We start from the raw sequence: 144179 nt of genomic DNA on the forward strand, positions 1-144179 counted from the left end.
GATTCTTCAATCTTGAACTCTGAAATTAACGTTCTGATCTGCACCTTCTTCCTGAATTACACGAAGATTGATAAGGATCGATGTAAGACCATGGACGGCAACAAACGAGGATGCTCATTATACAACCAGGCAGAAAATTATCAAGTCTTCCCTACTTTCTCTACTTAAGGAGACAACAGTGTACAATGTGGAAACCATCGTAATTTGGGAAGCAGTAAAATAAATAAGTTCTTGTGCACAAAGCAGCATGGTGACATTCACAGCCTCCCTAAATACCCTAAATACACTTATGAGCCTAAAAGAAAAGTTTTTAAAATGAAAAAGATGTGTTATATATATGTATAGACATTGTTAAAGAAGTCGTAGCAAATAAGAAAGCACGAATAGCATTTTGGTAACCAAACAGTAGACAGCTTAGGCAAAATCCTAAATGATAAACTACCTTAACAAGAAATGTTGAGTTTGATCAATGAAAGAACCAGAAACGACTGGCAGACGCAATATGATTAGAACAAGATTCCAAAAGCCTACAACATATTTTATGTTGCACATTATTAAATCCTTGATGTAACAATTGCAATAAAAGTGGACAACTCATAACATTGTTAACGCGCATGCACGTAAACCATGGACAATTTCCAACACACATGTTCCGAATAAGACTCAAGGGATCTCCATTGTATGATTTACGCAAGGAAGGAGACGACTTGAACCACTTACTATTTTTGTGGACGAGATACAAGACAGCACAAAATTCTTTTTATCATAGCATTTATTAAATCATCCTGTTGCTGTCGACCTAAAAGAGTGAAACAATGTTAAATGTGATGTTACGCACTTACATATATGTCAGTTATCATGGTCTACAGTGCACAGGATGTATGATTTATTACGGTATAATTACTTTCTAATTACATTTTTACAATAAATTTAGACCGGTGCAAAACGCTCAGCCGAAGATGGCTGAATCGTTGTCTGTCGAAATATCGTGGCAAGAAGTCGACATTATCTGTCTACAATCTCGAAGCTTTGTGGAATACTTTAAAGCAGCTTCTAGTGACGTCGTGTTTCATTTAATTATATCCTTTTTGTAAACTGTAGCTTACGATGTGCTCAATAGAATAGCCATTAAGACAACATGGCAATAAAGTTAAATGGGACACATTTTCTAGGTGTTAAGTAAATTATTATTTATTTGATGACGAACAGGGTTTTTTCTTCTTAGGCCATCATGAGGGTACCACATACAAGGAGAACACGGTAAGCGTCATAACTTTATCTTCCAGAAAGTTAACACGGTTGAAGAGTGGTCAATATTAGCTAACACGTGTCTTGGCTTATCCATAAATACTCGACCGTTTCTCAGGAAACGACAGTCAAAGTTCTCGAGGTACTTTATGTGTCTTTGCGTGCGCAACTAATGAGTGGATGGGCAAATATCTATTAGGTACATTACATATGTAGAATTGTGGACATTTGGGAATGTGGGTCTCAAGGGAAGCGTGCAAGGGATAAGTCCCTGCAGTCGCACTGTCCATCTGTTCCCTCGGTGGCTCACATGCATGCCAGCACGGTAGCTCAGCGTGTTCGGCCAGAGAGCTGGTTAGCCTTTGTAATAAAAAAACTGAGTGAAAGGATCAACAAACGAACTTGAACGTATGTCATTTGACGTCCGCAACGACCATACCCGACGATCAACAACGAAAAAATGCAAAAAAATTATAAAAAATGGATAGAGCGTCTGCCATGTAAGCAGGAGATCCCGGGTTCGAGTCCCGGTCGGAGCACACATTTTCAGCTGTCCCCATTGAGGTATATCAACAACACATGTCGGCAGCTGAGGGTTTCAATTAATTATCATTTATGTCTCTTTTACCAATTAAATAGTTGAACTTCAGCGGTGGCACAACGGTTAGCATTGCGACTTCACACTTCTGCGCCCCATGTTCGAAATCTGATTATTATTTTTTCCCTTCATTTACCTACCCACGCCCGTAGAAGATTACTATACGAATTTTTCCCAAGGTATATTGAAATAACTTTATCCTTATTCGTCTACTAATTCTATATCTGATGAATGAATGAGAAAAAAAAAAACAGAAATAATTGAGAATTATTTGATATTGCTTTCGGTGGAATTCCTGTATTGTATCTTGATTCATAATCAATTATAACCGCCAGTGTTAGGAATAGTGATCTGTTACGCGTGGTTTGCCGCGAAATTATTGCCAAAGCATGAATCTTGAGCATTATTAACGAAGTTTCTTTCCCGAGTGAGATTAATACGAAGAAATATCACTGTGGCAAACCTGCGTTTGCTCGATGCTCGAGGTGTGTTCGAAATTTCTATGGTTAGAATGTTTCTACGATTGGTATCAAATGGTTCAAATGGCTCTGAGCGCTATGGGACTCAACTGCTGAGGTCATTAGTCCCATAGAACTTTGAACTAGTTAAACCTAACTAACCTAAGGACATCACAAACATCCATGCCCGAGGCAGGATTCGAACCTGCGACCGTAGCGGTCTTGCGGTTCCTGACTGCAGCGCCTTTAACCGCACGGCCACTTCGGCCGGCCACGATTGGTATCATCCGAGGGACTGCACCAAATCTTCTAGAAGAATAAACATAAGAATAAAATACAAGAATTAATAAAAGACTTGATGTAAGAATGAAATGTAAGCGTAGGCTTCCGCGGCCGTTGTCTTCTTCAATAAAATTCTTCAGGGTATCAGACCGCATCGTCATAATTTTAAAATGCGCCAACGTTTCGGCCAGCGTTGCAGCTAGCCTTCATCAGGGCCTTACGTTAACTGCTAAATGAACACACCTGGATTCCTTAAATAGCTGCACGAGAAAACCGTGTCGTTACTTGATTGGCTGTACTAGGAGGAGGAGGAGGGGTGAAAGGTATGCTTTATTGGTGTTTCCTTTATTATCTGTTATTGGCTGAAATAGCTGTTTTCTAATGGTCTTTATATTAATCCACCCCATTGGAGGAGACGGACGAATGGCGAACAGGTGATGGCTGTGACGTCACACTGTTTCCATGCTGTCCAGAAGCCGGCTGCGGCGTGCCATTGCTTTGTGTGCTCGCGACCACTACTGTGGCTCTCCGCGTGTCCGCATGGGCCGCCTCGGCTCTGCCGCCGCTCCGTAGCCCTGCTATTGCAGGCAGCCAAGACCTCGGAAGCTTGTACCCGTCCTCTCTATTCATGTTGGCGGGTCTTTTGGCTATTTCTATCGCCTCTCTAATCTTTCTTTTGAAAGTGAGAGGCTGTTTCGCCAGGACGCGGGCTTCTTGAAAAAATATTGGTTTCCCGCACTCGTCTCGGTGTTCCGCCACTGCTGACTTAGTGTGTTGTTTCAGGCGGATATATCTTTCATGTTCCGAGAGCCTAGTGCTGATCGGACGTCCCGTCTCACCTATGTAAACTAATCCACACGCACAACCAATTTCATACACGCCAGCTGTGTGTAGTTTGTCAACTGCATCCTTGGTAGAACCGAGCATGTCTGATATTTTGTTTCTGCTTCGGAAAATTGGTCTGATGTCGGCTTTTCGTAGTATTTTGCCAATACGTTCGGTGACCCCTTGTACGTATGGTAACACAGCAATGCTCTGTGCCTCCTTCTCCTCTTCCCTATTAGTCTTCTCCCTTGTCGACATGGTGCTGTCTATCATCTGCTTCCCATAGCCATTAGTTCCGAAGATGGACCTGAGGTGTTCAAGTTCTGTCTTCAGATGTTCTTCGTCGCTTATCCTGTACGCTCTCTTCGTTAGCGTGTGCAGGGCGGACTTCTTCTGCGTGGGGTGGATTAATATAAAGACCAATAGAAAACAGCTATTTCAGCCAATAACAGATAATAAAGGAAACACCAATAAAGCATACCTTTCACCCCTCCTCCTCCTCCTAGTACAGCCAATCAAGTAACGACACGGTTTTCTCGTGCAGCTATTTAAGGAATCCAGGTGTGTTCATTTAGCAGTTAACGTAAGGCCCTGATGAAGGCTAGCTGCAACGCTGGCCGAAACGTTGGCGCATTTTAAAATTATGACGATGCGGTCTGATACCCTGAAGAATTTTATTGAAGAAGACAACGGCCGCGGAAGCCTACGCTTACATTTAACCAACCTGTATGGGCAGGAAATCCACGGAAACATCAAGAAGTTAGAAGCACTGCGTTTAAAAAGATGTAAACTGCTGAATGACCTTGCTTTTTTGAAGAGATGCAGAGACACGAGTGTTGTGCCGTATTCTTTGCGGTTGACGTCTCACATAAAAACGAACAAGGCGAGGAATATCTGTGTTAAAGCCAGTAAAGCATTGCTACGGGAAAGGATTCGCCACATCCGCATAAGTCTCGATGCTCACAACAGGAATTTGTGTGATCTGCACCTATTTCTGGCCGGAAAACTTCAGATGGAAGACTGGGATAAAGTCGACAGGTTAACCTTTCAGCAAGCATCAAGGACCAGCAATAGTATTACTAATCGCCAGATGAGAAAGTACGACAAACTACAACAGAAAGCCACGGACGAAACATTGACGCTGGACAGGCGACGGACAGTGGTCAACCTCTCCAGCCACACCTTGAGCGAAGCAACCACAGCAATCCTGGCCAAGGGGATGAATTTCGCAGTCGCACCTAAGCAAGTTCCAAAAGAAGATATCATAGAATCCGTAGAGGCTTCGGTACGTCATCTGCCACAGGCCGAGGCGGAGAAGATCCGGCAGGAAACGGTCAGAGTTCTGAATAAAGCAAAGCCACCGAAGCAAAACATCAACGCTGAGGAATACCATGCCATTAAGGAACTCAGGGACAACCCCCACTTAGTAGTGGTACAGGCAGATAAGGGCAACGCCACTGTAGTCTTGGACACGACTGATTACAACAAACGAATGGAAGATATTCTCGCAGAACCTATCTACAAGAAACTTCAGGGAGATCCGACGGCCAAGGTAATCAAAACGACGCAGGCACTGCTCAAGCACTCTAGAATCAATTTCGACAAGGCCAGAAGATTCATCCCGCAAGTGACACAGGCACCAAGGATATATGGTGTACCGAAGGTACACAAACCCGACTTCCCCTTAAGGCCCATAGTAAACAGTATAAATTCGCCGACCTACTACCTAGCGAAAGAACTGGCACCTAGGCTCCGACACCTAGTGCATCAAACCGAGTCCTACGTTAAGGATTCCACTCACTTCGTGTCTCTCCTAAAGCAAATGCGTGTTACGGACCACGATCTGATGGTTAGCTTCGACGTCAAATCCCTATTCACGAATGTCCCAGTGTCAGATACTGTGAACATCCTAGAAGAACGCGTGGCACCTGATGTATGTGAGCTTGTGCGCCACTGCCTGACTACCACCTATTTCAGGTGGAGAGGTCAATTTTATGAACAAACTGACGGTGTAGCTATGGGCTCACCCCTATCGCCTATCGCAGCAGAAATTTTCATGGAGGCATTTGAGGAAACAGCCCTCCAGTCCGCACCATTACGTCCAAATTGTTGGCTTCGCTATGTCGATGATACTTTCGTCATCTGGCCCCACGGAGAAGAGGAGTTACAGAACTTCCACAAGCACCTTAACCAACAGCATAGAAAAATCCAGTTTACAATGGAAACAGAGAAGAATGGGGTGCTGCCTTTTCTCGACGTGGAAGTTTATCGAAAGCCTAATGGTAAACTTGGCCACAAAGTGTACAGGAAACCAACCAATACGGACAGGTACCTTCACGCCTCCTCCCACCATCACCCCACGCAGAAGAAGTCCGCCCTGCACACGCTAACGAAGAGAGCGTACAGGATAAGCGACGAAGAACATCTGAAGACAGAACTTGAACACCTCAGGTCCATCTTCGGAACTAATGGCTATGGGAAGCAGATGATAGACAGCACCATGTCGACAAGGGAGAAGACTAATAGGGAAGAGGAGAAGGAGGCACAGAGCATTGCTGTGTTACCATACGTACAAGGGGTCACCGAACGTATTGGCAAAATACTACGAAAAGCCGACATCAGACCAATTTTCCGAAGCAGAAACAAAATATCAGACATGCTCGGTTCTACCAAGGATGCAGTTGACAAACTACACACAGCTGGCGTGTATGAAATTGGTTGTGCGTGTGGATTAGTTTACATAGGTGAGACGGGACGTCCGATCAGCACTAGGCTCTCGGAACATGAAAGATATATCCGCCTGAAACAACACACTAAGTCAGCAGTGGCGGAACACCGAGACGAGTGCGGGAAACCAATATTTTTTCAAGAAGCCCGCGTCCTGGCGAAACAGCCTCTCACTTTCAAAAGAAAGATTAGAGAGGCGATAGAAATAGCCAAAAGACCCGCCAACATGAATAGAGAGGACGGGTACAAGATTCCGAGGTCTTGGCTGCCTGCAATAGCAGGGCTACGGAGCGGCGGCAGAGCCGAGGCGGCCCATGCGGACACGCGGAGAGCCACAGTAGTGGTCGCGAGCACACAAAGCAATGGCACGCCGCAGCCGGCTTCTGGACAGCATGGAAACAGTGTGACGTCACAGCCATCACCTGTTCGCTATTCGTCCGTCTCCTCCAATGGGGTGGATTAATATAAAGACCAATAGAAAACAGCTATTTCAGCCAATAACAGATAATAAAGGAAACACCAATAAAGCATACCTTTCACCCCTCCTCCTCCTCCTAGTACAGCCAATCAAGTAACGACACGGTTTTCTCGTGCAGCTATTTAAGGAATCCAGGTGTGTTCATTTAGCAGTTAACGTAAGGCCCTGATGAAGGCTAGCTGCAACGCTGGCCGAAACGTTGGCGCATTTTAAAATTATGACGATGCGGTCTGATACCCTGAAGAATTTTATTGAATAAGAATGAAATGTAAGAAAATCAGAACTTAAAAAGATTATAACCCCCGAAAACACCACGCACATATCACGTAATAAATGTATGATATTGTGAACATCAGTTGTAATTTTATAGATAAAGTAACGCGCTTGGCGCCCGTAACTTATAAAATCATTCGTGCAGTAACCTACGATCGACATGGGTAAAAAAAAATGATGATAAAATAAAATTAAAAGCAATAATCGGGTTTCGAACATGGGGCTCAAAAGTGAGAGTCCACGACGCTGGCCACTGTGCCACAATTTCAATTGAAAAAAAAAGGCATTTAAATCACGACGAAAAATTTGACCGCTGTTTTCTCAGAAGTGGTCGAGTATCTACACATAAGACGAAACACGTTTTCGCCTATTTTGACTCCTCTTCCTCTGAGTGAGGTTTCTGAGAAATGGGCTTATGGCACTTGGTGTTCTTCTCTTGAGTGTCGCGACTACGGATAAAACGACTGATTTACACAGGTATGTTTGTCTCTGTTTACAATACATGGGAGGCTATTTAGGAGCCGTTTTCTTGTAGCCTAACTGGACGAGCAGGCTATACGACTTTGTTATGCAAAACAATTCGAATAAACAGAAGTTCAATGAAGTAATCTCATCCAAGTCAAAAACTTGAACATAATTTTCCCATGCCATAAAGATGGGTATTTAGAATATTGTAATTACACAGGCCAAAGCCAGTGACCAAAGCCATAGCCAGTGCGTCGAGTCCGAGATTGGGCTCTGCCCATAGCAGGTCAACGACCTCTGTTGACAGAAGCACCCTTCGTCAATGGGCCAATTCCACACCAGGCTGTTTACCGCGAGTCAACGACCAGTGGCCAGAATACTGACAAGCCTTTTGGAAGTTTCTGTGCCATTAAGAACGTTCGGCGAGATGAAGGTGTGGCACTAATATTCCTTGGGCACGGACAGCCACCAGACCGCCATATTTGTAGCTCCTGAGGCCAGCGAGTCATTATCCGGAGAGATGGGTCATGTTAAGACGTTCAACCTGTGCTGTACGCTGCCCTGAAGTCAACGCCGTAACTGTGATCCGACTGCCAAGTCCGAGTCTCGAACCTCCGACTACTGCCTGACTACCCAACCACTTGGCAGCTCTGCCCACTGCCGTCTCCGCGGGTCTACGTCCGGGATTTTCCTGTCGCCTCACGGCTCGAGGCACGTAAGAAGGACCGCCCAGCTTCGTCCCGTTGGGGTCCGTGAATGCCAGACGCTGCACCGCAGTTAATTAATGGTTTAGGGTTGGCCTCCCAGGAGCAGCAATGCCGGCTGTTGCGTCACTGGAACACGGGGCCACAACGTAAGAAGGCTTTATTTGGCTGCCGCGGGCTGCCAAGCCTAGGCAAGTGCCGTACTCGATGCCGCCGCAGCAGCAACTAGCAGCGGCATTCGCCGAGTCAGCACGCTGCCTTGCAGCCGTAATATGTACGGTGCAGTGGCGCCCGCAGCGCCCAGGACGCCAACGTTGGAACATCACGGGATGACGCCAGGCCGCAGTCAGGACGACGGCGCGTACATGTTATTGTCCGAGCCTAATGGAATAATGAAGATATGCTATGTTCACAGACTGTTTTGTTGCAGCCACCCTCTTCTGACTGCTGTCCCCTCACCAGCATACGAACACAGGAGGTGGTAGTGGAATGCCTCCCGACAAACACGAAGGCGCTCCCGTCACCCAGCACCGGTCATTGCACCCTGGACCCCTTGCAATACACTGCTTGAAAATTGCTAAGGAACAGAGACATCCTTGTACAGGAATAATCAAAAACAGTGATGGACGATATGGAACACAGTACATACATAATAAAGATAGAGCGGTATATTTATAACGAAAAGTGGTACAGATTTCGCGACATGAGAAATCAGGATAACAGGAATTTAAGAAAAATATTTCGTTATATTAAAAAAAAATTATAGCAAAATTTTTGAAAATTGGTATTCCAGTTCTCGGTTAGATATAAAGAAGTATTTGGCATGGGACGAAAGTTGCTATGGAGATATCTCTACAAGAGCGCAAAAGGCATGATTAACAAAAAATTTGGACTCCAGCCATCAGAATCGCTTTTTGGTTAGGAATACATTCAGAAAAGACCATGCTTATATGGCCTTAATTAGCATGAACAGCTTCGAAGGTCTTGCAGTTTGTGTGCAGCATAAAAATTCGATTAAATAAAAAAAACATCTCTGCAGGCCACATAGTCTACGCGAGCGAAGGAGCGGGCGCGAAGCTAGTCCGTAACAAATTATTGTGTGATGTTATCTTTACGCTGTGGACCATGTTACAGCAGAGAAATGTGAATTGTAAAATTGTTTCTGAACATAGCTGACGAAGAAATAGTAAAGTCAGCTATCTAACATTGTGCATCAAAGTGAATTATTCCCAGCAAAATGGTTCAAATGGCTCTGAGCACTATGGGACTTAACATCTCAGGTCATCAGTCGCCTAGAACTTAGAACTACTTAAACCTAACTAACCTAAGGACATCACACACATCTATGTCCGATGCAGGATTCGAACCTGCGACCGTAGCGGTCGCCCGGTTCCAGACTGAAGCGCCTAGAACCGCTCGGCCACCAACGGCCGGCTATTCCCAGCACACTGGTCATTTAAGGAGATGGCAAAATAAACATTTCTGTTCTTAAACTAGCAGGACGAAAAGAATTCTACCAATTTTCCTTATCAGTCAGTCGACCGAAATCCAAATTCAGAGACCAAATGCCACACATTTTTAAAACTATCTCCTTCATATGAGGTCTACTCCAGCAAAGCTTCTAGAACACAGCGTCCAATCCTTACCTAATATCCACTCTTAAATGTACCATTCAACACACTGATTTCAACACCATACTTCCTGAAACGCAGAACTATAGGACAACACTTGCTTCTGGCCTGAGCTCAATAGTTTCTGATAACAAAAAAAGAGGAAATCCGTCATCTATCATAAGATATTTCTCAGGACTTCCAAAGGTTATCATTAAATGGGCAGTTAGTAAATTCTCCTAGTTAACAATCCATCATCCCATCGGCACAACTTGTTTCCTCAATCGAGCTCTGTAGCTGAAGTTTTTCTTCTGGTGTGACAGCTGTACTAACGGCTTGAACAACAACTGTAAATTGTACCAAACCTACGATACATCGTACAATTAAGGGCAGTTCAAGGAAATAAAAACAGCCATTAATCTTATACAGCCTACGCCGTGTGAAACAAGAAAGTAGTTTACAGAAAAGTTGTGTATTTTTTTCGGCCCAAGATATACAATCACACAGGGCTAGAGTTGCGCTCTAGCAAAACTACGGTTCCATCGTTTTGGTACCTTAAGTAAATGAGTAAAAATGGCAGGATTACCGGTAGTACTGGTAGCATCGGTAGAGAAAGAAATCTAAATGAATACATGAGAGAGAAACTGGGAGCCGACCACTTCTCTTTGTTTGTTTTACACACAATTAGATCCCGCACATCGTTCAGTGTTAATGCATTGTGTATTTTATATCCTTGAAAAAATAAATTGCATTTTATAATTAATAACAATTAGTTGCTAGCGTAACTTCTGTGCTTTTATGTAACCAAAGCAATTACTTTTGATGCAAGTACAGCTTGTATACACAAGCATAAAAGATATACAGAACTATTACTGCGCCAGCCGGGGTGGCCGAGCCGTCCCATAGTGCTCAGAGCCATTTGAACCATGTGAACTATTTCTGTTATTTTGTACTCGATAGAACGTTCATCATGATCAAAGGCAAGAGTTTCCAGTTATTATTGACAAGTGTGAAAATTGTTTATGAATAACAGAAACATATTCTTTATAAGTTCGACGAAGTATTGAAATTGTTTTTTATGCTTTTGTTTTATGTCTTTTTTATTTTACCTTTTTTGAGAAAATTGCGTTTTCTAGTGCTATTTGATAAATCTGTATTGTTGTTTTTATTTTTCCTACAAATTCCCTGCATTTCTTGTTATAAACTAACAATTTGTGAATAAAACCGGAATTAAATATTGACAATTTCAATTTTGCTATAAATACTGTTTATTTTTAAGTAACAGGTAGGAGGACAACTATGTAGAACGAAAATGTTGTGCAGGCTACGTAACGAATTATACATATGGTCTCTGTTTCTAGACGACCCACAGCTTCCGGTTTCAAGAGGAATCTAGCAAAACTCTGATCGCATGCGCAAACAGACCGAGCGAAATAGGTAGCGCCAGATAGGAATACAACACCTGATGCTCAAGCATCATCGTTGCTATCTTATTTGACCAAGGCTACTAATAAAACTACCATCTACGTCTGCTTATGATAGTTTACGGTAGCCTACAACTCTAAGCATGCCAGAATATCGTATTGCCTCGAATTAACGATAGCAGTACACTGGTTTATGTCCTACGTTTGTCAGAAAATACGACGCTCCCAATCTGCGACATCTAGCGGTCCCGCAGGCCTGCTTATGTAAGCGACGCATTGATTTACGCATCGCTGCTAAACAAACATTTTTGACAGCCACGCCTTCCGGTAGCAAGAGTTTATCACAGCAGTCGAGCCTGCCTGGAACCAGTACAGGCTGTCTCTGCTAGCGATCGAAGCTATAAGGTACACACACCAGTACTGTGCACGCTCGTTTGATTCTGAAAGAGACATGCCTGCTTCCCCTCCCTCCCCTCTCACAACACCCGTTTGCAATTCAGTCACGATCAGGAACTCCTCCCTGCTGCACCTGGCTGTAGCCCGGCCATGGGTGGTACCGCGGCTCTCACCAACTTAACAAGCATCGTCACCCACTGCAGAACAAAACGCTGCCATGGGTAGCATTTTCTTGGTCTATTCACGTTGAGTTTCAGTTGGTACGCTCAGTCTCTCAATGGACTCACCATTGTCGAGGACAAAACGTTAGGTTTAACACTAGTTAATCAACTCTGGAAATCGGCACTAATACTCGCCCTCTATGTGTATGCCGCTGTAACCCGCAGCAACGTACATTACCTTCCGTTTCCAAAGGAACACTGGGCTTAACAGCTCTATTTCATTTCAGAAATGCACTTGTCTCACGTCAACGCTACTTGATCACATTCTTTTACATATAGTGCGGGACATCAGTAAGCGAATACTATGCAAACCAATTTTCGTTAGAGTGGCAACAAGCAGCAACTTCGTTATGATTATCTGATTTCAAGACACCGTTGGAGTTTCTTTTGGTTGTTGATTTCAATGTATGTCTTCGTTATATATCACGATGTGACAACATAGTACGTCGTCCACGGAACAGTTGCTTCTTCTGCGTGAGCAGTGACCAGATTTCACGATGAGTTTCTTCTTCTTACCCTTCTTCGTTTCACAACAGTCGAATATATCGTGCCAGCAATCGTTATCGATAATAATCGATAATATTCTAATACATTTCAGCACTTTCACAACAGCTGTAGAACAAACTGAGGGTATCTTTTAGTTGAGATTAATTACAGAATAGGAGTAACTCATACAGGTGTAGATACAGGGCTTCGACAAAAATATGGAAACCCGTGAGAAATGCTTGCCTGAAAATAAATGCGGATGGTAGCCAAGGTCGGCCGCTGTGGCCGATCGGTTCTAGGTACTTCAGTCCGGAACTGCGCTGCTGCTACGGTCGCAGGTTCGAATCCTAGGTCTAGGGGACTGATGGCCTGAGATGTTAGGTCCCATAGTGCTCAGAGCCATTTGAACAATTTTTTTTGCCAGCCAAGCCCTTAAATGATGGTGTTCCATTTGACTATAGCGGCACCTGTGCTATGACCTCAGTACATTACATGTGTCAGTTGTGGTCAGAAAATAATTGTGAGTGCATTATGTCAGAGTTAAGTGCATTCGAACGCGGGCAAATTGTTGGTGCTTTCTTAATCAAGGGAGCCGAAGTGGTTGGTGTTTCAAGTGTCACCATATCGACGAGTTGTACCGCACACAAGGAAAGCGTAAAACCATCCTCTAAGTTATAGCGCGGACGAAAGAGTGTGTTGAGTGATCGTGACAGACGCTCATTGAAAAGAACTATGATAAAAAATAAGAGGAAGACAGCTGCAAAGGCCACTGTAGAAGGGAATGTCACACTCGCGAGCTCTGTCAGTACCAAAACAACATGAAGCGATCTCCGTAAGCCGTGAATTTCAGTGCGATCAGGAATTCGAAAATCACACATCAGTGATTCAAATGTCCGTAACAGGCAGGACACGGTGCCGAATCCATAAAAGCTGGACTGGGAGCAACGGAAGCAAGCCGTTTGGTCGAGTAAGTCTTGTTCCACACTCTCCCAACTTCTGGTTGAGTTCAGGAGCCAAAAGTGAAATATGGTGGGTGTTCGTTGATTTGGAAAGCTATATTATGGTATTCCATGGGACTCACGGGTACTCTTCAAGGTCAAATTACTGCCAAGGATTATGTAGCCAGTTTGATTTATCAAGTCTACCTCACAGTACGATGTTTATTCCCAGTGGTGATGCCGTATTCCAGAACGACAGAACCCCTGTTCACACAGCTCCAAGACTACTTTTCTGAGCTCGACAATGCATTGTCGCACCTTCCCTGGCCACCACAATCACGAGATCACAGTATTGTTGAGGCCCTGCAGTGTACATTGAGGAGAAAGGTGCGTCATCGCTATTCAGTCCCTTCATGGTTACCTGATCTTGCTACTATTTTGCAGGACTAATGGAGTAAGATTCCCTTGAAAACCATACAGTACATTATTTATCCGAGACGGCTGGAAGCTGTTTGGAATATCAACAGTTCTCTCAGACCATATTAGGCATGGTAATTTGTTGTTGTTGTTGGTGGTGGTGGTGTTTCCACATTTTTGGCCAACCACCATAGCTGTCACACAGTTCGCCATCAATATGCTTTGCATATGACAACTAATTCCTGATTTTCTTTTTTCAGAACCTCTCAGTGACTCTCAACGGTTGCCTGCTCTTTATCTGAACCGCAGAGTACAAGTTATGGCTGCGCGGAGTGGCCGCGCGGTTGGAGGTGCCATGTCACTGATTGTGTGGCCGCTCCCGGGCATGGGTGTGTGTGCTGTTCTTAGCATTAGTTAGTTTAAGTAGTGTGTAAGTCTAGGGACCGATGAACTCAGCAGTTTGGTCCCTTAGCAGTTCACACACATTTACTAGTTATGTCGAGAGGAAAGTTCTGTTAGTTGGCTATGTTATTTTGTTAGATGTACGATATTAATGATACTCAGTTCTCTTGTGTAAATAAAAGGCCTTGCTCCGAAATCTACCCAAGAAGCATATTTACATGAGTAGAATCGCTGGCAGTACAGAAAGTGAACGCTAAAAAATGTCAATTTAGCATTTAGATGCGTCAGTTTTTTCGGTGGGACACATGGATCCACATTTTCAGTTGTACACATGCAACAAATAAGTGATCATCATCGTGTCACTAGCTCTTTACCGTAAAATTCGCATGACTGTACTTTGTTCCGAGCCTGCATTTGATGCTATATGTTATACCTGATGATAGACGAACCCCCTTTTGTTTTTCTTACTAGTTTTAGCTTTTATTTGTACCTTGCATATCCCTATATTATTCTCGGTGCAAAGTTCCATTAAAGTTCTACTTTTCTTAAACTAGCCCGGAATTTGACTAACAGCTACGAACCTTATAATTAGCATCCTACCTGTTCTATTCGTAATTTTTGTATGTTAAATTTAATCAATTATTTTCTTCTTAAATAGTGTTTTATAGACGTTGTGAATATCTGCGTTAGTAATTCTAGGAAAATAAACCTACCTCTGCCATCACGTTTTTAATCCTTCTCGAAAACTGGAAGCATTATTAACAAAAGGCATTGTGACAGAGATGGAATTTTATTTGCCCCACTTAACCAATGGTGGTGAAAATTCCTGTCAGGTCTTGCTCGCTAACTTTTGCTACCCTATAGCCTCGCTGTTTTTGCCCTCACTTTTCGTGAATACTCTGCCCCTCGGGGTGCCAACATAATTCTTTTGTTGTACAGAATCATTTTATTAAGGTCATTTAGTTTTAAAACTCTTTCCACTAGTAAACTAGCGTCATAACTAACATCTGTGAAGAAGTACTGTTGATTAAGCACGCAGTATTTAACGTCGTTAAACTTGTTTAACGTTAACTCTGAAACATTAAAAAAGCCTGTAAATTGTGAATACTCAGTTTCCTCGTACTCACTAGTGTTTCTAAAATTATGGTATAGTGTAGAAGTCAGCGAAGCCGCGCGGGATTAGCCGAGCGGTCTCAGGCGCTGCAGTCATGGACAGTGCGGCTGGTGCCGGCGAGGTTCGAGTCCTCCCACGGGCGTGTGTGTGTGTGTGTGTGTGTGTGTGTGTGTGTGTGTGTGTGTGTGTGTGTGTGTGTGTGTCCTTAGGATAATTTAGGTTAAGTAGTGGTGTGTGTGTGTTTGTGTCCTTAGGGTAATTTAGGTTACGGACTGATGACCTTAGCAGTTAAGTCCCATAAGATTTCACACACATCTGAACATTTTTTTGAAGTGAGCGATGCCTCTCGCTTTGGTTACTAATCGCACACTCCTACGAAAAACTGTCCTGTGGTAACTTTGAGAATTTGCAAGATGAAGTATGAAACCAAGTTTCGACAGTCCAGTCGATGGGCTGGCAATTTGCCAAAGACGACGTGGAAAATAATTTGTAATGCAGTGGAAAGATATAACTTATCAAGTTCAGTCCATGGAATGCTATCAGGGATGCAACTATGATGATACAGCACTCATATTTACCGCAGTTTACAGTACTTGAACCTGTGGCAAAGAGTTTAGTAGCCGCACGTTACGAATCTAATGTAGTGGAGGATTTGTTACACAACCTAGTCACGGTAGCTAAATTACAGTTGGTTGTTGTAAGTAACGCATTCAAATGCAACGTTTTCAACCAATAAAATGAAAGCTGCAGAAATGTAATTAAGTTCCACAACAATTAGTTATTATTAGAGCTGACTTTAGTTTATGGTCGTTATGTTTCACAATATTACTTGATACTTTGAAGAGTTTACACCACTGGAACAAACATCTTTCCACCACGTGCGTGAATTAAGAATCATAATAAGTCGCTTCAATAAATATCAGGTCAATGTATTATTTTAAGAGAAACGTAACATTGTTAAACAGTCTTTACTCTTAACAATATGTGGCCGATGAATAGGTGCCGGTTGACACTCTACTTTCACAATAAGTGTATGACAGCAGTATTTGGTGGAGTCATATGTTATTTTCACAAGACCTTTGACAGCAAAACCATGTGTACGTCATATTTATACACGTGACGTAAGTCTTGACAAATGCCTGGTACAGGTTGAAGTGTGGGTAATAACAACATAGGCTACAGTACCAGTACATCAAAATATCTTCTTTTCCCTGGCAATCTGCGAAAGTTCGCCCTGGACAAATTCTCATGTTCGATTGGCCAGATCAGAGTATTCGTCTCACAAATCTAATCACTTGTTGGCCACTTTTGTTGCTCTTGAGTAACGTCCTCTTCTCATGCTACAAATACACACTGGCAAAATATTGTTCCGTCTAAAAGTATTCAATGCTGACAAAATTTTCGTTTCAGACTATATGTTCCAATGCGTCAAACATATTATGCTCCTCAAATTGGTTCATTGTACAAAATCAAAGCCTCTGCAGACCAAATGGAAGAACTCTTAAACTACAAAGGCATTATGGGATACCTGCCTTAGACATTTTCTGGCGAAACACTTTCCAGTGCTTCGTTTTTCTCATATACTGAATAATTTAGTATTGGAGGGCAGCGTGGAGGGCAAAAATCGTAGAGGGAGACCAAGAGATGAATACACTAAGCAGATTCAGAAGGATGTGGGTTGCAGTAGGTACTGGGAGATGAAGAAGCATGCACAGGATAGAGTAGCTGCATCAAACCCGTCTCAGGGCTGAGGACCACAACAACAACAACTGAATGATTACATTTTCCTCGCCATAAATATTCTTACTGGTTTGGTGCACCCCGTCACGATTTCCTCTCCTGTGCCTCTTTGGCTCAGAGTAACATATCCAACGTCGTGAATTATATGCTGTGTTCATTTCACTCTGTTTGCCTGCACAATTTCTGTCCTGTGTAGCTCCCTCTACCACCATGAGAGTTAGTCCCTGACACCTTTCACAAAAGCCATTTCACTTTTTTTCCTTGTACTCCTCATTGATTTCATTTCCAACTGACATGTTGCTGCATTCCTTGCTTTTTCTGGATTTTTTTTCTGTTTGATTCTTCCTGAATGAAATTCTGTTGCCTTCAATTTCTTCGAAGTTACCTTTCTTATGCCTCTGTGTGTCCAGTTTCTGTGACTAACCATTTTACACATGTCCACCCTACTCAAGTGAACAACAGTAGGTACCTCAGGAGAAGTAACCATTAAATTTCGGTCGTGCAGCTGTATAAATTCTTTTCTCATAATATTTTGGCCATTCACCTTTCGGAAATCTTCAGAGTGAGCAGACAGAAGTAGGTTATCAGTAGGCATACGGGCACATACCAATTTGGTGAGCTATATTCAAGATCATGATGTAACTCCATAGTCGTCAAATGACATAAAATTGGAGGGAAACCCCTGTCAGTCAATGGGACCAACAAGGATCATCCACCTCCTGCACTCCATCTTTTATAACTGAGACAATTGAGTGGGAAGGATTCACTCTGCAGCTGAGCAGCGCAGAGACAGGATCAGCCTGCGTCTATTTGTTAGTAACAGATTACGTTACATCACGTCACTTGAGTTGTACTAGTTAATAACAATTTAATATTACGTCATTCGAGGCACCAACACAGACCACACCCTGGCATTATATATATATATATATACTCATCTTTCCACAGTTTTACGTGTTTTCATATTTTCCAAATTTTACGTATGTTTCAGCTATTTTCGTATTTTTTCAGATTTTTCACACCTTTACGTATGTTTTCAGATTTCTCGTATTTTATGCAATTACGCGGTTTCTGACATCGGGCTAACGTTATGATGCTTTCAGGCAACCACAATGCAGTATGTGCTTGAATTAGTTATCACTGCTATGGAACCACCCCTCCCCAACTCCAACTCTTACAACTGGGGCAGATTGAAGCTGGGCAGCACGGGGAAAGCGTTTAGGCTGTGTCTATTGTTAATTACAAATTACTCTAAGTCATGTCACTCGAGGTCTATTTGTACTCTCATTTTTGCATATTTTCCACAGTTGTATACATTTTACCCAATTACTTGTGTGCTGCCCCGACGTCAACATCGCTCAGCGTCAACGTCATGACGACGTATCGCAGCATGATATCGCGTCACGACATCACGATAACGTCGCATCACGACGTCTCAACTTCATGATGCTTAAATAATGACGTCACGTCATATAGATGACTACATAGCAAATTCTATAAGCACTACCAATTTCTAACCGAACATGCTTGGTGTACAGGGAACACCACACTGACAGACCAAACCCTCCCAAACCATCACTAATTTAATACATTTTGTGACATCAAAGTAATTCTGATGCTTCCAAACAAAGATACAGCATTACACACCTAGAGAGGTGACCAGTAACTGCAAAGACGTTTACCAGTTAGCCAGTTATTACCCCTTTTTTTAAGATGAAGCAACATTTCTTGTAAGTACACTTCCTCTTCTATAATTCAGTAATTTCTTCACTTGTTATCTGCTTCTCCATCCCATCAGTCAATGCTGAGTCTTGTGTCTTAAGGACAGGGGGGCCATTGGCAACTTACAGTTTTACTACTTTTACCAGGAATCAGTCACAAAATGATGTCAATGAAATGTACTTTTCAAAAAATGCTTAAAATACAGGATGTACATAAAGTCAAGGAACACATTCAATTATTTATTACACAAGAACCAAAAATTGTACAGATATCATACATATATCATTTTGAAGAGAAACCTCGACAGTTTTTTCATGTGTACCGCCACAGCGTAGTTTGGTAATTTTCTGATAGAGCTAGTCGCAAACATGGCGAGTTCAAGTGCGGAGCGAGCTTTCTGTGTGTTGGAATTCGACAAAAAGAAGTGTGCTACAGCTGTTCGACGGACGTTTAGAACCAAGTGTGATAAGAAGACACCCGCAAGGAAGGCCATTTACCACTGGCACAACAAATTCGTTACGACGGGCTGCTTGTGCCCGGCAAAGAAAAGTGGACGTTCCAGTGTGAGTGAAGGGAATGTGGAGTGCGCACGAGAAACATTCGATTACCGTATTGATGTCTGCCGGGTCACTCATGGTTCACACATCGAATGTTTGTAAAATTCTCAGAGTTTCTCTTCAAAATGCAGGATGCATGATATCTGTACAATGTTTAGTTCTTCTGCAATAAATAATTGAAAGTGTTCCCGCACATTATGTACACCCAGTATTTTAATGCAGGCAAGCATACCATTAGCCAAGTAACTTAGTCGTTAGGCTACACTCCTGTTCGTACTATTAAATTTTAATTAATAATACGCATCAGAATTTTGCAATAATTTTATTCTTCCAAGCAGATGATACAGTTTCTATAAATATGTAAGAAAATCTAGATAAAGCGATATATCTATTACAAGTTGATTGGAATCATGCTGAAGCAGTTTGGTTCCCTCGTTGCAGTACTAGCTAGACAGAGCTTGCAGCCATCGCAGCGGCCACTACTGTCCCGCCGCCTTATTGTCATGTTCTTGTTCTTCTCGGGCGCCCTCCCGGCCAGGTAGAGGGTCGAATTCTAGACGCTGTCGTAGTCGAGTGTGCCGTCTACGTAGGCGCTGCTGAAGCGCGCATGCCGCTCCGTGTCCACGGCCTGCGCCTTCACCGCTGCCTCTTCCTTCATGGCGTCGCGCCACGCCAGCTGAAACCGTACCAAGTAATTAACTGGAGGTACTTGCAGATTCGACTACTACGAGTTATCGGCAACTGTTGCTGCAAATGAGAGTCTAAAAGCTAAGCATTATGGACGATGAAATATTGTTTTGTGTGTTACATAATTCTAATCGTTGAAGATAATCCTGAGAGAAAACACATAATTTAACGTAGTGGATCAAATGCTATTTTAGTTCATTTTTTAACATCTGCTAGGCATTCTCAGAATCACAAATTAAGGCAAAATATACGAGCGGTGTTCGGTAAGTAACGCAACAAATTTTTTCCTCTGCCAGTTTCGTTTGAAAAACTTCGGTATTTTCTGTGGGACATTTCTTGCTTCACCCCTTATAGTTTCGTAAAGTTCCGATAGCTGGCGGCGCTATATGTAACCTTCAAAATGGCATCTATTACGGGGGTGCGTTCCAAGCAGAGGACTACCATTGTGTTTCTTTTGGTGGAAAACCAGAGCTTCACAGATATTCAGTGACAGTTGCTAAATGTTTCCGGAGATCAGACAATGAACAGAAGCACAACGAGTCGTTGAGCAAGGCGTCTCATCATCGCAAACAAGGTCGCACAAACTTACCCCATGTCCCGTGTGCCGGCCGGCCGCACACAGGTGTGACTCCTGCAGAGATGGAACGTGCGGACCCTCTCATTTGAGGTGATCGGCCGATCATGAACGCCTCTCTCCTCGACTGGAGGTCTGTTGGTAGTGCTAACACGTCCGCTTGTTAGGGCGCTCAGGTGTGTGCCTTCTGGGTTTCTCGCCGCCTAACTAAAGAGCGTAACGAGCAACGTGGGCTCCTCTGTGTGGAATAATTGCTTATGCGTTACTAGGCTTATTATGACTTTGGCAAATGTCGTCACAGGCGATGAAACATGGGTTAATCACTTCGAATCAGAAAGATGACAACCTATGGAGTGGCGCCACACCGTCTCCCCTCTGAAGAAAAAATTCAAAGTCTCAATCTCAGCCAGTTCAGTCATGGCGACGATCTTCTGGGACTAGGAAGGGATTATTCTGCTTAATTCCCCCTCACAGTGCAACGATAAATTAGTGTAGTGCACTAACCTCAAGAAATTGAAGGAACGACTTCAGTTCGCCACAAAAATACAAACGAACGTCTCTTCCTCCATTACTACGCAAGGCCTCACACAAGTCAACGAACCCGAGAGCAGGTCACGAAACCTCATTGGACTGTTTTTCCTCATCCACTCGGCAGCCCGGATCTCGCACCTTCCGACTTACACCTGTCTGGCACATTGAAGGATGCTCTCCACGGGAAGTAGTACGTGGATGATGTGGAGGTTATTGATGCAGCGAGGCGTTGGTTCCGCCGTCGAGTAGTGGAGTGGAGTGGTAAGACGCGGCCATACAGGCCCTCCAGTAAGATGGCGTGAGAGTGTCACATTTACCAGAGATTGCAATGAAAAATAGAATTTCGTAGCCAAAAGGGGGTGGGGGGGTCGGGGGGAATAGTATGGTATATTGGACTCCTGAATAAAACCTGCTTTCAGAAAAAGTGTTTGCATTACTTACGGAACGCCCCTCTTAGTTACAAAGTAAGTGTACCAGGCAGTGAAACAGTATTGCATGCATTCAATTAGCAGCTGATAACTTAGTCAAGTGCTACGGGAGATGTCAATACAATATGCCATAGAATCAGGCTTTGAACTTATCGCATAGATAAGTCATTCCACAGAACTAAAAAATGGCTCCAAGCACTGTGGAACTTAACATCTGAGGCCATCAGTCCCCTGGACTTAGAACTACTTAAACCTAACTTACCTAAGGACATCACACACATCCATGCCCGAGGCAGGATCCGAACCTGCAACTGTAGCAGCAGCGCGGTTCCAGACAAGCGCCTAGAACCGATCGGTCACAGCGACCGGCCACAACTATTTGGGAGACAAAGGTATGGTGCTTCTTGGCGTTTGTTAAATTTTAGTGCACAGCACGTAAGGCTGTGATAGACCGCCCGGTTAGCCCGGCGGTCTAACGCACTGCTTTCTGGGCGGTAAGGCGTGCCGGTCCCCGGCACGAATCCGCCCGGCGGATTAGCGTCGAGGTCCGGTGTGCCGGCCAGTCTGTGGATGGTTTTCAAGGCGGTTTTCCATCTGGCTCGGCGAATGCGGGCTAGTTCCTCTTATTCCGCCTCTGTAATACTATGTCGACGATTGCTGCGCAAACAGTTTCTCCACGTACGCGTACACCATAATTACTCTACCACGCAAACATTGGGTTACACTCGTCTGGTGTGAGACGTTCCCGAGAGGGTCCACCGGGGCCCGAACCGCACAATAACCTTAGGTTCGGTGTGGGGCGGCAGTGGGGTGAGTGGACTGCTGTAGCCTGTTGTGGGATTGTGAACCACTGAGGGCTATGGCGAGGGCGAAGCCTCTCCGTCGTTTCTGGGTCCCCAGTTTCATAGCATACAATAAAAGGCTGTGATGATTCGCGTTGTCCTATTTTTCATTCGATCCTTATTGCCAGCACGTACGACCTGAGATGAACGCGGTCCAGAGCAGTATTCCATCATACGTCGCACGAGCAGAAAGCTTTCCCAGGGACCTCGTACGCAAACGAAGTATCCTACAAACAAACTAAAGTCTTCCGTTTGTGTTGTATTCCAACTCTACCTAATCTGTATCATTTAAAATTTCCGAATCAATAGAACGTGCCCGAGGCATGTAACTTTCTCGCAACGTTTCATCTCAGACTATGAAGATGCTTTCCGCAGTCGGAGAGGAAGCGTTAGGAGAAAGTTTTGTACACCGACCATGGCCTATCAGCCTGGAAGTCCTAAGTGACGTCGGTACCAGCCGTGATAGCTTATGTTGTACGATCTATATAATCTACAGTAAACTTTCTACAACTGGTATTTTCATAACGTGTCTGTCTCTAGTTTCGTTCCAATCGCGCAGTGTAAATCGCCAACATTTTTGTGTCTCACGGGAAGTTTTACTTCATGTTTCTGTACATTAGTAAGTACTTGCTTATCTTTGTTGCAGGAGATCTGTCGGTATCCGACATATTATTGAAATTCTCCACAGATAACTCACACATATGCGAGAGTTCTGAAATTGCAACTATCAGTATCTGTTAAGCCACGAACAAATCAGCAGCAGAAAGTCTTATCACAGTTAACTGGGGCGCACTTAAATTTCTTATGAATATGCCTTCGCCCATGGAAATGTTCGGTGATCCGCCTATTAAACTCCTCAAACAAGTTGAAAACCTGACTCTGTGTCACGTGCAACTCTTCATTAGTAAGCTCCCATGCAGACACTGTATTACCCTGTTAGAAAATCATATTTGAACAGTTAACTATACATTGCCCTCAATTAGTTGATAGTAAACTTTCTTCCACATCTATACACTCAGAATTTGAACGGGGATCCACCTCATTCTCCCCCTCCCTAATTATGTTACTACGATTATCGTTTGCCACACTGACTGTTCATACACATCTCAGGTACTAGGTAGAAATGCATAATCAAAAAGAGCTAAGTTGGGATATTCAAATGACGACGGGAAGGATGCTTAAGAGAATTTACTACAAGATAGCATCACTATACAACCTCAGTTCTTCTCGTATTATCTAAAAAATTCCATTTTGGCAGCGTATCAGCTTCTCTCGGTAGTTTCAGTTAATTTATGAAGATATGCTTTGCAACGAAAGTGCGCTCCTCTCCCCCCCCCCCCCTACCCCCCTCCACAAACACACACACACACACACACACACACACACACACACACACACACACACACACACACACACACACACACGTCTGTGTGTCAAATGGATTGAGTGGTTCAGAAGGACGGCTGTTGCGAAAGTTAGTGCTAAAGTTCATTAGAATTGGTGAGCATTTGTGAAACTCCTATCCCGTTTGTCTGCTTAAACGGATGAGATGTTATTAGCTTTCTTATGCAGTAACGTACGTTATTAGAATCTGACTAAGTATGTAAGGGCCTAGAGAATATACTATATTGCAAATGTCATGTGACATGCTGGCTACATATCTTTCGAGAGTCGCCGAACCTATCACATCTGGAAAGACTGCTCAGTTACGTTATTTACAATAGTTCGAGGAAGTGGACAAACGGCAACAGAGCATGCTATGAGTAAGCGAAATGAAAATATGGAAGATTTCAGGTATTACTCTGCTGGTTTAACGACGTTTCTGCTGTTTCTTCGATTTGCAGCTTGCAGAAAAACACTAACAGCTTTCTCGATGAGATCTGCTTGCAAATAACGACTGGGGGCACAGTGGCCACTAGTTTGCTGCATGATTTACGGAGGAGACTAGGGGTTTCAGCATACAGGATAAACTGAATGAAGCAGTGCCATTGCGCAAGCTGTCCAGACCTTCAGTCCAATGAGACTTGTGTGTGAGTGTTTAACAGGGAGAGAGGGTACGGCAAGTTGAGGCCAACAGAGTTTATTAGATTCAGCCGCTTTACGTGCTGATAGGGCAGAGGGGGCCCTGCCCCTCTTCTCCCCTAACCCATCTGTCCCTTTTGGTCGCGCGTCTGCGTTCACGTAACAGTTTCGTGTTTCAGCGCGGTGCTGCAATATCCTCTAATTCTGCTTCCCTCTCATTTTCTAACATACTGTGTATCTATATACCGACGATCTTTTGGTCCAACGTTATCAACAGTTGAAACCTTTTATAAAATTAAAGGTAGTCCATCGTACAGCTTTTCGCTATGGTTTGTTGCTTACGTAACTGCAGTTATAAAGCGTTTTTGCCGGCCGAAGTGTCCGTGCGGTTTTAGGCGCTACAATCTGGAGCCGAGCGACCGCTACGGTCGCAGGTTCGAATCCTGCCTCGGGCATGGATGTGTGTGATGTCCTTAGGTTAGTTAGGCTTAATTAGTTCTAAGTTCTAGGCGACTGATGACTTCAGAAGTTAAGTCGCATAGTGCTCAGAGCCATTTGAACCATTTTTTACAAAGCGTTTCCTCGATTCTTCCGAATCGCATACCTAAGCCCCCATCTGCTGACATCTTGGCCATACTTCACGGAGCTATGAAATGGTTACTAAACCTGCTCCCTATGGAGCCTATTAAGCCTCTCAAGACTCTTCTAAATCTTTCTCACTAACAGAAGTGTACCATTTTACTTTAAGTATGCAACACTCACACAAGTTTTTAATAAGTATAATAACCATGTCAGAATTACCTTGTATTACTGAGAAAAAGCTACGAACGTTTGTTACAGGCCCTAACTGGGTCCTCCAGTATTGTCACGCCGCTGTTTTAAGTACGTTTACATCAACGTACATTCTGGTTAGAAGGTACCAAGACTTACAGAAACTGATAGACGGCAGAAGATAACACTACAGCAACATAAAGTGGGATTTCAGTGAGAAAGAGGACCGAAAATTAAAGAAATATTCTTTCGTGGAAGGCTTTGTATATAGTGGAAATGTCATACAGTAGTGAAGTTTGCCGTGAAAAACGACTTGCCTGTGCCACACATTCTTTCAGGAAAGTATATACAGAAAATCGACAGACAAATGTAAATAAGCGACGAACGGAAGAACTAAACGGAGCAACCTTGAAAGTCGATTGAATATCATTGTAATCAGACTAGGTTCCATGAATACACAGAATACAAAATAGTAGAAATTAGCAGTGAAGTCATGAAAACAGTTGGATGAAATGATAGTGGCCTACATAATATAGATATATACATGATAAAATTGAGTTTCTGTATTTACAGGAATTCAGAAGAAGAAGAAAAAGAAATTAAAAAGATAAAATCTCTATTGACATTTCTCACAACTAACTTTCCGACGAGTCTGATGGTTTACTCTCACTTTATTACTGCTTCTGACTTATGAAATTCAAAAGCGGACTTTTAGCGCGAAAAGCGTTCAACAGCTGAGGGCTACTCAGCGAGCAATGCGGAGATGTATGTTGAGAATTACTAGCAGTGATAAGAAAAGAGACTGGAATTTCTCAGCAAGGTGAACATGTTAACCGGCCGTAACGAGAACTAACTAGTTTACGTCACTAGGTCACATTCCAGTTCAAGGTAGTGCGTGATTTTACCTGACAGTACGAGTGCGGAAGAGGATGGCGGAAAATACCTTCCTCTAGGGCAGCGACAATTTAACTTTTCCTACAAGGGGTTGGGTAAAACTATGGAATCACCACAAACACCACACATTACCATACCTAATAAGGTGTAGGAATACAGGTAGTATTCAAAACAACTTCCAGTCGTATCGGAATTGATAAATACAGTACCTATACCGTTTTCTGTAGTATTTCATACCATTCTTCCTCCAAATTGGGTCAAGTTCAGGTAACGATGGAAGTGGATATCTATCACTCACTCTTTCCTCTGGAGTAAATCGGAAAGGCACAGTAGTTCTGAGATATGTTGACTGCTGTGACCAGGGGAGATGTCACAATTCATCCTCGTGCTCACAAAACAAGACCTGGACGATACGAACTGTGGTATCAGGGGCTCTGTTGCCTTCGAGCACAGCCTCATTATTTGGGATCAGACGTTGTACATAGGATGACCCTGTTCAGCCAAAACTGACAGTAATACAGCCTTACAAAGTAACCTTGGGGTCCGAGGTATACCATAATATGACTGCCGAAATCACAAACACCAGCCATCTTTTACTCTTGGAACGTAAACTCGGCCATAAGTAGTAATCAGTATAAAACAGGACACATCCAGCTGCAACACTTCCCTCCCTTGCTCCTTAGTCCTGGTTTTTTGGCTTCAGGACCACTTCTTTCGTGTTTTGGTGTTGACAGGGTTTTGTGAGTGCGACATTCAGTCTGAAGTGACTTTTGCAGCTGTTGTCCTCTTATTTTTCGTCACAATCACTCAACAAGAAACACCTCCAATATCTTTCATGCAAAGGCACCCATATGAGCACGAACTATTTTGCCATGATCGATTTCAGTTGGCTCCGACATAAGGCGCTCACGACCACGCAGAACACTGCTCTGACCACGACTGACTTGCGACGTATTGAAGGCATTGCAAACTTGCCGTTCGTGGTCAAATACACCAGAGCAACCTGTAGATTTCTCTACCATATGTTTCGTTGGTTGAGTGGGGGAGGAGGTCCAAACAGCGAGGTCCAAACAGCGAGGTCCAAACAGCGAGGTCCAAACAGCGAGGTGGCAGAAACCAAGTGAGGAACACCACTTAGTCGAGTCAAGGTGTAGGATAAACGGGCAAACAAAAAGGTAAAAGGAACATTGGGGCAGTAGGAAGAGGAAAGGAGAGAAGATGGGAGGTTAATAGGGAGAGCAGGGACATTCCAAAAAAGCTGCAGATGTCGTGCCACCAGCACCGCCACCGATCCTACCCGATGACATGTGCGACAGGCCTGTGGGGACAACACCAGGGGGGGAAGAAGACAAGAAAAGAGGAAACAAATTGACATAAAAGACCGAACAAAACGTAGGGGGGGAAAAGGGAGCGGGAAGAACGATGCTAGTGTGGAGGTAAGACCAAGGCCTCCGCCGGGAGAGGCGAAACGTATGTGGAGATGAACTAAAAGTGTTGTATATGCATTCTCTCTAAATGACCACACAGTCACTTTGTATCACATGCACTCGTAGCACCTATTTTCGGCCTATTCTGTATCTGTATCGATATTTGTGTTATTTTGTAGTGTTGCTTATATAAAATGTTGTAGCCGTCATGCAAATTCTTTGACTACATATACATATTTCATTTATGTGAAACTTCTGAACGATGTTGTTTAAATTGTGCTTTGTGACAGGTATGGAGCCTGGGCTGAGCAGTGCTGTGGTAAACACCTTGCTAGCAGTAGCGGACTATTGTGGCTCATGTTTCTGGATTTTGAGGCCGGAATAGCTTAAGGGCAGTGTTTATGGGCCTCGGATGCTGCATCTGGTGATACCGTTATCATGGCATGGTTTTTGGCGCTATAAAACTACAATTACTACTCCACAAAGATATGTAACAGGGCGAGGCCAACAGTATTGTTATGACTGCGTCGCCGCCAGGTTAACAGCTACTGCAAATTGCGCCACCAGTGCTACCAGTCTTCCACTGATTTGTTTATATTTGGCACTCTGTAAACGGACCAGGTATTTGTGAAATTTGGTTGATTTTAATAATAATCATGGTTTTGCTAAAACAATTTTACACCCGTGATTATACCAAATCACAAACATGGACAGGAATCCTATCCTAGTGAATTTAACTCCGAGTGTCCTAATTTGTTATGAGAAAGTGACTGAACTTCAATTCAGTGCTCTGTTGTCAGTTGCATAGCCAATTATATTTTTGATTAGGTCAAAAGACTGAGTATGAAAGCACATTGGTTATTTAAAGAATTATAGTTTGTTGTGCTTTACTTGATAATTAATGATAAGAATACTCTCCATTTCTTATACATACTGGTGTAGTTATGTTAATGAGCATGTTTCTTCAAACCATTGACGATTAAGGCTCCTCATGTACAAAGCTAGATAATGAAGCTATGCAAAGGCTCCTCAGAGCCAGTGTAGTCAGATTTGCATTCCATTCAGTTGCTTCAAACCGAGTTTAAGAAGGAACAATTTACTGTGTCGTCTATTCTACTGCAAGTTGGTTAATGCACAGGCATAGAGACCATGTACTAAGCAATGAAGTGAAGTAACAGAGTATGATCATTAGCAGACCCCCTGATTTAAATTCAAAATCATTTCAAGCTTTTCCCTGTTCAATATTGCAACTAGTTTCATGTGTCAGTAATTTGTTTTATAAACTGTTGCACCTAATTCATATAAAGTACATGCTGAGAGGCATATGTTGCTGTTTAACGTCTCACTGCCCATTTGTTTATCTGACTTACTAGTTAGTAGCACATTTATCTGCAAGGTCAGGTTTCTGTGTTGTAGTATGAGCAGATTCAAGCAAAGGGTTTAGTGTGTGTGTGTGTGTGTGTGTGTGTGTGTGTGTGTGTGTGTGTGTGTGTGTGAAGGAAGGTTAGGTTAGGTTAGCTTAGCCTTAGCACTGTCACCTGCTTTATCAGTTTACTTGACACAAGAATTCCTCGTTAGGCTGTCGACCGGTTTTAATATATAATGTTACAACTTGCTTTTGTGCTGGGAGAACGACTGTTCCTGACCCACCTGTTCACTGTTAGCTATACTCTACTGGAGTGTTTCAGAAACTAATCCCAGTTTAATTATTCTGTTTCCATTAGGTTATATCACGGTCAAAACTTCCAAAACTTCTTTGCAGAAGTATAACTTTTGCATCGATTGCCATTTAAGATGGTCGGTGGTAGCGTTGCATACACACACAAGTACTAAAACTAATTAGGAGGCAAGAGAGCTAATGAAGAAATTAAAACACAGAAAACAAAACACAGAAAAACTAAAAGAAAAGCACAGTGAAATGTGACTGGCTTATCACTTACAAAAATCTAGGGTGAGCCAACCACGCTTTATCACATTAAGAACATAACCCTAAAATCTGATTAAAAACGTTGGACAATTCACAAAACTTTAAAACCCTAACCACATTCGTTTGTTCATTACATAAAATAGACGGCAAATACACCACAGTCTGCTGGTCGGAAAATAAAATGCAGCCAAATAAAATGTGGCGCACCGTGACCTGCACGCCACAAGCACCACGCATTGGAGGGTCCTCTCGCCGGAGTAAGAATGCATGTGTCGTAGTGCTGTGGCCTGTGCGAAGACGAGTAACAAGGACCTCGTCCCATCAACGTGGCTGGAAGGAAGTACTCCACTGCCGAGTTGTGGGCTTGATGACACGGAGCTTGTTGTTGGCCACTGCCAGCCACTCCTCTTCCCATCGACACATTACACTGTACCTCAACAGCGAGGTGGCAGCATGCAGGAGGACAGCACACAAATACCAGAGGATCACGACACGCCTCCTTGGCTGCTCGATCCGCCCTTTCATTCCCTGCTATTCCCATGTGCCCTGGTACCCAGCAGAAAGACCCATTCCCCAGTCGTTTTGGTTTTAGAAGGGCATCCTGGATATTATGGGTTACTTTATCTGCTGAGCACAAACGTTGGAGACAGTAAAGGGTGCTCAAAGAATCTGAGCAGACGAGAAATCCAACACCGGGACAAAGTCATCTGCTCCAATGCTCGCAAGATCACATGTAATTCTGCGTCAAACCTGGTAAATTCGAACCATCTGTAAAAACGGCTACATGGCCGTGGAACTCATACAAAATATCAGAGAATATCGCATTAAAAATGGAAGCAGGAGTGCTATCTCTCCTGAACTGCACCAAATCTAAAATCACTCTGGGCCTGTCCAGCAACCAGGGCGGCAGGCAGTTAAAACCCTGGATTTGTGATCGTACTGGCTCCACACCGAGTGACTTCAGAACACACTGCACGTGGATCCCAAATGGCAGTGTGGCTCGTGGACGGTTGGAAAAAAAGGCGTTCCAGAGGTGGACGACCAACAGTATGGTGTGCGGGTGAAGTTGCAGCTGCGAGGAACTTACATGCATGACGCACCAAGAGGAGCTGGCGCCGGATGATAAGCAGCGGTGCCCTACAGCAGCACAGATGCTAGGTATGGGACTTGTCCGATAAGCAACCGTGACCAGCCGAATCTCCTGATGGACAGCGCCAATGATACGCCCATAAGAAGGCCTCGCTGACCCATACACTGTGCAACCATAGTCCAGCTGCGAATGCACAAAAGCCCGATAAGACTGAAGGAGACGCGCCCTGTCCACTCCCCAAGACCTGTGCCTAAGGCACTTTATGATGATCAGTGCCTTCAGGGTTCTGGGTTTCAAGTGTCACAGTTGTGGTAACCACAACAATCTAAAGTCAAAAATGAGGCACAGTTCGAGGAGGAACACGAAACAGCAAAATTGTCTACAAATGAGGAGCACTGTACAGGACTCCTTACCGTAGGTGTGATACTGTTGATAGCTATGGCAAAGAGGTAAACACTTAAAACACTGCCCCGAGCAACACCGTTCTACTGCTCAAATCTATTAGACAGCCTGTCACCAACTCATGTCCTAAAAAGCCACTGAGACAGGAAAGACCAACTGTTGGCCTTTGTAGTCTGGTCCCTTCAACGCCACAAACCAACCACAAACACCAGGAAAGACCAATGAATATGTGGAGATGGCCACGAGAAACCCATTGATGCAGTTGTCTGAGAATACAGTGTCTCCAAGTAGTATCGTATGCCTTACTTATATCTAAGAATAGGCCGATACAGTGATGCTTATGGAGGAAAGCCTGCTGAATAGCCGCCTCTAGGGGGGTCAGATTGTTGAAAGTGGGCCGAAATCTTCGGAATCCACACTTAGAGTGGCTAAGGATTTTCCCGTTCTAACGACCAGACCAGACGACGGTTAAACAATCACTTCAGGATCTTTCCTACACTGCTCGTTAAGGCAATACTCTCATAACTACTGGTATATGCTGTCCTTTCCTGGTTTGAGGAGAGCGATCAGAATTGCCTCCCTCCACGATTTGGGGAAGTTTCCTGTCTGCCATATTAGATTAAAACATTTCAGAAGAATTTTCTTTGACGGCACTGGCAAATATCTAAACATGCAGTACCAGATTTGGTCGTGACTGGTTGCAATGTCACGAATCTCAGTCAGTGTCGATTCGAGCTCCCAAATGGAGACGGGGCAGTTTTAGACCTCAGAACTGTTGAACCTGATGTCAAACTTTTCCCTCTCTACAGCCGCACGATAGCGACGAAATGCCAGATCCTGGCTTAGATTGGCAGTAGTTTGTGCAAAATGTTTGGCCAGCTTCTGTGCAATGTCTCTGGGAGTTGTCTGGAGGCACCCCTGTTTCAGCACTGCTGCTATAGGTAAAAGGCTGTGTTTACTGGAAATCCCCCAGATCGCTTTTCGTATTTTTATAGAAGAAGTCGAACGATTGATAGAGTCGAGGAATACTTGTCATGACCTTTTCTTACTATCCCTATTGATGCATCAAGACGTGGCCCTCACGACTCTAAAAGCGCTAAGATTGTCTGCTGTTGGTCGGCATTTAAAATGTCAAAGCGCTGCACGCCCCTTCCAGACCGCAGAATTGCACTCATCTGTCCACCAAAGTACTAGTCACCTAGGATGACATGGGGACTGTGGGATGGAGAAGTCAGCAGCATGATGGAGCACTCTTGTGATGTGGTCCACCCATCCTTGGACACTGTCGCAGTGTTCGAACAGAGCCAGCTGGCTGAAACATGTCCAGTTAGCCCTGCTGAATATCCATGTTGGGGGGCTTAACTTCAGGTGGCGAGCCATTTACTAGGTGAAGGAGTGTTGGGAAATAGACACTGGAATGAATAACCTCCCATAGAAGAGAGTTGGCGAGGGCGGGAGAACAAAGAGGTTGATGGCTGAGAATGGCCCAGTAGCAGTAGAGAAATGTGTGAGAGTACCCATGTTGAGGATGCACAGCTCCTGAGACGTCATAATGCCCTCCAAAATCCGACTCCGAGGGCAAGTATTGGTCAAGCCCCACAGGACATGGACATTGAAGCCTCCCAAGAAGAGGAATGGTCATGGGTGTTCTGAGCCTCTGAGTCTAGTGCATCTTGCAGAGGTAGATACAGTGAAGAAACAGAGATCCTTCGACACACATGAATTTGAACTGCAACTGCTTGCAAGACAGTAGCCAAGGGGAGAACAGGGGAGTGGTGTGTATTAGTGTGAAACACTGACACATACCTTGGTCCATTCCCTCGACAGGTCACCCTTGTGGTATCACCCTTGTTGTAAAGCGTATATCCCTGTAGTGCAGGGACATCTGTATCTTTAAAACGCGTTTTTTCGTAAACAATAGCACAAGAGACATGCCTGTGCTAGGAGTTTCAGTTCCTCCACGGTGAGTCCTGAACCTACTCATGTTCCACTGTAGTACTGAAGCCATGTCATCGGTGAAGTTTAAATTTACCTGTATCTTTGCACTAGGGACATGAAGCACTTTAAGAGTGAGGGGGAGTGGAGGGGCTGCCTGGATCCAAGGCATCTAACTCCATGATATCTTCCTCATCAGTCAGACAGGAAGGAATGACATCTGACAGCGCTCGGAACAGGTTTTGACCTGAATGTTTTAGGCCTTTCCCTGCACCCTGTCCTTTCGAGGATGAGGGTGAGAGGGCGCCGAGAGTCTTATACCTTCTGGATGCTCGCTGCACAACTGTTGTTGGTCTTTCCTGGTGCAGATGCTTGGATTGCTTTGTCCTTACAATTTTTCCCTTGACATGTACATGCGAAAGTACAGGTGCCTGTGGTGAATACAGGCAAACTAGGCGTCATCTGTGTCGAAGCGTCTCCCTTTGAAATAGGTTTATGCACCATAGAAGAATATGAGGTGGCAAAGACGGGGGATTTCGGCTCTTCTTTTTGGCTTCGGCATAGATGATCTGCCTGGTAACTTATATCCTGTATTTTGCATCTGTCAGCAAAAGCAGGGCAGTGTCGGCTCCAGACTGGGTGGTTCCCGAGCAGTTGAGGCAGATCACCGGAGACGGGGAGTCAGTCCCAGCGTCTTGAGCGGCTTTTACACAGTTCCCACAGATCGCTTCACCTACACAGCGTATGGTTGTAAGGCCGAAACGCTGGCGTTTATAGCACCGCACCGGGTTTGGAATGTAAGGCCGAAAATTAAGTCGAAGGAACCTGGCCTTAAGATGTTCAGGCAGTCTCGGAGAATTGAATGTGACAATGGAAGTGGCAGTCTTTTCAATTGCTCCATTATGCCTGCACGCTTTGTTGCTTCACATCGACTATTCCCTGGGATGCTCATTCTTGCTTCAGTTCTGATATGTCCATGATATCTCGGCATGTGACAATGCCCTTAGCGGAGTTGAGAGAGGTGTGCATCTCAACAATGATATAGTCAATTTCTGGGAATTTTGAAGAAGGTCTACCTGCTTTGACCTGTTAGTTTCGACCAACAATGAGCCATTACACAATCGTATTATAGATTTTAATGTTCGAGCAAGGCCTTCCAAACCCTTATGGATATAAAAGGGACGCTTTTTCAAATTTCCCCTCCTTCCTCTTTATCACCCAGGAATACATTGTTATTCATGACTCCTTGACCCCTGTTACTGCAGCTAAACGTATTATTATTATTATTATTATTATTATTATTAGGAGGACTAGCCCCTCTCATTCATTTGGATGAATGGGTGTGAATACTCCCAGGCGATACTCCCTCCCCACTGGGAGGAGAAGATGATTTCGAGGGCTCCATCTTGGGTCCACTTGGAGTCCCATGTCTCATGTGCTTGAGTAAGCACTATACAACTAGGGTGTAGCAGGTTCCCCAGAGGTTGCCCACTAACGACTTTCCACCGCAACACCCAGGCATCCCATCAACGTGCCGCACACCTTGAGAGGGTTGTTTTTTTCTCTTTTTTTTTCTTTTTTTTAGAGGTTTATCCCGTCCTAGCGATCCAGGCAGTGAAGCCAAGATCCCCATTCCCTGAGAGAGACAACATTCCACCACCGCGCTGCACAATGATGGCTGAAGCATGCCCATAGCTTACAGTCACGGGGGACTGGCAGCACTTACCAGTCCCGAGTGCAGGATCCCTGGGGTCGCCAAGCCCCTGAGGTCAAACAGAAAACGACGATACATTCCACATGATCGGCAGATTTAGTGCCATCATTGCAAAAAAAAAAAAAAAAAAAAAAAAAAAAAGCATTCTGGAACTCCATTAGAAGCAGACAGAACAAACAATGGAACGCCATGGGAGTGATGGAGGCTTTCAGACCCTGGATGGGGATGGGTGATTTGGAGGGAATTGGAGAAGGACAAGCAGGGTTCAAATGGTTCAAATGGCTCTGAGCACTATGGGACTTAACAGCTGTGGTCATCAGTCCCCTAGAACTTAGAACTACTTAAACCTAACTAACCTAAGGACATCACACACATCCATGCCCGAGGCAGGATTCGAACCTGCGACCGTAGCAGTCGCGCGGTTCCGGACTGCGCGCCTAGAACTGCGAGACCACCGCGGCCGGCGACAAGCAGGGGAGATGGAATCTGTGGCAGAGAGAAGTAGAGCCTAACCAGTGAATCCATGTGAGGGCAGGCAACTTGGGGCCTACATTCCAGAGCTGTGGAAAGAATTGGAGTGAGCACGGGAAGAGTGGTTAGTGATGACATAGGAAACCAGGAGCTGCACCACTCAACGGAAATGGGAGGGATCCCTGTCAACCAGAAGACTATTGACAGGGCTAGTGCAAAAGGCACTGGTGACTAAATAGGTACCATGATGGTGAACTGTATCCAAGAGGAGCATCATGGAAGGAGTAGCAGATCCGTAAGCTTGTCAACAATAGTCCACATGATAGAACTAATGTTTGATAAAGACAGTGAAGGGTTGAATGATCCGGTCGTGAGAGGTGTGGCAAGGAAGCAAAGCATATAGAGTTTACGAAAACAGAACCTTCAGAATGCAGGTTGTCAAAAAGAAGACTTCAAGAAACACAACTGGGGTGCCATAGTCGGGAGTTGGGTGTCGAGGCAGAGCTCTGGGGCAGGATGGACCGTATTATGGCGACAGAAACGCACCACCCTCGACTTACGGTGACATAATTGGAAACCATACGAGAGTTTCCACGTGCAAGCGCACCAGATGTCATCCTACAGCTGTCCTAAGTGAACCTTTGGATTGACGCTACTTCGGTGATTTAGGTATAAATTTCGATACTTCTATGTTCACACAGCTTTTCAGTAGTCTCCCAAGACTGACTGGGCTTGCCAGTTTCCCAGAGAAACATTTGAGGCGGTCACTGGCAGTGAAATCCGCGACCCCTGTGTTAATAGCCAAGAACGCTAACCACTACAACACTGTCAGTTTACTTATGCTATTGCAATAGTAGCTCTTACTACTGTGACATTAGCTTCGTCCTCTTTTAGAATACTGCTGCGCGGTGTGGAATCCTTACCAGATAGGACTGACGGAGTACATCAAAAAAGTTCAAAGAAGGGCAGCATGTTTTGTATTATCGCGAAATATGGGGGAGAGTGTCACTGAAATGATACTGGATTTGGGCTGGACATCATTAAAAAAAAAGGCTTTTTTCGTTGCGACGATATCTTCTCACGAAATTCCAATCACCAACTTTCTCCTCCGAATGCGAAAATATTTTGTTGACACCTACCCACATAGGGAGAAACGATCACCACGATAAAATAAGGGAAATCAGAGTTCGTACGGAAAGAAACAGATGTTCGTTCTTTCCGCGCGCTATACGAGACTGAAATAATAAAATTGCGATGTAGTTCGATGAACCCTCTGCCAGGCACTTAAATGTGATTTGCAGAGTAGAGGTAAATATAGATGTAGAGGAGACCAGAAATGCTGTTTGTCGCACCAGAACATACGTGAAGACTACTGGAGAAGAGATACTTTGACAACGAGTAAACTGTAAATACAACTAAGTCAATCAACATAGCATTGAATAAAGACACACTATCATCATGGCAAATGGGTGCTACCAGTGAAGCGTCTTTAACAGCCGATGTGAGTTTTACCATACATTTTTTGTCGTAAATGGACAACCGCTCACGTATGAAAACGAAGATAGCTGAATAGATGTCGCTTTTGTCAAGGTTCTCTAAATGTCACACTGCTCAAAAGCTGGTATTCTCAATGCCACCAGACATATGCCCAACTTTATGGGTTCTTAATGGTTTGTCAGATAGTGAAATGTAATATCAAGGACAGTGTACCGTATCTATCCAACTCTTACATATCTTCCATGAGAAGTTAACTGTCGGCCGCTGTGGCCGAGCCGTTCTACGCGCTTCAGTCGGGAATGATGACCTCAGATGTTAAGTCCCACACTGCTTAGAGCCATTTGAACCATTTGAATTTGACAAGGTTACTGGCTGGTGGTTGTTTGCTGCAGCAGACACTTTATGTTAGATACTCACGAGTTTTGGGAATTTGTCCTTGGGGAAGTTCATCTCCTGCTTGTTGATGATGCTGGGCACCTTGGCACGCTCAGCCCACGGCCAGATCATGTAATCCAACATACCAGGCCTGGTACCTGCAATGAGAATCATTGTTTCTGTTTCATCACCATACGATGTCTTACACACAAACTAACTTCAGACTCGTGCTACTTATACAAGGAAAACAGGAAGAATCTATAAAATCCGAACAAAAGCTACATCGAGGCAAGCTGTTTAAAAAATATCAATAAATCCAATTTTTATATCCACCAAGCTGATAATTGTAATTGCATTACAGATACACGAAACAAAATCCATAGCCTATGCACATGACAAAGAAACGAAGAAATACAGACGGCTCTTCTGCAACAATTAGAGGGGATGAAGGAAGTCTTTACCATCCTATCTATTTTGCTGCGTTAATCATTTCAAAAATCTTTTCACGAAGTGATTATGAGTGCGTGTACTGACCTCCGAAGAAGGTGCTACCGCCAGCAACCAGCTCGTCTTCGAAAGGTTGCAGAGCAGCCACGATCTCCTCCAGGTAGTCTCCCAGCGGCCGCTTCTCCTTGCCGTAAACTGCCTCGTAGAAGATCTTCGTTACCTGCAAATAAAATTCTACATTATAACAAGCAGAGGATCCAACAGAAAAATGTCTAGAGCACTGGCATCTATATGTAATATTGCAGATTTTGCACGAATCATCATACAAGCGCTCTTTCAGGTTTGGAAAATAGCTTTTGTCGTACACTTCACAGTGGTTTACAGAGAACAGATATAGATGTCACGAGAAATTTTGGTTTATAAGATCTGTTTGTAATATGTGTGGTGCAAATAAACGAGGCATTAAAGAAAATTTCTATTGGTTGGTGGGTTAAGAGGCTTAACAGCGAGACAGTCAGTCCCACAGCCAAGAGTTCATCTGAAGACGTCTGATCGAATTATGAAAGTACGTGGTGATAAGATGGAGGCACTGAAAACAATAGTAGTACCAGAGCTGAGGATTGGATTGCTGCAGTTATGGGGACTAAACTGAAGTCATCAGTCCATTCTAGATGTGTCAACCCATGGAGAGTCCTCAGAGTAAGGACACAGGAGACAAATTCTGACGAACCCTATTGTAACAGTCAATAAAATCCAGAGAGAGAACCAAGTACAAGTGAGAGAGGGATAAGAGGGTGAAGGCGGGCGAGTTGTTCTGCTCAGAAAGCAGCTGGAGGGTCTGGGACACACGTGACGGAAGATGGACACACTTCATCCGACCAATGTTTCCTCGCGCTCTAGTATTAGATAAACAGTAATGCAGGAAACTTTGTAGAATCTCAGCATAGAAACCAACGACGATGTGAGAGTAAGCCAACAGACATAAAAGAGTAAGTATAGTTAAAGGAAGGTGGAAAGGATAGGAGCCAGGCGAGACCACTGAACAAGAGCAGCCTTGGCCTCCTGAGTTGGATCAGGTGAGAGTGCACCCCTCTAGTCCCTCAAGTGGCTGATGAGGCCAATGTGCTCTATCTCGTGAGTAAAACGTAAAACGAGATCAACTGTTCTGCCACCTTCCACTAGCACCAGGGCAGCGAGTCAGCCAGTTCTAGTTTTTACTGTAGGTTGGCTGAAATAGGGCACTACAGTAGGATGTGGGCATGTCAGACTGGTACCAAACCAACACTGGAATGGATACTCACATAATAGAATGTGGCCAATGTGGAGTCAGCAGAGAACGGTAGCTTCCCTTTGAGAAGCAGGGAGGGAAGACTGGTACATGGGTGATGTGGCCTTTATTGGTCACAGTTTCTTTGGAGAAACCAGGGCACAGCAATGTGAGTTCCAAGCCTCCAACAACCAATGGCATAAAGCTGACTAAAGATCTGGTTCTGATACCCCCATCGCCAAAGTAAGAATCCTGGTAGCCCACCGCCAACCCGTCAGCAAATTCTTTCCCTGGGATCTCAATGTGACTGTCGAGACAAAGACAGGCAACCCCCCCCGGCTTTATGGAAGCCAGAAAGGAGCTCTTAGATAGTCATGACCAAGGATCTCATAGGTAGTACTGGTTGATTGACTGAAGACTTCTACTGATTAAGAACGTCTTTCTGGTGCAATGACGAACATGCTTGAGGGCTCGACTCATGGCCACCAGTTATGCAGTAATTTTACTGTATACACTCGGTAGGGAACGTTGTTCATTGCATCCTGCATATGTGTAGACATAACTGGTTCGTCCATTGACCAAAGAGCTGTCAGTGTATATCACTTCCAAACGCAGAAATGCATCAATGATGGTCAGCAAGAGGCGCCGAAAAACAGTGACATGAAAAGAATCTTTCAGTCCAAAGGATACATTGAGACAGATCCGAGGAAGGGGTGCATAGCATAGGAGCATACATGAGTCGTTCCTGACAAGAGGCGACCGTGGAGAAGTTTTAGTTCAGAGCAAAGACACTGCATCTGAGCTGTGATTGTGACTCCAATTCTGGGCTGCTGTTTCAGGAAAAAGTTGCCCAGAAGTGGAGCGATGGGGGTGGGGATGGCAGCAACTGTGTATCACAGAATTCAGCAGCATTTCTTGGCATCCTATCTGTAGTGATGGGAACCCAGCCTCTGTCAGTTGTTCACAGGGTTAGTCTGAGAGCCACCTGTTGCAAGCCAGACCCAGGCAGTAGAGTCCATCGCTGAACTATGTGCCAGACAACCAGAATCAAAACTGGACAGGTTGAAAGCTTTTTACAGCTGCAGATATGTAGAGTAGTCTGCACACCAGCTGCCGTTACTGAGGCAGTGGAGAGTATTAAGATGTAACCAGCACATTCATATAAGCTGGCCACGATGGGAAAGGGATGTCAACTAGGCATCTATGACTGATTCCAAAAAGCGATAAAACTCCACCACATTGAGAAACTGGTCATCAAGGTAGAGTTCTGGCTGTAGTTGACAGTAAAAAATCATGCATGATACATGTCTTGGTAGCTGGAAACAGGAAGCCATGTGTGAGAGCCTAGGACTGCACCTTTCATATGGCACTCTGCAGCTGGCAGAGCAATAGTAAATGCAAAAATCGCTAGCATATGGGGGAAGGTGACACTGTATATCTGCATGTGCAGCTATTCCACTGACAGCCATTAGAGAAAGGGGCACAATCAATAGAGCCCTGGAGGACCCTATTCTCTTGTATATGGCTGAGTATTGTCGGAAGCACTAACCTGAAATCTGAAATTATGGTGTGACAAGAAGTTCCACACAAAAATTGTGAGTGTGCCCCAGAGACCCTAATCTCATAGGGTAACAAGAATGTTATGACGCCACATGGGGTCATAAGCCTTTTGCAGGTCAAAGTTGATTGGACAGTATATTCCAGGCACACCAAGTTGTCAGTAGTGGAATGATCCTGGGACAGACACTGACATAATGTTGGTAATACACTCTTAGGTATTTGGGTATTTGGCTGTGGATGTGGTCTGGCCCTGGGGCCACATCAGTGCGAAGGGCTAGGACCACTGAGGAATTCCCACTCACTAAATGGTTGACCATATGGCTGTAGGTGATGTGCATTGAAAGAGGACATGAAATGCAGGCTGACAGTTCTCAGACATACAGGCTAGAGAAAATTGCAGAGAAGTGCATTTGGCGACAACATCTGGGTCAATGTAGACAATTCCATTCAGGGAGACACCTATAAGACTTCGGGGGACTTGTTTCCTTAGCGGCATCAAACCTTTGCCCAAACCACGAAAGGAGGGAAACATAGTCAAATGGTAGCAGCACACTGTTCCTAATGTTATTGTTTTTGTCAGTTTATTAGGTGACAGACATGGGCACATCACCATTAAAAGGAAATAAGGTGATCCATTGATGGATGTGATTTACAGCGATGGAGAGCCCATCTGTGACCTTTAATGCCCACAGTGATTTCTGATCAAGTTAATGTCTTCCAATGAAGGTATACAAAGGAATAGAGAATCGCTAAGTCTGCCGTCAATAGAATAGCTGCAATTGTGCTCTAGTCAGCTACACTGTTACTTGCTCATGGAAAAAAGCTAAGGGCGATGGCAGAGGCAAAGGCGTCCTTGTCAGCAGTGTTGAGAGGCCATCCAGGTTGACACCCAGGTGAGTGATGCTGAGGAGGGACAGGACTATAGGGAAATTAATGCCAGACAAGTAGTCACGGACTCTCAAGTGGGTTGAGGGAGGGACAAGACCAGGGGTGCAAATGCAAAGACCAGTGACCAAGTAATCCCAATACGCACATTCAACTTTGTGTGGACCCAGTATTGAACAGAAAAGATAAAACTCTTAGCACATTTTCAATAGCGTTACTATGGCCAGTTGTCTCAGTACCACCCCAGAAATGGTTGTGGGCATTTAAGTCACTCGAACTGGGAAAGACTGGGCGAGCTGAGAAATCCATACAGAAAATTCTGTGTGAAACACTTAACTGTCAGGAGGGTGATAAACATTACAGACCGTAAAATCCAGAGACATCCTCACACAGACTGCCTCAGTCTCCAAAGACATACAAAGTGGCTCTTGCTCATGCGTTGAAGCATGACATGGGAGGGGTCATGTAAGGTTCTGGAAGGCATTGATGCACCATCGCCTTGACCTCTTCAGGTAACAAGCACTCTTTGAGGACCAGAATGAAGACACGAGTATCAAACCTATTGTCATCTGGTCCACACTGGACACAGACAGAATGCACATCTCGACGCTTCACATTTACACTATAGAAAGAGGTCTTAGTGGATATGATACCCTGTACAATGCTGAGACTTACGGGGGACCGGGGGTGGGGGTGGGGGGGGGGGGTGATAGTTGCAGAAATGTCCCACAGCTTCTTACAGGCGAGTAACATTTGCAGCTGAGCAGAGGATGCCTTTCTAATCAGAACTGAACCACTTCATTTCCAAAATTGCTGCTGTTTCTGCCCCAAATCCGTCGTCATCGTCGTCGTCATCGTCGTCGTCATCGTCGTCGTCATCGTCGTCGTCATCGTCGTCGTCATCGTCGTCGTCATCGTCGTCGTCATCGTCGTCGTCATCGTCGTCGTCATCGTCGTCGTCATCGTCGTCGTCATCGTCGTCGTCATCGTCGTCGTCATCGTCGTCGTCATCGTCGTCGTCATCGTCGTCGTCATCGTCGTCGTCATCGTCATCGTCGTCGTCATCGTCGTCGTCATCGTCGTCGTCATCGTCGTCGTCATCGTCGTCGTCATCGTCATCATCATCATCATCATCGTGATCATCATCATCTAAGACTGATTATGCCTTTCAGCATTCAGTCTGGAGCATAGCCCCCTTATAAAATTCCTCCATGATCCCCTAGTCAGTGCTAACATTGGTGCCTCTTCTGATGTTAAACCTATTACTTCAAAATCATTCTTAACCGAATCCCGGTACCTTCTCCTTGGTCTGCCCCGACTCTTCCTACCCTCTACTGCTGAAGCCATGAGTCTCTTGGGTAACCTTGCTTCTCCCATGCGTGTAACATGACCCCACCATCTAAGCCTGTTCGCCCCGACTGCTACATCTATAGAGTTCATTCCCAGTTTTTCATTGATTTCCTCATTGTAGACACCCTCCTGCCATTGTTCCCATCTACTAGTACCTGCAATCATCCTAGCTACTTTCATATCCGTAACCTCAACCTTGTTGATAAGGTAATAAGAATCCACCCAGCATTCGCTCCCATACAACAAAGTTGGTCGGAAGATTGAATGGTGCACAGATAACTTAGTCTTGGTACTGACTTCCTTCTTGCAGAAGAGGGTAGATCGTAGCTGAGCGCTCACTGCATTAGCTTTGCTACACCTCGCTTCCAGTTCTTTCACTATGTTGCCATCCTGTGAGAATATGCATCGTAAGTACTTGAAACCGTCCACCTGTTCTAACTGTTCCTCCTATTTGGCACTCAATCCGTTTATATTTCTTTACCACTGACATTACTTTCGTTTTGGAGATGCTAATCTTCATACCATAGTCCTTACATTTCTGATCTAGCTCTGAAATATTACTTTGCAAACTTTCAATCGAATCTGCCATCACAACTAAGTCATCCGCATATGCAAGACGGTTCATGGTGTGGGTTCCTCTAGTCATGACTTAGTTCATGAACCACGGGCAACGTATGAGTGGCCAAGTAAGTGGTCCCGACAGTCGGGATACCAGTTACTTTGGAATAAGGCTGGGCATCTGGGACATATTCTGAGTCGTGGTCACCTTTGTGCTCATACGGCAAAGACTACCAAATCCACCGGTTAGTCCCTCAACCGTTAGGGGTAAAACCCAATGGGACTCGGGGCAAGTAAGGCTAGCAACCTGCTTCCCTGGTACTTTAATTATGATGCTGGCAACAATCAGAAATGCCTCAAGGTGCTCAACAAAGAATAATGACTCTTTGGTGAAAGAGGAACATCCGTCAGTCCTAGAGCAAACTAAGTATTGTGGGGAGTATTTCTCCCCTTGCCTCCTAGCTTAACGTTACTTCCACGGCATTGTCGGGGAAGGAAATGTTATGGGGTCATATCCTCCCATATTACAGTTTTCCTTTGCTTCAGAAGAAACTGCCCAGCTTCATTTGCCTTTCATCCACCTTGCTGCCACCTACTCCAAATAGCTGTTCTCCCCACAGGTGCCACCCAGTCAAAGCAAAAAACACAATCTGGCTGGTCAAATCTTGCCTGTGTCCACATGCCCAAGCCACGATGGGCATATGCTCCTTGGCATACGTGAACAGTTTCCAGCTCAGGAACCAATAATGCGATCCCTGCGTTGTCAGGGGGTTACAACCCTGCAGGTACTTAAGGACACGCCCGCACACGCACACTGAAAGCGAGGGTGGAAAGATAGAAAGACACTACGGGCAGAACGAACGCAGTGTTGGGCGATCTTCCTTCCACAATCTGTACTTCTGTAAAACTTTGACCTAATTTCAAACAATGAGGATCATATCGCTGATTTTTTCGGGAATGCAGCAGAAGTTTCGCTGGGAAGACTGTACGCATTCTCCGTACAGTTCCGATCTCCACGCTATTTCCGTAGTTTTGGAACTCTGGAGAAAGACATTCGTAGCCATCGATTTGGTTCCAACGAAAAGGCTCAGGCCTGGGTATGATTATGGTTACGTAATCAAGTGCATGAGCAGATCTTGCATCACAGTGGGATCGTGTGTTAACAGTTGCGATTACTTCTGAAATAAACAGTTTACTTTTTTTCATATGTGTCGTTTTCATTTAACTGCTTCCTATACAATACAATATATGTCATGGCAGTTAGTAGAACGACACTGCACTGTGGTTGACACAGGCACACTTATTAGGCACACTTATTAGGCACACTTATTAGGCACACTTATTAGGCACACTTATTAGGCACACTTATTAGGCACACTTATTAGACACACTTATTAGACACACTTATTAGACACACTTATTTACTTTTTAGACACACTTATAAACAGTACGCCAACATGACAGACTTTTTGATAATTTAGGATGAAAAGGAGAAATTAGAGTTTAGCGTCCTGTTGGGAATTAAGTAAATGGAGGAAGCACAAACTCAGACAAGCTTAGAAAAGGATAGCCACCGTGTCTCTCTCACAGGACTCACCCACGATTTTGTCTTCAGCTATTGAGGGAACCCGTCGAAAATCCAGAATCTGAATGCATAGAACCGCCCCTCACTCTTCTCCTCCTCCTCCTCCTCCTCCTCCTCCTCATGTACGCTAGTGAAGTATTTGAGCCATTTCACCAACGCGGCCGGTCCTGTCAAAGGATACCCATGCTATTTCGTCTCCAGCGCAGAGGAAAATATTTTGCAACAGCCCTAAAACAGTTTTCGATGGTAATAGCTACCCGAAGCTGGGAATATGAACATGTTTGTGATTATTTACGATCCTGACGGCTCAAAATATGGCTAGCTCTACGAAGACTCAGCAGCGACAGCATTCTGAGTTGAGTGAAATATTGCTACATTTACTGTTTATAGTGGGTGTTTCGCTGCCAGCGACGCGTTAAGGTGAATGCAAACTAATTTCTCCCGCAGTATCGCGTGATATGAAGTTCCACCACCAAGCGAAAACTTCAAATGGGTAAACTTTGCTTCTCATACGCGCAGTTCTTAACTGAAACAGGCTCGTTAAATGGCTTCGAAGTTTTTAGCTTCTTATGGAAAAGCTATATTATCTCGTGAAAACTTCTCCAGCGAAGTATTACTGTTAGCAATACCTACATCGGCACGCATTGGTGCCAAGCACCGAGAGCAAAGAAAAATATATACGTGCTGCACACTTTAGACACGTGCTGCATCCTTAACGCATTCTACGACGCCTAAACGCCTAAACTTGAGATCATAAAAAGCATGTCATTAACACGTGGGTTTTCCGACATTTAAAACTACGAATGTGTATTCGTATTACCACAGAAGCCTGAAAAGCATTTACTCTGCCTTAAGGTTGGTTTCTGGATTATATACACCACTGGCCATTAAAATTGCTACACCACGAAGATTACGTGTTACAGACGCGAAATTTAACCGACAGGAAGAAGTTGCTGTGATGTGCAAATGATTAGCTTTTCAGAGCATTCACACAAGGTTGGCGCCGGTGGCGACACCTACAACGTGCTCACATGAGGAAAGTTTCCAACTGATTTCTCATACACAAACAGCAGTTGACCGGCGTTGCCTGGTGAAACGTAGTTGTGATGCCTCGTGTAAGGAGGAGAAATGCGTACCATCACGTTTCCGACTTTGATAAAGGTCGAATTGTAGATTATCACGAATGCGGTTTATCGTATCCGCGACATTGCTGGTCGCGTTGGGCGAGATTCAATGACTGTTAGCACAATGTGGAATCGGTGGGTTCAGGAGGGTAATACGGAACGCCGTGCTGGATCCCAAAGGCCTCTTATCACTAGCAGTCGAGATGACAGGCATCTTATCCGCATGGCTGTAACTGACCGTACAGCCACGTCTCGATGCCTGAGTCAACAGATGGGGACGTTTGCAAGACAACAACCATCTGCACGAACAGTTCGACGACGTTTGCAGCAGCATGGACTATCAGCTCGGAGACCATGGCTGTGGTTACCCTTGACGCTGCATCATAGACAGGAGCGCCTGCGATGGTGTACTCAACGACGAACCTGGGTGCACGAATGGCAAAACGTCATTTTTTCGGATGAATCCAGGTTCTGTTTACAGAATCATGATGGTCGCATCCCTGTTCGGTGAACGCACATTGGAAGCGTGTATTCGTCATCGCCATACTGGCGCATCACCCGGCGTGATGGTATGGGGTGCCATTGGTTACACGTCTCTGTCACCTCTTGTTCGCATTGACGGCACTTTGAACAGTGGACGTTACATTTCAATGCGTTACGAACCGTGGCTCTACCCTTCATTCGATCCCTGCGAAACCCTACATTTCAGCAGGATAATGCACGACAGCATGTTGCAGGTTCTGGATACAGAAAATGTTCGACTTTTGCCCTGGCCAGCACATTCTTCAGATCTCTCACCAATTGAAAACGTCTGGTCAATGGTGGCCGAGCAACTGGCTCGTCACAATACGCCAGTCACTACTTTTGATGAACTGTAGTATCGTGTTGAAGCTGCATGGGCAGCTGTACCAGTACACGCCACCCAAGCTCTGTTTGACTCAATGCCCAGGCGTATTAAGGCCGTTATTACGGCCAGAGGTGGTTGTTCTTGGCACTGATTTCTCAGGATCTATGCACCCAAACTACGTGAAAATGTAATCATGTCAGTTATAGTATAATATATTAGTCCAGTGAATACTCGTTTATCATCTGCATTTCTCCTTGGTGTAGCAATTTTAATGGCCGACGGTAACAATATGCATCTCTAAGCTTTTCCGTATTGCGCAATGCGCTCGGGGTAACAGGTGCCGTTTCAACTGTCAGAGAGAAAGATTTGGTAGCTACATGGTGAAATACTTTTCCCACACATATCGTTAAGGTTACTGCATTCTACTACTGACGGCTAGTAGCAGTACAGAAGCCCATAAGAGAAAAGTGAGAAGACTAAACCATTTTCTTTCCCCGGAGCTCCCTGGTCTCCCTATTTAAATCTCCCCGACGCGACTTTCCCGAGTTCATAAAACACAATAATCGCAATAATTGCGGCATAGGACGAAAACTCATTGCTATTACTCTTAACATTAAAAGTGCTTTATCTTCACTTGTGTCTTAATACTATTGAGAAAGCTAAGGTCTGGCCCTCAACCCATGAACGGGTTCTTGGCCTGACTGCAGGCTTCAGTAGAATCTTTCGTTCGCGTTGACACTGGTAGGGGGAAATTAGCGAGCCCATTGCCCTGACCATGATTTAGCCTGGGAAACATCCCAGTTATACAATTTAATAGTAGGTCGAGTGGACCTGAGGCTGTCTTGGAGTGACTGTAACGAGAAGTGGTAAAACATGAGCAAGAGTGCGCTGACTGTCTTACTTCTGCATTCTTTCAAGGGAGTTTAGCTGGCAGGATACAACAGCGTACTGCGTATTCGTCCGCGCGACCGAATACACGCAGGTGAGGGGGGAATGGGGGAACACTTGCTTTCAATAGTGCCAGATCGATGCAGTGCGGTTAATTAGAGTAAGGCCATTCAAGACGTTTACTATGTTCGATACATCCATTGTCAGGAACGTTAATTACGTTCCTAGAAATGCCAGTTCAGAATTATGGGGGAGATTTGTGCGTAACAAAGTCAGAACTAACGTATGGCAATTCAGAAATAGCATACCACAGTTTGACACTGGATACTAGAACTGAAATTTCGGTGGTGAGTTGCAAAATAAAGAAAAACACCTCTGCTCAGTAGCCATCAAACGACTATGCATCACAAATGTTGGCATGGTGAACATAGATCAGCAATGACTGGAAGAGGATGAGATGCGTTGCATTGGCTACTTTCTCTACTGCGAGATGTTGCTCTGGTTTTTTTGCTTGTTTTTGTTTTGTTTTTGGTTTTTTGGGCGCAAAACTGCTATGGTCATTAGCGCCCAGTCTGCGACTTATGAAAAGGTAAAAAACGAAAATGGAAACCAGCAGAAATCGGAACGAAACTCAAAAAATTGGAGAAACTAAAAGCAGAGGGAAAGCTTAAAAACCACTACAGAAAGGGGTTGGTTGTCCCCAAAAAGAGCTTCAAATGACTCACACTAATAAACTCGAGAACGCGATCGGCTGAGCGCGTGTCATCTGCTAAAATGGACGATATTTGAGGCGACAGGTGTATACGGGCGCGTAACGGGGTAATATAGGGACACTCAAGTAAAAGGTGTCTTACCGTCCACAGCTGAGAGCAGTGGGGACAAAGTGCGGGAGGATCGCCGCTTAAAAGTTGTCGATGGCTAAAAAGACAGTGCCCTATCCCGAGTCTAGTTAAAATTACCTCCTCTCCTCCCGACGACGCATTCGGGAGGAAGAGGTCCAAGCACAGAAGAGCTTTCACGTCCCGAAATTTATTATTGGGAAGTGTCGACCAATGTGCATGCCATAAAAGAACACGACGACATAAAATACTCCGTAGATCGGCGAAAGGAATCGTGCGAATAGCTGGCCGAAGAAGAGAGACTGCAGCCTTGGCCGCTATATCGGCCGCCTCATTTCCACAGATACCAACGTGTCCTGGGATCCAGAGGAACGTCACCGAGACGCCCCCCAAGTGGAGCAAGTGGAGGCAGTCCTGAATCCGGTGGACCAGAGGGTGGACAGGGTACAGAGCTTGGAGACTGAGGAGAGAGCTGAGAGAATCTGAACAGATAACATACTGTATCCGCTGATGGCGACGGATGTATTGGACAGCCTGGAGACCAGCGTAAAGCTCCGCAGTATAAACCGAACACTGGTCGGGAAGCCGAAATCGATTTGGGGTGTCGCCAACAATATAGGCACACTCTACACCAAACGATGTTTTTGAGCCGTCAGTGTAAATAAATGTGGCTTCCTTCATTTGTGCACATAGAGCAGAAAATGCCTGACGATAAACAAGTGAAGGGGTACCATCATTGGGTAACTGACAAAGGTCACGGAGCAGGCAGGTCCGGGGACGGAGCCAAGGTGGTGCTGTACCCCAAGTTGTCAAGAAAGTTTTAGGAAGGCGGAAGGAAAGAGAATGGAGCAGTTGACGGAAGCGGACTCCCGGTGGTAGTAGGGAGGAAGGGCGGCCTGCATACCCTAAATCCAAGGAGCCGTCGAAAAAAATGTCATGGGCCGGATTAAGAGGCATGGAAGACAGATGGCTAGCATAACGACTTAGGACAGCTCGCCGATTGGACAGCCGAGGTTCAGCAGTCTCAGCATAAAGGCTTTCCATAGGGCTGGTGTAAAAAGCTCCAGACACTAAACGTAATCCACGGTGGTGGATAGAGTCGAGACGCCGAAGAATAGACAGCTGAACAGAGGAGTAAACTATGCTGCCATACTCCAATTTCGAGCGCACTAAGGCGCGATAGAGGCGGAGGAGGACCACTCGGTCCGCTCCCCAGGAGGTACCATTCAGGACACGGAGGGTGTTTAGGGATCGCAGGCAGCGAGCCGAAAGATAGGAAACGTGGGCGGACCAGCACAGTTTTCTGTCAAACATAAGACCCAAGAATTTAGCGACGTCCGAAAACGGAAGGTTGACGGGTCCTAGATGTAAGGAAGGTGGGATAAACTCCGTACGACGCCAAAAATTAACACAAACGGTCTTACTGGGAGAAAAGCGGAAGCCTGTTTCGGTGCTCCAAGAGTGGAGGCGTTCGAGACACCTTGAAGACGTCGTTCAAGAAGGCTGGTCCGTTGAGAGCTGTAGAAGATCGCAAAATCGTCCACAAAGAGGGAGCCCGAGACATCAGGAAGGAGACAATCCATAATTGGATTTATGGCAATGGCAAACAGTACAACACTTAGCACGGACCCCTGGGTACCCCGTTTTCTTGGGAGAAACTACGGGACAGAGTCGTGTTCACCCGCACTTTAAATGTGCGTTCTGCCATAAATTCGTGAAGAAAAAGGGGGCAACCGACCGCGAAAGCCACAAGAGAACAGTGTGCGGAGAAAATTGTTCATGATATAAGTGGAGAGAGCAACAAGATGGTCAACTACAGAACGATGCTTTCGGAAACCGCATTGGGCAGGTGTGAAAAGACTGCGGGACTCCAGCCACCAAGCTAAACGGCAATTCACCATACGTTCCAAAACCTTATATACACTGCTCGCGAGAGAAATGGGGCGATAGCTAGAGGGGAGATGTTTGTCCTTTCCAGGTTTCGGAACAGGAACGACGATAGCTTCCCGCCATCGTCTGGGAAAAGTACTGTCGGTCCAAATTTGATTATAAAGGCGAAGGAGGTAACGCAGACTATGGTATGATAAATGCAGCAACATTTGTATGTTGATACCATCCGGTCCTGGGGCGGAGGAGCGAGAAGAAGAGAGTGCATGTTGGAGTTCCCGCATGGAGAAAACAGTATTGTAGCTTTCGTGATTTTGAGAGGAGAAAGCAAGAGGTAGCACTTCCGCTGCACGTTTCTTCGGGATAAACGCTGGCGGGTAATTTGAAGAGCTCGAAATCTCAGCAAAGTGTTGACCCAATGAGTTAGAAATTGCGACGGGGTCCACTAATGTATCATGCGCGACAGTGAGCCCAGAGACCGGGGAGAAACTAGGCTCGCCTGATAACCGTCGAATCCGACTCCAAACTTCCGAGGAGGGAGTGAAGGTGTTAAATGAGCTAGTAAAGACGTCCCAGCTTGCCTTCTTGCTTTCGCGGATGACGCGACGACACCACGTGCGGAACTGCTTATAGCGGATACAGTTGGCCAATGTAGGATGGTGTCTGAAAACGCGAAGAGCACGTCGCCGCTCACGTATTGCGTCACGGCATGCCTCGTTCCACCAAGGAACTGGGGGGCGCCAGGGCAATTCGGAGGTGCGAGGTATTGAACGTTCCGCAGCTGTAAGAATAACGTCTGTAATATGAGTGACCTCATCGTCGACGCTAGGAAAGTGACGGTCATCGAATGTCGCTAGAGACGAAAAAATTGTCCAATCGGCTTGGGCAAACTTCCAGCGTCTTGGGCGCATATATGGCAGGTGTGGCTGCCATCTAAGGACACATGGAAAATGGTCACTCGAGTGTGTATCAGCAAGGGCGAACCATTCCAAGCGCCGAGCTAGCGGAACAGTACCGACCGAAAGGTCCAAATGAGAGAAATTTGTCGTGGAGGCAGACAAAAATGTAGGGTCCCCAGTGTTGAGGCAAACAAGATCCGCTTGGTGGAAGACGTCTAGCAATACTGAGCCACGCGGACATGGATGTGGAGATCCCCAAAGTGGGTGGTGGGCATTGAAGTCTCCAACCAGCAAATAGGGGGGGGGGGGGGGGGGGGAAGCTGACCAAGAAGATGAAGGAGATCAGCTCGTGCCATTGATGTGGACGATGGAATGTATACAGTACAAAGAGAGAAGGTGTATCCAGAAAGGGAAAGACGGACAGCGACTGCTTGGAAGGAAGTGTTTAAGGAGATTGGGTGATAATGGAGAGTATTATGGAGAAGAGTGAGTCCTCCATGTGCTGGAGTGCCTTCAACAGGGGGGAGATCAAATCGGACTGACAAAGCCGTCGTGCGGACGCAGCTTTGTTTCCTGAAGACAAAAGATGACCGGCGAGTAGGATCGTAGGAGGATCGTCAATTCATCCCGATTGGCTCGAATGCAGCGGATATTCCAATGGATAATGGACATAGGGTGGACAGAAAATGGAAGAATGTGACCAAGGTTGCCGTCAACTCAACGACTGCTCAGAGCTTGCGACCGACAGAATGGAACGGCACTCAGCCGAAGGCAAAAGATCCTGATCCATAGGTTGTTCAGGAGCAGCTCCTGCCACCAGCGATCGGTTGGTTGATCGGCCGCCAGCAGTGCGCCTCGGCGACACAGAAGACTGCCGAGGGCGGTTACCGCCAGGTGGTGCTGTAGATGAGACACGCCGTGGCGGAAAAGGAGAGGAACTGCGTTTCTTATTAGCCTTCTTGGAAACATGATGTTTAGATGAAGGAGGAACCGATGGTTGTGAAGTTGGGGTACGTAAAAAATCTTCACGAGTATGCTCTTTTTTGGAAGTCCGGGTGTCTGACTTTTGGGATCGAGATTTATCAGAACCTGGTGAAGGGTGAGCCATAGATTGAGCAGGCGAAAGTGGTGAGGTTGAACGGGCGATCTTTGCGCTGGCCGATCTGACGACCGTGTCACTAAAGTTGAGATCACAAGTCTGCAGCCAGCTGGTGTGGCTGTGCGGTTAAAGGCGCTTCAGTCTGGAACCGCGTGACCGCCACGGTCGCAGGTTCGAATCCTGCCTCAGGCATGGATGTGAGTGATGTCCTTAGGTTAGTTAGGTTTAAGTAGTTCTAAGTTCTAGGGGACTGATGACCACAGATGTTAAGTCCCATAGTGCTCAGAGCCATTTTTCACAAGTCTGCATGGCCGCCTCCTTTGTTGGCCGAGGAGACGCAAGGACAGTGCTGTATTTTCCTGTCTGAGGCACAGTGGGCTTTCGACTTGCGAATAATTTTCGAGCAGCAAAGGTCGACATCTTTTCCTTCACTCTGATTTCCTGAATGAGCTTTTCGTCTTTAAAAATAGGGCAAACTCGAGTGGAAGCAGCGTGGTCACCCATACAGTTGATGCAACGGGGGGATGGAGGTGGACAAGCACCTTCATGGGCATCCTTGCCACACGTAACACATTTGGCCGGGTTGGAACAGGACTGGCTGGTATGATTGAACCGCTGGCACCGATAGCAACGCGTAGGGTTTGAGACGTAGGAGCAAACGGAAATTATCTCATAGCCCGCTTTTATTTTCGATGGGAGTTGAACTCTGCCAAATGTCAAGAAGACAGTATGGGTTGGAACAATGTTCGTGTCAACCCTTTTCATAACTCTATGAACAGCCATTACGCCCTGGTCAGACAGGTAGTGCTGAATTTCCTCGTCAGACAATCCGTCGAGGGAGCGTGTATAAACGACTCCACGTGACGAATTTAAAGTGCGGTGCGCTTCAACCCAGAGAGGGAAGGTGTGGAGCAGTGCAGTACACAGCAATTTTTGTGCCTGGAGGGCACTGACTGTTTCTAACAACAAGGTGCCATTCCGTAATCTGGAACAAGACTTTACAGGACCTGCAATTGCGTCGACACCTTTCTGAATAATGAAAGGGTTGACCATGGAGAACTCGTGACCTTCGTCAGACCGAGAAACAAGGAACTGTGGCAACGATGGAAGAACTGTCTGTGGCTGAGACTCAGTGAACTTACGTTTGTGAGCAGACATAGTGGAAGATGTGGAAACCATTGCGGAAGAATCCCCCATGATTACCGGCGTCTCCCATGGCGCGCTCCTCCCTTGTGGGGGCCCTCTCTGAGGGCACTCCCACCTTAGGTGATTGTTCACACCTCAGGTCACACCTCCCAAGAAACGGACGGAGGGACCAATCGGCACTTTTGGAAGGTATCAGCTCAGGTAATCACCCCTCCCTGGGCCTGGCCGTTACCAGGGGATACGTACGTGTCCTACCTGTCTACCCGGGGTGGGGAATTACGCGTTACCCCGTCACCAGCTACGCACGAAAATGCGTGGTTCGGCCTTCAGACACGAACAGGGAGCAAGAAAGAGAAAGGGAAAAACAAAGAAAGGAAAAGGAAAGAAGAGGTCTCAAACGCCGCAGCTGAGAAAAGGGTAAAGAGAAGAGGTAAGGGAAAGAGAAGGACAAAGCAAGGATGAAGACATGCAAGCAGAGAAGGTGAAGAATGTGTTACATTTACGAGCGTCCATCTCTGGACGTAGGCACAAACCATACTCCCAGGGGTATACCCTATGACAGTGTCCAACTTCTCATAATTTTTTTTTTTTTAGAAAGAATGGTTTTATGAACATGTAGATGTAATTCAACACTCTCCACCAAATCAGCAGGTCCGAAGTTTATGGAGCATATGTGTCACAAGTAACACAGTCAAAGATGAAATCTTATTTTACCACACAATATTTTCTTCAGCTTCCTAATAGGGTATGCTCTCTAAATGGACAATTTTTCTCTGTACTGTGATGGTGACATGGTTCAGTTGTTTATAAACGATATCGAAATTTAAAGCTACAGTCAGCATTCTTATTTAACAGCACCCAATTGCACAAAAAACTATATAAAAGCTGGAAAAATGTAGTGAATGTAATTTACAATTACTGCATAATGATGCTGATTGAGAGTCTGAGAAGTAGTACGGTAGGAGTCCATCAGATAGTTCCTACTAGTGACGTAACGTGTGTTTATTCAAAAACTGGTACGGTGGAAGTTAGGGAACTTCCTTATTCAAGTGAGTGAGGAGCTGTTCTCGTGAAACCTGTCCTTTTGATCGTTCGCTTCTCACGAGGAGACAGGATATGAAGAATGACACACGCAATTACCTTCCTCTGTATTCTACAGGAGCATGAAGAGTCAATTCGGGACAATACACGCGGAGGTGACAAAAGCCATGGCATAGCGACATGCACATACACGGATGGAGGTAATATGGTGTACGTAAGGGGTAAAAGGACAATTCTTTGTATGAGCTGTAGTTTGTACTCAGGTGATTCACGCGAAAAGGTGTGACGTGGTTATGGCTGCACGACGGGAATAAGCAGACTTTGAACGCGGAATAGTGGTTGGAGCTAGACGCATGGGACACTTCACTTTGGAAATCGTTAGTGAATTCAATATTGTGCGATCCACAATGTCAATAGTACGCTACGAATACTACATTTCAAGCATTATCTCTCACCACGGACAATGCAGTGGTCGAAAGCTTTCACTTAAAGACCGAGGGCAGCGGCGTTTTCCAGTTGTCACTACTAACAAACACGCGAAACTGCGTGAAATAACCGCAGAAATCAATGTGGGACGTACGACGAACGTATCCGTTAGGAAATTTATAATTTTTTTATAAATTTATATATAGTCAAGAGGCAAAATAATTTATTTCCAACCACTGACTGCCAATTATTTTGCTTCAGTTTTCCTGGAAATCTTGCAACTTGTTTTTCCCAGTTTGATTGGTTGGTTTGGGGGATTAAAGGGACCAGACTGCTATGGTCATCGGTCCCTTTTTCCAAGGACAAAGAACACCCACAGAGAATAAAAACGAGGAACAGAAGAGATCACAGACGATACAGAACAAGAGAAACTGAGACAAGGACAAGACAAAACGAACTAAAACCACACAGAGTGTGACGGTGGTTGGCCGACCATAGAAATAAATAAGGAAAAGCCAACCACTTTGAAACACATTAAAAAATCAGTGTAAAATCATAGGCCAAAGGCCAGAATCAACACAAACCAATAAAATAAAACAGAAACACTCAGAGTAAATGATAAAATCCCCCTGCCTGAATAAAACGTAAAACTAAGTCAGCCATAGTGGAGTCATCTGTTAAAAGGGCAGGGAGCGTAGCAGGCAGCGCAAATGTCTGCCTGACCACAGCTAAAAGGGGGCAGGCCAGCAAAATGTGGGCCACTGTCAAAGCTGCCCCACAGCGACATAGAGGAGGGTCCTCCCGGCGCAGTAAATAACTGTGTGTCAGCCGGGAGTGGCCAATGCGGAGCCGGCAAAGAACTACTGAGTCCCTGCGAGTGGCTCGCAGGGATGACCGCCACACAGCCGTCGTCTCCTTGACAGCACGGAGTTTATTGGACATTGTCAGTTCGCGCCATTCATCGTCCCATAGCGCCAAGATTTTGCGGCGGAAGACTGCCCGCAAATCAGTCTCTGGGAGGCCAAGGTCCAGAGATGGCTTGCTGGTGGCCTCTTTCGCCAGGCGGTCAACATGTTCGTTACCCGGGATACCGACATGACCGGGGGTCCACACAAAGACCACAGAGCGGTCGCAACAGGCAAGAGTATGCAGAGACTCGTGGATAGCCATCACCAGACGAGAACGAGGGAAACACTGGTCGAGAGCTCGTAAACCGCTCAGGGAATCGCTACAGATAACGAAGGACTCACCTGAGCAGGAGCAGATATACTCTAGGGCACGAAAGATGGCGACCAATTCAGCAGTGTAAACGCTGCAGCCATCCTGCAAGGAACGTTGTTCGGAACGGTCCCCTAGAGTGAGCGCATACCCGACACGACCAGCAACCATCGAACCGTCAGTGTAGACAATACCAGAGCCCTGATACGTGGCCAGGATAGAATAAAAGCGGCGGCGGAAGGCCTCTGGAGGGACTGAGTCCTTCGGGCCCTGTGCCAGGTCCAGCCGAAGGCAAGGGCGACGAACACACCATGGGGGTGTATGCAAAGTAGCCCGGAAAGTAGGTGGAACAGTGAAAACCTGAAGCCCAGAGAGAAGCTCTTTGACGCGGACCGCTATTGTACAACCAGACCGGGGCCGACGGTCTGGCAGATGGACGACCGAGCGCGGGAACAGGAGACGATAATTTGGATGCCCGGGCGAGCTTAGAACATGGGCAGCATAAGCGGCCAGCAAACGTTGGCGTCGGAACCGCAGGGGAGGTACACCTGCCTCCCCTAGTACGCTGTCCACGGTGCTGGTGCGGAAAGCACCAGTGGCAAGGCGTATCCCGCTGTGGAGAATTGGGTCCAGCACCTGTAACGCAGATGGGGATGCTGAGCCATAAGCCAGGCTCCCATAATCCAGACGGGCCTGGATTAACGCCTGTAGAGCCGCAACAGGGTAAAGCGGTCGGCGCCCCAGCGGGTGTGGCTCAAGCATCTCAGAGCGTTTAGATGCCGCCAACACGTCCGTTTAAGCTGCCGGATATGAGGCAGCCAAGTCAACCGGGCATCGAAAACCACCCCCAAAAACCTGTGGGTCTCCACCACAGCAAGGAGTTCGGCGGCAAGATAAAGCCGCGGCTCAGGATGGACTGTTCGGCGCCGGCAGAAATGCATAACGCGGGTCTTGGCTGCCGAAAACTGAAACCCATGGGCTACAGCCCAAGACTCCGCCTTACGGATAGCGCCCTGTAGCTGACGTTCAACAGCTGCAATGCCAGTAGAGCTGTAATAAAGGCAGAAGTCGTCAGCATACAGGGAAGCAGAGACAGAATTACCCACGGCCGCAGCAAGCCCGTTAATGGCTATTAAAAACAGACAGACACTTAAAACAGAGCCCTGTGGCACACCGTTCTCCTGAACGTGGGAGGAACTGTACGAGGCCGCGACTTGCACGCGGAAGGTACGACACGACAGAAAATTGCGGATAAAAATCGGCAGAGGACCCCGAAGACCCCATCCATGAAGCGTAGAACGAATGTGATGACGCCATGTCGTATCGTACGCCTTCCGCATGTCGAAAAAGACAGCGACCAGGTGCTGACGGCGGGCAAAAGCAGTACGGATGGCCGACTCCAGACTCACCAGATTGTCGGTGGCGGAGCGGCCTTTACGGAACCCACCCTGAGACGGAGCCAGAAGGCCCCGAGACTCCAGTACCCAATGCAAGCGCCAGCTCACCATCCGTTCAAGCAACTTACAAAGAACGTTGGTGAGGCTAATAGGACGGTAGCTGTCCACCTCCAGAGGGGTCTTCCCAGGTTTCAAAACGGGGATGACAATGCCTTCCCGCCATTGCGACGGAAACTCCCCCTCGACCCAAAGACGGTTGTAAAGATCGAGAAGGCGCCGCTGGCAGTCCACTGAAAGGTGTTTCAGCATCTGACAGTGGGTGCCATCTGGCCCAGGAGCGGTATCAGGGCAAGCAGCTAGGGCACTGCGAAATTCCCACTCACTGAATGGAGCATTGTAAGATTCCGGGTGGTTGGTGCGAAACGAAAGGCTCCGACGTTCCAGCCGCTCTTTAATGGAGCGAAAGGCCTGGGGGTAATTCGCAGAAGCGGAACTCATAGCAAAATGCTCTGCTAAGCGATTTGCAATGACGTCGGAGTCGGTACAAACGGCTCCATTCAGTGAGAGCGCAGGGACGCTGGCACGGGTCCGATAGCCGTAGACGCGTCGAATCTTGGCCCAGACCTGCGAGGGAGTGACATGGAGGCCAATGGTGGACACATACCGCTCCCAGCACTCCTTCTTGCCTTGGCGGATAAGGAGGCGGGCCCGCGCACGCAGCCGTTTGAAGGCGATAAGGTGGGCTAAGGAGGGATGTCGCTTGTGACGCTGGAGCGCCCGCCGGCGATCTTTAATCGCTTCAGCGATCTCAGGCGACCACCAAGGCACAGCCTTCCGCCGAGCGGACCCAGAAGAACGGGGAATGGCAGATTCGGCGGCAGTAACGATGCCGGTGGTGACAGATTGAACCACCGCATCAATGTCATCAGTAGAGAGAGGCTCAAAAGCGGCAGTGGAGGAGAACAAATCCCAGTCAGCCTTATTCATAGCCCATCTGCTAGGGCGCCCAGAAGAGTGACGCTGTGGTAGTGACAAAAAGAGCGGAAAGTGGTCACTACCACACGGGTCGTCATGCACACTCCATTGGACAGACGGTAAGAGGCTATGGCTACAGATGGAAAGGTCAATGGCGGAGTAGGTGCCATGCGCCACACTGAAGTGTGTGAAGGCGCCATCATTTAACAGCGAGAGATCGAGCTGCGACAACAAATGTTCAACGATGGCGCCTCGACCTGTGGCCACTGACCCACCCCACAGAGGGTTATGGGCGTTGAAGTCACCCAAGAGCAAGAAAGGTGGCGGCAATTGGGCGACGAGTGCAGCCAGGACATGCTGCGAGACATCACCATCCGGTGGAATGTAAAGACTGCAGACGGTAACAGCCTGCGGCGTCCATACGCGTACAGCGACAGCCTCTAAAGGCGTCTGGAGAGGGACAGACTCGCTGTGCAGAGTGTGAAGGACATATATGCAGACGCCACCAGACACCCTTTCATAAGCTGCTCGGTTCTTGTAATAACCCCGATAGCAACGGAGGGCGGGGGTTCGCATCGCTGGAAACCAAGTTTCCTGGAGAGCAATGCAGAAGAAAGGGCGAAGGCTGAGAAGTTGGCGGAGCTCAGCTAAATGGTGGAAAAAACCGCCGCAGTTCCACTGGAGGATGGTATTGTCCATGGCTGAGAAAGGCGTGAAAGGACTGGGAAGGCAATTTACGCCGCTTGTTCACTCACTGCCACCGATTCAGTACCCGTACGAGAGGCATCCATGGCGTCTGAGGGACCAGCGAGATCAAGGTCCTCAGCGGACGCTAGAATCGCGACTTCATCCTCAGACGCAGAGCGCGAAAGGTGCGGTGGGGTTGGTGCCACCGCAAGTTCTTTGGCCTTAGAGGTCTTTCTCTTGGACTTCTCTCGCTGAACCTTGGGTTTCACCGGCTGGGAAGGCTTCACCGATTCAGTCTCCGGGACAGAGGAGGATCGTGAAGCCCTACGCCCGGCCGCTGGTGAGGACTTATGCCACTGGCGGCCGTCATCCTTCCCGCTGGTGGAACCCTGGGAAGGGAGGGTCCCAAGGGAACTCTTACGGGCGAGAGTAGTCGAAGAAGTTAGACGCTTCTCCGGCTGAGAAGCGGGGACGGACGTCCCCGACGGGTGGGAGGAGGTTGCTCCTGAGGTAGGTGGTGCAGGAGCAACCTGTTGGGTAGAGCCCCCCACGGGCAAGGGGGCAGGAGGAGTCTTACTGCTTATCGAGCTGGCTGGAAGTCTCGAAACTGATGGAGCTAGCACAGTTGTTGTAGCAGCTGCATAAGAAGATGTCATTCTCACAGGATGGAGTCTGTCATATTTCCGTTTGGCCTCAGTATAGGTCAGCCGGTCCAGGGTCTTATATTCCATGATTTTGCGCTCTTTCTGAAAGACTTTGCAGTCAGGCGAGCAAGGTGAATGGTGCTCCCCGCAGTTGACGCAGATGGGAGGCGGGGCACATGGAGTATCGGGATGAGATGGGCGTCCGCAATCGCGACATGTGAGGCTGGAAGTGCAGCGGGAAGACATATGGCCGAACTTCCAGCACTTGAAGCACCGCATCGGGGGAGGGATATAGGGCTTGACGTCACATCGGTAGACCATCACCTTGACCTTTTCCGGTAACGTATCACCCTCGAAGGCCAAGATGAAGGCACCGGTAGCAACCTGATTGTCCCTCGGACCCCGATGAACGCGCCGGACGAAATGAACACCTCTACGTTCTAAGTTGGCGCGCAGCTCGTCATCAGACTGCAAAAGGAGATCCCTATGGAAAATAACACCCCGGACCATATTTAAACTCTTATGTGGTGTAATAGAAACGTTAACATCCCCCAACTTGTCACAAGCAAGTAACCTGCGGGACTGGGCGGAGGATGCCGTTTGTATCAGTACTGACCCAGAGCGCATTTTAGACAAGCCCTCCACCTCCCCAAACTTGTCCTCTAAATGCTCGACGAAGAACTGAGGCTTTGTGGAGAGAAAAGACTCCCCACCAGCTCTCGTGCAAACTAAGAATCGGGGCGAATAACTGTTACCTCCATCCTGAGACTTACGCTCTTCCCACGGCGTGGCCAGGGAGGGGAACGTTTTCGGATCGTACTTCTGAGCATTAAATTGAGCCCGAGAACGCTTAGAGACTGCTGGCGGCTGGCCGCCAGCGAGAGATGATGTACCACGCTTCACTGCGGGTCATCCGCCCTGATGCCACCTACTCCGACCAAGGGCCCTCCCCACGGGCGCCACCCAGCCACAGCAATAGCCACCTGGCAGGATGGCCATTGCCGGGAGTCCTGATGCCCCAGGGAGATGGGCATCTACTCCTTGGCATACGTGGGGAGTGAACGGCGCAGGCATCAGTAGAGCGATCCCTGTGTTGTCAGGGGGCTACAACCAAGAGGGTACATGGCGGCCCCACCACAACGGACTGGCTACCGTGCTGGATGTTAGGTGACATGTGGTCCATGGGCGTCGTCAGTGCAGAAAATGGCCCTGCACAGTGCTTGGCAGAAAGTGCACGCAGGGGCGCATCGATGCCCAAGAGATGGAGAGCGGGCAAGACTGCAATGCAACGACGAATAAGATGGCGAAAGTTCTCAACACAACACGGACACAATGCACCAAGTAAGGCGCCCTTCCCCAATCGGCTCGCTCTTCGGAAAAATTTTGAGATATGGAGGTCAAACCCGACAGGGGACCATCACATAAGGCCGAAACGTTTGAGACTCCTTTTAGTCGCCTCTTACGACAGGCAGGAATACCGGGGGCCTATTCTAACCCCCGAACCCGCAGGGGGGTCCCAGTTTGAGTTTATGCCAAGTTCAGAGTACTTGTGGCTCCATTTGATGGTGGTATCAATCAAAAATTATCTGTGGCATCTTTCAGTGTGCCACAGCCCCTTACGCAGTCCGTATTTGTAACATTTCTCAGATTTATTTTTAATTCGAATACAGCCAAATCGTTTCCGGACCTGAGCGCAAACATTCAAAAGATGTGAAATGGCCATTAATTTTTTTAAATTAACGTTTTAGGGTGGAGTTACCCTTTAAAACGGAAAGTAGCTGTTTTTAAAGGGATTAAAAGTAACATTATGGCTGGGTTAGGAACTTCAAAGCGGTCAGACACATGAACATGAACGATTCAGTGCGATGGTGTCTTGATACGCTTAGTGTTCTATTAATGTGCTTCAAAACCTTTACCACAAAGAAAAGATTCAGTCACCAACATTACAATAGATTACATGCAAAAGAATATGTACACATGTACATTTTGAAGAATAGTGTAAAGCCGATGTAGAAGTGTTCATCATATGAGAGCAGAGGAATAATGTCTATAATTTTTGCAACATTTTCACTATCAAAATACATTTTTGTTTTCAGGAGGAATACTAGAGCTTGTCTTGGAATTAGAATACTTGGAAAGTGGGGCCAGACATTCATTATTTAGTGAAAAAGAAAATAATGTTCATTGACGTTCTTTGTTTTTATGTTTAATGTTTGAATAAAAGGGTCTTTGCAGCATCAAAATATTAAGAGAGATGATTAATTTCATTCTCATATTTGTGCTTTCGGACATGTCCGAAAGAACAGATGCCATCGTACACCATGAAGCTCGTTAGAATGAGATTACAAATTACAATGAAATGAATTCCCCTACTTGCATACAGTCGTTGATATAAGTCAACGGGGACAGTTGAAAATGTGTCCCGACAGAGGTATTCATTTCATTATAATTTCATTCTAAAGAGCTGCATGGCCACCGATTCTGACATGCCCGAAAGAACAGATGTCTTCGTATATATTTCTAGTTAAGGCTCTCCGACCATTTGACCATCTGTGCGGATGCACAAACAGTGCCCGAACTCTTACGGGAATGGCAAAAATGATTATAATGGGCAGGGGCACTATGGATATGGTGCGGGACAATAAAGTTGGAAATGTGGGTCTCACGGGAGGCGTGCTAAAGACAAGTCCCTGCAGTCGCACTATCCTCTGTGTCTTCTGTGTCCTCGGTGGATCTGATGGATAGAGCGTCTGCCATGTAAGCAGGAGATTCCGTGTTCGAGTCCCGGTCGGGGCACACATTTTCGACTGTCCCCATTGACATATCAACGCCTGTATGCAGCTAGGGGTATTCATTTCATTGTAATTAGTTCTCATTATATAGAATTTCATGGTCAATTGTCAATAATAGAACAGTCTTAAGAATAAATTTGCCACAAAACGCATTAATGAGCCACAGTGAAGCGATACGTGCTTGCTCAAAGCTGTGGGATGGGCACGAGCCATCTCTGACGAGCAGCTGTGCCGAACTGATAGACTTCTTAGTATCCCTGTGCCTGGGAAACCCGGTTATTCCTGCAAGAGCCCCAGGGCGCGTGCAAATGCCACTCCATGCAAGTTTCCCAACCCCATGAACATGGCACTGTTGAAGCTGGTGGTGATTAATGATTTGGACTATTTGCATTGAATGGACTGAGTCCCCTGGTCCACCCGAACCGACATTGACTGGAGATAGTAATTTTAGGCTAGTTAGAGACCATTTGCAGCCACAATCGGACTTCATGTTCCCAAACAACGATGCCACGTACCAGACCACAGTTGTGTCTGATTGGTTTGAAGAACATTCTGGATGATTCGAGTGAATGTTTTGGCCCCCCAGACCGCCCAACATGAATCGCATCGAACGCTTATGGACGTAATCTAGATATTTGTTCGGGCACAATTTTGCTCAGGCAACACTTTCGCAATTAGATACGGCTACAGAGCCAGCATGGCTCAGTATTTCTGCAGGGGAATTCCAACGACTTGGTGAGTCCATGCCACGTCGAGCTGCTGCACACCGCTGGGCAAAAGGAGGTCCGACAGCATGTTAGGTAATATCCCGTGACTTTTAACCTCACTGTAATACTACTGCTAAGGAACAAAAAACTGCAGCTATCTACTGTCTCGCAAACGAAATTAAAATTGTGGATGCGTCGAACCACTGTAAGTTACAAAAAGTATGCATCAATTTATTGTTGCGTGCTTGGACAATCAACCCAGGTTAGCCGCGTCAAACGGTAAACACACGCGTCGTGTTGTAGTTTTTCTAATTTTTAAGACTTTTGCTCGTGCACGTACCCGTAAGAAAGATTGTTAGAAGTTCTCGAAAATAATTCTTGAGCGCAATATCTGCACAGCAGGATATGTTTCAGCCTGTGAGTGAGAAGAGCTCACCTTGCCAAAGTCATCGATGAGCTTCTTGTGGCGCGCCTTGGTGTCTGCGTCGGCCGGCCAGAGTGGTGGCTCGGGGAACTTTCCGTCCAGGAAGTCGGCGATGTCCAGCGACTCGATGACGATCTGGCCGCCGCCGGCGTCGAGCGCGGGCACCTTGCCCTGCGGCTGCACCGAGGTGAGCCAGTCGGGCTTGTCCAGCAGGTTGATGTTGACGATGTCGAAGGGCACGCCCTTGGCCTCCAGCGCCAGCCTGGCGCGGTGGGAGTACGGGCAGAACGCCATCGAGTACAGCCGCAGCTTGTCGCCTTCCGGGGGCGCCGGCTGCGCGTCACCTGTCGACGACTCTCACGTCACATACAGGTCTACCACTAAAGCCTTTTACTACATCGAGTAGCATTTCTGTTGATAATCTTTTTTACATGTCACAGTTCAAGATACAACTGCTCCACGTTTCTTTTTACAGACTTTCGTTAAAACCCGAACAAAAGCGTAAATCCGTTTCTCACTCTCCACTATGAACTGTCATTGTGCTACTCGACCCTTAAAACCGTAGCTCATACTTTTACTCCTGGTGGGAAATACCAAGTGACAATTAATGCACCATAATTTCTGACATACAAATTGTTATTACAGGACCATTATCATGAACAACAATTTTATATAACGAAAATGAATTCGTAAGGGTTTCACGTCTGTGCGAAAAGAAATATCCCAACAAATATGAAAAGAATTTACACTCTAAACAAATAACGGTTGATGAATCAGAGGATAACATCTAGTGAGAGTAGATAATTACGTATTACCTGCTCCTGGTAAGGTACAACTGACCAGATCTAATTCAACGGCTGCTACCATTATACCATTACCTGACTACTACTTGAACGCTGATTCAGATCTCTAAGTAACAAGGATCCAATTGTTAAAAAATTGATGCCTTTCGGTCATGTCCTGTCGTTAGAATACCAATAACAAACTTCACAAAAAGTGGCGACATTATAAATACTAAAAATTATACATTATATATTTATAAAGTCCGCTGCTTCAGTTTAATTTCTCCACTACAATGAGTCTATTTCCGCTATAATTGCCATTATCAAGGTCTAATTGTTTTTGACTTTCATTCCAGACAGGTTCAAAAAATCAAATGTGTGTGAAATCTTATGGGACTTAACTGCTATGGTCATCAGTCCCTAAGATTACACACTACTTAACCTAAATTATCCTAAGGACAAACCCACACCCATGCCCGAGGGAGGACTCTAACCTCCCCCGCGACCAGCCGCACAGTCCACACAGGTGGGTACTGTCGCTTACTGTACCGGGTACTATCTTTTTAGTATCTCGCTTATTAAATTGGTTTCTGTGACTGACTGTATTTTAGGGAATTTGTGTCACTTTGTTGGTCCTTTTCACATCACTGGATGCTGTCTAATGCGCTGTCAGACATACGTTGCAATACAAGTATAAACTAAAATATGTTGGACAGCATCGACTGATGTGAGAAAGGACCAACAAGATCTCACAAGATCGCTAAAAAACTGACAAACAGTCAGACAGCAATTTAATAAGTGACAGTAGCCACCGAAGTGACATGAACGTAAAAAACATGGCAATTACAGCCGAAATAGGCTTACTGCGATAAAGAAATTCAATTGAAGCACCGGACATTGTAAATATGGGACAATGTCATTTCAAGTCATATCACGATGTGGGCCCAGAAGAACGTAAATTCACAGAAATTATCGGGTGAAGTGGTATGTCGATGACCTCTTTGAGCACCGATGTTAAAGTTTCCACGCGATAATATACTTTGTATTAAGGTAGTTTCTGGTATTCTGACGAACAGACTTGCCCGAAACGCATCAATTATGTTTTATAACATGTGGGTTCAAATGGTTCAAATGGCTCTGAGCACTATGGGACTTAACTGTGGTCATCAGTCCCCTAGAACTTAGAACTACTTAAACCTAACTAACCTAAGGACATCACACACATCCATGTCCGAGGGAGGATTCGAACCTGCGACCGTAGCAGCAGCGCGGTTCCGGACTGAGCGCCTTAACAGCAAGACCACCGCGGCCGGCATAACATGTGGGCCTTTGCTGTTTAGCGTCCTGAACCGAGCTCAGTTAACTTCTGTTCTTAATTGCCGCACATCTAACTGAGTGCGGCCAGTTCCAGCTTCCACAGTCTGAATTTAAGAGAAACTGCGTACTCTGCAATTTGAAAGCAATGTTTTCCAGCAGATTTATTTTCATTTCCTTAACTTTTCTAATCGTGCTATTCTCACTAAATCAGTTGCACAGATTCATTGATTACGTGTTTATTACACATTCCTGTAAAGTGAGTAACTTAATATATTTTTCTAGTCTTCAACCGGATCATACAATCGTTTAGACAGTATTTCAGCGGTCCATCTTACCACCATTTTCAGGTGAAGACGTTGTTCAATAATATCGCTGGAACTGATTACCGCGGATGACCAACAGCGCGTGCCTCGTAACTATTCGTATTATCTAAGACGACATTATTACAATGGGGTTCTCACATCTGGTTTCAGAAAGGAGCCTTTATTTCATTAGCATGCTGCCATTGCATTTGCAACACGTAGTTTTCACTTTTCTCGTTACATTTGAGGCGTTTCGAAACAAATTCTATTCTTTTCACTTCGTGTGTACATCAAATCTGTGCTATCAGTTAATAGAGAATCCTATATCGCAGCTATTACTATTTGATCATTTCCTTTGAAATATCTACCAGCTTTCGCCGTTAAAACACTACTCTTACAATGAAGTTGCTGCCTGCCATTGCTAATATGATAGTTTTCGAAGCCGGCCGCTGTGGCCCAGCGGTTCTAGGCACTTCAGTCCGGAAACTCTGGCAGCTACGGCCGCAGTTTCGAATCCTACCTCGGGTGTGGATGTGTATGATGTCCGTAGGTTAGTTAGGTTTAAGTAGTTCTAAGTCTAGGGGACTGATGACCTCAGATGTTAAGTCCGATAGTGCTTAGAGCCATTTGAACCATTCTGAACAGTTTTCGATTAAAATTGATAAATGTGCTGATCTAGACGCTGTTTCTCACTTAAATGTCCCTTTAATATTGTGTTTATAAAGCGTCATACCGCCGCCGCCGCCGCCGCCGCCGCCGCCGCCGCCTACTGTTACTACGTGTGTCTCACTACCTGAAGACACTACAGCAGCCGACTTGTGTAAGATGGACACTGAAGGCTACATGCTATCAGTTACGTTAATACTAATGTATCACGGAAATAGAATGGTGGGGGGATGGCAGGAACAGTTCTTAATGTACAGTGTATCTTCTGTCACAGATGTGCCGAGTAATTCTTTAATTCCCTTACTTCGTTGAAAATACGTATTAATATGGCGTTTGTAGATCATTCCCAATTAGCTAATTTTCCTTCACGTAGTCTATTCTTAATTTTATAAATTAGATCGTTGATTTTTTACCTTTTGCTTACCAGAAATAATTAAAAATGGCTGACATAGGTCACCAACGTTACTGCCACCCAAAGAGGGACAGCGAAGAAAAGCAAACCATTTTGGTACTTACGATCACTTTGAGGTATAATCACAGGTCTCAAATGGCAATTTTCAAGAACATTTTTCTTTGAGAACAGTGGGTTCATTCATTACTTGAAAATGAACATGAACGGCCACAACCTCAAGTAACTTTTTTATGAGGTTATCGGTTTCGGTCTGATTTAGATTATCTTCAGATCTCACACTATGTTGGTAGAAGATGACTACGACTCCACGAACCCTAACTGCTCAATTAGTGTTCGTGGAGTCGTAGCGCCTGCTCCGTTCACCGCCACGTCTACCAACATGGTGTGAGGCCTGAGGAGGGTCTAAATCAGACCGAAACCCGTAACATCATAAAAAAAAGTTTCTTGCAGTTGTGACTTCATGTTCAACTGGCAATGTCAAAACATAGCTATTAATATTTCGCTTCCAGCAAAATTCATTGTTTTCCGCCGGTCTCTGCTATTCATGTCACATACGGTAATAAGATTGCGAAGATACTACTTCACCTACGCAATACTAGCTTTATAGAGCACACAGCAAATTTTACGAAATTATGTTCTTTGAAACCAAACGCGTCCACGCTTAAGACGCACAGTTAAATATACCTCCATTCTGCTATGGGACGAAGTAGAGTTGGTCCAATCGATTCCTACAGAGTATTTTTAAAAATAACACTGCATCTCTGCCGCGAGATCAGACATCTGTCTCTTTCACGGAACGCCGGAAATGAAGTGCCACGCCCGGGACAAACGTCAAGTCGATACGGCTGCTGGTGTACCACTGCGAGCGAAACTAGCACGCCACAAGAAAGGTGTTCTCGGCAGGAGAATATACACTGACGGAAATAGAAACCCTTACAACACGAATACCTTGACCGACAACTAACAGACGCTCTCTTAAGTCTAGGGCCATGGGATGTTTATTAAATTTTCTTTGTTGTGTGAGCTTATTTTCAGTACAGAATGAAGCCATTTCTACGTATGAGTGGTGTGAGTACGTGATGACTATTGGTTTTCTCTAAACCTGTTGGAACTTTTCAGCTACAGATCGGAACATAGCATGTTCAGAAGATGTGCACCAGTTCCGAGGGATAGAAGACGCCGTAAAACGTCAGGTCTATTTTATGGTCACGATTTCCTTTCAACCAATCACTAGGCGATCTGGTAGAGTGGCTTAAACTTTTCGGTAGTAGACTCGCGACTATAAGTGTTACGAAAATAGACATTTCTTCGCATGCTGTCGGTTACCAGGAATCTCGCTTCAGTATCTGGAAAGCTCTATCAAACATCGGGATATCTACGTTAAATTGGTCGTCTTACACGTAAGACTGATTCACCTCTAAAAAACATCTGTATGTCTATAGCACTAGCACCAATGTGACAACAGATATTCCGTTCGCTTGACGTCTAGTTTCTAGGCATTGCTACGTTCTCTCCTGTGGCTAATCTTTGTGTAGATTAGATGCACAGCCACCATAACCAATTCGCAGTGCACATCAGAGGATACTTTCTGTACCATGTAGCAGGGTTTCTATGGGTTCCGGATGGGTTCCAGATGCGGACGAACGTCAGCTGAAGCAGTAGTGTTTGCGCTGTAATTAGCATAACCTTGTCTTCGCGGGCCCTACGAGAGCGATACATGGCTGCCCCTTTTCATGACTGCTTTTATCTACTCATCGACCTTGAAAAAATTAAAGTTACGAAAGTTGTTTAATATTTTCAATGAATTTACAACTAACAAAACTTTAGAAACTTGTCGCCGTAAGGAAAGACAAAAGAATGATACACCAAAATCTAAAACATCAAATCTTGGAATAGGTCCAATCATTTGCATGAGGAATATAAGAGCATTGTACAAACATGGACCGTCGAGTGTAGTACAATGGTATTAGTCGTGACGAGGACTCAGAGCAAAAATATACCAAGAACAGTAGGTATGGGTCCTTCCTGAACCACCAGACGGGAACAGCGTAGGATTTTGGACGGAATCTCCCAATAGACGGATGACGACAGCTGAAATACGCGCAGATGTTACAAGCGGAGTGTCACCACGTATCTTTGGGAACATATTACTAGATACCGGGCTGAACTATCCAGTTTCCATGCCTCTAATCGCTGACACGATACGACACACAATAGAACTGCATGGTGTTGGGCGACTTAACTGTGATATCTGGAATTTTACCTATTGGGTATGACAACTAGAGTGACTGTTCAAGGAAGGGTAAATGCGCCACGGTATGTGGCAAGAATGGTAAACTGTCATACTCTTTGTCAAGCATACCCAATAGCATAATCCACTACAAAAATGCAAGACCCTATATTGCATTTTACACCACATACGCCTTGAGGATCCTAGACTGACCTCAGTCCCCTGATTTGGTTGATTCGTTGATGGGGGAAGGGGGGAGAGAGAGAGAGAGAGAGAGAGAGAGAGAGAGAGAGAGAGAGAGGAGAAGATCAAACAACGAGGTCATCAGTTACAGTCAAGAGCGCCAACTATTCAACAGAGGACGACACACAAAATAGAAAATTGGGAGTGACAGAAAGGAGGCATGTGATTAAAACAGAGTAAAAGAGAGAAGAAAAAGTAGCATGGTCAAGGAGGTACGGTAGGGAATTCCCAGACTTAGCATATGGCGGGAGATGCACCAACTTCAACCAGCATGCCCTTGGTCTGTAGGTGTATCAGAAACTTGTAGCTGAAAATAAAAACCACTTGACAGAGGAAGCGGAGAACCAGTTCAACCATCCAAGAATCGTCCAGCAATATTAGAGGCAATGCGACTGGAAATCTGTACTTAGCACGAAGGGCCAAAAGGAGGGGGTGTTCCACCAAGATATCACAACGATGTGGGGGTGGCTCGTTACATAAAAGGAAACTGTGGGTTAATCTAGTATGAAAGATGCAGATACGACACAGTAGTGTGGACTCCCTCCACGAGAAGTAGAAGGAAGAGCACCATGCCGCATTACTCTTCTTGATTGTGCAGAGTTTATTAGATGGGGCAGTAACCCACCAGATGTCATTCCATTTCCGAGCGAGCACAGATCCCACACGCACTTGCAAATCTGCACCTGCGATCGGCAAAGTTAAGAGGGAGTGAAGAAATGCTGCTGTAGCCAAATGGCTGGCCAGTTCATTTCTGGGATACTTACATGACTTGGGATCCAGGTAAAGACAATGAAGCAGGGAATATGACGAAGGTTAGTGAGAAGATCGTGAATAGCAGAAACCGAAGAGTGGCAAGAATAGCATTGGTTGTTAGCCTGGAGACTGCTCGTTGACTCGGTACATACTAGAACACGGTCAAGGGAGGCCCCCCTTAATAAAATGGAAGGTTCTGCAAACAGCTGTCAACTCTGCTGTAAACACGCAACATGTACCCAGCAGCGAGTGGCGTTCCATCTCAGTAGGAAATGTGAAAGTATGTATTGTCTGATTTACAGTTTTACTGCCATTGGTGTAGAAGATGGTAGCACCCTGGAACACTAATTGGACATACCAGACGCCAAAAGTTCATGGAGGAAATATCCTTTAGGACCTTCAGGAGTCTGGTACCTTGGCGATCAGCAGTCCATGTCCTAGGCACCATGTAAGAGGGAGTACATAAGAAAACGCTGGGAGCATGGTCCATGGAGGGATGACGATCTTGGCAGAGGAAAGCAAGGCACATACCAACTGGTAATCCAACCTGGTATCAAGAAGACAACACCTCTCATAGGCAAAGAGAATGAGATATGTGGAATGACCAGGGAATTGTCCAAAGGCGATTGCATAAGAGACCAAGAGTTGATACCATCAAGAAGAGGGAAGATCCCTGGTTTGGCAAGGAGACTCTACAGGACTAGTCCAGAAAACACCAGTGGCCAGATGCACACCATGATGGAGGACTGAGTAAAAATTTAGAGTTGGAGAAGCCACCAAGCCATAAACCTGGCAACTGTAGTGCAATTGGGACAAAACGAGGACCCACTGAAACATTAAGATTCTGCATGCAGATAATCTTCAACTGGCGAATAAGGAGAATATGGAGGAGTCAAGTCAACTTTTATCAAAAAGGGGCCCAAAAACGAGACTGTGTTACAACATTCAGTTGGTGGATACCTAAGAGGTCAAGATGGAGTATGGTATAATGGCAAAATGCTTGCCCCAGGTTTTCTATATGATAGAATCAAACCATGGGGATCAGGCCATGCAGAAGCCCATCACATGGCACATTAGAGCTGGTGTTCTGCAGAGGCTACCAAGTGGTAGTTATACCAAACGTAAAAGCTTGCTGCTGTGGCCGAGCGGTTCTAGGCGCTTCAGTCCGGAACCGCGCGACTGCTACGGTCGCAGGTTCGAATCCTGCCTCAGGCATGGATCTGTGTAATATCCTTAGGTTAGTTAGGTTTAAGTAGTTCTAAGTCTAGGGGAGTGATGACCTCAGATGTTAAGTCCCGTAGTGCTTAGAGCCATTTGAACCAAATGCAATAATCGACAACGTACCATGCAGGGATGATCAGTGGCTCAGCAGTCACTTGGCCATTGATGGTGATTAAGAGTGTGACAATCTAGAGCGCAATGGGACACTTTTCTTGGCTCTATTGGGAGGTGAGAAGTGTCAACTGACCCAGAACAACTAGCAGTATAAAAACTGATTAGTAAATAGTAAGGGTCCTCGAACAGCCCAGTCACGGAGTGTGAGTAAAATGTGGTGGCACTAAGGGGTGTCATATGCCTTATGGAGGTCAAGAAGATAGACAAGGTGTCATCCTTTAGAAATAGCTTATCAGTTGCTGTTTCCAACCTAAATAGCCGGTTGTGCACTGCCCCTCCCTCGTGGGGAAAGGAATCATGATGTACAGGTGTGTCATGAAACCCCATGTCCCACTGCCTAAGAGGCACTTCTAATATTCACACTTCAGGCAGATGTCATCGTGCTGCGTGGCAGACCCTAGATGCAACAACTGTGAGTGATCACTCCGCAAAGGTAGTCCTTGTGAACATTCGGCTTTTGTGTATAACTGCATCGATCATCACCTTCATGGTCGCCAGTTTGCCCAGTTTTCAAGAAAGAACAGAAGATCCAGGAATACAAATCTATTGACTGCATGTTGTATACAGAGCCATGGAAGAAAAACGAACCTCTACATCCTGTAGATATGATTAAAATAACACTATCTCGACCATTGCCCCTCTTACCTTAACCTTCCCCAAAATAGATCTATCACCCTCCTTTCCCATGGTTCCTGTGATATGTTCTTTAGGAGCTACTTCCCACACCCAGCCAGAAAAATATTCAGTGTCCACAAGTGACAGGGTTCTCCCATAATTACTTTATCAGCAACTCCCCACCCCCCTCCAATCACTCCACCCACAACTGGATGCCTGACACTCAAGTATCTGAAGGAGCCACAGCCTTTGGGTCCCTGTGCTCAGTGCAGATTGCTCTTGAATGAATCTTGCTTGCCAAAGGTTGAGGCGGGAGGAGGCAGACAGGAGGATGGTAATCAAGAAGAATCGGGACACAGCTCCTCTGGTGCCCCTAAAGGAGCCAGATCTCCGCATGCAGTAAGGGTCAGAGCTGATGTTTGTGGTTCTGTCCCCACTTGTGACATGCAGTGATCCTGTGGCCTGACAAACACTTATAGCCCCCTTCATAGCTAACCTGACCACGAGTCACGTGATCATTCAGTTGAATTTTGATTGGTACTGCTATCACCTTCCTGAACTTCAGTACCTTCTTTCCTCTTTCACACTTTGCATTGCTCTCCAAGAACCACACTTCACTAATGACCATTCTCCAATACTCCGTGATTATTTCGCGTTCTGTTAGAACCATGCTGGTCCTGGTCCCCAAGGAGTATCTGGAGGGATCCGTAGAATGGATTTCCCTTTCATACATCATTGGAGGCAATAGCAGTGCAAACGTCCTCCTCCAGCGATTACTGTTTGCAGCATTTACCTACCTTCAAATTGACCTGCTTCTCACAGACCATGATATGTCTCCTCAATTATGGTTCTTCTATCCATTTCATTTTGTCCTAAGGCACCTTTCTTGTTAGTCATTTAATTCTCTCTTCCCTCAGTCTTTTGGCTTTGCTACATTGGTCACCGCATGACAATCTTCGCATTAGTGACCACTTTCTGGTGATGCTGTCGTTTCCTTCCCACCACCAGACGGAGCCAACTGGCCTTTGTATACCTCTGCTGTTACATTCCCCATCTCTCTGTTGAACTTCGTCGATGAAGTTGTGCAATGTGCCCGATATTATCGTCCATGCCACTGGAAATACGATTCCCTTCCTGATATTGGTATTGAGAAAGGGTGTTTCTAAATAATTTATGTAAATGTTGGCTAGCAGGCTAGCTACTCAGCTGCCCATTGCAAGATCATCTTCCTGTTCATAAAATTTGTTATTAGTGCTGGAGTAGTTATGTGAAACCACTGACTGAAATTTCAAAGAACCCAAATTTGAAGTAGACATAGTTTTATAATTAAGTTATTTTTAATTACCGAGACATTCTTTTACTGGTATATTTGTGCACAAGCTAAGTATACCAAAGGATGTGAATCCGGCTGTGGTTGGTATGGGAATATCTTTGATGTTTTCTGAAAGGTCATAGCTTTCGTTTACACAAAAGCTACCTTCAAATTTGAAGGCTTCAGTGAGGATCTAAGTTTTTACTGATTTTTGTTGAAAGGGTTTTACTGCGAGTTCACTTTCGGACGTACATGGTAATGTTCTTTTTGGGTCTTTGAATGTGATCGAAGTTCTTTGATTGAAGGGTTGTTCATTGTGCACTCATTTTTCAGTTGAGGTTAGGAAGAAGTCTCACTCTTTGATGACTTTTTGAGCTTAGCCTGTAATTTTATGGTTGGGTCGAAATTAATTTCGTTTATATTGTTTCTTAAAAATTAATGGCTTATTTACATAACCATCTTAATACATTACTACTGCAACCCTTCATTTGTCTGCTGTAACTAGAAGTGCTTTATTCTCCTGGAGTACTATATTGGAGATCATTTGACTCTTGTAAAAATTTGCATTGTGTCTTGCTTGTGCGAGTTTTTCGATTAGCCTATTTTATTACCTGCTTCACATTTATTGCAATTATTTAGCTATGTCATGTGCAATTTTAGTTTTAACAATTACTTATTTACTGTTATCCTTATTTGCTTTAGGTGCAATATTACGTTTTAGGCCCTTGTTTAGAAGGTTTTGCTCAGTATCATTGAAAATTATAGATGCTGAATTGGTAACTTTATCAAAGAAACAATCTCCACGAGATGGTGGAAGTTTAAAAAATCAAATGCACCTCCAAAATTTCATACAACGCCTGTAATTTGAGAGGATATAAGTAATAATTGAAAGAGAAAATCTTTCATTTTCCATTAACAACATCTTTAGTCCTAAATAATTAAATGTCTAACAGTATAAAATTATTTGTCCTGTGAAGTACCTTTTTACAGTAACTCCAGAAGTTTGTCAATCTGTGCACACATCATGCTCTTTGGCACAGCGAATCAGCAGCAGCCAATGTAAACAAATGTATCCGCCATATTTTATTTAGTTCAGTCCAGTATTCAGCATCGATTGTGAAAGAAGCTCAAACATTTATCTTATGTGGCGAAGGGCTTCTCATTAAGTAAGTACAATGTATAGAGCACATGTAAGTATGAAAATATGTAATCACAAGTATTGTTATTTTTTAGGACACAAATGCAAAACTCGCAGAAAAGTCAACGCTACCATCTGATGATGGGATCGAGCCCGAAACTTTAAATGGTACACTATTTCAAAATAACTTACGGCTTCTTCATTATTTATCGTCGTTTTCTCTAACCAAAATGTGTGGAACATGTACCTTTGTTTCATTTATACTGTTTTCGCAGAGATAACTGATTTTGGCTGACAGTTACCCCATATAAACCATGCAGCACCTCTAAAGGTTCCTTTTTCGGTTTCCTCATCTGCAGAAGCCAGTAATGTAATAATAAAAGACACAGACAGACAGACACACACACACCAGATCTTAGTTATTTTGTGTCTTTGAAAAAGCATGACAGAAAATTTTAGGAATTGTTGAGTATCGTCCCTGATACCTCCCGGGTGAAATGAACTCTTATTTCACTGAAGCCATAACCTTATTTGATTTGTTGGAGGCTACGCTCACCTCCTGAGTCATGCTATCGATTGCGGAGAGGCAATGGGTGCGGCGCGACCATCGGAAACGGGGGAGGGAGGGAGGGAGGGAGGGAGGGAGGGAGAGTGGGGGGGGGGGAAGCGCGGCAGGACTGACACCCGCTAGTGCGACAAGACAACTGTCTTATTCTGTAACAAATGTTTCCTTGGACTGGCTGCCCGAGATTCACTTTAGGTGCACTGCGAAGAAAGAGACGCATTATTTCTGCAAGCTACGAATTAATTTTAATGTTTATCTGATCGAAAAGCGAGGACTAAACAGTAAGTTAACTGTTAACAAAAACCCTGACTTTCTCTCCTAGGTGGAAGAGCTTTCACCTAAGGTAAGCACTGGAGGCAAGGAGGCAACGAATATACGTTCGCCTGTTATTCCTTCATTACTTGCTGCCTATATTGTGCTTCCGTTAGAAAATGTAATACAAATAAATTTGCCTCTGACTTAGCATACGCAACGATGGAAGTCAGCCGCTATGTTACCTAAGCAGTTTAAAGCCGAGTAATTGAAGTTATTAAGATCGCTTGAAATATTTGTAGGGAAGTATTTTCTCCATTTCACGCAAGTATCTTGACATCGTTACCAGTTTCCCACACTGATCAGTTCGCCAGCTTGATCTGCAGTCTCCCAATGGTATCCCACGTTCTAGCGAACTGCATGCGTGTTAAAGTAACGTTCTAAAATATGGCGTTTCAGTCTTCGATCGCTATTCTTTATTTTTAATTGCCGGTTTCGGGCTAGCTGCCCATCCTCAGATCATATATTGCAGTTACAGAGTAACTTGTCCGTACAGAACAATCGAAGACTGAAACACCATATTTTATTTAATGAACAATCGCGGAATTCCCATTAAGACAATCATGTCTAGTTTTGATAAAGTAACGTTCTTCCTTGAAACCAGGCAAGAGAAGGTCGCTTGGTTCCGTAGAATACTCTTTCCCCTCAGAACTTTCACGCTTCTCAGAGTACGAGATGAGAGTCAGTGCAGCTCGCAATGACGTGAATTACTTTTAAAGCAGAGAACATTCTGAACTCTTACAAGACCTTTACAATTCAGAAGCGCACAAGGTAATTCCTATAATATTTTCATTGTGGTTTTGACTTATTACAATATTATTAACTTCTTTATGTTTCTAATGGTAGTTGCTATTTTCTGTTTCTAATACCTTGCTAAATTTTTATCTGAAGTTTCTGCGATCGGCTGCCGCGGCTGTGATTGAAAGCAGGCCACACGAGCCGTCCCTTATCAACAGGTGGTGTCGCGGAGTGCTTCATTCCAAGCTCCGATGGAAAGCCCCAAAGCGATGCTTGTAGGCATCAACGAACTATAGAAAGTTTATTAACTGTTCCTGATACTGCGTGCTTCCACACAAACTTTAATCAACATCTGTACGAAATTTTATCTCTATCCAAGTGTGGTGTGTGTGTGTGCGCGCGTGGGGGGGGGGGGGGGGGGGGGGGGGGGGGGGAGGAGGAGAGATTTAGAATCATAACTGCACCAAGAAGTCGTTTCTATTTGCACCAATCGCTTTCTCCCCAACAAGAAGTGGTTTCTCTTAAAATTGTAATCTAGAAGTAACTTGTAAGCGCATGTGAACCGTCCTTCCGCTGTGTATGGGTCGATAGTATTTTTTTCTCTAAACTCCGTCAACATTGCAGCATTTTACAATTTCCACTGTATTTCCTCAACATTTTTGCACCAAAAATTCTGCAATTTTCCCTTGGTCCAGATTTGATGTACATACATTGATCAGCCAACATATTGTTACCACTGCCCGTTGCGAAATTGAATGCCACCTAATGCACATGGCCAGAAATGCGTTCCAAAAGACGTACATTAACTTTAAAATGGAAATAAAAGATCTCTAATGCAAGTGTCACTGAACGCACATATGATAACACATCAGGCACTGTATTGTATTGCACAGGTATGTCGAATTACTCGTAAATATCCTGTATAAAGGTGGGGGTCATAATGGACAGCCGAGCAAGGGCCGCCGTGAGTCCTCTGGAGCAGAGCACGTGAGGGGTGCCCTCCAACCTCTCCGGTAATCAATGAGGCCAAAGTGTCCCACCTCACAGGAACAAGAAGTACCCACCTTTGGCGTCATCCACTAGGACCAGAGGTAGCATATCAGGAAGTTTAAGATAACGCCACTAAGCAGCCAAATTTGGGCTGTCTAGTAGGAGTTGGTCACCTTTAGGCAGGCACCACATTGGCAGTAAGGTGGATTCTCACGTCAGAATGTGGTCGTGGGTCATCCAAGTATGTCGAGTGGATAGACAACAAAGGACAGTGGATTCCCTGCAAGGAGCGGAAAGGGATGTCTGCCACACAGCTGAGGTCGTCTTTACTGCCTTCAGAGTTAGTTTGGGGAATTCAGGGTGGGCCAGCCCAAGTTCCAGATCTCCAAAAAATTGATAGCGCTGACTCAACTGAAGATCTAATTTTGGGATCCCCATGTAAACTGGCATCCTTGTAAACAACTACGCCACAGATTTGCCCCTTGATTCCCTGAGATCCCTACATGTTCAGGGGTCTAAACAAGAATGACCACCTTTCCAGCTTGATGGGTGTCAGAAAAATTCTGGAGAGGCGTGACGAGAGTAGCATGGTCTATAACTGAAGGCTGTTCAGGGAGTTGCTGCATGGCTAAGGCCTCGTTTGATGGCCAATTCTACAGTGAAGGAACCACCCATTCAGCAACGAGAGTGTAGTTCACTGCACCGCGTGCGCGCTGTGGTGTGGCATATGTGATTGCTCGTTGACAAGAGGTGACAGTGGGGATGTTTGAGTTCAGAGCAGACACTTTAGTCGACCTACAATTGTGATACCTGTTCAGGTCTCCGTTGTGGAAAGTGTCTCCCTATTAAGAGAAAAGGCACAGTAGTCATGATGTAAAAATGCCTTGAACCATGTTTCGACTATGGTGAGGAGTTAGTCACCAGAATATGCCCGGATTGACACAAGCAAGCAATGCTCATGACTGGTACAGGATACTCTTTTAATCAAAATTGACCCACTCTTCGTTTTGGAGATGGCTGCAGCTTCCCTAAACTTGTTCTCTGTATTCTCTACAAAGAATAAAGTCTTTGTGGCCAAAAAGGCATACCCATCTGACAATTATTCCTCCCACGTTTATAGCCAGAGAAGAAACGGTTTACGGGACGTATTTCCTTCTGAAGGGACAGCTAAGGCCCTATGACCAGCTAGAGAAAGCATCCGCCATGGTGCCACTAATTCTGAACATGTGCTCTCCCCATGGGCGCCACCCAGTCTCAGGAACAGTTATCTGGCTATTAGTACATTGTTCAGATTTAGCGTGCCCCAGTCACGATGGGTATGTACTCCTCAGCATCCATGAGGCGGTTTCAGCTGAGTCACCAACAGTGCGATCCCTGTGTGGTTGGGGGAACTACTACCATGCTGGTACTTAAAGTAGGGAGGTAGTGTTGCAAAGGCTGGGGCTCCGTGGTAGCCAAGAAAATACTCACGAGTTGTGAGCCTTCTGGGCGCTATGAAAGCCCTGAAAGGAATAACTGCTCTCTAAGATCCAGCACAGGTTCAGAAACGTGTGTTAAAGTGTTTTTTGATGTATGTTAGCGTATATGTAAAGAGTAGGGGCAAGTCAAAAGTTTCGTTCATCCTTATTTATTGTAAGACTCACTGTACCATACTCTCTACTGATAACCACAATTTCGAATACATTCAGAAATAGCTTTTTACAGATAGGGCCATGCAAGTTCTCCTTGGCGGAGAAGTTTCAACAAAACCTAGGAACATCTACCATTGTGACAGTATCAATAATGTTTTCAGCATTCATGAAAATTATCTAAAAATAAAATGACAGTATACTGAAAATGTGAGTGGCGTGGAAAGAAAGTATATTTTGTGAACATTCAGAGCACGTCGACCGTGAGACGTCTGACTTACAAGAAGGCTGTTGCAAGGCACGTGCACCATAAAGCGCCCTTCCCGCTGTCTTCTGAAGGAGGCGGTGCCACCTGTCCGGAAGCCTTCGCCGTGCGTCTCATAAATCATACAACGTAAATCGTTTTGTGGCGCGGTCATGTCCATCACGGACTTCTTATTCCTCCAACTCAAGTAGTAGTGTTACTTACATAGAGAAACATTGCGTCAGATGCATATACAACCTCAGTGCGTTAGGTTTCAAGATCTGTCGAGCAGTTGAAAGCTCTCGTCTGGGCCAAACACTGCAATTTCCATTTTTCAGCGGCAATAGGGTCATCTTCGCATAAGCCAAATATATTCCACCATGCCGCCATCAAATATTGGTCTTTCGTCGTATATATGTCGTAGCCCTCGACATGGGAAATGTCATACGGGTTCAAATCCTCCGGCAACTTTGGCTTTCCCAAATCATTCAGGAGGGAAACCTGTTTTCTTCTGATAGTGCCAGCATTTCCTTTGTTATGAACGCGACGTCGACCGAGCAGTAAACGTCATGTTCATTTCCTATCGCTGTAGAAGCCTTTTTCTTCGTCTCCCAGCACTCAGCCAGATTTCAGGGAAGCGGGACACAACTGCATTCCAAATTAAGTTTGATGCACATTCCACTGAAACTTAAAACTACCTATCCGCAGGGTAAGATTAAGATTCAAATGTTCCGCCGTCTCTAGGGACTATTAAACAGCGCCGTCAGGTAACCACCGACAAGACACACACACACACACACACACACACACACACACACACACACACACACTTTCAATTATTTTCCGAACTTTTTATGGCGAGATAGTGTTGCAATGGTGGTTAATACACTGAGTTACAGCACCTCTGACAAACTGAGCGAGGATAGGTCACACGAGGTTCTGTTTAGCTAGAGAACAAATTCTTTTTAACCTGGTGTTTGAGTAATGCTCGTTAAAGTTCGTAAAATTCTGAGAATTTACAACAATATTACAAAAAAATACTGTTAAAATAATTTTAGGATCAAGAAGAAGAAAAGCAGATAGAGTTTAACTTCACTGGACAGCGCAGTTGCTGGAGACGGAGCACAAGCTCGAATTTCGAAAGAATGGGAAAGGAATTCGGTTGTGCTTTTTTCGAAGAGAAATCCTGTACATTGCCTGGAGTGGTTCAGGGAAAGTATTGGGTTGACACACAATTTCATGGCGTTTCTCGTAAGTTTAATGAACGCGACAGATACTCAGAGCGTATGTTGATGTTGTAGACGTCTTCAGTCCTGAGACTGGTTTGATGCAGCTCTCCATGCTACTCTATCCTGTGCAACCTTCTTCATCTCCCAGTACCTGCTGCAACCTGCATCCTTCTCAATCTGCTTAGTGTATTCATCTCTTGGTCTCCCTCTACGATTTTTACCCTCCACGCTGTCCTCCAGTACTAAACTGGTGATCCCTCGAAGTCTCAGAACATGTCCTACCAACCGATCTCTTCTTCTAGTCAAGTTGTGCCACAAACTCCTCTTCTCCCCAATTCTATTCAAAACCTCATTAGGTATGTGATCTACCCATCTAATTTTCAGCATTCTTCTGTAGCACCACATTTCGAAAGCTTCTATTCTCTTCTTGTCCAAACTATTTATCGTCCATGTTTCACTTCCATCCATGGCTACACTCCATACAAATACTTTCAGAAACGACTTCCTGACACTTAAATCAATACTTGACATTAACAAATTTCTCTTCTCCAGAAATGCTTTCCTTCCCATTGCCAGTCTACATGTTATATCCTCTCTACTTCGACCATCAGTTATTTTGCTCCCTAAATAGCAAAACTCCTTTACTACTTTAAGTGTCTCATTTCCTAATCTAATTCCCTCAGCATCTCCCGACTTAATTCGACTACATTCCATTGTCCTCGTATTCCTTTTGTTGATGTTCATCTTATATCCTCCTTTCAAGACACTATTAATTCCGTTCAACTGCTCTTCCAAATCCTTTGCTGTCTCTGACAGAATTACAATGTCATCGGCGAACGTCAAAGTTTTTACTTCTTCTCCATGGATTTTAATACCTACTCCGAATTTTTCTTTTGTATCCTTCACTGCTTGCTCAATATACAGATTGAATAACATCGGGGAGAGGCTACAACCCTGTCTCACTCCCTTCCCAACCACTGCATCCCTTTCATGCCCCTCAACTCTTTTAACTGCCATTTGGTTTCTATACAAATTGTAAATAGCCTTTCGCTCCCTGTATTTTACCCCTGCCACCTTCAGAATTTGAAAGAGTATTCCAGTCAACATTGTCAAAAGCTTTCTCTAAGTCTACAAATGCTAGAAACGTAGGTTTGCCTTTCCTTAATCTAGCTTCTAAGGTAAGTTGTAGGGTCAGTATTGCCTCACGTGTTCCAATATTTCTACGGAATCCAAACTTATCTTCCCCTAGGTCGGCTTCTACTAGTTTTTCCATTTGTATGTAAAGAATTCGCGTTAGTATTTTGCAGCCGTGACTTATTAAACTGATAGTTCGGTAATTTTCACATCTGTCAACACCTGCTTTCTTTGGGATTGGAATTATTATATTCTTCTTGATGTCTGAGGGTATTTCGCCTGTCTCATACATCTAGCTCACCAGATGGTAGAGTTTTGTCAGGACTGGCTCTCCGAAGGCCGTCAGTAGTTCTAATGGAATGTTGTCTACTCCCGGGGCCTTGTTTCGACTTAGGTCTTTCAGTGCTCTGTCAAACTCTTCATGCAGTATCATATGTCCCATTTCATCATCTACATCCCTTTCCATAATATTGTCCTCAAGTACATCGCCCTTGTATAGACCCTCTATATACTCCTTCCCCCTTTCTGCTTTCCCTTCTTTGCTTAGAACTGGGTTTCCATCTGAGCTCTTAATATTCATACAAGTGGTTCTCTTTTCTCCAAAGGTCTCTAATTTTCCTGTAGGCAGTATCTATCTTACCCCTAGTGAGATAAGCCCCTACATCGTTACATTTAACCTCTAGCCATCCCTGCTTAGCCATTTTGCACTTCCTGTCGATCTCATTTTTGAGACGTTTGTATTCCTTTTTGCCTGCTTCATTTACTGCATTTATATATTTTCTCCATTCATCAATTAAATTCAATATTTCTTCTGTTACCCAAGGATTTCTACTAGCCCTCGTCTTTTTACCTACTTGATCCTCTGCTGCCTTCACTACTTCATCCCTCAAAGCTACCCATTCTTCTTCTACTGTATTTCTTTCCCTCATTCCTGCCATTTGTTCCCTTATGCTCTCCCTGAAACTCTGTACAACCTCTGGTTTAGTCAGTTTATCCAGGTCCCATCTCCTTAAATTCCCACTTTTTTGAAGTTTCTTCAGTTTTAATCTACAGTTCATAACCAATAGATTGTGGTCAGAGTCCACATCTGGCCCTGGAAATGTCTTACAATTTAAAACATGGTTCCTAAATCTCTGTCTTACCATTATATAATCCATCCGAAATCTGTCAGTATCTCCAGGCTTCTTCCATGTATACAACCTCCTTTTATGATTCTTGAACCAAGTGTTAACTATGATTAAGTTGTGCTCTGCGCAAAATTCTACCAGGCGGCTTCCTCTCATTTCTTAGCCCCAATCCATATTCACGTACTACGTTTCCTTCTCTCCCTTTTCTTACTACCGAATTACAGTCAACCATGACTTAAATTTTCGGCTCCCTTCACTATCTGAATAATTTCTTTTATTTCGTCATACATTTCTTGAATTTCTTCGTCATCTGCAAAACTAGTTGGCATATAAACTTGTACTACTGTAGTAGGCGTGGGCTTCGTGTCTACCTTGGCCTCAATAATGCGTTCACTATGCTGTTGGTAGTAGCTTACCCGCATTCCTATTGTTTTATTCATTATTAAACCTACTCCTGCATTACCCCTATTTGACTTTGTATTTATAACCCTGTATTCGCCTGACCACAAGTCTTGTTCCTCCTGCCACCGAACTTCACTAATTCCCACTATATCTAACTTTAACCTATCCATTTCCCTTTTTAAATTTTCTAACGTACCTGCCCGATTAAGGAATCGGGCATTCCACGCTCCTATCCGTAGAACGCCAGTTTTCTTTCTCCTGATAACGACGTCCTTCTGAGTAGTCCCCGCCCGGAGATCCGAATGGGGGACTATTTTACCTCCCGAATATTTTACCCAAGAGGACGCCATCATTAACCATACAGTAAAGCTGCTCAGAGCCTATAGTCATCAATAATATATTTTCCTTCACTATTTACAACATTCTGCCAACGCTGGGTAACTTTTCGATTCCACGACTATAGGTGAACTCCTCGAATCATGTTCGGAGAGCATTTTCATCCAGAAGGTAAGTTTCTTGAAGGTTGTTCGATGGAGAGCGAAGAAGGTGAAAATCTGAGGGCACAAGATCAGGCAGGTAAGGTGGGTGCGGGGTGACTTCACAAACCAACTCCTGTATAGTGCTTTTTGTCAGTCTAGCAGAATGTGGGCGGCCGTTATCATGGAGTAACATTTCATGCAGTGTTCCTGGTCGTTGTCCTTTGACTGCGTCTGCAAGACGTCTCAGTCGCTGAGAAAGTTAAACGGTGGGGGTTAAACCCGGGAGAAAAAATTCTTAGTACAGCACACCGTCGCTGTTCCACTAGACGCGCAACATTATCTCTAGTTGTGTGCAGGTCTTTTTAGAGGAAAGTGCTGCTTTGTATAGGCTCGACCATATCTTTCTTTTCATTATATTACTGTAAAGCCACCATTTCTTGTCATCAGAAAGGATACAGGAGAGGAACAGTCGGTGTTGTTCACGAGCCGGTCGATGACGAGCAAGCAGAGATGCAATTATGGACACCCGCTGATTTTTGTGATTTTGGCTTAGAGCTTGCGACACCCAAACAGATTCTTCAACCCGTCGTATTGCATGCAAATTCGGTACGATGGTGAAATGGTCACAGTTCATCACGTCTGCCAGTTCTCGACTACACTGACTTTGATCATTGTGGAGTAATGCATTTAAACGCATCAATCAAACCCCGAAGACCTTCCTGAACGTGAAGAGTCATTAATGTCAAAACAAACGTCCTCAAAACGAGGATGACGTTTGGACTGTGGGGCGCTCACCTGCGTGATTATCAGGGCCCGTACAAATTCCCAACCTTTTCTCAGTCCAATATTGCCATGTGCATGAATGATGATGAAATGATGAGGGCAACACGAACACCCAGTCATCTCGAGGCAGGTGAAAATCCCTGACCCACCGGGAATCGAACCCGGTCAAAACGAGGAAACCATTTCCTTATTCCCTTGCCGTGCCCTGTCCAACGGTAAATGTTTCTGCCTGCCTCCGCTGCTCCCACCTCTCTATTGAACTCAATCGGAAGACTACGTCGGAAATGTTTCAATTTCTCTTTTTTCTAGCGTCCACAGCTCCGCTGACTATCTTCATATGGCAAAATGACAGTACGTAGACTCACATTGCAACAGCGAACTACAAGCAAAAAAATCACAATCGATAAAAAAATCCATAGCAACCAGAATACCAACATGCAAAACAAAAACGCTACGAAATTATGCACCAACCTAATATAACAAGGTATGACTAATCAGTCCTGGGCCTCCTTACATGCTTGACACGTTCTCAGCGATGACCGTGCAACCTTACCTAGCACCAAGTTGGTAAAATTCATATCGTGAAAGGCTTAACCATTCAATCCGCTATATTCTGGTGCTAACTGGACTAATGTACACGACAGTCGTTGACATGACCTCAAAGAAAACGTGAGGGTATTAATTCAGGCGAAAGCGCTCACAGCGCAAGTCCTGCTTCACTTATCGGATGTTCCTCAAAGTCGACAGTTAGCTGTGTCGCTCTTCCTTCCCCTTCACCCCTACAGCAATGATCGCAACTCTTTGGTGAGCACGCGATTAACAAAAACTAGACGTCAAGCTTTTGCAGTACTAGTCGTATACTTCCTCGTCTTCTGTGCTCCTCAGGGGCGCAACCATTACAGAGTTCCGCTCTTGGTACAGACCAGTGCCGTCAGTTATTACTGCAACCTCTGGGCACGCTTGGGTGACCACTGTTGAGTACCACTGGAACGTTGCCTATCGGAGGGAACGGGAATCTTAGCGTAACAGACAGAAGTGCGAGAAAGTGTAAATATCAACGCTTAAAGACTTCGAACAGGAATAAAAATATAAATCAATATTACGAGCCAACGGAGAAGGACGCCTATTAAGAAAGTCACTAGCGGGCATCTCTGGGGATCCTGCCGCACCTCGGTTGTATAAAGCTTACAAGCAAGTGAGGGCTCTGTCTAGGTGGACCTTTATATTTCCAGCAATTCCTAGTATCAACGCGGTCCCAGATATGAACAAAATACTCCCATCCGAATAGGTGTACCGTAAAACAGGAAAAATACCTGACATGGAGTTTGAATATTTATTCCACTTTGTTACGAATTCCTCTGACGTAAGAGAACACTACCTAAAACGCACAAAGGTTCACGAAACGTAAAATTTTTTCATTAAGTATTCTACATAAACGAAGGTACATAAACTTTCGCTAAGTCAAGCCCGTTAAGCGACTAGGAAATGGCAATTAAACCTAATGTAAAGTGTTGAGCGTCAGAATTGAGCTGCACTTAGTAGGCAATTCAAATGAGGGCATTATGATGTGGAAATTTACACACGACACAGACCCAACAGAGCTGCTGAAGGAATGAGAAGCAGAAGGAATTATCTTAGTATGTGTTATAATTAAAAAGCTTGCTAGAATGACTGAACTGGCGAATTTGTGTTTCCTGTAAGTACATCTTTGTTACCAAAGTATCTGAAGACTGGCTTCGTTCAGCAGAAAGTAAGGCTTGTTATCTAAAATTGTCCAAGGTTCTTTAAATTCCAGAGGCTTGGCCGTACTACCTTGCCATACAAAGGCGGTGAAAAAAGCAGATAAGCCTCTGATGAGCCAGAAATTATATGGATTGCCACACACAGGGTGTTTGAGCGCACAGGTAAGCATCCAGTCTGCAGCTTGAATTGCCCTAAGTTTACTGAAGAAAAGGAATTCCTTAAAATTATATAAGGCGCATATCATATGCTGAAGCGCAGCAGGCCATACAGCCTCCTACCTTTAAAACCTCATTTGCGTCCGCACTCATGAACCAGCTACAATGCAAAATCTCGTGCTGCCACCATCAGCTGTAAGCAAAAGTGCATGTGCAAGGTTGCATCTGTAAAGTTCCGCGCTTAGCTCCAATTCGATTAAGGCGACTGAAGGTACTCAACATTCGCTCACGACTGGAAAAGAAGCGAGCGAAGATAGCGTCGCCCAAGTTAAAACTATACCACTCATCGCATTAGGGGGAACCCTGCAATCTCAAGTTAACCAAGGATTAAGGAAGCTGAACGAAAGCTATGTAAGCATAGAACTCAAACAGCTTCCGAAATCGACGTAGATGTGCCAGTAACATAACCCTCCATTCCTCCTCCTCTACTGATTTCTTGCCAGATGCAGAAGGAAAACCTCTTTGAAAGATGGCACTTATTTCATTGCAATTTGGGTACAGGACTCTTACGGAGGAGCTACACTACGTACAAAACTTGTCTGTATGTATACAAGAGACCCACTTCAAGCCCCCAGATTCCCGAATGTTACGAGTTTTGTAGGAAGTATGACCCTTTTGGTCAAAACGGTGAAGGATGGAACTGCTATGTTTCTCAGTGACTCCTGCCAACTCTCGCCCGTCTCCCATAGCACCCCAAGCTTCGACCATCAGCTCAGGTTCCTCATGTACTCAGCGTACTGTATCTGCGCCCCCTCATAAAAAGGAGCCAAAACGTTCTTGCAATCTTTATTCAAAAATCCCCCTGACTCATCTTGTTGACGCCAACGTACTCCATTAGCTTCCGGGCTCTTCCGGCACCTGGCCTAGAGGTGTAGTTTTAGAGTATTTACTTCTACCGGAACACTGAGAAAATATATCGGCGTCACTTTGGGGTCTTTGTCAGATCTATCCTTGTTAGGGGTGTCTGAACGATGGCAGCCGAAAAGCTTGCTCCGTAAGGTTAACTGGACTACATACAGCCAGCCGACTGACAAAATTTCAAGAGTGGGTGGTGCATATGCCAGAGGTCATTTACAAAACCGTTGTTTCATCCATTCCGAAAGCAGCTGCGCTGTGAATATTCGGAAGCAGTCCATCTGGATAAAAGCTAAGAGGGCTTCATACAGAAATAGCTTCAGCCAGGGATATTTTCAAGTGTAGCAAAAAAGGATTATGGCACGAGTTTCTGTGCTGTACAAACCCTTTCACATCGACAAAAGCAGAGGAATCATTTGCAGGAATTCAGTGAAGTCGAATTGCAGCACCATTCCCTTTCAATTATCGAACAAACGCAAGGATGGCTGACGGTGTTTAGTCTATCTGGGATTGCAGAGCAGTTAAGACCTTAGACGCCAGGAAGGCATATGGACCAGACGGTATCCCAGTAAGATTATATGTTGACTATGTTACAAATATAGCACCATTCTTATCCATCATCTATCGGAGATCATTGGAACAGCAGGAAGTTCCACGGGACTGGAAGAAGGCCCATGTCATAGCAGTCTATAAATGTGTAGAAAATCGGATGCGCATAATTACTGGCCAATTTCACTGACATCGATTTCTTGTGGAATCATGGAAAATATTTTGTGTTCAGACATAATGACCTTTCTAGACTCAGAAGCTTATCTGCAGAAACCAGCACGGTTTTAGGAAACAGCGGTCATGCGAGACACAACTGGCCCTCTTTGTCGATGATCTACAACAGGCTCTAGATACTGGCTCCCAGGTTGATGCCATATTTCTTGACTTTCGAAAGGTGTTGGACTCAGTTCCGCACTGTTGCTTGCTCCAAAAAGTGCGCGCTTACAGTCTAACCAACGACATGCGGTTGGATAGGAAGTTTTCTAACAGACAGAACATTATGTCGTCCTGAATGGGAAGACTTCAATAGAAACAAGCGTAACATCAGGCGTGCCCCAGGGTAGCGTAATAGGTCCGCTGCTTTTTACGATTCACATAAACGATCTGGTTGATGGTATTGACAGCGGCATTAGACTGTTTTGCCGATGATGCTGTAGTCTACAGGAAAATAGTATCACACCAAAATTGTGAACAAATCAATGAGGATTTGCAAAAAATAAATGCTTGGTGTAATGACTGGCAGTTCTCTCAAAATTAGTAAGTGTAATCTACTGCGTATAACAAGGTGAAAATCCTCAATGTACAAGTACAAAATAAATGCCCAGTCTTTCGAAGCGGTAACATCTGTCAAGTATCTGGGTGTGACTATTCGAAATGATCTCAAATGGAACGTTCAGATTACACAACTAGCGGGCAAGACGAACTCTAGATTGCGGTTTATTGGTAGAATCCTGAAGCGATGCAGTCCTTCAACGAAGGAAATTGCTTACAATACGTTAGTTCGTCCAGTCAGAGTATTGTTCGTCAGTATGGGACACTTACCAGTCGGGTCTGATTTAAGAGGTCCAAAGAAGAGCGTTAAGATTCGTGACTGGTACATTTAGCCATCGCGAGAGCGTTACAAATCTCAGAAATTTTAAGTGGGATACACTTGCAGATAGACGACGCGTTAAACGGAAGGGGCTGCAAACTAAATTCCGAAATTAACTTTCAAATCGCGCAATGATCACCATTCAAAGATAAGGTTCAAATGGATCTGAGCACTATGGGACTTAACTTCTGAGGTCATCAGTCGCCAAGAACTTAGAACTAATTGAACCTAACTAACCTAAGGACATCACACACATACGGGCCCGAGGCAGGATTCGAACCTGCGACCGTAGCGGTCGCCCGGCTCCAGACTGTAGCGCCCAGAACCGCACGGCCACTCCGGCCGGGCTGGCCAAAAGAAACTCGTCTTGAAGTTGTCAACGGAATTTCAACATACGGTCGCTACGCGTACACGCGCCGGGAAACCGTCTAAGTACCATATTTAAAATACATTAGGCTTCCTGTATGGGAGGACTAACGAACCGTTAACCGTCGTCTTGTCTGGGTTCTGGAAGTCAAGTTGAGTAGGCGATCCAGTCCACCTACACGCTCTTATCCCACCGACCGAAAGAAACGATATGAAAATGGGAAGAAAGCCAGTAGTTAAACAGGAAGCAGCGATCAATAAAGGCTAGCATTCGACCCTTGGGGTACGTCCTCCCAACCAGAGAGACAGAAGGAAAGTCTTACACTAAGTCAGTTTCTTAGAGGGCTCAATACTTGCCATGTAACTGTCTATACACCATAGTTACTATGTGCGTTTATTTCCTAACAATATTGTAACCACTATGGTTGTCAAGTATGTGTATGAAATACTACTATTTACCTGGAATATTTGGAATTGACAAAGTTTAAAAATGTTTATCCGAGCCTCTTCCTTAGTTTGTTAAGAGGGCTATTTTTCTGTGGAACAGTTACGGATTCATCCATTTCATATCAAGCGATCAGCTAATATGCACCCTGTACATGATCCGTAACTAGACATTCAGGTTTCGGAATACATATTACACGTACTGTGTGTGACTGGTCGTGGTAAGCAGCAGATCGCTTTTACAGTGTCCGGCATGTTAACAGATTTTGATTTTCCTGTGTTTCCCAATGCTCAATATCTAGGGATATGACAGCTATGATCATTCGAATTAAAAGAAGTCAAACACGTGCTCGAAAATGCACACCTTCAGAGCTGTGAGCACTTTTTTCAGTAGAATCAGGGTTTCACGGTAGTGAACAAGTATTCATAGTTCTTAGGTATGCATTTTAGAGCTCGTGTTTACTAAGCCTCTTTTTGCATCGAATGATCGTTCTTACAGTATCCCTGTTCAATTAATGTCTTTACCGCTCAATGCACATAGTAAAGCAAGGAGCAACGGTGAAAAGTAGAGATCTGTGGAATAAAGTATAATGCTGCTGTTTTGCATTCCTCCGTTGTTCTTCCTGAGACATTCACACTTCCTCAGAGGGATAGAAAGTTGAGGACAGTTGGAGAGAACTTCACAAATACAAGAACTTTGGTAGCTGTAGTGGAGTTTATTGTATCCCTTAACTTACGCAAGCGCGAGGGGTGTCCCATTTTCACACGAAGGGTCAATATTCGCAGGATGGAGTGATAGTGTTCCCAGAAATTTAGGCTGTCGAACACATGCGAGACAGCCCCTATACTGGGATGAACTTTTTCCTCATCAACGATAAGATCTGTTACAGCTTTAATTTTTTTTATTTCCTAAAATAAACACCTGGTTTTTAAAAAACAAGTGTCCCATCTTCAGGTCCATATAAAACGTGAGCACTTAAAAATCTAAACAGCGGTTAAAATAGTTCCTCCTCAATTCGTAACTAGAAGGTACTCCTCGATGAGCCCATGGATTGACAATTCACACGCTGTTTAAAGCTGTGAAGAATCGCGAGATATTGCTACTGATTGCCCGATTAATTGCAAACGTAATCTGTTTATAGTATTCTAAATATTCCTTCTTCGAAATTAAAATAGGTTATGGATAATCTCTTTGATATGTGACCATTTGGAACTAAACACTCAGCTGTAGAAGAAATATAGAAGAATTCCATGTGCGCCTTTGTAAAGAGCTAATCTATTTATGATGTTTTAGGATAACCTAAGGAAACCAAAATTAGGATTACACGGCTGTAATTTTAATCTCTTCCTCAAGAACGGAAGTACAATATCTTATCCATGTCTTAACTATGTGGCCATATCCCTTCCCCCAAGCATATTTATTCTAGGAGGGTATCTCGTAAAACTGTGACCGTATTTCAGACAGCGCATCTAAGTACATCACGTGAATAGATTCTTCAGTCATTTTCAACTGGAGCTGTACCTTTTACTCTCCGCTGACTAATAGTTCTCATTAAGACGAGCAAAATCTGCACACAAGCTAGCCCTCTGAAGTCGTCGAGATATTGCGGAATATGACAAACGTTCGAGATGAAAGGTTTGCCTTGGTAGTAGGTGATGGACGACGCGCAGGCGCTAGACTTTAGCTCTTTGCTATTGATGGATGACTTACTCAGTGAAACAGGCTGTTGGACGCGTAGTAGAAAGTGACTGGGCGTGGCACATTCATTTTCTTAACGGGTACATATCGATTACGTTCGACAGGTTTGATGTACGTCGTGTAATGCTGGAATGGAAAATGGAAGCCGCTAGTGAATTAATTTATTAACAGGTAGCCAATACCCACAGAGAGTGCTATTGAAGGCTAAAATCACAATTTAACATCTGAAGCATTTTTGGGGAGACAGGTGACATTTCGTTAGTGAATATAAAAGACGAAGAATGAACAATTTGCAGAGGCGTGTACGCTGTTTTAAAACATGAACTCCGTGTGGTAGAACGCTATTAATTCTGACCCTTGTCTGTGATGGTCATTAGCCTTGCTGAGCTGCGTGGTAGCGTGATAAGATCTTAGGAGTCCAGCTTTCATATTTATACAGATTTGGCAGAATAGACAGCAAATTTGGCCTGAAAATACATCGGTTTCTATTTGAAGGAAAAATTTTGCTCTTGTTCCAGTTCTCATCCAGACGACTGGTTTGATGGTGCCCTCCATGCTATTGTATTCCGTGGGAGTTTATTCGTATCTTCGTAACTACAACAACCTACAAGCATTTCAATTTTATTGTATTCGTGCCTTTTTCTGCAATTTTTACCGCCACGCTTCCTTCCATTGCCAAATGTGTCAGGAAAGTTTAGCCTCAGAAGGCTCTGTCACGTAACACCATTCGTAGCCCATAGTCTTTGACAAGAAACCCACAAGAACCTTAAAAACCATCAAGTTGCAATAATTCGCATTAGGACCAAAGGCATTCAGTACATATCAGCAGCGACATTCCTTTCTGCCTCTAAGACGCTGCAATATCTAATTAGTGTTCCACGCGTTTCTTGATAAAATATTTGAAAATGCATTTGAAAATGTTTCGTAGCACTTTTTCGAAATAGCATGACAGTTACCGATGTTTCTGGTTTGCTGTCTATAAAACAGCGAAAATAGTTTACAGTGAAAAATCATTAAGCCGTGTCCAGGACGGTTTACGTAATGCAGATGTGACAAAACATGTTACTGTAGGAAACTGTGCAATTCAAAGTGTTGTATAATGATGGATTTTGGCAAAGAAATTGGCTTGCACGATTCCGTACCGGAATAGCATTGCCATCTTTTTCAGAAAATTTTGGTTAACCAAGAATAATTTAAGTATTTGAAGAATACTTGCGAGCTGTGGGATCCTCACCAGATAGAACTGACTGAGTACATCGAAAAAGTTCAAAGAAAAGCAGCACGTTTTGTATTATCGCGAAATATGGGAGAGAGTGTCACAGAAATGATGCAGGATTTGTCTGGACATCATTAAAGAAAGTCGTTTTTCGTTGCGCCCTTATCTTCTCACGAAATTCCAATCACCAACTTTCTCCTCCGAATGCTAAAATACACTCCTGGAAATTGAAATAAGAACACCGTGAATTCATTGTCCCAGGAAGGGGAAACTTTATTGACACATTCCTGGGGTCAGATACATCACATGATCACACTGACAGAACCACAGGCACATAGACACAGGCAACAGAGCATGCACAATGTCGGCACTAGTACAGTGTATATCCCCCTTTCGCGGCAATGCAGGCTGCTATTCTCCCATGGAGACGATCATAGAGATGCTGGATGTAGTCCTGTGGAACGGCTTGCCATGCCATTTCCACCTGGTGCCTCAGTTGGACCAGCGTTCGTGCTGGACGTGCAGACCGCGTGAGACGACGCTTCATCCAGTCCCAAACATGCTCAATGGGGGACAGATCCGGAGATCTTGCTGGCCAGGGTAGTTGACTTACACCTTCTAGAGCACGTTGGGTGGCACGGGATACATGCGGACGTGCATTGTCCTGTTGGAACAGCAAGTTCCCTTGCCGGTCTAGGAATGGTAGAACGATGGGTTCGATGACGGTTTGGATGTACCGTGCACTATTCAGTGTCCCCTCGACGATCACCAGTGGTGTACGGCCAGTGTAGGAGATCGCTCCCCACACCATGATGCCGGGTGTTGTCCCTGTGTGCCTCGGTCGTATGCAGTCCTGATTGTGGCGCTCACCTGCACGGCGCCAAACACGCATACGACCATCATTGACACCAAGGCAGAAGCGACTCTCATCGCTGAAGACGACACGTCTCCATTCGTCCCTCCATTCACGCCTGTCGCGACACCACTGGAGGCGGGCTGCACGATGTTGGGGCGTGAGCGGAAGACGGCCTAACGGTGTGCGGGACCGTAGCCCAGCTTCATGGAGACGGTTGCGAATGGTCCTCGCCGATACCCCAGGAGCAACAGTGTCCCTAATTTGCTGGGAAGTGGCGGTGCGGTCCCCTACGGCACTGCGTAGGATCCTACGGTCTTGGCGTGCATCCGTGCGTCGCTGCGGTCCGGTCCCAGGTCGACGGGCACGTGCACCTTCCGCCGACCACTGGCGACAACATCGATGTACTGTGGAGACCCCACGCCCCACGTGTTGAGCAATTCGGCGGTACGTCCACCCGGCCTCCCGCATGCCCACTATACGCCCTCGCTCAAAGTCCGTCAACTGCACATACGGTTCACGTCCACGCTGTCGCGGCATGCTACCAGTGTTAAAGACTGCGATGGAGCTCCGTAAGCCACGGCAAACTGGCTGACACTGACGGCGGCGGTGCACAAATGCTGCGCAGCTAGCGCCATTCGACGGCCAACACCGCGGTTCCTGGTGTGTCCGCTGTGCCGTGCGTGTGATCATTGCTTGTACAGCCCTCTCGCAGTGTCCGGAGCAAGTATGGTGGGTCTGACACACCGGTGTCAATGTGTTCTTTTTTCCATTTCCAGGAGTGTATTTTGTTGATACCGACCTACATAGGGAGGAACCATCACCATGATAAAATAAGGGAAATAAGAGCTCGTACGGAAAGATAAGTGTGCCTTCTTTCCGCGCGCTATACGAGATTGGAATAATAGAGAATTGTGAAGGTGGTTCGATGAGGCCTCTGCCGGGCACTTAAATGTGACTTGCAGAGTATCCATGTAGATGTAGATACGAGTGTAATATGATGCAGCTAACTCGAGGACAATAACCCAGATAAATGTAACGGATCATTTTCAGGTAACTAAAATTTTGTCTTTAGGACCACCTTAGAAATGAGTTATTAGAAATAGCAGCGCTAATTTTAAGGATTATATGGTGCTGGATTATTTATTGGTGCCAGTTTTAAGTAATGCGGACGTAAATGTATAATACATCATGTCGGACAAAATCCCCTTTTGCTCCCAATTCTGAGAGAGCGAGGAGCCATTCACTACTTGTCCGGGTGTAGTCGCTGGCAGTTGGCGTCAACTCCAACGCCATGGGCGTGCACAGCAGCGCGGCGCGGCACGGCTCTAGTATAAGCTGAATCGCGGCTGACGTCACACAGTGGTCGGGCAACAAGTGTCGTCCAGCACAACGAGAGGCAAAAAATAAAAAAGAGCTGTGCGAACTGGGGCGTCGGCGCCGGCGCCCGCAAAGGCTCCGGTCTAGTCCCACGGCCTGCCTCTGGCGCCTTCAGCACAAACACTAGCTCGCGACCAGCTGCCACTGGCGGAACGCTATATCTTTCTCCGACTTCGTGCTCTGAGCTCACTGAGTCCTGTACCAGGGGGCTGTTTATACATGGTGTATACTCCGCAAGTCACTGTATAGCGACAGGCGAAGCATACACCGTATTAATAATCAGACACTTTTAGTCACATTTCAACATGGAGCGAAGGAATTTGCTCTGTCTTTGAGCATTGATCTGTTACTTTCTTAATCCTTCAACGAGATAGATGAGAGCAGTGTATGTATGGCATGTCTAGCACTTTCTTTCAGTTTACGGATGAAATTTTCATAACAACTCTGCTTTCTTCAAGTTCGTTCAACAACTATCTCAATTTCGCAAGGGCTAGCGCGACCTATCACGATCCTATAACCGCGTCTCTGGTTTCGTTCGATGTCTGCTTCGTGACTATTTGATAAGGCCCCCAGACAATGGAGCAGTACTCACGAACACTTGATACTGACCACTTGTCTGCGGTTTCCTCCTCTTCCATAATCCTCCAAAAAAAACATTCTTCCATTCTCGTATCTACTACCGATTACACCTGATTGTTTTATTTCATATGTACTCTTAATACTACCCCTATATACTTAATCGATGTGATGCGCTCCAGAAGTTTACAACTAAAATTTTAAGGTGATTTTAGTGGCGCTTTTGATTTAACAATATTGTTTTCATTTATCAACATTTAAAGAGATGAAATTCATAACACTGTTAAAATAGTTTGTCCTTCTGCACCACCATCAATACTTTCTTGTATACAACATGGCACTGTCACTGATGGTCAGCACTGTTGACCCCGAGTCCACTCTACAGTTGGCGTAACCACTTAAACAGTTTTCCAACTAAACGATTCTTTAGTTGTGGGTGTAGTCAAAAGGTACCGAATCTGTATGAGCAAATTTCCAAATCCAATGCTCCTATAATGAAAGCACCCTTGGGGGAAGAACACTGTTCTGGTTTAGCACTATTTTTTCCACCCATATGGTCCAGAATACTAGGGTGCTATTGTTTAGTTACTAGTAGTAATTTTAGGGTAATCAATAAGAATCTTTTCAAGATAACGCTGATCGTAACATTTACAGTAGATTAACCGCCTTTGCTGACTGTCCCAAATAAAAAATAAGTTCGCTCAGATACTGTGATTCCGGTTGTACCTTTTAACCGGGCCGTGATTAGTGACAGAAAATGTTTAGACTGCATGTAGGGCTTCCCGTTCGATTACTGTGTTGTAAATTCTTATTTCTGCATTCCATGACAGGGACTTCTTGCTGTATATGTTTTTGTTGAGTTGGAATGCCAGTTCAAGTTTATTTCTTCTAAACTATTGCGTTTTCTGCAGAGTATTCCAGCTGATCCACTCTCCAAGATATTTGAATTCTTTGACGATCTCAATTTTTTCCTCAACTTTTCAAAGGAATTTTGAGACCTATTTTTTCAGCTTATTTTTGTAGTTCGAGGATCTGTTCTTTGGCTTCTCCCCAGATGTGAGCTAGTACGCCCATATTAGGGCTAGACGATTGGCTTTGAAGCCTTTGGTTTTTGTTTCTAGTCGGATTTTACTATGGATCTTTGTGTTCCACTCTACTTTTTCTAGGGTGGAGTTAAATAGTTTTGAGACTATGTTCTTGCCGTACACATCTCAAAAGGGTCAGAGCTCTCCCATGAATGACACTGGAGCATGTATTAGTAAGGCTTTCCGATTTAGTTCGTGGTTTTGTTATGTAGGTTTAATTCTTTTAGTGTACAGAGATATACCTGGTCTATTGAATCATGTGCTTTCTGAAAGTCAGTGAAAGTGATAACATACGATTTTGGCCTTTATTTTTTGTATGACATTTTTGAGGTTAATTCGACACCCTTTAAGAAGCTATCTCGAACATGGGAAACATTGCTCTCACTAAACCCACATCTAAGTGAATTGCAACTTGATTACGTGGCAATCAAACTTAAGTTCCAAAAAATGGTTCAAATGGCTCTAAGCACTATGGGACTTAACATCTGAGGACATCAGTCCCCTAGACTTAGAACTACTTAAACCTAACCTAAAAACATCACACACATCCATGCCTGAGGCAGGATTCGAACCTGCGACTTAAGTTCCACAAGGAAATCCAAATTATCAAAGTCCTCAGAGGAGACAACCTAGATTCTGATCACCAGATTTCTAAAATAAAACAAAATCACCCGAGTAAGGAAAAACGAAACCAGCTACCCCAAAAGAAGAAACCAGGTATGTTTTTTGCTTTTGGTTATTGGAGCTAATTGTTCGGATTTACTTATTAGGCTTTCTTTTATTTACCCTAGTTTTGGTTTTGCATGGCTTCAGTTGCGATGGGAAACTGCTTTGAGGTTATTATCTTTCGTGGATTAAGAAAGGTAATAACCTCCAAGGAGTTTCCCATTGCAACTAAAGCCATGCAAAACCAAAACTAGGGTAAATAAAAGAAAGCCTGATAAGTAAATCCGAACAATTAGCTCCGATAACCAAAGCCAAAAAACATGCCTGGTAGGCAAAGAATGTGACAGACTAAGATAAGAAAATCGCGGCAGCAGTGGTAGTTACAGAAAAATGAAATTCATTTGCAGAAACAGCGTCTCCAACGTGAATGCTCAGCACTGCCTGCTTCCAAAAGAGGAACGTCTCTAGTGACTGTCGCCGACAGTTCGTAATGGCCCTGATAACCCCTCTTCGTGCCCAGTAGAAGTGCGTGGTGGAGCACTAGACAAACGTCTCTCCCGTACCACCCCTGCCACTTGCCACTGCTGGGAGAAACGGGGCGTGCCGCCGCCACCTGCAGTACGCAGAGTGTACCGTCTGGCCCCCGCTCTGCTGACTGCTAATGGCAGCCTATGAAGGCGGCAAACACCTGGCCGCCGTCGTCGCCGCCACCACGGGAAGCCGTACGGCTTGCCTTATGACGGCTGTCCTCGTACAAATCGCGTTCCTTACGACTGACTGGCAAAACGCATCGGCGATGCCCACAAGGAATCGCTAAGCAGTTTCGAAAATATTTTGCATTAATTTTTTAATGTTTGCAGAGCATCCAGTAGCAAGTTGAGATGTTGAGTGGGTCTTACTCAGGATGCAGCAGTACTACCCGCGAGATGGAATATCACATATTCCTGCTCTTGCACACACACTTTAAATAGCTCAGAAAAGCTACTATCTTTTCAGCAGCTAGACTCCACAAGTCACTCTATGGTGTGTGATATAGTGTACTTTGTATACTAACGTCGCTTCATTTTCCCTTTCCAGTCGCGAATGGTGCCTGAAAGAATGACTGCCAGTAATCTCCCTAATTTTCCCCTCGTCTTTTCGTGAAATATACTTAAGAGGAAGAAATATTAGTTGACACTTCTAGGTACATACTCTCTCCGAACTTTAACTAGGGCACTTAGTAATGCTCTATGTCTCTCTGCCACTGGAGTTATGTGACGCTTTCTCGCTCATTGAACGAAAACTACACATGCTGCTCTTCTGTGAATGTTCATGTGTGTCCTATCTGCTAAAATACCCAGACTAACGAGTAATACTTCATTATCTGTCTCACTAACGTTCTGTAAGTTACCGCCTTCGTGGATTGACTACATATTGTAATGAATTTACTCTCTGCGGAACTTTCGCATTGTTAACAGAAATGTTCGATTCCGTATAAATTCAGGGAAGAGTTTGTTTCATGTTTTCTTAAACTATATATTCCCTCATCCATAGATATTTCTGAACATTTTTGATTACCAAAAGCCGTATACCTGTCAATGTTTTTCTTTCGTTATTCATATCAACATATTTCATAGGTACTATGTTTTACCATGAAACTTAAATGATCAGAAAACAAATTTGCAGTGAATATTAATTGTTGAGCTTCAGTTTTCATACAAACAAATTTTCTGTCTGCACTTATAATTTCTGATTTTACTATCGATAACTAAATCTATTTTATAAAATAACAGCAAACTTCTATTTTTCGTATTGTCGAAATTTAAACCGCTTCATTAATCATTAAGCTTATAATTGCTCTATTTTCAGAAAATGGCATACATATTAAATCTGAAAAAACAGTGTTTCTTGAGACAGTCATGCTAGCATTAATTTGGACTATTCACTTTTCTAGAAGGTACTGGACGCTGGAATCTTAATATGTAATGTATTTTTAGCATCAAGCGCATCACAGTTGCGCAAGAGTTGGATGAGATTGTGTCAGGTAGCGTTAGAGCATTTGTAGAGTGTGATAAATGTTAGACTGACCGATTATGTTCTTTGTATGGTGCAAGAACGTTCGACAATGTACTTTTGAAGAAGAGTTTATTATGCAGTTATAATGTGTGTTTCAAGAACATGCAAATATTAGAAGAAATGGTTAACAGCAACAATGTTCCATCGACTTGTCACTTAAATGAATCCTGGGCGAACTCTTTTCAGTAAGTTATACATGAACAAAGGAAGCAGCCCTGAGACACCAACTTTCGAAGGTAAGAAATATTTATCTACAAATATAATGCACTTTCTCTAACAAATAATTTAAAGGTTGTGTAAACCGAAATAATTCGACAACGTAGGAATAAATATTCTAAACGTTCGTAATAGATTGACACCTAATTAAGGGATAGCATTATGACGTACTACGGATTATGCCAAGGCATCTCTGGTATCCACCTCAGCTATGATCTGTTTCATGTGGCCGTTCCACTTTAAATCACTCAACATATATATTCTCAGGTCTCATGGATATGCCTGTTCCCAGCGGCTGTTCGGCAACTGTGCAATCCTAAAACAACGGACCTTTCCGCCTCTTTATACGGTATTTTATGGTAAACGTAAGCTCACAATCCACATGTCAAGTAACGATCCTTTGCAGGTTTCTGTCTTGCTTCGATTTTCCAGCGTTGCGACTGCTATACATAATACACAACATTTTCGTACTCTTAGGCCCAGCAGACAAAACATTTGCGACTGTAAGAGTTACCGCGTAATCCCGTGCAACACCGCCATTAGCCTTGATTATGTCTTCAGCTCAGCGAGTAATATCAAATTTCGGGGGTGCTGAATGCTACACTTCATTCGTTTTTGCAGATAGTTCAGACGCTAACAGATTGAAGTCAGGTGATAAACTTCTCCACTCCAAGTGCTTGATGTTCACCAGATCATTAAGGTCTCCGTGCAGCTCTATGAACACATTTTTGAAGAGAGTAGTGTCCACAGCCTACTACTCAATATGTGGAAGAAAGGTCAACACTTCGTCACCGAGAATGTTTAAATATTGTTATTTGACATGGTCAAACTGGATGTGAGTGATTTGTGTTTACTGGAAGCCCTGACGACGGCATCGGTTGATCTTCTGCCTGCTACGATATGGGCATTTCATTTGCAGATGCCGTGTGTCATGAGCTATCTATGTTGTTGACGTTTATATGTGGAACTTACTTGGTAATTGACTTACACGATGAATTCGAAAGTCTCGTACAGCCAACATTATACATTGTTCTGGTGGTACACCCTTAGAACAATAGTGTCAGTTGTCTTCTCGCTACTCCCATTTGGAGAATGATTTTATTATACGTGGCGGCAACAGTCTCGTGAACTTTGGTAAGGACTGTAATCTCAACGTATACTTTCCAGTTCTAACTTTGGTAAGGACTGTAATCTCAACGTATACTTTCCAGTTCTGTATTCATGCACTAGCTGATAACCCCAGCGTTGCCCGGGTATTTATTTATAGCTGCACCCGAAACTTGGTACGAGTTCATTTTTCTTTACTTATAAAGGTTGTTTGTGTACAACGTTTGAAGTGGTACGATTGGGGACATGAACGAAGAGCTTGTTTGCATCACTAACATGGGAGGGATCCACATAAAGCTGACCGTGGGAAAGGCAACACACTAGGGTTCACGACTGCAACACAAGGTATGTGGCCTTGGGCCTTATGGTCATGCCGTAACATAAGCTTACGGGGAGTTTCACACGTTTAAAGCGAAATGGTAAATTGTTAGAAATAAGCAGGATCTGGCATACACCCCACTTCCCGTCAAAATTTCCGCTTCTATGATATGTTGAAGGTAAGTCACTTGAAGACACTGAGTGAGGGTTCTGAGGAACGATATACTGCATGATGCTCTCCATTAGACTTCCGTTGCGCCTCGCTTTCGGAAGGAGTCTCCAAAGAGCGAGTTGAAGCCCGCTGTTCTCGAGCCACAGCAATTCTCAGCTTATAATTTTCATTGGACTTTAAACCACAGTCCTCAGTCTCTCGCCTCAGTATTTATTCAGAAAGGCTACCGTTTTCCAAGCCATTTTCATTGTAAGCAAATCGAAATCAAAATTTAAGAGTAGTTATCGAAATCAATACAAATTTAAAAAATTCAGTTTTTCTAGCAAAGAATATATTTATTATTTATTTATTTATTTATTTATTTATTTATTTATGCATTTATTTTACCTGGCAAGATTAGGGCCTTCAGGCCCTCTCTTACACCTAACCAGGCATACTCAGATTCAACAAATTTCAGTTTCTACAGAACATTAAGGACATATAACATGTTATACAGTATTAATGTCAAAGAAAAAAAAGAGAGATTATAAAAGTAGTACAATGAGAATTATAACAATCAAAAAATAATTATAACAATCAAGAATAATAATAACAATAATAATAATAATAATAATAATAATAATAATAATAATAGTAATAATAATAATAATAGTAATAGTAATGACTATGTATATGAAAGTAAACATATTTTTCTAAAAACCTATCTGAAGAAACAAAGTAATGTCGTTAGGTTTTTAAGGATAAGACTGCAGCGCTTAACTTTTTCAGTGACCTGAACCTCCGAAAACACTTCTGTCACTCAGTTAAAGACTAAAAACGCCGCCGGCCGCGGTGGTCTCGCGGTTCTAGGCGCTCAGTCCGGAACCGCGCGACTGCTACGGTCGCAGGTTCGAATCCTGCCTCGGGCATGGATGTGTGTGATGTCCTTAGGTTAGTTAGGTTTAATTAGTTCTAAGTTCTAGGGGACTGATGACCTTAGACGTTAAGTCCCATAGTGCTCAGAGCCATTTGAACCATTTGAACTAAAAACGCCATGTATTGGTTCTTTGGTGTATTACGCCGTGATGATGAAACATCCGAAACACTAAGCTGAGTATACGGTTTTAGATAAAACTTTAAATCTAAATACCTTTTTCCGAGATCTCATTTTGATCAAATAAAGCCTATACATTTTCTCAAGCTGTGGTCAAATTACAGATGAAAACCCATGAAAATTCGTCTAGTGATTTTGGAGATAAGCGTGTTCGAACAGACGACGATTTTGATCTTATTAAGAGAATGAAAATAGATACCAGCGTGATTCAAATATGTCTTAAGCAATTTTGCATCATTTTTATCAGATTGTATAATAAGCAATACGGCTTAAAATTATGACAGTGCTACCCGCCCCCCTTCCCCCACCACAATTAGTGATTCACATTGAACAATTGTGGTATGTGCGATAAAATTATTTTATACAAACAGTTTATACATTATTATTTTCTTATACCCATTATTCTATTTATTATAGATCTGAAGATGTATAATTTAGCTGAAACTAGTTATCAATAAAGAAATTATACTTTCGATCTTGACTGAAAGGATTTATCTGAATCCCCAATTTTCAATGCTTAAATAAGCGACCTGAACCATGCACACGGTAATTTGCACGAGTCGGGCCAAGCTTTAGTACGAAAAAAAAAAAAAAAACAACACTACACGCGTCCAATCAGCTACTGTGTAGTTTCTTAACGTGACCCACTGAAGACTTGCAGCTTTATCTGCTTCTGCCAGTATGGCCTCATGCTAAGTACTGGACTTCAGATGTCCGTTCCATACTGTTTCCCTCGCAGCGTTCACTCAAACTGATGAAGATGCACTTTCACTCACTGATAGTGTGGATTCTTAGTTTGAAAGCGATTTCACTCACAAGGCGCAACAGTGACTGCCCTTGTCGACAATGGTATAAAAAAAGAACACAAACCACCTCTGGCCTGCCCTACACGCTCCACACAGTAGGTTGACAGCTTCGTCGGGTCGTCCGTGCGCTACCAATCGCAGCATTCGAAGAGGCAAAATTGCGATTAATCGGACCATGTAACACGCATCCAGTCAGCTACTGCCCAGATTAGCTGCTTGAAAAACCTTAATGACATTCAGCTTTATGAGCAACCGTGAGCGATGGTCTTTTCAGAGGCACCCCACTTCACATGTGTATAGAAATGCAATTCCGTCCGCAATGGTCGCTCGGAAATTGGTTGAGATGAAACTGCGCGTGACAGCATTCTCGAGACGCTGTCGGCAGGGTATTTTTTACGACCACCCTTTTTATGCTATGTCACATGGCACTAATCTTTGACACTCTGAAGTCCGCAGTTATTCACCGACACCTCCACCGAGGTCATTCACACGGTGGTCATTAGTATGTCTCAACATAATAGCTCCCTTATAATTCTGTCGCGGCCCCATACCGATCCATCTCACTTCGCTTATTCCGTACAAACCACTAGCATATTCACACCACTACTGCCATGACTCACCCCAGCTGCTGCCAGTTCTGCACAATTCACAGCCTACCTGTGTGCTCTTGCAGGGAGTCGACCAATATTTGGTCCAGCGGCCTTACATATAATTCAACGACACAGCTATGGTGTTGTCAGTCCCTTCTGTCGACTAGTCAAGCACTTACTTCCACACAGTAGTCAAGCATTTACTTCCATTCCTGTGCGATTCGAGGAGACTGAGTACACTTTAATTTTTTCAGTCTTTTTTGTGCTGTTCCGAACAGAGGGAAGAGAGACGTAAGAAACCCCTCTGATATCATCTGGTCACTTCGGTGATTCTCCTGTAGCTGGGAATGCTGTCTTTTTAAACGCGCATCCTTATAATAGACGTTTCTTCCGTACAACGCATTTAGTTTCAATTAACAATTCAAGCCTTGCTGGGAGAGAAACTTTTACATATCAGTTCTCTGGATTGATCTTGGTTTGGCAATTTTAAAATACTATCAACTTATACTCTATACCTTTAGCAGTTTTTCAGGTTGGCTGCGGACATCGAAGGGTTCACACATTTCAGAGCACTCTAGCGTGACATTCACGAATTTCAATTCTAACAACTTAATACATCACTAATAAAGTTTCGACTTCAGGAGGACACTCCTATGCATATGCTGGAGTGGCCACCTCCCCGCCCCGAAACAATAGCTTTTGATCAAGGAGCTTGTTACTTAAAGTAGAACTACCACAAAACTGATCGTATGTGAGACGGATGCCAAACGGATCCTTAGGAAGAAACTTCGGCAAATGTAGTCCACCCAGTAGCATACAAAACCCTCGTTCGATTACTACTTTAATACTGCTGGGCAGTCTGGGATCCGGTATTGATAGAGGACATATAGAAGATCCAAAGAAGAGCAGCGCGTTTCTTTACATTTTCATTCAGTAAGCGCGAAAGAGTCACAGAGATACGAGTCGTCACCAACGGCAGATGGTGCGAGACGTTCTGCATCACATCTGTGTTTACTGTGGAAGTCCCGAGAGCATACGTTCCTAGAAGAGTCAACTAATATATTGGTTCCTCCTACGTATATCTCGCGGGAAGACCATGAAGATAAAATTAGAGGGATTCGACCTCACCCGGAGGCTTACCGGCAATCGTTCGGCCAGTGAACCAAACGGTACTGGTACAGGAATATGGAAGAAATGACTGTGGTACACGATATACCTTCCGCCGAACACTGTAGAGGTGCGATTCCTAATAAGGCTCAGCGACCGACCACAACTGCAGGAGGCAAAGTGCAACGCTCTCTCTTTCAAACAGTTTGATTCTGACTTGCTAAGTAGGCACATGTCGATTGTGACAGTCATCTGCGATTACTTTGTAAACCATGTATTGCCATTTTGATGTCTTATTACGATCAGGTACTTTCAGTGCAGCCTCTATAGGTCAGGCTTGAGAATTAAACAATTGGTTCGAAACGAGACAACATATGTACTGCAACTATGACAGATTCGTTAATGAACACTTCATGAAATATAAAAAATTGCTGGTCCTATATCAATAAAACTAAGAAAGTGAAAAAAAGGAATATAAAGACACTTTGTTTAATAGCTCAAAGAGTTTTCCGTCACTCGACGAACATGGCATAATCTACAGTAAAACATTTGCTTACCTCGTGATACATCAACTCTTCTCGAGTTAGCATTCATCATGCGATTGTCTAACAGCAAACGCTTCGTCTCCAGTTAGGAAATGGAGTAACATCACAGCTGCGCCCGGCAGACACTTCGGTGAGAGGTATTAAACTACTTTACTGTAACTTTCTTCCCCATAGCCCACTTTTGAAATATCCCGTTGTCCCATTATTTTCCGTAGGCACCAACATTAATCCCTGAATTTACAGTTTACATCCACAATAGCCAACAAAACAATTGAAAAATCTTTAACTAACGAAACAGCGATCCACTCTTCTTTGGTGCTCTTAAGCGAACGTGTTTTGCACAGCTGCGTTGGTGGTATATTCCACTTATGCTAATTCTTTTAGAATACATCCGAAATCTGATTCAGTAGATTGGGGGTTGGGTTGTTTGGGGAAGGAGACCAGACATCGAGGTCATCGGTCTCATCGGATTAGGGAAGGACGGGGAAGGAAGTCGGCCGTGCCCTTTGAAAGGAACCATCCCGGCATTTGCCTGGAGCGATTTAGGGAAATCACGGAAAACCTAAATCAGGATGGCTGGACGCGGGATTGAACCGTCGTCCTCCCGAATGCGAGTCCAGTGTCTAACCACTGCGCCACCTCGCTCGGTGATTCAGTAGATGATGGTTTCAATACAGAAAGGAGTCTTACTGTTAAAATGTTCAATATGTTTCACAATTTTTGATACGTAAGTTGGTGATATACGATATTCAAACTTCTTTACCGGCAGCTTCACCAGTGTACGCTCATGACATTCCGCATATATTTAACATATTCCACATATATTCGTATGCATATTTCGCTTGTTTGTCTAGCGGCCTTCGCAGCATAAATACATATGTAAATTAATCCTTGTTCCACAGGTCATGAATACGACATTTCGTAATGATGTGGAACGTGTCACTTTAACATAATTTTTTTTTTTTTACACAAAATTTTTTTTCTTTATTTCTTACGGTTAGTACTTAATACACACATTGAGCTATGAAGAAATATTATCTCCTGAAGTGTGTCGCACAATGATGTGAGTTTGTAGGTACATTCAGCGACATGTGGTTGTTGGCCGCAATACATGTCGTCAATAGTTAGTAGTAGAGAACTAATAAATTAAACGTCATGTCTGATGCGGCAGTTTTTGTGCATTTACTGAGTGGTTAACTTTCCTTACACCATTTTGAGAGGGGTGTCACAGGGAGAACATTTCAAACCTTTACAAAACTATCAATATAGTCTGGTGCAAGTGACTGCTCTCATTCTCAAGTTTTGGATGAATAAACTTCAGTATTTGCACGTTGTTGGCTACACTACTTTTTCACCTCCATCCCCACCCCTTTTGCAGTTAGCCGGTTCTTAATGCCACAGCGCTTCTTTGGGACAAAGTGATAAAGGTGGGCCGGCCGAAGTGGCCGTGCGGTTATAGGCGCTGCAGTCTGGAACCGCAAGACCGCTACGGTTGCAGGTTCGAATCCTGCCTCGGGCATGGATGTGTGTGCTGTCCTTAGTTAGGTTTAACTAGTTCTAAGTTCTAGGCGACTAATGACCTCAGCAGTTGAGTCCCATAGTGCTCAGAGCCATTTGATAAAGGTGGGACAAAGTCAAGAACGGGGCCCAGCGACCATTTTAGTAAATATTCGTAGATCTGTAGTTAGGCTGGCTAGGTCGCATGAATCGTCGTGCAGCTGGTGAAGAATGACTATTGATCAAGTATGCATGACGCGTTTCTGAATTATTTCCATCTTCAGAAATGGAAGTGCAAAAGTAGCACAAGGACAAGAGCGTTACTAGTTTACGTAGTATTAGATGGCACTGCTCATGATTTGTATACCAAGTTTACTTCAAACTGATCGTGTAGTTTAGCAGGGGATGTGGAACATACATATTATGACATATCTAGATAGAGGTACTCCCAGCTTTCGTCTTTTACTTGTATGTAACAAGTAAACAGCTTCCTCTTCCCGTAACAACGGAATAATCGCGGTAGAGTAACCAGACATCTTACGTCGCGTAGTTCTTACAAGCGACTGCATTGCTTGTGTGTCGCTGCGTACCTCAACGCACCGACAGCGTTGCTGCCCGTCTTCTGGAGTTGTGACCGGTCGCTGTCGCCGTGTTCGACATCGCACCGCACCTTGCATATGTCTTGCGGCGTACAGATGGAGATGGCCGCGGCCCTGCACGGTGGGCAGGGCTGCCCAGCTGCCCTGTGGCTGACAGCTCGGTGTGAGTCGTCAATTAATGCCCGACCTCCGCAACCGCTGGCGGCGGTAACGCGACAGCCACAGAGAACGTCGCAACCGCTTCGCCGAGCTAAATGCCGCTCAAGGACAGGGGCAGAGAGAGCACAAAAAATTCCTCGACGAATGAATCACGAACTTCAGTGAGAGCCACTCAATTACTCGTTTGTCACGTTTTTACTATCAATTTTGGGGGAAGGCGAAAGTTGAGTAACGAACAGATTTGTCAAAAGTTATGAGTGAGCGAACTGCCGGGTACTGTCCTTCCACTGACCTGACAATACTAATTTAACAGCGGACTGCATTGTGTCGAGCTATTTCACACCTAACGGTTCGCTAAAAAAACTTCGATCCCTCTTCTCAACGCTATTTGCTCTTATCCTAGCAAAATTGCTCACGCTATGGCGTCATACTGAAGATATTTTTCAAACACTGCGTATGGTCGGACGATTCTCCCAATCCAGAATGAGATTTTCACTCTGCAGCGGAGTGTGCACTGATATGAAACTTCCTGGCAGATTAAAACTGTGCGCCCGACCGAGACTCGAACTCGGGACCTTTGCCTTTCGCGGGCAAGGGTTCGCAGGAGAGCTTCTGTAAAGTTTGGAAGGTAGGAGACGAGATACTGGCAGAAGTAAAGCTGTGAGGACCGGGCGTGAGTCGTGCTTCAGTAGCTCTGATGGTAAAGCACTTGCCCGCGAAAGGCAAAGGTCCCGAGTTCGAGTCTCGGTCGGGCACACAGTTTTAATCTGCCAGGAAGTTTGATTCTCCCAATATTTCTACTGTAAATTTTTCGATAAAATCGAACTTCATATATCTTGGCAGAGCCTCATGGTGGCATGAAAACTCCAGTTATCAGTTTCTATGTTCGTCCATCCAACATAGTATACTATCGTGTGTAAATAAGAAGACTTCAGCCTGCAAATTGCAGAGATCTGGCTCGAGTCCGACTGAAGCACATTACATATATTTCGAGTGCAAATGAAACTTACGAACTGCTCTTTCGCTGGTATGCTACATAAATAATACTACGGTATTATCTTTTTCGACATATTTGTTTATTTTGTAACATCGAGTAATCAGCAAGGCTAGTCAAAATACATATATTTATGTTTGCGTTGCTTTTTATTAAGCGTATCGATTTGTATCCTCCGTTCTAAGCGTCATGTCGAAACGTATATAGCAAACGTCGATGAGTATACTTCATTTCATCAGCACGTCGTGGTAAAATTTTGATACTTTAGTACTCTGTTGTGTACGCTCTGAAATAAGATTCAGTCAGACAGTAGGAACAGCACTGAAGATTAAGTGAAATTTCAAATAAAGTAGTCTCGAGTGACGATAAGAACTGAAAGACTTCATGTAAATTAAAAAAAATATAAGTCAGTACATCTCTTTTATACTACGGCGAATAGAAGTCTTGAATGTTTGCTTTGTTCCCGTGGAAAACGCAAGGCTAGCTAACGAAGGAGAACTTTCTACTGCAAGACTGGTCAGTCGCGGAATTCCAAAATTGAATAGCTAAATAACTATTTTCACGCCAGACTAAGTCTAAAGCTATCATCGAATTTTAGCTATGAACTTAACTGTCTTATTCGTTAATAAATTAGAGTAATCTAGTGGGAAACAACCTAGTTTCCGCCTCTGTGAGGTTTCCTCCAAGTCCACGAAACTGGCAGCACCGCGCAGTTCTACCTGCTGCTGCGGGAAATACCCAGCTTCCGGACAACAGCTGTACAACCTACAGCTGATGGCCGTCTGACTGTCAGGACCTCAAGAGCTGTTCACGACAGAGTAGCGTCGACGTTGATGCTTCGACCTTGTGCGTAGAGCGCGCGAGACTTAAAAGGTGTCCAAGAATAAACTATCCGCAAGCTTTCCGAACTGATAAATTCCTAGCAGTTCGGATTATCTGAGCGAGTGAATGACTATGCCAGTTTAAGACATTTCGTTCTCCATGTCTGGGAAACAGATCACAGACGACGAAAATAAATTAGCAGAGAATAAGCAGTTACGTTCCTGCCGGAAACCAGCGCCACCCTAATAACTATATAAATAAATCTATGCTATTATTGAAAGAAATCGCACAATTTATTTCTGCCGAAAGTGTGCTGTGAATTCACGCCACCTTAGAAACATTGACAAGCGTGAGGAAAAAAATATTAGTTTCTGTTCACTTTTGCTCTGTAATTGCCATCAAAAGCCAAGTAATCAGACGGAAGACGTCCGCGGCCAGCGTACTCACCCTTCTTGAGGTGCTTGGTACTCATGCTCGGTGCGTCCGCGTCGGCCAGGTACGTCGGACGATCTGCAGTGGGGCCCGCTTGCAGCTGCTACTAGCTCCGCGCCACGCCGCCGCCTTCCGTTGTTATCGACCTTGGGCCGACCGGAGCGCCGCTAGCGGCAAACTGCCGACGCACGGCACGCGGGCCGGCGGAGGCCTGCCACGAGAAAATCCGCCGTGTTCCGCCGGTACCGATTTCCGTTCGCATTCAGCGACTTCGTGCCGCTGCTGCCAGTGTTGCTCCACGTCACACTTTCTAGCGGCTCAACAGTACGACGACCTGCCAGAGACGTGCAATGCGCCTGCAGCGAGAGGCTACACCATGGAGAGGAAATTGGTCTTTTTCCCTTCTTCACCTTGCTCTCTTTGTATTCGCAGCCTCCGAACACAGAATCACACTGTCTTGCGTGTACGTTCGGTAGTAGATACTCATGCAGCCTCACAGCAGTGATTTTCTCTTGTTGGTGAACACATATCTGTTCCTCGGCATTTGCATTCCTCATGTAGCTGTTCATATACGTTACGAATACGAAAAAATATTTTTATTTTTTATTTTTTCAGGGCAGCAATGTTTTTATTAGGCATTTGGTGATGTGAACATTGTCAGACATACCTGAGGTACTCTGCTGTGGCAGTTAAGAAAAATAAAAGCTTATAGCATTGTTAGTTGGGATACCCAGAGAGGTAGATTCACTCGCCTAATAGGATAGGGTTTCCCTCTTCCACGCAGACTCACCCTTCCTACGCGGTATTGAGAGTCTTTTTTTAGTGTATCTATTAAGAGTAGATAATGGGTGTCAGTGTAAGGGCCTACTCAGGATCTGAGCGGGGAAGGAGGGGCGGAAAGCAACGATATATCGCGATGATTAAGATGCTGGAAGCACTCGATTGTGTTGCTCTTAGTTTTCCCACTATCGAACTTTAAAAATGCACATAGGAGCAATATCTGGACAATCCTCCAGATCACATTCTTGAGCTGCAAAATCAAATGCCACTTGAATCACATCCTTGAACTCTTCAAGATGTGTGGGAGTGTGGCCGGCCGCTGTGGTCGAGCGGTTCTAGGCGCTTCAGTCCGCAACCGCGCTGCTGCTACGGTCGCAGGTTCGAATCCTGCCTCCAGCATGGATGTGTGTGACGTCCTTATGTTAGTTAATTTTAAGTAGTTCTAAGTCTAGGGGTCTGATAATGCTTGGAGCCATTTGAACCATTTCTGTGGCAGTGTTGTGCCCAGCTGCTTGTCAGGAATGTTGAAGCATAGGCTTATACGATGGTTATGAATAACACAACTCATTTTCGGTGCGAAAATCCTAATTTAATGTCGAAGTCACTGCGGAGAATCCACATCTTATTCCTCATGCACATATATTTTATATTGCCAGAAGAAATATACATTCAAAGGCTATATACATTTTGTTGTTTTTGGTGGAATGATCATGCATTCTATGTCTTTACCAGCAAATGCGTCATTTACTATTGTTGTATCCTTGCGAGCTCTCCATGCATAGCCAGTCGGTGTGGCCGAGCGGTTCTAGGCGCTTCAGTCTTGAGCCGCGCGACCGCTACGGTCGCAGGTTCGAATCCTGCCTCTGGCATGGATGTGTGTGATGTCCTTAGGTTAGTTAGGTTTAAGTAGTTCTAAGTTCTACGGGACTGATGATCTCCATGCTGGAGGCAGGATTCGAACCTGCGACCGTAGCAGCAGCGCGGTTGCGGACTGAAGCGCCTAGAACCGCTCGACCACAGCGGCCGGCCACACTCCCACACATCTTGAAGAATTCAAGAATGTGATTCAAAGTATTTATACCCCTGGTTATATGCGACATTGTCATTAACGACTTTCACGAAGAAGAATTTTAAATGGCTTTTTGACATTTTCCCGCTTTTTCTAGCCTGCAAATGTATGTGTGGTGGAAGATTGTCTTTAATCGCCTTTTTAACCTTCGGGCCAAAAGTTTTTTCCTGAAGACAAATATACAGTTCCTTTGTTAGGTGTCCATTCACTGAAAGTCCAACATCTATCACAGAACTATGACACGTATTGTTTACAGACTGGACGAAAGCAATTGTTGATTTTTATCCTTTTTTATACAGTGTCGCACCAGAAGTTAGTTGATAATTAAATCCACTCTGATCAGTGTTTCAAATGCAGTGCGGCTGTGTCTGGAAACTTATAGATTTCTGGTATAGTTCTTTGTCAATACTGGCCTCAGACTGGCGAACAGCTTGGAATTCTTCATCTCTGGCTGTTATGAAAGCAGTGATGCGTCTACGGCACATTCTGTATTCTTTCTTGAGACGTGCTATCAAAGCTGCAAGACATTAAACGGTGTGTGCCCAATTTCTGTTACTTTTTACATTGCCTAAAATCTCAGGTGCCAGTAACGGATAAATTTTCTTTCAAAAATGGTTCAAATGGCTCTGAGCACTATGGGACTCAACTGCTGTGGTCATAAGTCCCCTAGAACTTAAAACTACTTCAACCTAACTAAACTAAGGACATCACACACATCCATGCCCGAGGCAGGATTCGAACCTGCAACCGTAGCGGTCGTGCGGTTCCAAACTGTACGGCCTTTAACCACTCGGCCACTCCGGCCAGCAATTTTCTTTCATTCCTTGCTATGTGAAACTGGGAGGAATGTGTTGTTTTACCTCCTGTTCTTTGATTGCTTTCCTCCTTTGAAATGGATTATCATTACCCCTTTTTCTTCACATAATCAAATGTTACTTTGATGTTCAACGTGCATTTGTAGTTGGATGTCTCTCTACTAACGAGTTGCACGTCGTAATTTTGCTTGGAGATGTACGACAATCATCATAAATACTTTTCAAGACATTCTTCCGAAAATTTTGTTAAAATACTAACACTATTGTATTTATTTTCTGCTGAAGGTTTATAATCAGTATAGCTATTAGCTTCTCTTTGGGGAGTACCATTTCTGCCACTGCCATTGGCTCTAGAATATTCAACACTTCTAATCGAGTTATCGTCTATACTCTATAGAGTCGTTTCCTTCATCGGCTATCCTATCCAATGTAACTTCAGTTGATCATTCAAATGAATATTAGTGTTCTGAATAATAAGCTCCAACAAAAACATTGCGAAAGTGTCATTATCCTGTCCTATACCGTCTTCCGTTAGATAACGCCTTAACTTGGATGTCACAATATTTAAAGCGTTGCAAACGTTAATGGTTTCATGTAAACGTAGGCTTCCGCGGCCATTGTCTCAGTTAATAAATTTTTTTCTGGGTTTGTGACCGCATTGTCAATATTTAAAACTACCGACGTTTCGGTCACTGTTGCAAGTGACTTTCTTCAGGGTGTTTTACAGTGACCGAAATGTCGACAGTTTTACATATTGACAATGCGGTCACAAACCCAGAAAAATTTTGTTGACTGCTAACTGTTCCATTCGTTTTTTGCTGTGTGTGTATGACAATACTGGCACACGTGTACTAAACACGTCACCTACTACTTTCTGAAGTACCTGAAAGACTGACTTGTTAACCCCCCCTCCAAGACTCCAAGTGCTGTTGTGTGTTCAACCAAGAGCAACCCTGTCACGCACTGTCGCAGGCGTGGTTAGAAATTTGAGATGGTTTTGTGTACAAATATACGAGGGTTATTCCAAAAGTAAGGTCCGATCGGTCGCGAAATGGAAACGACTATGAAAATCCGATAAAGCTTTGTACAGATGTGTTGGGTAGTGTCTCTAGTATAACCCCAGTTAGCATCACGTCGCTCTTCTCATTTCTGAGCTCGCAGTGAGTGCGTAAAGATGTCTAGAAAATAGTGTCTGCCGCCAAGTACGAGGGCCTGGTGAGAAATTTCGCCTGAAGCTATGCAGCCAACATTACATAACTGTCGTGCTGTTTCGTCTTCACGACAATTCTCAGCCGCATTCTGCAGGGGCAATGAAGATGCTCCTGCATCGTTTTCAAATGGAAATGTTAGATTACCCACAATACAGTCCGCAATTGTCTCCCCCTGAGTTTCATCTCTGGTCACATGAACCGCTGTCTTTGACGACAACATTTTGACACAGACAACGAGGTGTAGGCCAGCGTGGAGAATTGGCGGAAAGCACTGGCGGCTGCCTTCTATGATGAGGCTATTGAAAAGTTGGTACAACGCTATGACAAAAGTCTAAGTCAGAACGGCGACTACGTAGAGAAGTAGCTGAAAGGTGTAGCTAATTGTTACAAGTAAAACATTTCTGATGTTCACTGTGGTTTCAATTTGGCAATCAATCGGACCTTACTTTTGGAATAACCCTCGTATAACTACAAGTTCCTATTCGAGCCAGGATACGTCCCTTGTTAGCAGAGGATACATAAAAACACTTTCACACTATTTCTTGACCGTTGCACTCTTTAATAGCACTTGAGAAGCAAGAGCAGCTACATCTTTCCGTACGTGCTATAATTTGTCGTGTACTATTACGATTTCGCATTCGATGGAGAAACTTTCTGAATGAAATTTCTTGGAATGATCTCGCCGCAAAGAAAAACGCCCTTGTTTCAATTACTGCTACCCCGACTCACTTAATAGTCCAGGAAAATTGGGGGAAAAATTCGTGTAGTCGCAGACCTTTGTACAGTGGTGGGAGGGAAGTGTCATGAACAACATACTGGAGCTTTCGGGTGGGGGGCTTCACTTATGTTGAAATATCTTAAGTTCCGTAACTTCTGGGTGACCCTACTGCACAGGGAAACAGCTTAAGCCTCTTCAGATGCTGGGAGAGCTGAGGCTGGTGTAATGCATTTGATATCCCTCACGCTGCGAAAAGTACTCCACCTAGTGACAGCGGAGACAATGACGTCGCCACTGCTGCATGAATATTGGCAGCATGTTACACTTGGGTTAGGTTAGGTTAGGTTAGTGTTGTTTTAACGTCCCGTCGACAACGAGGTCATTAGAGACGGAGCGCATGCTCGGGTTAGGGAAGGATGGGGAAGGAAATCGGCCGTGCCCTTTCAAAGGAACCATCCCGGCATTTGCCTGAAACGATTTAGGGAAATCACGGAAAACCTAAATCAGGATGGCTGGAGACGGGATTGAACCGTCGTCCTCCCGAATATGTTACACTTGGGGCAGTGTCTTCAGAGTGGTAAACAGTTGACAGCTCCAGTTGTTGAACGTTTTTAAGCAATAGCTCACTTAACAACAGCAAACATGTACTCATTTAACTAACTGAAAATAACTCTACTGTACAAACACCTGTTCAGTGAAATAATTTTGTCTACTCACATAAGAGAACTGGAAAGTGATATAGTCTGTCCGTAACTTAAAAAGTGAACAGTGCTCGTTGTGAGGTAAGCAGCCTTTCTCGGAAGAACACTACATTTCCCATACAGGATGACTAAGAATTAGTTTCCTCCTAGCAGGATGCAAAGATTTGCATAGATTCTGTTCATATGCATTGCTTGCGTTAGTAACTTACATCTCTGTTCCATGTAGTATTGACACATTTTGTGGGAAATAAACGTCCCCCATAGCACGTCTGCGCACTGCGTCGCCAGTGACTCATAGGCTGCTCAGCAGGGGATTGGTCTAGCGTTGCGAAACACCGTGTAGTTGCTTCTTGTGACGTGGTGGGGTACACAGTGGCGAATCTTCTTCTCCCTCGTTAGTTTGCAGACCTTGGAACTGCATGACCACATTCCGGCGATCTACCTTCCTTCGCTCTTCTATCCTCCATCCTCGCGCCCCTTCACCCAGTTATACCCCCAGAACGCAATTTATTCCTTAATATGTCTCCACTACACTTAGATGTGTTCTTAACCCGTTTCATTTCAAAAATAAACACAAATTCTATACAATTAAGACAGTATTTTAAGTAATCTGTGATAATCCCATCCTTTGCAACGAGGAAACTATTAGTTCTAGAGAAAAAAATTAGTAGGGACTTATTTGTTGGAAAGTTAATGTTGTTTTACTGGGAAACATTTTACTAGAAGCCGCAGTTTTCGAGTTCTTCAAGAAAAACGTAAGAAAGTGACCTTTAAACAGCCCCCCTCCCCTCATTGCTCCGCCACGACAACGATCAGACCCCACAGGAGGGTATTTTTAGTATGTCGTTCATGGTGCTCCCCCCTACCACTGTACAAAAATTTGTGACTAAACGAATACACCCCCCCCCCCCCCCCCGCCTTCGCCTTTTTTTTTTTTTTTTCTTTCCTTTGTATGGGCTATATTATATCCATCACATTCTGTCCCCACTTTCACTATAATACAAAACGAATTGCTCTTCCTTGAACATTTTCGATGTCCTTCGTCAATCCTATCAGACGACGATCTCACACAACAATACTGCAGAAATTTTTACGGGGGCAGGGAGATGGGTAGAGGGGGGGGGGCATGCTTTGTATAAATAAGTTGGTCAGTTTAGATACAGGTCAAGCTATAAGAATGAAATTTTATAAGGGCCACAGATGGTTATTCGCTCAACATAATGACGTAATGAATAAGAACACAGTACTCCAGATTCCAGGACTCTGGGGGGCGGGGGGCGTTGCAAGTGCCCCCTCTTGCCCCACTTAGGGGCGCCTATGCGGCAAACAGAATGCGGACGGGCATAGTGTAAGTAGTCTCGTAGTAGAGTTGTTGCACCTTCTAAGTGTTCATGCGACAAAACGCAGGCTTTCGTTCGCCTTCTCCATAAAATTTTCTGCGTGACGATTCCAGTTTCAGTTGCTAATAAATGTAATGACTAGGTATTTAGTACAATCGACAACCTTTAAATTCATATGACTGATCGAGCAACGAAAATTTAAAGAAATGTTTTTGGCGTTCATGTGGAGGACCTCACATTTTTTATTTTTCATGGTGAATTGCCACTCCTCGCCGTAACTGCATGCTTCTCAAAATTTCTGAGATTTTTTTTCTTTTTTTTCTTTGCGAGCCACTTTACAGTTGATAGTTGATGGCGGAAGTTACATAGTATGCTAGAAATAGCCCGCCCTTCCCTTCTCCATTTGCGGATCGTAGGAGAGGGGGAATGGGAAGAGGAGGGAGCGGATTAATGTTTAACGTCCCGTCTATAACGATTCGGGAAAGATGGGGGAAAGGAAACAGGCCGTGCCCTTTCAAAGGACTCATCCTGGCATCTTCCTGAAGCGATTTAAGAAGATCATGGAAAACCTAAATCAGGATGGCCGGACGCGGGTTTGAACCGTCGTGCTTCCGAATTCGAGTCAAGTGCGGAAAGGGAAGAGAGAGAGAGAGAGAGAGAGAACGATTATTGCTGTCAATATGCGTAGGACATTACTTCTCGTATCTCAGCGTCATGGTTGTTACGCTAAACGAACAAGCGAGAAAATTATACGTTTTTTGTTTTACATCTCACGGTTGTCCGCTATATTTTAAGTAGTATTACTCCCCAATGGTGTTTGTTGATCTGTGACACTCTCTCGGTAACAAATCGAACCACTAATGAATGACAAAGCTCTGCTGGAATCTTCTCCATCCCATGCGTTAATCCGATTTGGTGATAGTACCGGATCAAAGAACAATACTCAACAATAGATCGGTTAATTGCTCTTTTTTACTTTTATTCCAGTGAGGCATAGTCCGACGTCTGCCCCTCACGTCTTAATTTATGGAGCTCACACAAATTAAGCTGCTCCTGATAGACACTCATAGGTATAGTACTGTTATGGCTTGCTGTGTGATTAATCGATCGTTTAGTGAAACTATCTTTATTCTTTTCGTCTGTTTACTAACGTGACGTCTTCGTTATGTACCCTGAGGGTAAGCTGCTAACCTTCGCATGAGTTGCTCATCATTTGTGAGTGCCTCTGCTTTTCATGGCAACCCCCTAACTTCGCCTTACTGTATACAACTACGTCGATTCCGTGGAAAGCAAGAGAACCAGTCATTATAAGCCAGCTTATTTATATTGAGAAATATGTTGCTAAAATTTGTTCCGAAGATCCGCAAAAATATTCTATGAATGTATTTCTACATGAATATCTAACTCTGACGCATTTGTGATCCATAGCATAAAACTGTTGCTGAAACTCAGTTCGTGTTGCGCTACATTAGCAATTATTTTTAACAAACTCACCACTCAAATTCTTAGAATGTGTCCTTTTACCTACTGTTTCCTTCTGTGATATTAATGACTGTTAATGAAAAAAAAAGTCTCACAGTGATCAACCTACTGTCCATATACAAATGAAATGAGATCAGTCATATTCAAACCAAATGCTAGCCTTCTCTTTTTTTCTCATACGACGTGAAGGAGCTACTTCATGCTTAGAAGTTCCACAGCGAAAGTTGCCGAGTCACATTGAGGCCGTTATCGGGTTTATTCCTGTCCCGGAATGCCACAAGGGGTGCAATGAAAAACAAGCCGACACAACAAAAATACACTAGTCGAGAAATTATTTTCTTTCAGTTTGTCGCTTCACTGCTCCTTGCAGCAGGCTGTGAAGTTGTCGTTCCAGACATTTCTCGCTTCCGTGGAATGCTAAATAACTAGCTTGTGTGTTTTACTTTATCTTGTACAGTAAGCTCGCTTGATTTTTCCACCTGTTCTGCTCCGCCTCTGAGGTTCTCTAAAAGGTCTTCTGTGTCTTTAATTTCCGTTAGAATTCCGTGTTCCTTGTCCAGCGCACTTCTATCGACGAAATTCAACGTTTTCAGTTGCTTACTGCTACGTCAAAACAAATTACGAAGAGAAAATTCATCAGCCCTCACGTCCACCTCCATAAATGGGTGGTCAGCGGGGCAGAATGCAATGCGGGAGACCTGGGTTCGATTCCCGGCCGAGTCGGATATTTTCTCCGCTCGGGGACTGGATGCTGTGTTCATCATCACTGGCATGCAAATCGCCGAAACGGCGTCAACCATAAAGAGCTGCACCAGGCGAGCGATCTATCCAACAGGAGGCCCGAGCCACACGCTCATTTCGTCAGACTCACATATGACACACAAAGTTTCCCAAGAGTACGTGTATCGTTTTTCCTTGGGTATTGTGCATTTTTTATCCTAATGGATTGGGTATCTGCGAATTGCTTGGGCATATAGCGAAATTTAGCATGCATGGCACTCTGAACTTTGGTACTTACCCCACTACTGCTGTGAGGCTGAGAACGAAGCATCAGTTACGGTTACGAAACTCCTTACTTCTCTGCTACAATGTGATGGAGAATGAGGCAACAGTTATGGTTATTGAGCACCTTTGGCTTTTCCAATAAATCAAGTACCCTGCACTGACCAGAAGAGGTGGTGAGCTTCTGAGTGACACAAATATTGCACTGCATCCTTTATGCGTAGTACGATTTTCTGAAGATAATATGAAACATAAAGGACGTTCAGAGCAAAGATACACTCGTAAATTATTAGAACTAGTGCCAGACAAAGTTGTCTCAATAGCTATATTAAACTATGGTGTATGGAATTCTACCGAAGAACCGCTAGACTGTTCAGATATGTTTGTTGAGACGTTTGATGCGAAAACCTCATGCTACAATCGCCCAATACCAAATAACTTAGCACTGGTGTGCTAGACAAGCAATACCTCTGCAACAACGACTGGGCGGATTTTGATATGAGGGTAATTTCACGTACATAGCAATGTGTAACCCACAGATAATATAATGTAACAACCTTCAGGCAAATGGTATATACTTTTATCAGAGTGTTGGTCAGTATTTAGTCTGATACTACAAAGAAGGTTTCTTAAAGATGATAAAGTCAATTGCCATGATAACAGAGTATAGCAACACTTCTGTAGTTGGGATTCAGATACAAGCGACTGCCAATCAGGATCTCGAAAAACTAGCCTCTTCATATGATACGATATGAACTTGCTAACCTGCATCATATCTAGCGATTGAGCTGCTGATTTACATAATCAGCAAAATCGATCTAACGTTACTCAAACATTACATCATCATACGCAAAGTTTACAGACGCCACTTAACTTTTAGATGGTGAGTTCAGATGGTGAGTTCAAATGGTGAGATCAGATGGTAAAGTCCATCGCCGGCCGGTGTGGCCGAGCGGTTCTAGGCACTTCAGTCTGGAACTGCGCAACCGCTACAGTCGCAGGTTCGAATCCTGCCTCTGGCGTGGATGTGTGTGATGTCCTTAGGTTAGTTAGTTTTAAGTAGTTCTATGTTCTATGGGACTGATGACCTCAGAAGTTAAGTCCCATAGTGCTCAGAGCCATTTGAAACAATTAAAGTCTACCATCTATTGGCGATAACTCTTGCAAAATGTGTTGGAGGCCATGTGTAAGAATCGTTTTATGGTTGTCTTCCACCATTCTGTCAAAAATTACTACGGGCATTGTGTCCTGTACATCAAACTTGGATAACATAAACATCGAAGATGAAGTGTAGTGTATCACCTCCATCCAACAAGCGCTGTATGAGGAGTCACTGTGCCTATTCAACGTTAAAGCGCCCTGTGCGATAATATTAAGGAACTTGAACGGATATAGCTGTATTATGTTGAAAATGAAGCTCTTGCAGTGCACATTGTTACTACAGCGATGTTTTTGTGAAAGATAAGGGCCTTGAAAGAACCGCAAAGGTTCTACAGGTGGAAAGGAATTAGGAGATGTAACTGTGTGAAGTGACAAAAGACCTTCCCCACCTTTTGGTGACACACTGCAGAAAGTGGTAAGACTGAGCATTCCTTCATATATTACAATAGTGGAGTGGTTGAATGAGTTACTTTGTGCAGTATATTTCTCTCACTCTAGAGAGGCTGCCTTCACTAATGGGTTCCTTAGTACTTACAGTCGCTTGTCGATTAGCAAAAAATTGAATAATTCGATTAATCTAGTTTTCATTTATTCTACAGTGATGACTTAACACTTGTGAGACACTCTTTAAGACGTGAAAAAACGCCATTCTACATTTCCCAGTGACATATCCAGATAAAGCACCTGATGTGATGGACTGGAACATCACTGCATGTCGTGAATATTTTAGTTAATCCAAATTAAGAGCAACCGCTAGATCGTATACGTGCTGTTGACTGTGATGTTGTTATTTTTTTTTTTTGTAGTGATGTGCTGTATTTCAAAACAATATCACGCATGGTAAGAAATGCTTGCTACTCCTTGGTACACATATGCCGATGCTCCACTTGGCACATGCTCCATTGATGAAGCCTGTGAGTTCTCTGTCGTGATGCTCCTACTGTAGCCAGCGCAAACGAACATTGAGCTCGACAGAAATTGTCTGATATGCAGTTTCTCAGAGACAATTTTCGGTTTGGTTGGTTTGATTGATGAGATGCATAGAGGCTTTATTGATACACCATATCATTTAATACATCACTCTTTTTATACGTGTCATATTGTATTACCGCCCCATAAAGCGAGCTCGCTGCATCACTGTAGGCAGTAAATGGACTAAGTTACAATATTATTATTCCTCCATTATGTAACTTTCATGGAAGTACTATATTTCTGTGAGAATGAATATTTGACAGAATTACAAATCTAAAGTGATGAGATTCAATAGTTGTTAATTGTTATTATTCACTATTCGTTGGGAAGTTTCCTGGATGGGCCGAATTGTCGACCTTCTGTGAAGACATTTGAAAAGGAACGTGATAAGTCCCAATCACTCAGAAGATTTTATCTTCAGTTATTAACTTATTTAAGGAACATATATTATAGTGGATTGATAACTCCTTGTGGGAAAAACTGCAGGGCAGTTAGTGTACCTCCTTGGAAGATATGGTGAAATGACGTCCAGTCCCATACACTTCCTAACTGATTCCTTATACCTTCAATAAATGAATCATTTCAAATGAATTGAAATTGGTTATTTAGCCATGCCACAAAAGCCAATATTGGGCAGTATTTTTGTGCTAATAGTAAATACATTTTTGCTCAACTGCTAGTGTTAAATATTTGATTAGTAAATCAATGACAGTTCTGGTGAACCTTCAAAAATCGGTTAAATTATTAAATTTTAACAGTTAATTTTTAGGTTCTTAACACTTTTCAGAAATTGGCTAAAATATTAAATTAAAATAGTTAAATTTTAGGTTCTTGACAAAAGATTGTTTAAAAGTTCATTTTGAAAATGTAGTCAAAATTTTAAATTTAATAGCTTCCTGACATACTCCACAGGCTATTTCAACAGTCATTTGGATCAAAGATTTATACTAATGAAGCAAATAATATGTTGTAGAGTTTCCATTTCAAGTTTAATACATTTATTCAGAATTTTTTAATTATTTTATTTTACAAAGACCATGTGTAAAGTACTTATTCCATCTTGTAATATATTTATTTTTTTAACATCAGAACTTTAAACAATCTTATTACATTCAGTAGTATATAATTCATATTTGAAAGATCTAATAAAATTCATTTTTCTATATTATTTTATTTTGTCGTTTCAACAATTTTTATGACTCTTGATAGTAATTTCATTCTGTATTACAGATTTCTTAATTACTTTACATTTTTATATTCCTTACCATCTACTCTATAAACATACACTGTTGACCATACACTAACATTTTATAACATGATTTTTACACTATATTCATCTTTCATTTTTCCCTAAAACTTTTTAGTGTACCTATGGAATTTCATAAATACTGTTTCTTGTGTATCAGTTGTGTCAAACTGGTTTATTATCAAATTCATGAATTCATAAAAATTTTCAGCTCTTATATCATAAACAAGAGAATCTGTACCCATCTCACATAAAACAATATTTCCCCCTTATTTTGGTTTCACAGTATTATAATGATATTTGTACATTTTTATTTTCGAAATATCTAAAATATTCACTCCAATATAAACTGGTTTATTGTGTTGCTGTTCTTTTCAGATGAATCGCTTCTGGATGTCCATAAAATGTCATTTTATATTCATAATTTGGTGTATTTTTCTGAATCTGTTATCGTTTTACTATTCTGTCTATTTCTAATATTTGACATGGTTTTACCGAAAACGGATTTTTTTTAGAATAATGTAAGAGATTTAAAAAAATTTGTCAAAATTTTCAGCTACCTTTTTTGTATTAAAATCAGTGTATTTTTTACCCAATCTGATTTGTTAAATGCTAAAATTCTACAGACTTTTGTTAAATTTAATCCAAGATTTAGACACTGTTTAAGATTCCTATAATCTAAAACATACTTTTCTTTATTGTAAAACCGCCTTTGGGTGGTTGAGATAAATCCTTGTGTAAATTGTGCAGTTCAGTTTGGTATTTTAAATCAACCTCTAAAATTTATTTATAATCATCTGCTGTTTTGAGTATTTTTTCACCATTGTCATTTTCCATATCTAGCCATTTGAAATATTTAATCAATAAAAATTGAGAAATATGCCAATTATATAAATATTCTTATTCAAATGTGTTACATGATGTGATTCATTTTCTGAAAGAATATTTATCATATATTCATTATTAACTTCAGTGCACCTTTTGATACTTTGAGATTTCCCCTTGAATTCCTTTTTCAATAAATAAAATTATGTCATAATCGTTTAATAAATCTTATTCAGTTTTTGTCATTTTGAACGTGGTGCCCCAAGATAAACCTGGTACAGAAAAAATACCAAGGTGGATCGAGTTTGTCAGATTTAATGCAATTATCTCTAAAATTTTCGAAAACATGCAGAAATATTTAAAAAACAGATATATTATACAGTTTTGATTATTCTTCTAAATTTTTTATACTGAATATTCCCAAAACTAATTTTGCACAATTATAATCTTCATCAGAAATACTGGATTTGTTAAGTCTCAATTAAAAACGTTCTTTTTAGGTAATTATGTTCCTTTTAATGTTTCTTTAGAATCCATAAATTTATAAGAATAAACACGTTTTTTTAATTATTGAATCTAATGGCTTACCTTTGAAACAATTTGATGTTTCTTCAATTTGTTTTTTTATTATTAGTTGAAAATTTATCAAAACTTGAAGCCATAAATATAAAAGTATCTAAAAATGTTATAGTTCACCCATCTCCAACTGTTTTACTAGAGAAAATATATATTTGCTCTTTATTTAGAATAGCATTAACTTCTTTATAATCTATTGCAAATACTTTGATAAACAAATGCCCATTATAATTTGTTACATTATGAATACAAACTGGAATAAAAAAGGATTTTTGTAATTAAGATTAAAATCTACATGAACTCTGTGTCAGTGTTTTCCTGTAAAGTGATAGTGATCGATTACTATTTCTTCGACAATGGTAAATTTTTCTTCAAGAACAAAACAGGTTTCTGTATTTTTGTTATTTATTTCATCTTCTTTAGTAATTAGTAGAGGTACATTTTGTTCATATCATGATTTATTTCACTCAATTCCCTTTTTAAAGTTTCAATAAATTTTTACAGCAATATATTTGTCAACAAACACAACAGGTAGTTCATAATTATCATTAGAATATTTTATATAATAACTGAAAAAATTGTAAATGCTCTTCATGTTTATTTATGTCTTTTCAGGATTTTGTTGACAAGTACTAACGTTATATAATAAACAAACAAAATCAGCTTAAAATACATAAGGTACATATAATGACTGATTATAATTTTTAAATTTCACTTGTTACCCTTTTTAAGCATGTTGATGTTTACTTCTTCATATTTTTTTCAATCATATTCGTGATTGTCTAATTTGTGAAGTAATATTGACCCTAAGACTTATATTAGAAGACAAGGTAAAAAACGGTAAGCCCACATTTATAGCTTTTATGGTCTTACATGAAGCTTCTGACAATGTTGATGGGAGTACAGTCTTTTAAATTCTGAAGCCAGCAGTGGCCTTGTACAGTACAGGTAGCGAAATGTTATTGTACAGAATCCAGACTGTAGTTATAACAATCGAAGGGCATGAAAGTGAAACAACAGTTGAGAGGGGCGGGAGACGGGGTTGTAGCCTATTCCTAAAGTTATTCAATCTGCACGCTGAGCAAGCAGTAAAGGAAGACGAATAACAATTTGGAGAAGGAATTAAAGTTCAAGGACAAGAAATAAAAACATTGTGGTCGACATTGTAATTCTGACGGAGGCAGCAAAGAACTTCTAAGAGTAGCTGAACGGAATGGACACTGTCTTAAAAGGAGGATATAAGATGAAAATCAACAAAAGCAAAACAAGGATACTGCAATGTGGTGGAATTAGATCACCTGACACTGAGGAAATTAGAATAGGAAATGATGCACTAAAAGTAGTTGACGAGCTTTGGTATGTGGGCAGTAAAATAACTGATCATTGCTGAAGCAGAGAGGATATAAAATGTGTGAATGACAATGACAAGAAAAACATTTCAGAGGAAGAGAAATCTGTTAACGTCGAGTATTAAGTCTTAGGAAGTCTTTTCTGAAGGCATGTGTCTGGAATGTAGCCATGTATGGCAGTGAAAGATGGGTAATAAGACGTTCAGACAAGAAGAGAATAGCAGCGTTTGAAATGTGGTGCCACAGAAGAATGCTGAGGACTCGATGGGTAGATCGCTTAAATATTGACAAATTACTGAATAGAAATGAGGAAGAAAGAAATTTGACTAAAAGAACGGACCAGCTGATAGGACACATTCTGAGGCATCAAGCAATCATCATTTTAGTATTACAGAGAAGTGTGTCTGGGTGGGGGGGGGGGGAGGGGATAAAAATTGTGGAGGGATACTAAGAGATTAACAGAGCAAATGAGTTCAAATAGCTGAGGGTTGCAGTAGTTATTCGGAGATGAGTAGCGTGGAGAGCAGCGTTAAACCAGTCTTCGGACTGAAGACATAAATTACAATAATAATTTACCATCATAAACGCCCAGAAACTGCGTAATGATTATGACAGGTTCACCACAAGAATGATGTAACTCATATCGCCGACGTAGTTTTGAATATGTGTACGGAAAATTAACCTCGCGCATGTAGCACGGTTTGTCGGAAATCTCCGGCTACTCTGTTGTGTTGCTTTGCATTTCTCTATATTTAATGGATTACCGTGCCGTGTAAAATACTTTTTTTAAACAATATCGGCTATACGATTCTGTGCTCTCACTCTGAGGTTAATTAACATTTATCTGCAGTTGTAACGGTTAAAAACGTGTCCTAAGACTGTAATAACAACCGAAGCCTATTTCTTAGGTGTCCAGAAGAAGTTATACAGAAATAAAGGGTCTGAAAGCATTTTTTGTCTCACCGACATTTACAGTACACGCATTTCTTTCGACCATAAGTTTAAGTATTTCTGTTTAATATTAATACGGGGTCAAGGGAAAATTTCTGGGTCTCGTACGTCATAGGTCTCCTTGAGGAAGATTGCAGCACAGCGGTCGAAGCTCCGAGTTTTGGAGCATAAGTTTGGAGTGGATTATAATGTGGCCTAATCATGTAGAAGATTTTACCTTCAGGAATCGAATATGAAAGTCTCATATTATTGACTCTCGTAGATTTGTTACCTCCATTTTCGCCATAGTTTCCCCTTACGTCATTTCCCTTTATGCAAAGTGTTCCCAATGAGTAGATTGGACTCGAACCGTTTTCCTGTGACAAATTTCTTTAGAAGTGGAAGGATTGGGAAATCAGATCGTATCTCCTGTGGTGAACAATGTGGATGTTTCGACATTTCTCCAATTGGCAAAGCACCTTTATTAGCAGGTGCATTGTCTTGATGAAAGATGGAAGGATGTTGTTTTTTTCATAGCGGCGTTTAGTTCTGATGGTCAGTAAGAAGCATTTTCCAAGTATTTCTTTTTTTTCATTTGCTGAAAGTTAATGGGATTCTATTGCATGCAGGGACCACTTGCCATAAAATTTGTGGTATAACGGTTCGACTTCGCTTTTGTTGGCGCACAGCCGCGGACTTTCGTTTTAAATCTCATTTTGTTCGTTGCTGGTCGTTGTATTTGTTCGTGGCGGACGTCTCATGATGCTTGTTCGGGTTTATCGTTGATTCATTCGGTCAGTGTTTAAAAAAAAATTACAGACGGCAGTTATCCCTCTGACCCAGCACGCTGAATTAGTCTTCCATTCACTGCTTTGACTTGAGCTCCGTTTCGGATTTGAAGTGATGGACCCGCAACATATCCGCCATAAGAAAGGGGCGCACAAGGTGGGCAGACTTTTTTTACGTTTCAAATATTGCTTAATAATTCGTTTTCGCAATTTCTTCCGAATATAATCACCAAACATGAAAACCATTTTTTTTGTCTTAGTTCTTCATATAAAACTCTCCCTAAAAGCCAACAACCTTAGCTATGTCACTAATCTTTAGTTACCCACATCACATTATCGAATATTGCGCAATTGTGTTTGAAGTATTCGATAGGAGCAGAGCCAAGTTTGAATTCACAGGATCATTTATTTTGGTACTTCTGTCTATCAATCTGAACGAATCATACACTCAATATAAAAAAATATCAGGTTCATGCTTGCGTTATATTACTCCACAAGATGGCACAACGGAGTAACCACGTTTTTTTTTTTTTTTTTTTTTTTTTTTTTTAAATCAACGCTATTTTCTTCCCACATTGACAAATTATCTCTTACTTCTCACTTTATCTTGTCCCTTCGACTTTATGATCGCCGAAATGAGGTTTTGTGTCACACCTTATACGTTTGTGTAGATCCGTAGCCGGTAGGTTTCGGATGGTTATCTGGGCGAATGTGTAGACGACGGTTGCAGCTGTGCATGCGAATTGGATAAAGTAGTCAGAAGTCAGTAACAGAGCTAGTTGAGTGGCTGGAGTGTCTCAATAGATTGTATGAAGGTCCCTTGTGTGCAGAACGAGATGATGAATGGAGCGCCGGCGCAGACTAAGAGATGCCGCTGCTTGCACGTTTAGGGTCTATCAGTCCTCGTCCCAGATGACCTGCAAGTGCATTAAGTACGTGTCCCCTTCACGGGATAGCCAGACACGTGCAGTTTCAATAGTGTACTCACAATAAGGTCCTAAGTCTCGGACAAATATACCACGGAAATTTCATTTTTGACGCTACCCACAACGTCATGTGAATGACATGTGGGCGTCATCATTTTGCCCCCTACCAGACGTGACACAAATATGAAAAATAAAGAACAAATTTTGCGAAGGTCTACCACACCGCCTGAGCTGGAGTGAAATTTGATTATGACTTGAAAAGTGCATTGTGAGAAATAAATAGTAAGAGGATTCCGTCTATCGACAAAATACGGCAGAAGTGGAATTTCACACACCATACAGAAAAGAGAGAAACTGAAAACAGAAAAGAGATAAGCGGAAGACAGAGGCTGTAGAGAGAAAAATAGGAAAAAACAGAAGGAAATAAAAATAGGCAGACAATAAAGTATCGATAAATCGTCTAGCAAAATGTACAGCGATACTGTACCTCAAAATTAGATAAGCAACTCTATGAGAATATGTGTAGCTTCTAAAAATTACACATTTACTTGTTACAGTAACTCCTTGTTCAATTTAGAATGACATTGCTACATTTACTCACTAAATATACAAGCTTTAGACCAATTTAATATTCCTTGTGATCTTTCTACAGACTATTATTGCAGATGTTACATATCCGAAGAGAGCTTAATTTTTTTACAAATAGCTGGTTTAAATACCATTTAACAAAAAGAATGGTGAGTACTTCAGACGAAACCGGCAGGAGATAAAATTACAGTAACTAGGGAGAAATCACAAAGGAAGCTTTACAGAGTTAAATTTTGGATCCACTGGTGTCCTCTTGCGTATAAAAATAGTCTTACATTTTAAAAGCAGATTAAGTGCATTTTGCTGTTAACATAGTCAGTCATATTAGAGAGACAACAGAAGAAATTGTCAGAGAATTACAAAGTGTGTATCTGAAAATGGGATTCCCATTATTCTGCAAAAAGTAAATAATCCATGCTCATTTGTGCACAACGAACAACGCCAATTGTTGAATTGATGGACAAGGCGGTTAAGATGTAATGAAGAATTCCACAGGCAGATAGAGCTAATAATCTCATCAATTACAAGAAGGATACTACTGTTCCAACTAATACAAACATAATGGACAACAAAAAGTTTCTGGACCCTTACAACCCTAAATAAACTTAAACCGATTCTGATGCACAAAACATCTGCGACAAGTGGAATACCATTAAACTTAATCGGGAACATGGATAAATTCAGACAGCTGGTACTTAATAATCACGCATGCAGAGTTAAAAGAAGATATAGAAAACAGAGATATCCTCAGTTGGAGGAAAGAAAGAACCCATTGATCAAGAGATCGTAAAGGACTTGTAAGATGCCGAAGCCGGATGGAGCATTAGCTCTAAGAAAGAAAATGATTTTCACTGTTTAACACATAATCCAACTGGACCACATGAACAGTAGTCAGTGAAGAGGGAAGAATGTACAAAAATTTCAAAGTATTTCAAAGTACATATTGATGAAAATTTAAGCTGAAAGAAATATATTAATGAACTTCTCAAACGGCATCATGAAAATCTTAATTTCAGGAACAAACAAATCAGTACAGTATCATATATATTATACCCTAATAATCGTAACAACTATACGCGAATTATGTTTCATTACACACTTGTTCAGATAAACTTACAATAGGCTTTTGAACTGTCTTTCCAAAGCCTTCTTTTTTGATATCCTGCAGCAATGACCAGCTCTGATCAACATAGAAAGATTCTGTTCGTGTGGTGAAACGCATCATGGGTCAGACAACTGTGTCAGATCTAAAAGTAGCTGGTGTACTGTACACCAAAAGATCAAGACACATTGGGAAATATCAACTGGACTACAACACAGTTATTGAATGATTTACAAATCTAATCCTGTACTTTTAACTGACTCAGGTGCACACACAAGCCATAAGCTAGCAGTGGTAACAACAATATTAATAATAATAATAATAATAATAATACAAATAAGAATAATAGTTGTAGTAAAACAAAAAATATGTCGATTTCCTTGACGATGAAACAGAATATTGCAAACTATCTTAGGTAGCGACCAACGCATTGAGTAAAATCGTCGATGCCAGTTAATAGGACACCACAGGTACAGTGAACTCAGAAGCAAAATCGCCGTAGACTCCGGAAACAAACGATCTTATGGACTGAATGCAAAGGACATAAGAATCTCAAGAATGATTAGGAAGGCAACAGTGTAGGTTTCTTAGGAATGATATTTACTGGAAGTGCAAACGTGCTAAATCCCAATTGATGAGAGAAACATGCGAAGGTATTAAAGAAGATATAACTGTAGAAAAAGATCACATGGTCGATATGACTATTATACATAACTTTCGAGAAGTAAAATAATAAGGTACTAAACCACGAGGTTGCAGTGCAAGATTTGCGTGTAATGAGATTTGGCTGGGGACTGAGCAAGCATGGGCTTCTATTAAATATCCTTTTATTAAAGAAAATATCATCCGCGGAAAAATCCTCCTGGCGGAATACAAGAAAAGCAAACATGTTCCTCTGTAAAAACCAACATGGACAGAGGCATGGTAAACCAGCTAATTCAATCCTCATCCCACCTTCCTCATCAAAAATTTTTGCATGAGAGCATATTCACGCTCTTTTAACACAGAATATTCTAAATCCATTTACGCTGTCTCTCTTTATAGTTAAGCCTTCATGCACAGCATCTCACTTCCACTGTCTACCCACGCCTCTCTCCCACTGTGTCATTTTTCGCCCATTGATTTTCAATATATCTCACTGCCACTGTATTGTCTCTTTCTTACACTTTTTCCTTTTGTCTTTCTTTCCCACTGCCACTGTCTCCACCATACCTCAGCAGTTCAAAAATTCTGGGAGGGTCTAACTTATTTTTTCCGCTATACCCAAATGTTTATATTTTGGTACAAAATGAATTGCCCCTCTCCCCAACCAAGTGGATGCTCGCCACTCATCTGTATTTTCCATTTCTACTGACTCTTCTCCCTTTATCTTCCCCTGCTTTTGTCTCCATCCATCTTTCTTTCTCTTATAGTGCCACTGCCTCTCTCTGACTACCAGTATCTCCTCTCTGTTTGGCACCCTCTCCCATTGTCTTCAGCGATCTCTGTTTCTCTTTCACTGTCACTTTCTCCCTCCCATCATCACTATCTCCTCTCTCTTTCTCTCCCGTCGGCACAGTCTCGTCTCTCTTCCAACGTCTCTGTCTCCTTGCTACTCTCTTGCAGCACAAAAGAGCTCGAATATGTTCACATCCTAAATTTTTACTGACAGTGAATAAGGCGAAAGAAGGATTGAGGCAGTTGGATCGCCAGTTTTCTGTCCGAGTCTTTCAAGGGGGAACATGTTCGTCTTTTTCTGCTCAGATAGGAAAATTTTTCAGCTGGTTCCCTACTTTTCCGTGCTGCAGAATGGTGCGATTCTTATATAAAACGAATTCTATAGGTCAGTGAAATTTTGACAGTTTATTTGTATACTTAGACATGCTGTGGTATATCGAGAGGTAGTGACAATGGAAAATTGTACTGAAATGCAGGAGGATCTGCAGCGAATTGACGCATGGTGCAAGGAATGGCAATTGAATCTCAATGTAGACAAGTGTAATGTGCTGCGAATACATAGAAAGAAAGATCCCTTATCATTTAGCTACAATATAGCAGGTCAGCAACTGGAAGCAGTTAATTCCATAAATTATCTGGGAGTACGCATTAGGAGTGATTTAAAATGGAATGCTCATATAAAGTTGATCGTCGGTAAAGCAGACGCCCGACTGAGATTCATTGGGAGAATCCGAAGGAAATGCAATCCGAAAACAAAGGAAGTAGGATACAGTACTCTTGTTCGCCCACTGCTTTAATACTGATCAGCAGTTTGGGATCCGTACCAGATAGGGTTGATAGAAGAGATAGAGAAGATCCAACGGAGAGCAGCGCTCTTCGTTACAGGATCATTTAGTAATCGCGAAAGCGTTACGGAGATGATAGATAAACTCCAGAGGAAGACTCTGCAAGAGAGATGCTCAGTAGCTCGGTACGGGCTTTTGTTGAAGTTTCGAGAACATACCTTCACCGAGGAGTCAAGCAGTATATTGCTCCTTCCTACGTATATCTCGCGATGAGCCCATGAGGATAAAATCAGAGAGAGATTAGAGCCCACACAGAGTCATAATGACAATCTTTCTTTCCACGAACAATACGAGACTGGAATAGAAGGGAGAACCGATAGAGGTAATCAAGATGCCCTCCGCCACACACCGTCAGGTGGCTTGCGGAGTATGGATGTAGATGTAGATTTATATACTTTGGCAAATATAAAAAAAAAAAACAAATAAGCGCGCATAATATAAAGTTAAAACAAAATCATTTGGTTTACTTTTTACTCGTGATTCATTCTTTAGACATTCATACAGAAAGCCATTTTCTCATTTTCTAAAAAATTTATCCGTTATCAAGATATGCCCCTAAAAGAATGATTTTTGTGTACCCAAATACACCAGTTGTGGGAATGGCCACTGCAATAATTTCTACTCATGGCAAATTGACGAAATTTTTACCATATTTTCTTAAAATGATTTTCTCGGGAACCTTTCAACTTTTTTCGTTTCACGCTCCATTACCGAGATCCAAAAAAAAAAAAAAAAAAAAAATGTGTGTGAAGTCTTATGGGACTTAACTGCTAAGGTCATCAGTCCCTAAGCTTACACACTACTTATCCTAAATTATCCTAAGGACAGACACACACGCCCATGCCTGAGGGAGGACTCGAACCTCCGCCGATGTCAGCTGCACAGTCCACGACTGCAGCGCCCGAGACCGCTCGGCTAATCCCGCGCGGCCTTACCGAGATCCAGAGGTTCAAAGTTGCCGTACTTATGTACGTGAAATGTGCACGTAATTTCCGGTCTTAGGAGTACATATAGCTTCAACGGATGTAGTGAACAAGTACAAAAGGTTATAGGTTCATCAGAAGGGTGCTGTCATTAAACTATGTTTGTAGCCAGCAGTTTTTATCCAATAAAGTCTTACGATGCTCTGTTTCTGTGTAATGGTCACTTCATGTCTGTACGAATATGACCAAAGTGATACTGCACTGCCAAAAATGGGCTAAAAGGAGTGTTAACGTGCCTGAAGAGAATTTAAAATGACTGGCAAAAATTATGAAATACTGAAGAGACTGCAAACCAAGTAAAACAATTCTAATAACACGTTTACTCTTTTAAGATGCAAATCATAAGCTGCGCGTTTTCGATGAATCACGATCGAATCACCACAATTTTTACAGGTTTCAGGTAGTGAGTAAGCTTTTGGCGGATTATACTGATAGATTGACAGTGTAAGTTTGGCAATTATGGCGCTCTGATTGGACATTTCTGGAGACGAGACTGCCGTTGACATTTTAGAAGGGACTGCGAAGAGAAGAATGACCAGAAGTGTTGTTTAGGTCTAAGGCGCACATACTTTCTGATTCAGTGGTGGGGGCAGAAATGCGTATATAACGAGAAGCTTGCGTCAGGGTAGATGTTTTCTCTGTGGTAATGTGGGTCATTTTGTTAAGGATTGCATGGAGTCGCGAGACTGGCGCCTAAGATGTTGATGCCGCCGAGTTGTGCCGAGGCGTGTTAGCCGCATTTTGCCGCCGGATGGCTTGTCGTAGGGTATACTAAACTAAATGCCGCCCGAACAGGCCAATAAGGGCAACGGTACCGACCAGCCGCCGTGTCATCTCAGACCAGAGGCGTCACTGGATGCGGATCTGAATGGGCATGCGGTCAGTATACCCCTCTCCCGGCTGTACGTCGGTTTTGCGACCGGAGCCGCTACTTCTCAGTCAAGTAGCTCCTCAAGTTGCCTCACAAGGGCTGAGTGCACCCCGCTTGCCAACATCGTTCGGCAGACAGGATGGTCACCTATCCAATAGCTAGCCCAGCCCGGCACGCTTAACATAGGTGGCCTGACGGAAACCGGTGTTAACCATTGCGACACGGCCGTTGGCTCGTAGGGTGTGTGCCATTGATAAAGTGCTTGTCTCTTTTTGTTTGTACAGCCTCGGTTCGGTACCGGTTTTTGCTTCGCTCGATTCCCGTAATAATGTTGCTTTAATTGATTACTGCTGGTGTTGTAGGTATCGCCGGGTAGGGAAATTTTCTACTTTGCAGAGCGCTTGTAGGAACTGCAGTTCTGTTTTAGGTGATTTATTCAATGTTGAAGGGCAGTTCCGTATTATATTCAGAATTGGAGACTTCATGTGGCCTATAAAATTTACTGTCGGTGAAGGGCTTATTACGTAGGTATTGTTGGGCTGTGATTCTTTGCGTGCTAGTCACTGTGTGTTGTATTCCAGACCGAAAAGAGATATGGATTAAGTACTAATGTCGGGATATCTGATGTATTCAGTGTTTGGCTGGTGATACTAAATGCGACGTAGATCACTTAGCCGAAATGGAGTCCAAGTGATTATTACATTGGCTAGATGAGATTCCTGACGTCTTGACGGACATTTTAGTTGTTAAAAACAAGATGCAATACAGTTTCAACTAACTAATTATTTTCCAGTCTGGAGACTAACTGCTTTCACTATAAAACTTGCAGAACGTACGTACAATCATAAATCAGCTTTTAGACGATGGCATTATTAGGCCTTCTGTCCAGTTATTTAAATCACTTTTATGTTAAATTATATGCTTCAGTCATTGCTGCTTTTAAATAAATTTCGATGTTAAATGAATTAGTGGCGCCTTTAAATATTTATTTGGGTTTTAGACTATCACATCTTTTCATTGGCGCCTTTAAAACTTTTTGTTTTATAGTATTTGATGTATTGCAGGTAATTTAAAAATAATTTGCCGTGTGCTTAACTTAACAATTAAATGTTCTGATGTTACCAGTGTGTGCCTCATGGTTCAAATGGTTCAAATGGCTCTGAGCACTATGGGACTTAACAACTATGGTCATCAGTCCCTTAGAACTTAGAACTACTTAAACCTAACTAACCTAAGGACATCACACAACACCCAGCCATCACGAGGCAGAGAAAATCCCTGACCCCGTGTGTCTCATGTCTGTGATAAAATAAATTGTAATGTTTTTTCTGCCGAGTTTATACTCAGTCGCTTATCATTGCCAGATCCATGCATCCTAACCATCTGAAACAGTTTACTGCCCATGTTTCACTCCTGTACAAGACTACACTCCATACATATACTTTGAGGACGGACTTACTAACACTGAATCTTATAATCGATGTAAACAATAACTTCTTTTTAGGAAATGCTTTACTTGTTAGAATCATACTGCACTTTATATCCTCTATCCTTCGGCATCTCATATTGCAAAATTCATCGACTGTTTTTAGTGACTTATTTCCCCAGCATCGTAACGGAACGAAATTCACAGACATACAGGTAATTTCGTGAGTACCAACAAGGAAATGATAAAGGGCGATTCGTGTTCACAAAATACACTGAAGCACCAAAGAAACTGGTATAGGAATGCGTATTCAATTATAGAGATAGTTAAGCCGCGCGGGATTAACCGAGCGCTCTAAGGCGCTGCAGTCGTGGACTATGCGGCTGGTCCCGGCGGACATTCGAATCCTCCCTCGGGCACGGGTGTGTGTAAGCTTAGGGATTGATAACCTTAGCAGTTAAGTCCCATAAGATTTCACACACATATAGAGATAGGTAAACAGGCAGAATACGCTGTGGTCGGCAACGCTTACATAAGAAAACAAGTTTGGCGCAATTGTTAGATCAGTTACTCCTGCTACAATGACAGTTTATCAAGATTTAAATGAGTTTGAACGTGGTTTTATAGTCGGCGAACGAGCGATGGGGTACAGCATCTCCGAGGTAGCAATGAAATGGGGAGTTTCCCGGACGATCATTTCACTAGTGTACCGTGAATACCAGGAATCCGGTAAAACATTAAATCTTTGAATCGCTGCGGCCGGAAAGAGATCCTGCAAGAATGGGACCAACAACGATTTAAGAGAATCGTTCAACGTGACAGAAGTGCAACCCTTCTGCAAATTGCTGCAGATTTCAATGCTGAACCATCAGCGAGTGCCACCGTGCGAACCAGTCAACGAAACACCATTGATATGAGCTTTCAGAGACGAAGGCCAACTCGTGTACCCTTCATGACTGCACGACACAAAGCTTTACGCCTCGCCAGGGCTCCTCGACACCGACACTGGACTGCAGATGACTGTAAACATGTTGCCTGGTAGGAAGAGTTTCGTTTCAAATTGTGTCGAGCGGATGGACGGGTACGGGTATGCAACAACCTCATGAATCCATGGACCCTTCATGTCAGCGGGCGACTGTCCAAGCTGCTGGAGGCTCTGTAACGATGTGGGCTGTGTGCAGTTGGAGAGATATGAGACCCATGATACGTCTAGATACGACTCTAACAGGTGACACGTAGGTAAGCATCGTGTCTGATAACCTGCTCCATTCACGTCCATTGTGCATTCCGACAGACTTGGGCAATTCCAGCAGGACAATGCGACACCCCACAAGTCTAGAATTGCAACAGAGTGGCTCCAGGAACACTCTTCTGAGTTTAAATACTTCCGTTGTCCACCAGACTCCTCTGACATGAACCTTATTTAGCGTATCTGGGATGCCTTCCAAGGTGCTGTTCAGACGAGATCTCCACCCCCTCGTACTCTTACGGATTTATGGACAGCCATGCAGGACTCATAGTGTCAGTTCCCTCCAGCACTACCACAGACATTAGTCGAGTCCATGCCGCGTCGTGTTGCGGCATTTCTGAATGCTCGCGGGGGCTCTACACGATATTACGGAGGTGTACAAGTTTCTTTATCTGTTCAGTGTATATGATCTCGTGGCTAACATCTAAAAAGTAGCATGTGGCTATTTACAAACGTCGCAGTTGTGTAAGGCGAGGTAGCAACACCAGGAGACTAGTTAACTGCAGAAAGAACTGCAAACCACTCATGATTGCTGCAAGAATTGGCAGTCGACCATTAATCTAAAGAAATGTAACGTATTACGCCGAAACATGAGAGGTTATTCGCTACTGTTCGATAATATTATTGGCCACAAGTCTGGAAAGTGTTAGCAAGTGAGCAGCTGGGAGTGGCAAGGTGCCAAACCATAAAGAAACGTAACATTTCATCAGAAAAAAACCATTTTATTTAAAATGTTCTCCAACCTTTTATTATGAATTCCTTTTAACACTCGAAATTTGACAAACATAAGTAAACACCAGTTACCAATAAGCCGTCAATATTTGAAATTTAAGCAATTTTCAGTTAAAGTTTGCAATCGTGACGTTACGTAGCCCTTCTGTCTCAAATTATTTCAATAAGGCACAATATGATTTCAACTTTACTAAAACAAACAGAAAAACGTTTCACTTGATACGTGTTGCAAAAAAGTCAAGCATGACTAAACATTTAATCAAAACAAAAATTAACAGCTGGAACCAGAGCAGATCAGAAAAACCACTGACCAACTATAAAACAAGTAAATATAACCTTTACGCAGAGCACAGAAATATCATTTCAATTCCCAAAAGAAGGCTGTGGCTGTCTTTTTTTTAAAAAATGGAATTCAAGTAGAATGAAAATCTCGCATGCCAGTTCTATAACAGAGTGTGCAAATAAAAACTAAACACTAGCTTCAAACAATACAAGTAGTAGAATTGAACTTAGATTTATCCTGATTACAAATAAATTGCACAAAACCAGCACAAACAGTATTCATAAATCAACAACCGAGCTGAAACCTACCGGACAGGAATAGCTGTGATATAAACACATAATGTTTTGGTTAGGCAAGTTGGAACCAGTAAGCTTTTTAGATAAAATCGAGATTAACTCAAAGCTACGAAGAACAGGATAAAAAGTCCTCAGGTGGAACGGATAGCTCGAAATAACTGTTCGTACACTCTGCACACTCTCAGCACTTTGCACTTTTCTTAGATGGCCATCCTTCAGTTATCCACGGTAGACTGAGGCTGAGCACCATCAACTCGGCGCGGTAGAGTCTGCGCATGCCCCCTGGCGGAATGCGAAGCAGGTGGTTCATTATCTACAACGTAAAGAAATTACATCACTCTTTCGATACCATATCGAATCCCCACACGGGTCAAAGTCATCGGAAACAGTAACTATCCTAAAATACTTAGGAGCAGCCATCTGAAGCGACCTGAAGTCGAATGCCCAAATAGAACAACAAATGCAAGGGTCAGATTCATTGGAGGAATCTTAGGAAATGTATATCCTCTACAAGAGAAGTGCTTACAAAACACTGTTCGACCAGTTCTTGAGTATAGCTCATCAGGCTGTGATTTTTACCAGGATGTATTAATAAAAGAGTTAGACAAGATTCAACAAAGAGCGGCGCGTTTCGCCGCGGGATCGTGTAGTGAGCGTTAGAGCCTTACGTTAGAACCGACATTGCAAGACAGACTTTGTGCATCACGAAGAGGTTTACTACTAAAATTCCGGTCGATTGTGTTCTGGAAACATTCAGCAACGAATTACTTTCTCTTACATACGCCTAGGTAAATGACCCCAAAGAGAAAAATGAGAGAAATTATACCTCAAAAGGAGCTTTATCGACAGTCATTCTTCCCCCCGGGCATTAAAAAATGGGCCAGAGAAACAAGAAATAGTAGCGATGCGATACTATCCACCACCAAACGCCGAACGATGGTTTGTGGAGTCTATAGGTGTAGATGTAGATGCAGATTAGATTATGTTGCGAACATTAACTAATACGCTTTTAGAGGCACAACCAACGTAATTTTAGTTTAGCTGAATATTCACTTTCACTTTTAATCTAGTGGTTTTTAGAGGGTCAAATACTCTCATGGGGCAATCCCATTTCTGAGATGTTACTGGATATCGGTCGATAGTGTGATACAGATTTAACACTTTTCAGAAATGTAGGAAAATGGAATCCAGTTACCTTCCTTGCACGTGGCAAGATACTGTGTTTGAAGAAAGCACTTTTCTTTTGCATGGGTGGTGTTTTTTGAACCCGTAGCAGTTCTTCGAGATAAATTCATATTTCTTGATACGTCTCATGATGTTCGAGTTTAGAATATGTCCTAGGGTCCTGTAAGAGACAGACTCCACATGATATTGCTTGTGTTATGTGTATTCATCCTTTCGCCCGTTTGTCTAAACAGGAAAGGCGCGTTCTCTTTTCTCCCTACTGAACACTTTGCTGCGAGGGACTAGCTCAGTTAAGTCGATGCAAAATCAAATAGGTAAGAGTGGGAACCTGGTGCTTTGTTCCCTTTCCAGGAGTTTCTTACTGACTCACACTAACGAGTGTTCGTACTGCAACAGTACACATATTGGAATTTGTACTGCAGTCAGACAGTACCACGATGGTAGGATCTCCATGCATGAATGCTTTTTGAAATGTAGAATTTAATACTTTGGTTTCCACCCTGCTCTCAGTGTTTTAACACCGAACTGATGTCAGAGACTCTGGATGGAAGGTTTCGATTAATTGGTTAGATTATGTAGAACTATAAGCCGTTGGTTTTAAGGACACCAAAGTCGCCGAAATGGTGTCCAGTTGAAAGGCTTGTTCCAGGTCTCGGTGCCAAATGACATTTTCTTTTAGATGATAACATTTTCCGAAAATTGTTTCGACAACATGTGATTATAGAAACCGTTGTTGACTTAAGGGGAGTTAGAATGGAAAAAATTGTTTTCTCACATTTTCGGATTTTTATCTCATTATAAAATTCGCAGTTTTCCGAATGAAATGACATATATATCACTAATAAACTCCCATGTGACATATTTTATTTTATTGTTTTAAAATATAATCTACACCGGTTGAAAATATAAAAATTCTTACGTGCTTTACTCGAGATTTAATAAAATGGGTAATTTTTTATACAGAAGGCTGGAGATTGCTATGTTATAAAGGTTAAATTACGTGTTTGTATTGGTAGCACTATCAAAAACAGTATCGTATCGTTTCATAGTATAAACACGCATTGTTTGTCGGAGTCCTAACCTTTCTCCGAGGAAAAGTTACGAACAAATTGGTGAATTTCTCAAAAAGAAAAGTGTGACGCAAAACGAAGTGTTTTTAAGAAACGTGGGTTTCATGGTAATAGATTTTCGAATAAAGGGAAACATTGTGTTCAACATGTGGCGTGTAAAGCTACAGACAATGAAATACAGGCAAACTCGTCAGTTTCTAGAGAAACACCCATTAGTTCTTCGAAGATTAAAATAAAACGTTGTGATACACAGTTTTCTCAAAACGAAAGTGATGTAAATGGTAGGTTAGGTTATATTCTGATAGATTTACACCTTCTAACAAAGGTGTTAGTTGAATGTGTGTGTTGTAAAAGATGTGGAGGGCCAGTTAATTTACATGAAGACAGTGAGGTATCAAATGGACTAGCCAGGAACCTTATCATTAATTGTGCCAGTTGTAAATATACTCATTTATTTTGGAATTCTGATAAGTGCAAAGATAATTATTTTGAAGGAAATGTTAGGCTGTTTTATGGATTGAGAGCTATTGGCAAAGGACACACTATAGCAAATACAATGTGTGCGATCACGAATATGCCACGCCCACCTTATAAAATCGACAAGTATGTGGAATTTATTGGATCTGCTGTGGAATCTGTTCCATATGTGTCAATGAGGGGTGCTGCAAACGAAGCTGTTGCAATAAATGATGGTATGACTGACATACCAGTAGTTTTCGATGGCACTTGGCAGTAGTGTGACTACAGTTCTAAGAATTGTGTTGCTACAGTGACCAGTGTGGATACTGGAAAGGTAATAGATTTCCATTGTTATAAGTGAAAATCAAGGAATGAAGATGGGCATGTCTGTGACAGAAATTGTGAAGGAACAAGTGGTGGTATGGAGGCCTCTGTAGCTATTGAAATTTTTAGTCGATCTGTGAACGAAAGGGGAGTGTGTTACACTAAGTTCTTAGGTGACAGACTCAAAAGCATATAACAGTGTAGTAGCCGCTCAGCCTTATGGTGAGAAGATTGTCACAAAACTGGAATGTGGTGGTCATGTCCAGTAGAGGATGGGCAGCAGGTGGAGAAAGTTGAAACAAAGTTTGGGAGACAAGAAACTTTCTTAAACTTCCTGGCAGATTAAAACTGTGTGCCGGACCGAGACTCGAACTCGGGACCTTTGCCTTTCGCGGGCAAGTGCTCTACCATCTGAGGTACCCAAGCACGACTCACGTCCCTTCCTCAGTAGCACGTCTCCTACCTTCCAAACTTTACAGAAACTTTCTGATGGTAAAACCATAAGAGGCAGGCTGACAGACAAAATGATTGATGAACTACAGTAGTATTATGGGATGGCCATTAGAAATAATACTGAGGATTTGTAGAAAATGAAGCAGGCAGTATGGGCTACCTTCTTTCACAGACTGTCAAGTGATGAAAAACCAGTACACCACCTTTGCCCTCCCAGATCTGATTCTTGGTGCAATTACCGCAATGCCCAGTACTCAAACAGTTCATACAGCCATAAACATTCCATCCCAGCAGCAGCCATGGATATCATACAACCTATTTACAGAGACCTCGCAAATCCTGAATTACTGAAGAAGTGTCTGAATGGTCAGGCTCAAGACCCCAATGAGTCGTTCAATAATCTTATATGGACTCGCCTACCAAAAAACGTTGTTATTGGAATGAAGGGGTCAGCGATGCTGTTATTGCTTTTAATGATGGTAGCATTGGTAGGCAGAAAGTGCTACACCATATGGGAATTAATCGTGGAGCAAACTGCATCAGAGAACTTAAACAGATGGACAAGGTTCCCATTGATAAAGCAGAGTATGCAGCACAGTTGACCACTAAGGAGTCCAGAAAGATGAAAAGAAGAAAAACATGAAAAAAGATCAAGAGTATGATATACAGTACGGTACAGGGTCCTTCTGAGTGACTAAAAATTAAAAAAAATGAACACATACTAAATGAGTTACAGTCTTTTGAAACTTTAGAAACCGTTCCGGAAAATTTACATTTTCTGTTGCATTTTCCCCCAAGTGACAGAAATCACTTCGAGCAGAGTAGTCAGATTTTCAGAGAGTAATAACGTACATATCCTGAGTCTACTGAACTAACAGAAGAACATAATGTTACGTGTAATTAAAATTATTTAGGATAATGTACCAAAAAGCACACAAAATTTCACCATATGATTAAAAAATTGTATTTCCGAAAGCAGTGGCTGAAATGTAATTATTGTATTTCAGTAGACTCAAAACATACAGTTTAATGTCCTCTAAAAGTTTCTTGTCAATGGCTACAGTGATCACTGAAACACAGAGAAGCCAAGTCACTAAATTTAACATTGTCGGGATAGGGCATTCCAACTCCCCTTAGCGCATTGGTCTCCATACAGATGTATAAGTTGCTTTATGTTCTCTATATCACATTCTCAAGACTTTCATTGGAAACGATGAATTTCTGGTTTTGAAGCAGTAACCGAATGGCAGCAGTAAATCAAAATTGATCCTACCATCTTTCATTACCTTACGTGATGTATAGTTACTTAGATTGTGACTAATAAAGGGTATGAACCTTGTCCACTTGACCAGAGATCATTAACTTTTGTCAGATCTGAACTAAATGTTTCAAATTTAAGGTTCAATTCATATGTGCTTCCTTGCATTTGTTTTTCTCTGATTACAGGATTCATACATTTTGAGTTACTCCTTGTAACTATTTTTGCCACGTTTTTTACGTCCCTTTCTTGTCTGTCCAGTACAAACTTTTCAATTTATTTCATATTAACTTTCCTATGAGCTCTGAAATAGATGACAATCAAATATGCTTTCTTCCTAGTTGGTCTGTTCGGCAAGAAAGATGTTGGAATGCCTGACATCTAGGCTGTCCTGCATGACCACAATGTGGATAGTATTGGAAAGCATTTTAGCAGTATACTTGCAGACTCCCCCCCCATGAACCATGGACCTTGCCGTTGGTGGGGAGGCTTGCATGCCTCAACGATACAGTTAGCCATGCCGTAGGTGCAACCACAATGGAGGGGTATCTGTTGAGAGGCCAGACAAACGTGTGATTCCTGAAGAGGGGCAGCAGCCCTTTCAGTAGTTGCAGGGGCAACAGTCTGGATGATTGACTTATCTGGCCTTGTAACACTAACCAAAACGGCCTTGCTGTTGTGGTACTGCGAACAGCTGAAAGCAAGAGGAAACTACAGCCATAATTTTTCCCGAGGGCATGCAGCTTTACTGTATGATTAAATGATAATGGCGTCCTCTTGGGTAAAATATTCCGGAGGTAAAATAGTCCCCCATTCGGATCTCCGGGCGGGGACTACTCAAAAGGACGTCGTTATCAGGAGAAAGAAAACTGGCGTTCTACAGATCGGAGTGTGGAATGTCAGATCCCTTAATCGGGCTGGTAGGTTAGAAAATTTAAAAAGGGAAATGGATAGGTTAAAGTTAGATATAGTGGGAATTAGTGAAGTTCGGTGGCACGAGGAACAAGACTTTTGGTCAGGTGAATATAGGGTTATAAATACAAAATAAAATAGGGTTAATGCAGGAGTAGGGTTAATAATGAATATAAAAATAGGAGTGCGGGTAAGCTACTACAAACAGCACAGTGAACGCATTATTGTAGCCAAGATAGACACGCACGAAGCCCACGCCTACTACAGTAGTACAAGTTTATATGCCAACTAGCTCTGCAGATGATGAGAAATTGATGAAATGTATAATGAGATAAAAGAAATTATTCAGGTAGTGAAAGGAGACGAAAATTTGATAGTCATGGGTGACTGGAATTCTACAGTAGGAAAAGGAGAAGAAGGAAACGTAGTAGGTGAATATGGATTGGAGATAAGAAATGAAAGAGGAAGCCGCCTGGTAGAATTTTGCACAGAGCGTAATTTAATCATAGCTAACACTTGGTTCAAGAATCATAAAAGAAGGTTGTATACATGGAAGAACCCTGGAGATACTAGAAGGTTTCAGATAGGTTATATAATGGTAAGACAGAGATTTAGGAACCAGATTTTAAACTGTAAGACATTACCGGGGCCAGATGTGGACACTGATCATAATCTATTGGTTATGAACTGTAGATTAAAACTGAAGAAAACTGCAAAAAGGTGGGAATTTAAGGAGATGGGACCTGAATGAACTGAAAGAACCAGAGGTTGTACAGAGTTTCAGGGAGAGCATAAGGAAACAATTGACAGGAATGGGGGAAAGAAATGCAGTAGAAGAAGAATGGGTAGCTTTTAGGAATGAAATAGTGAAGGCAGCAGAGGATCAAGTAGGTAAAAAGATGAGGGCTATGAGAAATCCTTGGGTAACAGAAGAGATACTGAATTTAATTGATGAAAGGAGAAAATACAAAAATGTGGTAAGTGAAGCAGGTAAAAAGGAATACAAATGTCTCAAAAATGAGATCGACAGGAAGTGCAAAATGGCTAAGCAGGGATGGCTAGAGGACAAATGTAAGGATGTAGAGGCTTATCTCACGAGGGGTAAGATAGGTACTGCCTACAGGAAAATTAAAGAGACCTATGGAGAAAAGAGAACCACTTGCATGAATATCAAGAGCTCAGATGGCAACCCAGTTCTAAGCAAAGAAGGGAAAGCAGAAAGGTGGAGGGAGTATATAGAGGTTCTATACAGGGGCGATATTCTTGAGGACAATATTATGGAAATGGAAGAGGAGGTAGATGAAGATAAAATGAGAGATACCATACTGCGTGAAGAGTTTGACAGAGCACTGAAAGATCTAAGTCGAAACAAGGCCCCGGGAGTAGACAACATGCCATTAGAGCTA

The 144179-nt window shown here is 43.5% G+C and overlaps 1 protein-coding gene across 1 annotated transcript; it reads right to left on the minus strand.

The window, feature by feature from the left end:
- Positions 1 to 19390: 19390 nt before the first annotated feature.
- Positions 19391 to 109573, minus strand: LOC124546254 (pyrimidodiazepine synthase-like). The gene is made up of 5 exons (XM_047125023.1): positions 109425 to 109573; positions 63377 to 63708; positions 37207 to 37339; positions 36715 to 36830; positions 19391 to 19761 (listed from the first exon to the last, which is right to left on the minus strand). Exons 1-5 carry the CDS (start codon positions 109447 to 109449, stop codon positions 19639 to 19641), a joined length of 729 nt encoding a protein of 242 aa, XP_046980979.1. The 5' UTR covers positions 109450 to 109573; the 3' UTR covers positions 19391 to 19638.
- Between the last annotated feature and the right edge of the window lie 34606 nt (positions 109574 to 144179).

The sequence above is a fragment of the Schistocerca americana genome, chromosome 1 (genome assembly GCF_021461395.2).
Source record: "Schistocerca americana isolate TAMUIC-IGC-003095 chromosome 1, iqSchAmer2.1, whole genome shotgun sequence".
Classification (NCBI taxonomy): Eukaryota; Metazoa; Arthropoda; class Insecta; order Orthoptera; family Acrididae; genus Schistocerca; species Schistocerca americana.

Excerpts from the sequence above, each read along its gene's own strand:
- LOC124546254 (XM_047125023.1), bottom strand. The coding sequence starts at position 109,449 with ATGAGTACCAAGCACCTCAAGAAGG. Across the intron at positions 63,709-109,424 it reads TACCAAGCACCTCAAGAAGG|GTGACGCGCAGCCGGCGCCC; the intron begins GTGAGTACGCTG and ends AGTCGTCGACAG. Across the intron at positions 37,340-63,376 it reads TCATCGATGACTTTGGCAAG|GTAACGAAGATCTTCTACGA; the intron begins GTGAGCTCTTCT and ends TTTTATTTGCAG.